The sequence below is a fragment of the Canis lupus genome, chromosome 3 (assembly GCF_011100685.1).
Source record: "Canis lupus familiaris isolate Mischka breed German Shepherd chromosome 3, alternate assembly UU_Cfam_GSD_1.0, whole genome shotgun sequence".
Taxonomy (NCBI): domain Eukaryota; kingdom Metazoa; phylum Chordata; class Mammalia; order Carnivora; family Canidae; genus Canis; species Canis lupus.
Window position 1 is genome coordinate 87,662,445 of NC_049224.1, and position 144,179 is coordinate 87,806,623.

At 40.1% G+C, this 144,179-nt stretch overlaps 1 protein-coding gene and 1 pseudogene across 1 annotated transcript; one reads left to right on the forward strand and one right to left on the reverse strand.

Moving 5' to 3' along the window:
- Positions 1-10,050: 10,050 nt before the first annotated feature.
- Positions 10,051-120,646, reverse strand: GBA3 (glucosylceramidase beta 3). The gene is made up of 5 exons (XM_038533574.1): positions 120,496-120,646; positions 82,410-82,637; positions 71,308-72,104; positions 70,461-70,584; positions 10,051-11,013 (listed from the first exon to the last, which is right to left on the reverse strand). The coding sequence occupies exons 1-5, from the start codon at positions 120,635-120,637 to the stop codon at positions 10,811-10,813; spliced, it is 1,494 nt and encodes a 497-aa protein (XP_038389502.1). The 5' UTR covers positions 120,638-120,646; the 3' UTR covers positions 10,051-10,810.
- LOC111095334 lies at positions 103,705-105,024 on the forward strand (annotated as a pseudogene).
- Positions 120,647-144,179: the final 23,533 nt, after the last annotated feature.

The following is a 144,179-nucleotide window of genomic DNA, read 5'->3' on the forward strand; positions in this document are numbered from 1 at the left end:
CAGTGTGGTCCCAATACTGGCACGACGTCTGAGCCAAGATAAGTTCTTAAGAAAGATCCGTTGAAAGAACAGGAAGGTCGGCTAGTGGATGGATGGAGCAAGAGGAAGAGAATGAGGTAGAAAAGTTAAAGTGACGGGGAGGAAAGGCAGAGAGAGAGGAAAGTGAGGGTAGAGATGAGGCAGATGGGGGAAAAAAGCAGAAAGGCAGAAGACAAGAAATGAAGTTGGTTACTATCCTAATTTTGTGGTAGTTTAAGAGAGAAGGGGACTGGTACTAAACTCCCTAGTCTGTTGCCAGAGCTCAAAGAATCATCTGTTTCATTAATTGCTTAATTCTAGAATAAATGTTGCCATCACCCTTTTATAGAATTATGAACTGTGTCTTTATTTACTTACACGGCACAATTTTCAAATACGTGACAGCCCATTGCTCATGTCTTTGTCATGGAATTAGGGAAATGTAGCATAAGCTTTAAATTTGAAGCTGCTGTCCAATCATTGAGGAGGCCCCGTCCTACCGATAGTGCTGTGATACATGAAGTTAGCTATTCAACAGTTGCAGTCCGTGGGACTTTTGATTTCTGTCACCCTGGAAAGTGAACAGCATTTGCGCTGACAGCTTTTTTTTTTTCCAATTCACCCCTTTCTAATGAATCTATTCTAAACCATGCGATGCATTTAAATAAATTTTACACGCTGTATCAAAACAGCAATATTAACAGTACTTGTCGCCACAAAATCCCATGCAAATTACAGAGAACTTACACATGCAATACCGTTAGCCAAAATGGGGCTTTTAGATGACAGCAATCTTATAAGGTGTCAACACACAGCAATGATATGCAGACCCTACTTTCTACTTTTTCCTGATGAGAACAAAAGTATGCTTTGGCACAGCATTCAAATTCATCAAATAAGCACCCAAGAACGGATTTATTGCACAGGCTAAAGTTGAGTAAAGAAGACCCATATGCTGTGTAAAAAAGCTTCTATATCTTTAGGTCCCCAGATCCTAATGTGACAAGGATATTATTATCCACTAGAGTCATAAAGCCTTTTATAGAGATATTTTCCCCCTTAGCCCTGTTATTTTAATTTGTGCACAGATTTTAGCACAGGCAATTTCCCCCTGCAAGGGCTTTTCACTAATAGAATTATACTGTCTTAGCTCAAAATGGCCTTTGGTTCTTAGTCCACTGGGCTCAAAAGATTATTTTCTTGTGTGGAGAGCTCTCCACTCCACCCAGGAGCCCACCATTATCTGCGCCGAACACCCCAATCCTCAACATCCTTCAAGAGGCTACACAGCTGGGCCCAGCATGAAAATGACAACCATTCAAAAGCTCCACGAGTTTATTTTCCTCTGGCTGGGCATCTCGGCTTCTGGACTCCCGTCAACGCCATCACAACACATGCCTTTCAATAAAAAGTGATCCTAACAGGATTAAATGTAATTTAGAGTCAATAAGGAGAAGTTTGCCATCGGGCGGAATTATAATAGACAGTATGATCAGAAGGTAGAAAATCTGGAAGGTTTTCAAGGGTGCATTCTACTGTAAAAAAATGAAACGGAGAAGAGAAAAAAAATTATTCTCAGCCAAATCCTTTCACTTGTTCCATCTCTCACGCAAATCAGTTCACAGTCTATTAAGGTAATAAGAACCATGTACTCTCATTTATAGGGAGGAAAAAAAGAGAGAAAGAGAGAGATTTATGGGAAAATAGGAAAACATAGTGTGAGCTCTCCACCAGTTCTTTGTTATTATGTAAGTGGTAAGTAAAACGTTTTCGGTTTTGTATGACATGGAGAGGGCAAAGGGCACATAAGGCCTACCACAGATGGACATTTGCTGCAGGACAGTTGCCAAATCATCACCCTGCAAGCAGCAGCGATGGGTAGGCAGTCACTCTTCCAGAAGGCAACCCTCTATCCCCTGTGCAGAGTGGGTCTAGGAAAGTAATGGGAAACTTGAGCATTGGGATGAAATCTAGCCCAGGAAAGAATAATCCTCTACAGCAAGAAGGATGAGCTTCTTTCTTGAAGCTGCCAGTGGATGCCCTTCACTGAATCACTGCTTTAGTACAGATGGAAGAAATAAGGAAGGAAGATAGGCATGTAGCAAGACTGCATTGCCTGAAATTATTTCCCTGATTTAGAACCTTCACATTACTAGTAACAGAAGATAATAGCTACCCCTTACAAGACAGTGTAATTAACCACTTGGTGCAGGAGGCTCTGAGTTATCTTGCCTGTATCATCTCATCTAATTCTCACAGTAGCCCCGTAAAGAAGCTAGTTTTATTTTATTACTTTTTAAAATATTTATGTATTTTTGAGAGAATAAGAGAGAGCAGGGGGCGGTGGGGAGCAGGGAGCAGAGGGAGAAGGAGAGAGAGAGTCCCAACCAGACTCCACACTGAGCAAGGAGCCTGCCATAGGCCTTGATCCCACACCCAGAGATCTTGATCGGAGCTGAAACTGAGAGTCAGATGCTTAACCGACTGTGCCATCCAGGTGCCCTGGAGCTAGTTTTGATTTAATTCTCACTTCACAGATGAGAGAAACAAAAATCAGAGAGATATGAGTGAGTTGCTTGAGGTCATGCACTCCATAAATGCTAGAGCTGCAATCAAGCCTTGGCTTATCTGACTCTTATCTCTGTGCTTAACCAGCACATCTGCTCAACTGACGACTGAAAACGAGGCTGTTCCTCCGCCCCCCCCCCACTTTTTTAAGCTGAAGTATAGTTGACACACCAGGTTATGTTAGTTTTAGGTGTACAACATAGTGATTCAACAGTTCTATACAATAAGCCATGTTCAACATAATGAGTGTAGTTACCATCTGTCACCACACATTATTACGATATCACTGACTATATTCCCAATGTTGTACTTTTCATCCCTGTGACTTATTTATTTTACAGATCTAAGTGTGTACCTCTTAATCCTCTTTGATTAATTGTCCACTCCCCCAATCCCCTCCCTTCTGATGACCACCAACCTGGTTCTCTGTATTTATGATTCTGTTTCTGGTTTTTGTTTGTTTGTTCATTTGTTTCATTTTTTAGATTCCACGTATAAGCGAAATCATATGATGCTGTCTTTCTCTGACTTACTTCACTTGACATACCACCCTCTGGGTTCATTCATGTTGTCACAAATGGCAGGATGTCATTCTTTTTTATGGCTGAGTACTATTCCATTGTATATGTAAACACCACATCTTCTTTGCCCATTCATCTGTCAACGGACACTTGGGTTGCTTCCATATCTCGGCTATTATAAATGATGCTGCAATAAGCATATTGCAAATTAGGATTTTTGTTTTCTTTGGGTAAATATCCACTAGTGGAATTACTGTATCATATGATGTTTCTATTTTCAATTTTTTGAGGAACTTCCATACTATTTTTCCCAGGAGTTGTACTGGTTTATATTCCCACCACCAACAGGGCATGAGGCTTCCCTTTTCTCCATATCTCACCTACACTTATTTTTTTTTTCTTTTTTCTTTTAGCCATTCTGACAAATGTAAGGTGATCCCTCATTGTGGTTTTGATTGTATATGCAGCACCTTTATCATGCGAGTCTTTTATTTCGTAAGTGCCATTGCTGGGAAAAGTAACCAGTTCTTTAAAAGACCGGATTAAAAAAAAAAACATGGTCTGGATGAGTGCAGAAGCAAAAACAATGTTTGGCATGGACAGTGGTCTTAGGAAAGAAAGAAACTGCACATCCGCAACTTTGTGAAATGTGAGTACCTGTGAGGTACGGGAAGTCAGCTGAAGTTTTAGGGACACAGAGGATCTTATATTGAAATGTTGCAGTTTGTTTAAATTATGTGTAAGGGTGGCCTATTTCAAATAACCAGGGAAGCAGGTCTGATTCTGCTGCAACTGAATCAGGAAGGAATACGAAGCAGCTTTTTGAGGTTTGAAAACAGATATATGGTTTGCAATGCTGACTCTACTCTTCACTAGCTCTATGGCTTAGACAAGTTACTTATATTCTCTCTGTCTCAGCTTACTCATCTACAAAACAGAGATAATAACTATAGAATTTACCTCATATGGTTCTTGTTAGGATTAAATGAGTCAATCTAGATCTTAGATTTCCATTGCAAATAAGAATTTGGCTACCTAACATCCATTGCATCAATGACTTAATACACATCTACAAATTGCTTAGAATTTCCAGATACCATGCAAGGTACTGGAAATATTAAGATAAATAAGACCTCAAGTTGTTCACCATCTAGGAGAGCAAACAACTAAAAACATTGTGTGCAGCCGAGGTATAATATATTGGTGATTACAGACAAGATGTAGCAATTAATTTTTAAATATCTCAAAACTGTAACAAGTACTTAAGAAATATTTGTTGTCATGATGCATTTAAACTATCACCTAGATGGAGTAATGCGTATGTTTGCCAATTTTCATCAACTATGCCATTGTTCCCTTACAGCGTCATCGCTGGCTTATCTACCTCTGTGACTCCAATATGCAACGAATCACCTTGACTGCTGAAGTTGGTCTTTAAAAATATTTCCTAATAATAAAAGAAAACAGAAGCTAATTAATGAAAACTTAAGAATAAATCATAAAAAAGAAAATTTAGCCATAATAGCACAACTTCAAGAGAGAGGACAAAAGGAATTATCAAGACATTAACAGTGGTTATAAAAGACAGTTGACTTTTATCTCAGTATATGTATATTATAATACATACTTATATTAATATATTCTCTGAATGTGTTATTAACATGCACATTTTTAAAGACTTTTAGGAGGAACAATTTCGGATTTGTTCCAGACTCAGAAAAGTTGCAAAAAGAGTACTGAGCACTTCACACAATCTCCACCCAGCTTCCTGTAATGTGAGCATCCTGGATGACCATGTTTTATTTATTCATCAAACCCAAGGAGTTAACGTTGGCAAACCACCATTAATTAAACTGAAGACTTTATGTGAATTTCCCAGTTTTTCCACTAATCTCTTTTTCTGTTCCAGGATCTGATCCAAGCGACCATGTTGCATTTAAGTTCCTGTGTACTTTTCATACATTAATTATAATTATATATTAACTTTTCATATATGCACTTCCTACCTTAAATAGAGTCCTTCACACAGCAACTATATTCTGCTACAAGCAGCTTTCTAACTGGTTCCTACATCCTACTTTCTTTGCCATCTTTCAACAGATTGCTTTTAAATCTTCCCCACCCTGCTCAGAAATCTTCATCTTGTTCTAAGAGAAAACCAAGACCAAGAACATCAGACTGTCCACGTCCAATCTTCCCACTCCCTTCCCTCAGGTGAATGGGCCTGGGCACTACTTCCCATGCCTAAGGCTTCATGTTTTCCACTTCTGTATCTCTACTTACATTATTTATATTATTATATTTTTTAGAATATTTTTTAACATTTTAAGGATACAGTCAACAAAACTAAAAGACAACCTACAGAATAGGAGAAGATATTTGCAAATATATATCAGATAAAGGGCTAGTTTCCAAGATCTATAAAGAACTTATTAAACTCAACACCAAAGAAACAAACAATCCAATCATGAAATGGGCAAAAGACATGAACAGAAATCTCACAGACGAAGACATAGACATGGCCAACATGCACATGAGAAAATGCTCTGCATCACTTGCCATCAGGGAAATACAAATCAAAACCACAATGAGATCCCACCTCACATCAGTGAGAATGGGGAAAATTAACAAGGCAGGAAACCACAAATATTGGAGAGGATGTGGAGAAAAGGGAACCCTCTTACACTGTTGGTGGGAATGTGACCTGGTGCAGCCACTCTGGAAACCTGTGTGGAGGTTCCTCAAAGAGTTAAAAATAGACCTGCCCTACGACCCAGCAATTGCACTGATACAGATGCAATGAAACGCCGGGACACCTGCACCCCGATGTTTCTAGCAGCAATGGCCACGATAGCCAAACTGTGGGAGGAGCCTCGGTGTCCATCGAAAGATGATGGATAAAGAAGATGTGGTCTATGTATACAATGGAATATTCCTCAGCCATTAGAAATGACAAATACCCACCATTTGCTTCAACGTGGATAGACCTGGAGGGTATTATGCTGAGTGAAGTGAGTCAATCGGAGAAGGACAAACATTCTATGTTCTCATTCATTTGGGGAATATAAATAATAATGAAAGGGAATATAAGGGCAGGGAGAAGAAATGTGTGAGAAATATCAGAAAGGGAGACAGAACATAAAGACTGCTAACTCTGGAAAACGAACTAGGGGTGGTGGAAGGGGAGGAGGGTGGGGAGGTGGGGGTGAATGGGTGACGGGCACTGAGGGGGGCACTTGACGGGATGAGCACTGGGTGTTATTCTGTATGATGGCAAATTGAACACCAATAAAAAATAAATTTATTATTAAAAAAAATAAGTAATCTTGACACCCAACATGAGGCTTGACCTCAGGACCCCGAGATCAAGAGTCGCATGCTCTTCCGACTATACCAGCCAAGCACCCCTGTTTTCAATATTATATTATTTCCTTTGTCCATGAAGCCATATTTGCCCAACCCCATCTAGCAGAGAGCTGACCTTACTCCTACTGTCTAGACAATTCACCTCCCATTATCTGTTATCACTTCAGGTCTCCATTCTAGTCTCCTAACCAGACTGAATTTCTTTGGAGAAGACCTGTCTTGGGTGCAGTTGTGCACTCCCACAACCTATCGTGCAATTTAGTTTGATAAATATGCACTGATTGGGCTGCTGAAAAACTTCAGTTCTTTTTTTTTTTTTTTTTTTAATTTCAGTTCTAACGATTATAAAAATAATGGCAAGTTCCTGTTTCTGGCCCAATGTAAGGAGCTTGGAAATTATTGCTCTTCTCCTAATAAGAAAAAAGCCGAATGAGCTGAAAATTAGCTATTCTTCTTAGATCAATCACAGAATTGAGGTCACAAGGAAAACCACTGCCACAAAAATTGGAGAAAGAGAAAATTGGAGTGACAGTGAATCCCAACTGACCAGAGCAGAAACCTCTACAGGACATGGAGGCAGAACCAGAATAAGAAAAACCTGAACTGCAATTGACAAATTGTGGGAGGATCAGTGTGAACAAGTCGGAGAGTTAAAAACCATGGCTCACACTAACTGTGCCCTTACTGTGTTCTGGGAACTGTCTCGATGTGTTACATCTATCAGGTTACTTATGTCTTGCAAGAGTTTTACAAGGAACTCATATAACAGATAGAAAAACTGAGGCACAGGGACGGTCAATAAGTGGCTTGGTTAGTAAATGTCAGAGCCAGGATTTAAATCCAGATGAACTGGCTCCAGGACCCGCATTGACAATGATTACATTACATTTGCCTCATACCAGGTACCAGTGGCCTTTCAGGCAAGGTCACATAAGCCAGGCATGTGTCAGGTGACACCGATGATGCTGGGAAAACCTAGGACAATAGCACATTTACCCTCTACAAGAAACACTCATTAACGCTCACCATTAGGGACCACTCTTCCCCGTGACCCTAACCCACTACTTCTACAACATCTCCCCATCTCACCACTGCCACAATTAATAAGGTTTATTCTCACCTCATGAAGGCCACCATAAAGTGTCTCTATGTCAAATTTTCTTCTAATTTCATTCTTTAAGGCTCATCATGCTTTGTGCTAAGTACTATATCCCTCCCAGGACAACTAGAGCCTAAAATATTGTCATCCGTGATGAATATGTGTTCTCCAGGTAAGGTGTATTGCTAGTAATTAAACAGTATTAATTCCATCAGCTTTGATTTATTCTGCTCTCTCAGTAATGAAGCTCGGTATTCTATTTTTTCTCTGCCTAGCACTGAGCAATAGAATTGGTGTTTAAGGATTATCATATAAATCTACTTTTTGGTCAGTCAGTGTTGGGGAATTTTTTCAATATATTACAAATGTATTCATTATTCCCTCGTTCATAAAAATAATTAAAAGCTACGGCCGAACACAAATTCCCAGAGCACAAAAGCCTGACTGGCATGCCACTGCCAAATACCAAGGTTGCCAGCTTCTTAGTTTACGGGTTTCTTAATGAGAACTCGTACCTTCTCATTCAATAAAGGGCTTAGGTGGACATTTCCTGCTGGTGTTCACAGGGAGTTATAAAACTAAAGCCCTACACATCAAAATGAAAATGGGCTTCTGTTATTTTCTGTACGTCCTTAGCAATTCAGAAATAACTTACCCTAAAATAAAAACTATCCTCTCCCCCCAAAAAATACCACAGTTCTTTAAAAGTGATGCCCAGAATGTTAATAACATGTGTTCACATTCTCTTAAAATTAAAAAAAATAAAAAATAAAGCAAGGAAGGAAGGTCAAGAAAAAGAAATACAAGTAGACCCAATCCATCATGATGATATCCAAGTTTCTCCTTAGATAAAACAGACATAAAACACGTCCTTTACAAGCCTCAGATGACCTTCAGGACATCTAAGTACAGTATCTATGGATTTTTAAGTATAATTAACAACTCCTCTGTTTTTCCATTTAAAGAATCTGAGTTCTGTTTCCTTGACAGGCAAAAGCCAATCAATCTTGTTTTCAAATGCTAATACGAGCAATTAAAAATAACATTAATTAAAATACTACAGGAGCTGTTAGATTTGGGGTGGTAGAGACTTTTTTCTTCCCCTAAATTTATGACAATTCTAATTTACAGGACTAATTGAGGAAATACCCTTGGTTTGATCCGTTTCTGGGATGAGGAGCTGGCCCTTGAAATCCAGCTGAGAGCTGCAGAGAGCCACTGCACTGTGAGGAAGCCCCGGCACGCTGCAGCTCCAATGCTTATTTCACCTGGTAGACCAAATGTGACAGATCATTTTATTTACAGCACGAATATTAATTTTCTGGTTTTGGTAACGAAAATACAGTGCTCATTTGTATTGTTGTAAAACTTGTAAATATGCCCTGTAGGATAAGTAATATTCAAAACAAAATCCTAATTAAAAGGAAAACTCAGTTGTCTTGCAAGATAATATAAAGAGGGCACATAAATTGTAAATAAGATACATGGTAAAAATGAAAAAGACAGGCTGGATAGGAAAGGAATGAAATAAGATTTGGAAATGTGCTTTTTAAATGAACACAAATTGTGAGATAATGTCTCATTGAACAATAAAAATAACAAAACAGTGGCAAAGATGTAATAGAATTTCCTATGTATACCATTTTAATCTTAATATAATTTTCCCCAGTGCATCCACGTTTATTGAACTACTATGACCATTTCTTTTCCACTCTGTCCAAAGTTACTAACACAGTGCTCCATGCTGTAAATAATTCCCTGATTATGAACATGAAAACTATCTAGAAATTGACCACAGTGTTTTTTAAAAATGACATCGTGTCTGCGTGGGGCCAAAAGCCTTATGAGAATGGCATAGTATGGGTAGTTTCCTCAGGGAAACAGAAAGAGAACACAGAAAAACACATCCCCACTTCCTCCTGCATAGGCAACCCTACACCTTTGTTTCTTTGTTTTCCTTTCTTCAAGAGAAGGAGAAAAGTCCTCTGTGGCACCTGGACCTACAGTGTGCTGGACAGAGCCCAGAACTGATGCCAAAGAAATTCTTTGTCCTGGCAACAAATACAGATGTGAATTGAGGACAGTTCACATCATCAGTGCATCCTCAGTTTCTCAGTCTGCAAAATGGAGGTGATAATACCTCTTAGCTTCAACCACAATACACAAATGAATGTTGCATAAATACTACTCAAATATGGAGATGAGAGTCCAAATTTGATATATGTGAAAGGTTTGCCAGTGTGGACACCTTACATCCAGAGGAACCCCTATATCTACTACTACTAACCCCAACTGAGGAAGCTAGGTAAAATGTCCAACACCAATCCATCCCCATATTCATCTCAGACATGTATAGACATCTTATACTCACATAGGTCATTCAATCCATGTATATATCTCATGGGTGTCCATCAATGGTCTTATAGATACTAAACTTAAAAAAAAAAACCCAAAAGTAGAAAACATGCCCTGTTTATTATTTTGTCTTTCATTTGGTGTCATTCTGGAGTAGGAGTTCAGTTTCTGCTAAACATCAACTCAAATACTTTTTTTTTTCCATTCATAGTCTAATTTGTTTTATTAATTTATTATTTTTCAAAAATAATCCATCAGGCAAGAGAAAGAGGTACTTGTTCATGCATAAAGAAAATATATGCCAAAAGATCAACAAATCAGTTGTTAAATGTGTTATAAATTAATCCCTTTGTTGAATAGAATGCATGACTATATAATGTTACTAACTTTTAATTCTGATTTTTTTATACTAAACAGTAGAAAATTTTTGGACCACATGAAAATAGATCTACAAAGCAAATAATAGCTGACATAACCAGAAAAACTAGGCTCATAAACAAGTGTTCTTATAATAAGTGGTCCTGCTGTTAGAGCTGCAAATCATGAGCAAACCATCTTTATAAATTTTGCATTATTTTTTTCTAGAAAAATTCTAAGGATTTAAATTGAAGTTGCCAAATCCATTTGATTTCTTAATATAAAAATCAATTTCAGTGGTTTTCTACTCTGTTTTTTTTTAAAGCCTCATTGATCCAAATGCAAATAGAGTAAAGGCCATCATTAAATACATCCCCAGGCATTCCATATTCAGACTTCATAATCACGGATCAGCTGGCAGGAGATGATTACAAAGGCAATTTGAGATTGTCTAAAGGATCACCAAAGCAGACTTCCTTTCCAAAACCAGAGGCTTCTTCTCCAGGAGACATGGGCCAGCCATCCTTTATAGATGCTCCTCTAGTCCATTGTTTTGGATGATCTTGGCATATTCCTTGGCTGATGTGTAAGGCACTCGAGGTCTAGCAGGATCCTCAAAATCAACATGGAAGAGACCAAACCGTTTACTGTAACCATAGTTCCACTCAAAGTTATCCAGAAGAGTCCATGCACAATATATTTTAAGATTGACTTTATCAAGTTGGATAGCTGATTTTTTTTTTTTAATGAGAGAAAAGAAATGAGGAAAAAAAAGGAGGAAAGTTATCATCTCTGGGAAGGCTTTTTGTGAACATACAAAATCACTGGCAACTATTGCAAGTATCTTTCTCTTGCAGGGATCATAGAAAAAAACCTCTCAGTGCTCTTTTCCAATTTTCTCTTTTAACCAAGGAGAGGTTCCATTCATGAAGTTAAATTACATTCCATTCTAATTATTTGGTCATTCCTTCATTTGATATATGTTTTATTCATCTATTATTTACTCAATAAATATATTTTTCAATATCTATTACTTTTCATATACAAAGAAATACAGATACACACACACACAGTTTGTCCCTGGTACCTAAAATTATTCATTAAGGACACTGCTCAGCTCTCACTCTTTGCAGATGTCATGATACTTTATGTGGAAAATCTAAATGACTCCACCCCAAAATTGCTAGAACTCATACAGGAATTCAGCAAAGTAGCAGGATATAAAATCAATGCACAGGAATCAGTTGCATTTCTATACACTAACAATGAGACAGAAGAAAGAAATTAAGGAATCTGTCCCATTTACAGTTGTTCCAAAACCCATAAAATACCCAGGAATAAACCTCACCAAAGTAAAGGATCTGTACTCTGAACACTGTAGAACACTTATGAAAGAAATTGTGGAAAACACTCTATGCCATGGATTGAAAGAACAAATATTGTTAAAATTTCCATGCTATCCAGAGCAATCTACACATTCAACACAATCCCTATCAAAATGCCATTGTCATTTTTCACAGAGCTGGAATAAATGACCCTAAAATTTGTATGGAACCAGAAAACACCCTGCATAGCTAGAGAAATGTTGAAAAAGAAAACCAAAGCTGGTGGCATCACAATTCTGGACTTCAAGCTATATTAAAAAGCTGTAATAATCAAGCCAGTATGGTACTGGCACAAAAACAAACACACAGTGGAACATAATAGAAAAGCTAGAAATGGACCCTCAACTCTATGGTCAACTAATCCTCAACAAAACAGGAAAGAATATCCAATGGAAAAAAGACAGTCTCTTCAAAAATGGTATTTGGGAAATTGGACAACCACATGTAGAAGAATTAAACTGGATGATTTTCTCATACCATACACAAAAATAAACTCTAAATGGATGAAAGACCCAAATATGAGACAGGAATCCATCAAAATCCTAGAGGAGAACACAGGTAGCAACCTATTCGACTTTGGCCACAGCAACTTCTTCCTAGACACGTCTCCAAGTGCAAGGGAAACAAAAGCAAAAATGAACCGTTGGGATTTCATCGAGATAAAAAACTTTTGCAAAGCAAAAGAAATGGTCAACATAACCAAAAGACAACCTATAGGAATGGAGAATATATTGGTAAACATCTTATCAGATAAAGGGCTAGTATCCAAGCTCTATAAAAAAACTTATGAAACTCAACATTCAAAAAAAAAAAAAAAGAAACTCAACATTCAAAAGCAAATAATCTAGTTTAAGAAATGGGCAGAAGACATGAATAGACATTTATTTCTCCAAAGAAGACATACAAATGGTCAACAGACAATAGAAAAATGTTCAATGTCACTTGGCATCAGGGAAATACAAATGAAAGCCACAATGAGATATCACCTCACACCAGTCAGAATGGCTAAAATTACCAAGTCAGGAAACAATAAATGTTGGTGAGGATCCAGAGAAAGGAGAACCCTCTTACACTATTGTTGGGAATGCAAGCTGGTACAATGACTCTGGAAAGCAGTGTGGAGGTTCCTCGAAAAGTGAAAAATAGAGCTACCCCATGACCCAGTAATTGCACTGTTAGGTATTCACCCAAAGCCTACAAATACAGTGATCTAAAGGGAGACCTGCTCCCCAAAGGATACAGAAGATATGGTGTACACATTCACACACACACACACACACGAGAATATTACTCAGCCATGAAAAAAATGGAACCTTACCATTTGCAATTACATGGATGGAACTAGGGTATTATGCTAAGCAAAATAAGTCAATCAGAGCAAGACGAATATCATATTTCACTCATTTGGAATTTAAGAAAGAAAACAGAGGATTATAGGGAAAGGGAGGGAAAGATAAAATAAGACAAGAGTAGAGAGGGAGACAAACCAGAAGAGATTCTTAAGTATAGGAAACAAACAGGGTAGCTGGAGGAGAGGTGGGTGACAGCATGGAGTAACTAGGTGATGGGTATGAAGGAGGGCACATGATATAATGAGCACTGGGCATTATATGCAACTGATGAATCAGTGAACTCTCTCTCTGAAACTGATAATACACTATATGTTAAGTAACTGAATTTAAATAAAACAAAAATTTAAAAATAAATACAAAATAAAATATTCCTTAAAAAAAAAAAAAAAAAAGACACTGCTCAGCTTCTAAGTGCAACCTCTAAACAATCCAGAAAGTCCACTAGTAAGTTGGAAGAGGTGATAATAACTGGGCTAAGGCAGTCCCAGCTATTACCTTGTGTTCCTATGACCAAATGGAGACATGTCTTATAATTCTGGAAATAAAACCTTAAAATGGAATGGATCAACACACAACTCTGGTTGTACATGTATCTTAGACTAAGTAGGCATAAAAATGTTATGGCATCCCCTCTGCTCAACATCTAAACTCAGAGTGGTGTTTAAACCCTCCAAGAGCCAAAACGATGGGCCATTTCTTCTCTAAATACACATATGCACATATACAATATTCTATATAATTTCATTTGTGGATACCACAAAGCCCACCGTAAGATGTCAAAATGTGGAGAATTTTCTGAGTAGTTTTACACTTATTTCCATCATGTTAGTCAGGGAATTCAACTCACTTTTTAGTATTTTAAATACTTTAACAAATATTATTTTAGCATTAGTATTTATTAATTAGTATTTTAATTTAATATTTCAAGTTCGGAAAAAAAAAAGCCCTCCAAGGTTGCATGAATTGTTGCACTGAATATTTCTTTCAAAATGAGAATAATTAACTTCTATTTATGGGATGGACTAATATCTATTTCCTACTGCAGAAATTAAATAAAAAGGCAAGTTTCCTTTACATGATAGACATATTCCTAAAGTTGGGTGAAAATGAACATTCGTATGACATAACAAATTTTAATGATATTAAGGATCGCTCTCAACCCTCTCAATCGCTCTAGCATTGGCAAAGCAAGATCTACTTTACCTTTTTCTTTGTAAATCTGTATTTTGGGAGTCTCTTAAAGGAACTATACCCATAAACTATGACACATATATACACTCTGAATCATCTTGGAATTTTTTTTTTTGACTATGGATACTCCATAGACAAAAGGTTCCTGAGAAGTTAATTGGCCCCTAACCCCTCTACCTTTGTGCATAGTGGCATGCAGAGTGCTGTACCTAAGAGAGCACCTTATGAATGGCGTTGAGACAAGATACACCAAGCTAGATTGGCTCTTTTTTAAATAAAGTATGGTTGAAAAATGAAATATATAACATTCAAGCACATCAAGTTTTGTAGGAATTAAAAACATTTATAGGTATTCCTTCTTCTCCTCACCCACATTGCCATTTGTGTCTCTTCCCATCTCTGTCAACCACAACTGTAAAATATCAATATCATAAAATAATTTTATAACTAATTTAAGTTCTGCATGGCCTACACCTAAGAATTAAAACAGCCTAAACCAAATACCAGGCCAGAAAATAACCATCTCCTTCGACTGCCTTAGAATTCAGTCTGGGGACATGTGAGAATCTGCATAGTTTTTTTCTCATCTGCAGAACTACTGCCCAACAAGAAAGCCTGCCGGGTAGAAAGCCAGACAGTTTCTGAAAACACGCACAGTCCCACAGAACATGTACAAAGGATTGATTCATGTGCTCAACCAGGGGATAAAAACGGTGCCTCGCCTGCTTGCAAGGGAACAAAAGAGAAACGCTGACAATTTCATTGTTAACTGCCAGGAGTTCAGCAGCAGGTACTAAACTGCCGAGTGACACTGGTGGGTGTCTCTGCATTTTCATTGTAGGAACATTCAAATAGAGAATTACCTGGTTAGGGCTGAGGAGCTGGCCTGCTGGAATCCTCCTCATTGTGCTACCACTGGGAAAAATTACAAAACCGTGCTAGACCCTGCATACCTTTCCTCTTCCAATCTCCTCCAGAACAGAAAGAGACCCTCATCGCATTTCTTGTCAGTGTGATTTATGAGGTCCCAAATCTTAGTAGGGAAAAATCACTTCTGTGAGTTCACTTTCTTTCTTAAACCAGAATTGCTGGCAAAGTAAACACAGACTGACAGGGACTATGGATGGGTACAAAGCACACACGGGATAAAACGACAAACACACAGAGCCAAAGTTTGGTTTTGGACTTAAAAAGCCGGTGGAAAAGGCCTCACAGTCAGCAGCTGAATAAAAAGATGCAAAGAGAAAGATACCTAAGACTTGCTAATGCATTAAAGTCTTAGTCTGTTCTAACGAGGAGATCCCCGTGCCAGTATTGGACTAAACACACGTGCACACACACATATACATACATGCACACACTGCCCTGTTTTACCCAAACTGAGAAGGTTGAGGGAATGGTCTTTCATCAGACCGCCCTCATTTGTGACACAACTACAAGTTCAAGGGATTCCCCAAACCACCCTCAGTTTCAATAATTTGCTAGAACTCAATAGAATTCACTGAACCCTGTATACTCACAGTTGTGGTTCATTACGGCAGAGGATACAAGTCAACATCAGCCAGAAGAAGAGATGGATCGTTCAGAGACTCAAGGGCTCCAACAGGAAGCCCCCCTCCTCCCCTCCCCTAGGAGGCCTGGGATGGACATGTGACAACATGCACGGAGCAGTGGCAATCAGTTGCTCACCTGAGCTTCAGTGTCCAGAGTTTTTATTGGGACTTCATTATATCGTCACGCTTGATTCATTGGCTGTCCCTGTAGATGAACTCAGACTCCAGGTCAAGTGACACTGTGTTACCCAACGCCCGCAACTTCAATCACACGGTTGGTCTTTCTGATGTTACTAGCCCCCCACCCTAAACAAGGACATTCAGTCACGCATGGCACAGGTTTCCTCCCAAAAGCTGAGGGCAAAGGCCAAGCCATTATTTGGGCAAAACCAAATTCTTAACTACACACACACACACACACACACACACACACACACACACCTATCTTAGAAGCTCATTATCTCATGCTACTGGGCACAATCTTCTTAAATTACTGGTTTATGAAGCGCCGTGATTATGCCCGTGTTCATCACGGCTAAAAATTGGGCCCTCAGCTTCAGTGGGATTTCCCAACAGTTTATAAACAGAGATAGTCTTTGTTTTCAAGATTACCTAAGACTTTATAAGACATCCCTGAATGTGGCACAACTGTTCAGCTGTCAATCAGCTAATCCACAGACCCAGGCCACCGTGGTGAGAACCAGTAGAAAGGTTCCAGACAGTGCAAAAGGCAGCCCCCCACAGAAGAAAAATGACAGAGATAAAGCCCCGGGAAAGAGTGAGAAGGAAAAATATTAGCATCTCGATTTCCGTGTTCCAGTAATGGCAGGCTACGTTATTTGAGCAAGCCCTCCTAATGAAAACAAGTAAGCATGCTGGATAGAATTTTAAAAGCAAATCTTCAAAACAATGAAAAGCTGACAATTTCATAGAGAATTACCAGGCCAGAGCAGGATGAAGAAATTAAAATTGATAGGCACGGCAGCTGCTTTCACTTCATGGAGTTCTCCAATCTTAGGAAATCAGAATCTTTTCTAATTTTCTAGGGTGGGGTCAAGTGTCAAAGCCCAGAGATACAGAGAAGGAAATCTGAGACCCCACACAGAGGAAACTAAGACCCCAAAAGACTAATCCCTCAGGGGAAGGGTGAGCCAGAAACAAACCAGTCATTAGAAAGTCTCAGGTCATTTTTGGCTCAGAAAATGTCAAATCTAGGGGCACCTGGGTGGCTCAGTTGGGCATCTGCATTTGGCTCAGGTCATGATCCCAGGGTCCTAGGATCAAGTCCCACACCAGGCTCCCTGCTCAGTGGGGAGCCTGCTTCTCTCTCTCCCTCTGTCCTTTCCCTACATGTGCTCTGTCAAATAAATAAATAAAATGTTAAAAAAAAAAAAAAAAGAAAGAAAATGTCAAGTCTGGATCTTGGATAGAGGTGATCTCAGATTGATAGTACCCCTGAAGGGTACAACATTCAAATATATTTTGGGAGGAGATACCTCTATTCCAACCCTTCAATTATTACCACAAATATTTTTAGGTATAATCAGCACATAATTAATTATAACCAGAAAGGCATGGGAAAACAGTGATAATTAGAAAATTGGCAGAATCAACAAACAGAAACAGGGGCATCTGGTGGCTCAGTCAGTTAAGCATCTGACTTTGGTTCAGGTCATGATCTCAAGGTCCTGGGATCGAGCCCCATGGCAGGCTCCACATTCAGTGGGGAGTTTGCTTCTCCCTCTCCCTCTGCCCCTCCTTCCCCCCACAACCTACACACAGACATCTGCTCTCTCTCTCTTTCTCTCTCAAATGAATAAAATCTTAAAACAAATATAACCAGAAAGTCATGGGAAAAACGATGACAATTAGAAAATCAGCAAAATCAATAGACACCGTACACAAACCCACAAGAGCTCAGTTATTAGAAGTGTCAGACAGACTCTAAAATATCCATGTCATTATGTTTATATCATAGAGATAAACTGAAATATCTTCAAGGTTCAGGAATCTATTAAAAATGATGTGGTTGGGCAGCCCGGGTGGCTCAGTGGTTTAGCGCCGCCTTAAGCCCAGGGCGTGACCCTGGAGACCCAGGATCAAGTCCCATGTCAGGCTCCCTGAATGGAGCCTGCTACTGCCTTTTGCACTCTCTGCCTGTGTCTCTGCCTCTCTCTCTCTCTCTCTCTCTCTCTCATGAATAAATAAATAAAATCTTTAAAAAAAAGTGATGTGGCATATTTGGGAAAGGAAACTAACACTTAGAATCCCAGATGCAGCAGTTAGTAGTTGATGGAGCTTGGAGTTTCTCCTGAGTGCAATGGGGACAGTCATAGCTCCTCATAGGGCTGCTGTAAAGATTAAGTGGGATAAGCATGGCCCCAGCACAGTATCTCACCCATGTGGGTTTCTATCATCTTCCTCTCTGGCCCCTCTATTAGCAGAATACGGAATCCAAAGTTAAACTATACTTTGATGTGCCCTCTCCCCAACAACCCAGATATTTCGATGAAGTTGAAACTGGGTTTAAGTGAGCATCTGCGACAATGTAAAAGAGGAAGAGGAGTCATGAGGACAAACCTTTTAGTCTAAGAAAGTATAAGGACGAAGGGAGAGGCACAGACTATATAAATCTGAGGACAGAGCTCTTTACATCAGTTAGAAAATTCCTTTCTTTTCTCTAGGGTGACATCTTGCTTGAAGGCCTTGCCTGGCTTCCTGCCTCTCTGAGTCCTGAGAAGCAGCCCTGAGAACCCTACGGCACTGAGTTTCAGGTGTCTAAGCTCTTGAGCTTGTGAGATGTTAGTTGAGCCAGTGCATCATGGGATTTACTTTTTGAGCAGCAAATCCAATCCCAGATATGGAAAAAAAAAAAAAAAAAGAAAACCTAAAAGAGTGGGTTTGAGTCAAAATCCTTAAGTAGCATGTGGCTAAGTCAATGTAATATAACAAGTACAAAAGGCAGGATGCAAAACAAGCTCAGATTCAGTCACTGAAATGGAAGGGGAATGGATCAAAGACAAACACAGGAGTTGTAGAGCAGTCTTAGGGGTGTCTCTGAGGGTCATGGAGTATTTTCTATTTGCATTAACTTATTGTTGAATATGTTGTATATAGAAGAATCAGGCTGATATAAAGACATGGAGCCAAAAAAACATCAATATGATTACTAATCCAGCAGGGCACTGTTTCTCAAAGTGTTGACTCTGACCACCGAACCACTGGGAATTACCCAGGGTATATCTGAAAAAAAAAAAAAAAGTGTATTAGCCTCACTCCAAATCTACTAAGACCAGAATCTCTTGGGTTGTGTTATGAGCTAAATTACGGCCCACCCAATACATATGTTGAAGACCCATTCCCTAGCACCTCAGCATATGACTTTATTTGGACATCAAGTCTTTTAAGAGGTAGTAAGTTGTTAGGGCAGACCCTAATCCAATGGAAGGGTGTCCTTCTAAGAAGACGGAAGTCACCAGAGCTGTGTGTGCACCCAGAAGAAAGACCAGTGAGGACATAGTGAGAAATTGGTTATCTGAAAGGCAAAGAGAGAAACCTCAGGAGAAACCAAACTTGCTGACCCCTCAATCTTACACTTCTAGCTTCCAGAACTTCAAGAAAATAAATCACCGTTGTTTAAGCCACCCGATCTGTGGCATTTTGTTATGGCAGCTCTTAGCAAACTAGATTGAGATCGGAGAATTTCTTTTTTTTTAATAAACGACCTGAGTGATTTTTATACTCAAGTTTGAGACTACTAAGCCTAGGATAAGCTCCAAGAGTCTACTGCAACGTTTTGAACACAAAGGCATCTCTCTTGAGGTTATAAATGTAGACAACTTCCTTAGCCTGTTAACACTCATAGCCAGAGAAGCCCTAGGCCAAGAGACACAGCAGGCCAGGCTTCACCACCTTTCAGAAATAGGGGACCATGGACAGATGAAGGTGGGAAGCCTGCAAGCTCAGGAATGCCACATGCCTGTCATCCACTGTTTAATCAAAGCCTCATATTACCCCAATGGATCATGAGAAATCTTTTCAATTCACCGAGTGTAATTGCTTGATTGGTGGCTCCCTGTAAAGATCTGTCCATCCAAAACTTGTGACTGTGCCCTTATTTGGAAAAAGGGACTTTGCAAATACAGTTAAGGATCTCAAGATAAGAGGGGCGCCTGGCTACCTCAGTCCAAAGAGCATCTGACTCTTGATATCCAGGTCATGAGTTGGAGCCCCACAATGACTATGGAGATTAGTTAAATAAAACTTAAAAAAAAAAAATCTCAAGATGAGATCATCCCAGATAATGTGAGTCCTAAATGCAATGACCAATGTCCTTAGAAGAGAAGAAAAGGGGAGAAGACACGCAGGGAAGAAGGCAACGTGAAGAGAGGCAGAGATTGGAGTGATATGTCTGTAAGCCAAGGCATGCCAAGACAGCCACCAGAAACTCGTAGACAGGCATGGCATAGCTTCTCTCTCAGAGCCTCCAGAAGGAAGCAATCCTGCTGGCACTTTAATTTCAGATTTTTGGCCTCCAGAACTGTGAGACAATAAATTTCTGTTGTTTTGAGCCACCAAGTTTGTAGTAATTTGTTACAGCAGCCACAGATCATGCACCATACTCCTGTAGAGTAGTTGCCAACTGGGCTCCAAGTCCCAAACCACCCACCTGATTTTGCTGAGGGCTTGTGAGAATCTTTCCTCAAGGCCTGTCAAAGAGAAAGAAATCCTTCCCAGGACACAGTTTGAAGCAGATTTTCTGGCAATTGCCCCACACACCAACCTTGCAAATGTGTTTCTCTGAGCTTGGTTGAATTGCACAGAGCATTACAATTGGAGGACAGCTTTAGCTGGGTAGCAGTGCCTGCAAGGGAACTGGCACACCAACTGCCTTTCCGTATCTTTGGAAAATAAAATAAAATAAAATAGAACGACATCAGGAAGATCTAAACATAGAAAATGCACAATAATTCCCCCCACCCCAACTCCAGGTGAGTATCAGTGGCTGGACAGCATCTGTGAAAATGTCCAAATAATCCCAACACAGGAGGCCCCCCTGTACATGGGAACTTCTAGTAGCAAAATCTATGACTCTCTGAAAACAGTCTGAAAACCAAAGGCTAAGTTTTAAATATTTTATAGGAAAATGCCAATTAACCAGAAATAAGCTGTAAAGATTTCTTAATTATCTGTATTGTTCCTATTACATACATTAGATTGGGGGGGAGGGGACCTTGCAAATAGCAAGCAGTTGAAAGGTATAAAAATATGTATTTTTACTTAATTATAAAGCTGATCTGAGAGGAGGTGCCCATTCAGTGTCCCCTTCTATAATGTCTTCATCGATATTACTTTCACAGTTACCTCTGTGAAATAGAGAAGCTGACTGGGTGATGGGCACTGAGGGGGGCACTTGGCAGGATGAGCACTGGGTATTATGCTAAATGTTGGCAAATTGAGCTCCAATAAAAAAAAAAATTTAAAAAATAGAGAAGCTCCTATGAAAACCAAAGTTCTGAGCACGTGAAACTCTCTTCTACCAGAAAACCTTCCTTCCTTCCCCGTTTCCTTCTCTTTCCCCTCTTCCTTTCTCCCTTTCTTACTTTCCTTCTGGGGTTTACTTTCCCCTTCTGTAAAATGGGGGCAATAGTATCTTTTCCCTATGGCTGCAGTATTAAATAAATTAATACATATAAAGCTCTATGAATGATACCAAGTTTATACTAAACACAACATATTCTACTCGCCGGTATGGTTGTTGTTACTCCTCTCAGTGTCTGTAAGGGCGATGAATGAAACCTGTTTTCTCTCTGCCTCCCATCTGGCTTCAAACAGCTTTCAGAGGGTAGAGTCAGCAAAAAATGCTCAGTGCTGAGAACCAGAGAAATCAGGGCGTCAAGGGAAAGAGCAGCATCTGGGCCAGGGCTTGTGCTCTGTAGGAAAGGGTCAGCTGTCGGTCACGAAGAATAAATCACTAAGGACAAGGACCTTAGGGTGAGGCTGCTGGGAGCTCCAGGTGCTACTGAAGGCTCCCTGTCTCGCTCGGTGTGCTGGGAGGGGGACTGCATCACTCAGCCTTTCCCAGATCCTGAGACAACATCCACCCTACACTTATTAAATAAATACATATTGCGCTAGCAATTGGGAATATAATGGAGAGCAAAATAAACAACCCCTCTTTTTGTAGAGCTTAACAGCGCATGTGGAAGACTGGAAGACATATCTTAATCCAATTACCACCCTGTGAGCCTTTAATTGCAATCTGTGAAGAGTATTATGGAAGGAAAGACATGGGAGCTGTGAGAAAGAACGGCATAGCAGCTCACATTTATTGAGCATTTAGGTACTGATCCAAGCATTTCGTGTATGCTTTCACTCGTTTCCTCTTTACCTGTAAACCTGGGAGTTAGATATTATCATTGTTCCCATTTTACAGGGAAGGGAATTGATGCACAGAGAAGTGAGGTAACATTTACGAAATTCATGCAGTAAGTGAGAGAACTGGAGTTGGAACCCAAGCAAGATAACAACAGAGGCTGTGTGCAGAGCCACAGCGCTATACCGTGTCCTGACTCATGCTGCAATGGAAGATCTGGTCCAGTCAGGAAGGGTGGGAGAACAAAAGGTGGGCAGTTCCCTGGAGCAAACTAGAGCTGAAAGCTCAGCATTCATTGGGGTTACCTATTGCCATCAGCCAGGTTCTCTCTTAATTGTAACAGAAGCTGACCTTGATTGATGAAGCATAGAAGGGTCAAGTTGGAGAAGTAGGCTCAAACAAAGCTTTCAGGACCAGTGCCCAAAAGCACGACACAGAACTGGTGGATGGAAGAAGCTTCCTTAACTGTTTTTTTTTTTTTTTTTTTTTTTTCCTTAACTGTCAACGACCCAACAGGCACTAAGTCCTGCAGCTCATGGCTGCCCAGGCCCAACTTTCCTGCAAGCACAGCAGCCGCCACTTCTGAAGCAGAAGCTGGACCTTATAAAAGCTGATTGCCTATGCCGCTGTCCTCACCAGCACAACAGGTTCTACCTTTCTCAAGTTGTTCACCTTCAGGTTGTATTCTCACATGGATAAGTCTGATTGGCAGAGCCTAGATCACATGTGTGTGCCTTTGCTCTGACAAAACCTGAGGAATGTCATTCTCTACTTCGGCTAGGCAAAACTCCTAAACCTGGACACTCTTCAAATGTAGCAAGGGTGTTCTACAAGCACTAGGCAGCCAGAAAACATGACAGATGTCCACTTAGCTAGATGAACACAGGCAAGAGCAACCCAGGAAAAATGAACCATGTATGTGAAAAATCAGACATGGGAAAGTTCACGGCATATTTAAGGAACTCCAACAAGGCGGTTCAGTGGATAATAAAGACTTACCAAGAACTCATAGAAATGGAGAGTAGAATGGTGGTTACCAAGGGCTGGGGCTGAGGGAAATGGGGAGAGGTTGTTCAAAGGGTACAAACTTTCAGTTATAAGATTAATAAGTTCTGGGGATCTAATGTACTGTTTGGTGTCTATAGTTAACAGTTTGATGATCATACTATATAACAGACTTGACGGTTGCTATGAGAGTAGATTTTACATGGTACCATCACAAAAAAAGGATAGATATAGGAGGTGATGGAGGGTGTTAGGTAATGCTACAGTGGGAATCATTTCACATGTATAAATGTATCAAATAAATACACTACACACCTTAAACTTACACAAGGCTATGTTTTTATTATATCTCAAAAAAGCATAAGGGGGGAAAAAAAAGACTTGTGGAGAGAGACATAAGGCAGGGGACATGCGGGTCCTTCTAAAGATTTTAAGGATTTTGATCTTTATCCCAACCACATTAAAAGTCATTGAGGGAGTTTAAGCAAGGGAGTAACTTTAGCTAATTTGCATTTTTAAAAGATTACTGTGACCTCTGTAGAGAATAAATTTAAGTGTACCAAGAAGGGAATCCAGGACAGTATTTAGGAGTGATTGCAGTAAATCATGAGGGAGATGATGGGAGCTTGGTCTGGGGTGGTATAAGTGAAGACAAGAGAGGATCAGATGGATTAAATAGATATTTGGATAAAATCAACTGGATAGAACAATTCACTGGAGATCAGTAGTGAAGGAGATAAGGAAGCAAAGATAACACAATTTAATGGATATCATTATCAGTCTCTGAGTTAGGGAATACTAGGCATAGAGAAGTTTTGGGAGAAAGGCATAGAAGATAATGAATCATGCTTTGGTTATGATAACTTTAGGCTTCTTTTTTTTTTTTTTTTTTTTGATCTCCAAATGAAGAGTTGAAAAAGCTCAAAGTAGGGATCCCTGGGTGGCACAGCGGTTTGGCGCCTGCCTTTGGCCCAGGGCGCGGTCCTGGAGACCCGGGATCGAATCCCACGTCGGGCTCCCAGTGCATGGAGCCTGCTTCTCCCTCTGCCTTTGTCTCTGCCTCTCTCTCTCTCTCACTGTGTGCCTATCATAAATAAATAAAAGTTTAAAAAAAATTTTTGAAAAAGCTCAAAGTAGAGTCTGGAATGGAAATGTAAATTTCAGAGTCATCATGTAGAGGAGGTCACAGAAATCATGGTTGTCGAACTCAATTCAAAAGAGGAAGAAAAGATATTTATGCAAGGCTTATGGTATTCCAACATTTAAAAATAAGCTGGAAAGGGAAATTGAGGAGGAGGAGGGCCAGAAATATTCCATATCCTTGACCCGATGCAACCATAGATGACACTTTCTGTGAGTGTAATTTGACCAGTCACACAGCTAAAGGGAGAGAATTTGGAAATGGACACGAAGCCTGTCTGACTTCAAAGCCCACAGTCCTTCTATCAGAATAGCATGGAAAGATTGTAAATCTAAGACTGTCGGTGATATGCAAGGGTCAAAGCCACTAGGAGAAGCACATAGGCAGACCATGTGAAAAGCATAAAGTGAGTGGATGTAGGGAAGCACCTATAACATCAATACCCTAAGAGCAAAAATCTAGTGCTTCTGATGTTGGGAAAATTCTCAAGGCTTCTCCCCCTTTTCCGAATCCCCTTCTGTCACTACAGGAAAAATTCAGGATCAAAACCAAAAAACTTGCCCCTAGCGAGAAAGAGTAGCACTTAATTTAGAGCACAGTAATTGGTTCAGGTCTTGCTGGGATGATAGTTTTAAAGAGGGTCAGATTATGAAGTTGTGACCTGCATCGGTAGGCATCTCTCTTTCATGCACTCTTGACGTCAGAGTGGTTAAGATGGCAGGGGTTCTTTCCCCTTGGAACACACTTTGCCAAGGCACATACTTTATTGAGTCTCTCTTCTTCCTACTTGTCAATAGGCCCAGAGCTTCTTGGTTTGCATAGGCCCAAGACAGAGGCAGGTTCAGGTGAGGGCGGGGAGGGACGGCAGGGGGAAAGTACCTTCTCCTACTATCTGTTGTTTTGGCCCTATCTCCTAGGGTTTGATATAGTTGTGCTGGTTTTTATCTTATTAGAAGGATAAGTTCAGAGATCCTAAAGTGGGTTTAGGAAAAATTTTGGCCTTTTCGGCTTGTTTTAACCCTGGGCTTTAGACTACCTCTAACCTATCTCATCCTAGGCAAAAGACTACGCCATATGATTCAGCCTAGTTCACTAAAATTCTGGAGAGAATTGAGGGCCATCACCCAATTTAGGTCATGAGGCCCCCGGTCAAATATCATACAATGACTCCAAAATTTATATGTCCAGCTCTGGCATCTCCCTTAGCTGCAAAATCTCTATATAGTTGACTAATTAACTGCTCCCCTTTCAGTCAAAATGACATTTTAAATTTTAACATATATATTTGTACAATATTGTTCAAAGCAGGATTAGTCACAATAGTCAAAAGATGGAAATAACCCAAATGTCCATCACTAGATGAATGGCTAAACAAAATGTGCCAGATGCCTACAACGGAATACTATTTGGTTTTAAAATGGAATAAAGTCTTGATACGTTCTACGATATGGATGAACCTTGAAGGCACTATGCTAAGTGAAATAAGCTAAACATAGAAGACGCGTATTGTATGATTCGACTTAGAAGAGGTACGTAGAATGTCAAATTCACAGAGCCAAAGTAGGATCATAGTTACCAGAGATGGAGGAGCGGAGGCAATGGGGAGTTTGGGGCACAGTTTTGGTTTTGGGGAGATGAAGAAGTTGTAGAGACGATGCAAGTGATGGTTGCGCAACATGAATGTACTCAATCCCACTTACCTGTATGCCTGAAAATGGTTAAAATGGTACATTTTAAATTTATGAGTTTTAAATTTGAAATTTAAAAACTAATTTTAAAATTTTAAATAAATACCATTTAACATGTATAAAATAGAACTCTTGATTTTTAACCCGTTCCACAAAACTCCCCCCCACCAGCTTCTCTAGTCCTAGCAAAGGGCACCGTCTATCTAAATCTTCCCGTCAAGCACCTAGAAGTCGTGCTTGATTCTCTTTTGCCTTATTCTCTCCCACTGCCAATCTGTAACTGGCTCTGCCTCCACCCACCTCTCTCTATCCCTCTGCACTACCCACAGTAGCTTCCTTACTGGTTACCTGCCACAACTCTTGCACACAATTTAGCCAGAAATTGTAAATCTTTGAAAAATCAATTTAGCTTATGTCTTTCCTGATTTAACTCCTCCACTCAATGGTTTCCTATGTGACCTAGTGCAAAATTTGACGTCCTTATATGACCTTTAAGGCTCTATATGATCTGGGACCTGGCTGACTCCTCTCTGCCTTCTCCTTGCTGTCTTCCACCTCCGCTGCCCAAGACACATTGGGCTTCTTTCTCTTCTTGAAATGTGCTGAGCAATTTTCCATTTTATGCCTTTTACCCTGACTTTCATTCTGCCTGGATCACTCCTCTAGGTCCTCACTGTATGACTCTTTATTGTTAACAGGCTTAATTTAAATTCATCTCCATAAGCTATCTTTTCTGATGCCCCAATTTAAAGATTTGTTCCCAACTACACCATTCTCTCATATAATCCTCTACTATTTTCTCTGTGGCCCTTATCACTAAGTGAAAAGGTCTTATTCATGTATTTATTTATTTTTTTATTGTCTATCTTCCCCAGAAGACTGAAAATCCCATGAGAAAAAGGGACCTCTATTGTTTTCAGTATGCCCAATCCTGAGAACAGTACTTAGCACATAGTAGAAGCTAAATAAACACTTGTTGTAGGAATGAAAAAGAGAAGGAGGGAACGATATATGGAAGAAAGAGGAAAGAAGGAAGGAATGAACAAACGAAAAAGAAGTCATCTTAATATGATCTTGATAAGACTCTGATCTCGCTATTACCATCTGGTATTAGAATCATAGCATCTTCAACCAAAACTTCGATGAGTATTGATTTCAGATCCACACCCAACACCTGAATCCCTGTTACTATACTGCTGCCTGTCCCTATTCCATGGGAAACCAGTCTCTGCTTCCAGTCCCAACCTGGTGAGTCCAAGTTTCCATCCATTCAGACCTGAGATTCCTCATCACTTTCCATTGGCCACTTACTCTCTGACATTTCCCCAAAGCTTCTCCATTGTCTCAGCTGCTGCTACTACACTTCACCTCTGATGCCCAATATTTCTTAAAGAATTCTTTATTTGGCTCTTGGTCACATGTCTGGGCTAGTCCTCTGGAGTGTTTTCCCTTCTTGAGAACTCTAGGAGCTCTCAACACTCTTGAGTAATGTCACTCCACTCTCTTGGATATGGTTATAAGCCTGAATGGTGGCTCTTTGATCCCAGAAATCCCATAGGGCACAAGAGTAGAGCCCCAGGAGAAAACATCTCCCATCTTAGGCCCTTATGTATAGGCCTGAAGTACACACTTTGGAATAACTATCACTGTTTTTTAGTCCATAAGAATATGGATCTATTTGTCTATAGAAATAGCTCATCTCTAAAAACTATAGTCAATGAAGAATAGCCCTCAAAGAAAGTAGCTGGTGCCCCAGATAGAAATATCAAATAAAGACTAGGTTCTGGTTCTCTGGCTCTAGAAGTGGAGAAAGAAGCACTATGGCTGAATAAAAGTAGTATAACTGCATGTGAGGACCAAAAAAAAAAAAAAAAATTGTAGTTTTGCTCTAAAACTGATTTAGGGCTTTAGAACTATATTTTGTCAAACTGAATTCTGAACATATAGACTAATATTAATACTTCCTTCTTAGCATCTTTCTTTCATTCCTCCCTTATATCCACAAAACACTTTATTAAGTATTTACTATATGCAAGTTATTAGGTAGAGTGATTCTCATATAGGAGAGGAAAATCTGATGTAGACCTTACCTCAAGGTCAAGTAGTAAAATAGAAGAGAAATGCCCCCACATAGTTTCTCTGATTTGTGCATTCAGTCAATATCCTTAACTTCCCTTTTGCAACATCAATAAGACATGGAACTAACTATTTGTTCATGTTCTGGCTTCTACTCCAGACTCTAAACTCCATGAGGGCATTAAACACATGGATCTTATCCTGGTGAAGGGTAGGTGTTTAATGAATATTGCTTAAATGAACAAATGCTACACAAATGGATATAGAATACTGAATATAATGTTACCAATAGAAGAATAAGAATAGAGTTCTCAAGAAGGCAAGATTATTTTCTTGACCACAGTAATAAAATTCAACTCCAAATTCATCTTGTCCAAATATAGACAAAGAAATATCTTCTTCCAAACTGATTAACTCACTGATCAGTTTGCATCTAAAATATTTTCCTGTGATCACAAGGACCGGGTCTCTTGCCAGTTACTGGAATTCCTATGTATATATAATAAACATTGAATAAATTATATTAAATGCCCCTTAAAAAGCCATTTTCAAAGGAGTCAATGCCACCTTTTGCTAATGACAAAAGGAGAGGAAGCAAGTGTTAGCATTATCCTCACCACAATAACACCACAAAAACACTTCAAGTGCTTGCAATAGTGGCCACTATAATGGCTGAGAGTCAAGAGATACAGGGGAGTGAGTAATAGAAAGTTGAAAAGAAAAAACAACGGCATCTCTTTAAAATGCTACTGTGTAAGTTTTCATTTTTCTGGCACCAAGTTCAAGCCCAGGTGGGTACACCTCACCCAGACTGCCTGTCCTGGCCTATTGTACAAGTCTCGCTAGTCTGCTTCTTAAGGACAAGGAAGGACACTGCTTGGTGATGTGGCCACAAGCTGTTCAGGGAAGAGACTTTGCTCAGCACATTTCAGCTACTGAGCAAGGCTGGGCTCATTTCAGAGAGCCACATAAAATAAATAATCATGCTAAAGCAGATTCGTTCTGATAGGGCTCTGACAGCTGCTCTGAGAGGTGGATCCTTGCAAGCCCATCTTTCAACAATGAACTGACCCAAAGATCCAGGAAAGCTCCAGACAGGACCATATGGCCTGGAATAAAAACATATTTCAAACTCTGTTTATTATGCATATCTTTCAAAGGTTCACTACTCTGTGATGAAACATTGCACCTGCAAAGCTTTAATAAGCTTCCCAAGCAAGTACAATTATAAAATCACAGGCACCTGAAGAATTTGTCTTTTCTTGCACTTTAGCTATGCACTGCCCACCAATGACTGGTCTCATTCTTTTTAATTATATAGGTTTGCAGTATTTTGTAAGCTGCGATCAATACTTATTCAGAAAATAAAACTCCTTATAGACCTCAGCATGAGGGCCATGAAATATCTCTCCTCCTAAATTTTAGGTACTCCAACATTATTGCATATAGAACCTTCCAGTCTGCCTGAAAGGAAAAAGCAGCAGCTCAATCATGCAGCCCTGCAAAGACAGGAGAGCATTTGACATGAGTTTAGGCTGGGCTTCATCCATCAGCAATGGCAGGGGTGGGAGGGGCATGAACAGTTTCCCTTTACCAGTGAGCTCCATGACTGTACATCCGGTCCAAACATTTGAGAAGTGCAGTCTTTTCATTATTCACTCAACAAATGTTCGCTGAGCAGCAATGATGTGCCAGACTCTAAGCTAGATGTGGTGATTCAGAGAAAAATAGCACATAGTTTCTGCCCTCAGGAGTTTATGGTCTCATTGGGAAGACGGACTCAAAAAGAACTGGCTTGGAAATACAAAAAGACACTAGAGGAACCGAAATGGGGTGACTTAACTCTCATGGGAAGTTCAGGTACAGCTTTCCAGGGAAATGGGCATTTGAATCAAAACTTGAAAGGTAATAATTCACTAGCTAGTTAAGTAAGAGAAGGCATAAGCCGGAGTGTGGGAACTCTGCCCATATGTCAATTCTAATAGCCTGTCCCAAGGCTACAAGCAGCGTGATACAGTTTGGGGCCACGAGTGCTGTTTCTATCCTTACCTCTAATCAGCTTGTGCATTAACAAGACATTGTTCCTGAGATCATTCACATCATCCAGTGATGGGTTTAGGATCGATGACCTTTACAGGTCTCTTGGTACTAGAATCCTTCTAAGCTTCTCTCCAAACTAAGAGTCTACTTGAAATTTGGACTTCTAAAAAAAAAAAAAAAAAAAAAAAGAAGAAGAATAAGAAGAAATTTGGACTTCTTACATTACTCTACCCCCAAACCGTACACAATGGTATATTTTAGGATTTAGAAGTGGATTTTACATAAGATAGCTTAGCCTAATCATTATGCAGTGTGATGGAGTGGCTGAGTCTTACTGCTAAGATCCTCTTTTATTCCCCTTGCACCCATAGTCTTGCATCAAAAGAGATTTTGGATTGTATCATAGAAGGATTATATCATACTCAGCTTTCAAGAATGTAGGACCAATAATGGTAGATGAAATAAAGACTTTGACTCTGAAATTACATGTAGACCTAGAAATATCTGAAAAAAAGTCACTGCTGCTTCCTAGAGGTACTGATGATGCCATCGGTAATATGCAAGAAGATGAGCATTTTTTTGACCACAGATTATTTCACAAGTACACTGAAGGAACAAAAGAGAAGCACAGAAGGAAGAGAGGGAGGAACGGGGGAATAGAGGAGCAAAGAGGCAAAAAGAGAGAGAGAGAGAGGAAATGGGAAGAAGGGAGGAGCAGAAAAAGAGAGGGAGAGAGGAAGGGAGGGAGGAAGGCAGAGAAACATTTACTTACTATAATCAACAGTGTCCCTAAACTGTTTTTATCTCCAGGCTCTCGACAATGAATCACAGTGTGTAGCCAGGGCATTATCTTTCAAGCCTTTTTTAGATTCAAGGAGAACAGCAGAGGATTACCAAAGATGGTACCTGATACTGCCCAGGCACACAGAAAAAGAGACAGCTATGATATATTGCTAAAAAACATGTTGTTCACAACAACCCTTCAAGACTGATGCTGTTATGTCCATTATATGGATAAATAAAATAAAGTTCACAGAAAGTGAAGTGTGTTCAAGGTGAACGAGAGGACAGGGGACAGAGAAAGGAGGAAGACCCAGCAGCCTGCCACCAAAGTCCATGCTCTTTCCAACATCCTATTTTTCCCTCTTCCTAAATCATCTTCCTGACACCCCTGCTCAGGTGGTAGAGAACAGTCATTTTTTTCTTCCTCTGTTTTACCTGTGCTTTGAAAGACTGTTGATCACAGCCATGTAGGTGGCACAGCACCTGAAGGGTCAAAGGAATTCCGGATGGGTATCCTGACACTGAGCATGTCACTGACAGGTGCAGGTCCAACCAGTGTCTCTTTTTATTTGACCTCACTGTCTGTCATATATCAGTTAATCTTTTCTGGCTTGAGTATTAAAAAGACAAAAATATTCCTAAGAGGTGTCAGCAGAAAGGGAGAGTAGAGAATTGAAAAGTTTTTGTTTTACTATGAACTACAGGCGGAGGAAACCATCATTCAAAGAGAAAATGGAATCAACTGATTCTTGTTTTTCCTTCAGCTTATGGTAGAACTCTATATTCTTTGAACTCCATTATTTTTCTTGATAAATATTGACTTTATTTGAATTGTAATGAATCCTTTCTTTTATAAGCTACCTCACTGTGGTCTAGAAAAGCTACAGACCACCTCTCCCACACAACTCAAGAAGAACAGCTTTCTTGAATGAAAGATAGGGTGAATTTACTCCTATTTTGAAGCTAACAAGACAGTAGTAATTCACATTTACTGGGTGTTTACTGGATACCAAGCAATATTTACATGCATATAAGAGTTTTATATGCATATTTCTTTTGCCCTTTGCAAAAACAAGGTAGTTACTCTTATTCTCATCTTAAAGCCGAAAAAAATGAGACTCATGGAGGCTGTTTGTCCAAGGTCATGCATATGATAATACATCTCAAATATGGTCTCCTTTATAAACCTCTGGTAGAGTGGAGTGGATTAGCAACTTGGAAATGATTCTGGAAGGACAACTACATCATCTTATTTTTATTGGATATTTTTACAATTTTGTGTTGAATGTCATATTTATTCTTTCATTCAACCAACAATTTTTTCAAGCCACCAAAAGTACAGAAACAAGCAGGATGAGAACAAAGTCCCGAAGGGTTCCTCTGCCTTACAAAGAAAAAAGATACATAAAGGAGTAGTTATGAAACAATGCAATCAGAACAAACACAACGTGTCATGGGGCACACAAGAAAAACTCCTGACTCAGCAAGGGTATTGGCGAAAAGAGACATCAGACCTTATTTAGTGTAGATAATGCTAGAATAATCTTAAAGGGCAGGTAGACGATAATGAGGAAGAAAGGGCCAGAAAGCACAAGAAAAAAGAAAAGGACATGTTCTGAGAACTATATCTAATTTAATATGACACAAGCATTGATAAAGGCAAAAGGGCAAGAGTAACCCTGAGGAAGTGTGTGAAAAGCCATGTCATGGGAGACCTTCCTTCCCATAGGCTAATAAATTGGAATTTGATGCTGAAGGCAATGAGAAACCACTGGGGGGTTTTCAGAAGGGGAATAAGAAGACTGAGTTTGCATTTTAGAACAATCATTCTTCCAACAGACCAGAGACTGGAGTCAGAGAGGCCAGTTAGGAGGCTGCTACAGCCTTGTAGTTAGGACAGTTGCCATGGGATAAGGAGGAACCAGATGCTAGAGATATTAAGAATAAAATCTTACAGCCAACTAATTGGGAAGAAGAGTAATATGACTCCCACATTTATAGTTGTGTCCATTGCGTTAATAAGAGAGAGGCTTCAACAGAAGGATCGGGTTGGGGGCATTAATAATGACAATGAACAAGGGACTTTACAGTTTACAAACTAAATGGACAGATATGATTTTTATTATTCCTTTAAACAACCCTATGAGGGCAATAATCATCTCAGTTGGGAGCCCTGAGCAGAGAGGACAAGTGACTTGTTCAAGTTCACACAAGTAGTAGAGGGAAGAACTAGAACTTTAACCCTTTCTAAATCCCATTTTCTTTCCACTATGTAATCTGACATGTGTAATAATATTAGCATAATAATAATCATGATAGCTAATGTGTGTTGAACACCAAGGTTTTCTTCCAAGAACTTTATATTTATCAATCTAGTGACTCCTCACCACAACCACGCCCAGTGGGTATTGTTGTTTCCATTTTACTTCTGAAACAAATGGGACACAAAGAGGTGCCAGCAGTAAGCTGCATCAGTTGGGATATACCTGTCACCATTTCCCCTATGGGGCGGATCCAATGCCTTGGCAAGCAGAGCCACATAGCCGTAGGTCAATGACTCTACCCCTTTGCATTCTTCACCACACATCAGGTTTCTTTCAGAGCCTGGGTTCTAGGGAAAAAAATCCGGATCCAGGTCCTCACTGTTTTAACCCATATATGAAAGATGAGAACCATTTTCCCCTCAACCCCAATTCCCTGAGTTTACAGGCGAGGATATCCAGGACCTCCTTGCTGGGCAGCTAGTGTTGCCTTTGGAAAACTAAAGCCAGGCTCTGCTGTTGATCCAGTTTGAGTTTTCAATAGGGAACCATTTTCTAACAGCGTTAGTGTGCTGGGCTGAGCTGTCCTGGAGCGGGATAAACAACCTCAGGCTTGACTGCCCAATGCATCAGGCTGTGGAAACAGCCCTCCAGAGGACACTACTCACCAAAAGCCCATTAGCCAATTACTCAGAGCCCGTTTAGTAAATGAGCTCTTTCTGTGTACTAATTGGAGTCCTGTAAAAGTAAATTTGCAGTGAGAAGCTAGCTCTCTGTGGCCAGATTCCTCTCTCTGGTGCACCTCAGAACCAGGGGTCCTAGAGGGCACAATGGCATAATGGTACAGCCACAGCATCTAAGCTCTGGTACCTACCAGCTATGTGGACATCAGCAAGTTGTTCCGGCCTCAGTTTTCTCATATGCGAAAGGAGGATTACAGGGCCTACTTCATGGGATTTGGGGGGCTAAGCTGAAGTCATACACCTGTGCCCAGCACATAGGAATTAGTCCATAAACATTATCTGGTATTGCTTACTGACCTTGCTTATTTATGTGGAACGACCACCTTATTCCAAAGAATGTAATATAAAAAGGTGAGAGAAACCAGTATAAATTTACTCAACTTTGATTACTCAAGTTTGAGTAAATATATTTATTCAGGGTATCTGTGATGTCTGCTATACTCCTTATTTGACAATTAAGATATAATTTATTATCAGTTTGCATTCCGGTGTCACTAAGTGACTTTTCATATACCTAAGCACTAATTATCTCAACAATTTTATTTCATGCTCCTTGAAGACAGGTTCCATGCACCTACATGCCTCCTGGTACCATCGAAACATTAAATAGATATTTGTTTATTATCAATGTCCTTGAGTAAATTGCCATTTCTGATAACAACCCGCTGGAATGAATACTGGTGTGTTACTACCTATGAATACTTAATTCTTCAAGATTAAAAATTTCCAATGAATTTAATCTCTACTCATGATTTGGTGTCAAATTAAACATATATACAGTCAAGCCCATAGGGCAAAATAGTAATAAAATAAAGTAAGGCAAAAACTTACTCTATTCATGAATCATAGTTGTTTATGTTATGAGGACTTCAACACAAAGCTAAAGCAGATGAATACTAAAGTTTTCATGGTCGTAACTCCCCTGGAGCTGGCCAACAGTTAGCCTAAGAACTAGAACAGACTCTAAAAACTAAATTAAATCTCTGCCTAAATTAACTGTAATTGTCATTGAAGCTAAACAAACTTCATCAAATAATCTTATTGTCTGCTAAATGTTAAGTTCGTCTTAGTATACATGAAGATAATGTGTGTGGCATTATTGAAACAACATTAACCCAGCAGCCATTTTAAGAGTTTGAGTACCTTTATTAAAAATTATAGTTTTCAAGGTAAATATTGGAAAAAATTACCTCATAATGTGGTAAAAGCCAATAATTCTATTTAATCTTTTTACAGTTGATTTTAAAACCATAAAAACAATATACAAATTTGTTTAAAGGAAAAATAAGAAAAAAATGTGTCATATTTTTTGTTAAGCATAGGTAACAGATGAGTAGAAAAGTCAGAACCTGCAGACCTGTCATTCAGACAGACTTAGGTGAAAAGTTATTCTTCATTATCAGGCTTCAATGGAAATAACTTTGTACTTAAAAGAAAATCATGAAATAGCTTCCTTTCCTTAGCATGGTCATTTTCCTGATTTCACAAGCAGAAGCAAATACAATGTGACTTGCTAATTCCCAGCTGCATAAAGATTTAAATCTGTGTCTGAACACTGGACAATCAAATTACGTAGAAGTACAGTAGCCAGAAATAAACTCAACACATAAATGCAGTTTATTCAGTATTATTAACACAAATAAAATTTACACCTACAGTCCTGTGCATTAAAAATAACTTTTCCCACATCAAATAGCAATTTTTTTGCTATGCCAATCATATTAAACCACCAGAATCATATGGAAAGAAATCAATTCTATAACAAACCTTTGAAAAGTATGGCATTTATCATGTTCAAGACAGGTTAATTCCAGTTCTAAACAAACTTTCTTCCAAGTAGGGGCTTTTGTTTTTGTTCTATTCTTCACTGGAAATGTACTTAACACAAACATTCTGTCAATCTAACCACAAAATCCTTTTTCTTCCACCCTACATGAATTAAATGGAGAAAAAAAATACACACACAAATAATCTTACCAGACAAATTTAACTGTATTGATTTTAGGCAAAAATGGGACTAAAATCCTATGCCAAGAATGAGAGTCTGAAAAATTCTGGTGAGAAATGTTTATAGAAAAAGCCCTGTCCTGTTGTTCCCTGTCAACAGTGCTTTGGAGACTAATTGTGAAATCACCTTAGGAAATGTATTTGGCTAATGGGAGAGAAACCATCTTTAATGGCTTTCAGAGCTCTAAACTCCACAGAGCTCTACAGATGAAAACTGATAGCCTCAAGTAGAGCCTTAACCTGAACAATAACTGCATCATCCATACTACCTGAATCATATTCCTGAATTAGCAGCCTCTGCAGTCACCATTAGCTCATATTTGAAAGACATAGTCAAGACCAGTCTTCCAAATCATGTACCACAATAGCCTCATCTACAAGTTATGAGCAGATGAACAATACAGATGAGGCAAAAAGGAACAGCGTCTGCTCTAACGTGCATACAAAGTGGGATGGAAGAAAAAGAAATGCATAAGGTGCACATTTTAGAGCAAAAAGAGGCCTTACCAGTAACCTAGTCTGGTCTTACAGCTTCCATCACATGAGGGTGTGGGAATGGAAATGTGGAATGCAAAAAGGTTTCCCTCTGGCAAAGAAGAAATGAACTAACACGGTGCCAAATGCCTGTGGGGCTTCTCAGGGTTTGTGCAGGTACCTGGTTGTTCTCCATGAAAATGAAAACAGTCAAAAGTATTGTGTCAAAATTAAGAGAAGGGTTGGCTTTTCAGCTGGAGATTTGAAATTTGCACTTAGTTGAAATCAGTCATCTGAAACATCAAAGTGAGTTTCTTTGTTTTGCCTTGATTTTACCATATGCATCCTAATTAATTCATCACACATGCACTTATTAAGTCAACAAATATTTACGGAAAGCTACCAAGTATCAGGCATGGCCTTGGCTGCTGGAGTATAACAATGAACCAAGCAGAGAAAGTCTCGGGGGGGGGGGGTGTCAATAAACAAGTACAGACATGTATATATCAGGTATTGGTGGATGATATAAAGAAAAGGAAATCAGGAATCAGGGTGAGAGTCAAGATTGTCAGAAGATGCTATTTTATGTAGAATGGTCAAGGCAGGCCTCACTGATGAAGTGACATTTGAGACAAGATTTACAAGAGAAAGGGAGCAAGTCTTGAGAATCTATAATCTAAGCATTTCAGGCAGGGGAAGCAGCAAGTAGTGAAACAACTTGAACCGGAAAACCGGAAACAACATGAAGGCCAGGATGGATTTGAATGAGTAGAAGAAGAGTAGAGGAGCAGGAGTGAGTGGGATGTGGGGACCACATCAGGCAGGGTCTTGTGGGCCACAGTAGGGACTTTGGAGCACATTCAGAGAAAGACGGAAAGCCGTTAGAGTGTTCTGAGCAAAAAAGTGGCATAGTCTGACCTTTCTGATGTGGAAAGGGTGAAGCACTAGGGAGAAAGCAAAGGGTACTTTAGAAAATTGCCACTAGCTGGTAGCAGCCACTGCCCCACAGAGCTTGTTTCATTTGAGACCTCAGTTGATCACCCACCACGGCAGCCACTACCAACACCTCCACCCAACCCAGTAGATAAAAGCAGAACCAGGAGGGGAGAGGTCACTTTATGAGTGTGTAGAGCAGCAAGCATCCTCTCTTCTGACACCTCTCCATCACCTCTTTCTGTAATATGAAGGGGACCCAAATGTCCTCCCTACCTCTGCTAAGTCAGGGACATGATCATTTCTTGCCAGAAGTGCTGAGCAGTAGGATCCTCAGAGTGCCCAGTGTTGCAAACGTGGGATCAAGGGCAAGAGAAGAATGGCAGGAGTATGATAGGCAGTGGTTTGGGGCAGCCTGCACTCACACGGTTTACCAAAGCAAAGATAGAGAAAGCTCCTCTGGGTGGACCAGTGCCAGAAGAGAGATGGACGTAAGCACTTCCAAAAAAGTCACTTAGTGAATGAGGGGACCCTGCAGGAAGAGGCCACAGAGTGAGTGATCCACCCATGGTGTGGGCTGAAGCTGGCAGGAAGAGGTCAGGACTGAGTCAGGTCTCCTGGACCAGTATACTATGCAGGGCAAGGATGAAGACCGCCCTCCCATGAGCACCCATTAGAGGTAACTCTTTGGTGACCTGCTACACAGAAGAAAGAGTGACAACCAATTGCTAAACAAAGGCAGACTAAAGGACTCTGAGAAATCTTGAAAAGCCCCTTACCCTAAAACTGTTGCTTTTTATGTGATAATATTATCATTTAGGGATATCTCACTGAGGAACTTACAATACGCTTTTCTACATATAGTTTAAGTTGTGAAAACACCTCAGTGAAAATATTCTACATTTAAAAATGTTATCAAGAGAGAATGATTAAATAGAGCTTATATATATTCACCTTTTACAGAATTAAATTCAAAACAATTCAATGGAAAATTTTAATAGGTCTCTCATAAAGTCATATTCACTTGCACTTGGGGGTTTTCCAGGTTTTTGAAAAGGCAAAAATAATACTTTCGAAAATAGACTATTTTTTAAATCATAGATATGATTAACCTGAGAATTATCATCTATGGTAAAAACATTAGAATGGTTCTAGGCTGCCTCTGCCTTTTTAACCATGATTCAATGAATAAGTCATTTTTAGAGATTATACCCTCCTGGAGGAGCGGGGATGTCGAAAGTGTTCCTAATATGTGGATTTACAGTCCTCTGGAGAGGGGTTCCTCATAATATTACACCTACCTCCCCTCCTTTTATTGCTGCAATGTACCCTGGAGCCCACTTGTGAAATTTCATGGTCATCTGTCAGTTTTGCCCACCTATTAACATCCCACCAAACACTGGTAAGAACACTCCAACTTTTATGGAGAAATCATATTGCCCACACCCAGAATACATAGTTTGGTTGGGACTTTCCAGATTCCAAGAATCCAGGTGTTGACACAAATACTATTTCTGTCAATCAGTATTTTCCTAAAGTCACAGTGATGGGTTCAAGGAATCAACTCCTGATTCAAGTTGTCTAATCAGAGCTAAGTTAAGCATTGCCTGGAGAAGTAATAAGAAGTTAGTCTCTTCCCTCTGATCTTGATCCTAGAAGATAGAAGCCCAAATGTTCCAGCAACCATCACAAAGAGAGTCTGAGAGTTGAAGAAAATCCACAGGAAAGTAGAAGCAAGATATGGAGAAGAAATAGATCTCTTTAAACCACTAAGTCCAATTAATTTAAAGAACTATCCTTGAATTCATCACTTAAGCAAATAAATTTCCTTATTTCTGTTGTTGTTTTGTTTTTTTTTTTTGTTTTTGTAACCAAAACCAGTTTCTGTCACATTTTTTTTTTATATATCTGAAAGATATATGTCTGATACTTATGGTCTACAAATTGAAGAATTTACTTAAGTAAATTCATAGATATACCAATATTGTTATTATAACATATGCAAGTAATATGCCAAATCAAATATAAATCAGTGTAAACGTTTTCTGACTTTTTTTTAAAGTTTTCTGATTTGTATTAGGATTCTCTCAATCGATATATAACAAAGGTATAACTTAAAAATTTCCACAGTCCCTTCAGGTTCCAAAACCCTGTGATGCTGAAGAGCCTTTGAATTACATCAATCAAGGTATACACCTGTACACAAGACGGTGCAGGAGACATTTGTCCACAGAGATTAATCAATAAGCAGCTGTGTATCTTTCCCTGATATTGTGAAATGTGATAACTTTGAGACAGACAATGAAATTACATTGTGGGTTTTGCAGATTAGAGACATGGAAATAAGGTTGTGAATTCTGAGTAAGACAGAAAAAAAAAAAATTAAATCCAAAAGATGCCTTTTGTTTTGATCCTTCCTTTGGTGCCAGTGGAGATTTCACACTGGGTAATATAAATCACCAACGTGCTAATTAAGCTGTGTTTCTCACTGTAAGGTCTTTCTGTGCTTCCCTCAAAGTGATAACAAATGGAACATCATCATTTTCCTTAGATCTGAGATCACAAAATGTCCACGAGCAATATACAGTTGTAGTGATACAATAGCCAGCAAAAAATAGGCTTTAAATATCACCCGCCACAAAACTTGGAATATAAAATGTGAAATTTGCAGAGGTATGACTAATGGGGTGATTTCTATTTTTCCAGCAACTGAACACCCAGTCCATGAACCGAGCACATATAATACTTAGAAAACAGTCTTAGAGAAAACTGACAGATATATAGGGCATTTTATCTTGCATTATGTGATTTGTAGAAGTAATCTCAACTGGAAGTACTTCAAAGGAAGGCATTAAACAAGTGTAAAATAACTAATCTACAAGTATTTATTAAGTGTTTGCTATGTAGCCAGCCAAATCCAAGGTGATTGAGGAGGAAATAAGAAAGTGCAATCTAAGGACCCTGTTGAGAGAAACTTGCTAACTATGTCCCCCTCTTTCAGCCTCATCCCCTCCACACGGTTCCAAGGCTAATTGATTCAAAGCACAGGATGACTCACTTCACTGTCCAGCTCAAGCATCTCCAGGGCTTCTCTGCTGCCTGCTAAATGCATTCTGGATCTCTTCAGTTGGTGTAAACTAATCCCAACCTAATCTCCTAGCCTCACCTCCCAGTATTCCCCTTTGGGTGACAGCAATACAGGTTAGCATTTTTATCTGAGGAGGAATTGGTTCTAGAATGGCTATGACAGTGCTAACAACAATGATGATGAAGAGCAAAGAGAAGAAGAAGAGGAAGAGGAAGAAGAAGGGGAAGGGGAAGAGGAAGAGGAAGAAGACGAGAATGGCTTTGACTGGTTGCCCTGTGCTAAGTATCAGCCATGGTGCTAAGCACTTAACGGCCAGAAGTCTCCATATAACCCGATGAGGTGGATGCTCTTTTCATCCCCACTTCTTTCTGTTGAGGTGAACCTGACATCACGTAGACTTAACCACTTTGAAGCGAACACACATTTAGTTCATTTACAATGTTGTGTAACCAGTACCTCTATCTAGTTTCAAAACATTTTCATCATTGGAAACCGCCTATCTGTGATTCAGTGGTTCTTCACTCTTCCCTCCTCTCAGTCCCTGGCAACCGCCAGTCTGCATCCTGTCTCTATTTCACCCACATTTTTTAAAGTGAGAAATCCAGTCTTAGGAGAGGCTGCTAGTGCAAATTCTTACTACAAGGAATAATGGAGCTCCTTCCTAAAAAAAATTAAGCTCTAAGGGTTTTTTTTTTTAAATATTTTATTTATTCATGAAAGATACAGAGAGAGAGAGAGAGAGAGACAGACAGAGGCAGAGACACAGACAGAGGGAGAAGCAGGCTCCAGGCAGGGAGCCTGATGTGGGACTCGATCCCGGGACTCCAGGATCACACCTTGACTCAACCACTGAGCCACCCAGGCGTCCCAGCTCTAAAGTTTTTGCAGCACAATTACTCGAAGAATAAATTTACCATGAATACAGGAACTAGAAAGAGATTGAATGACATATGTTGGGGGAACTCACAACGTCAAAATAAACTAGATCCCCCACTACCTGGGAGAAACAACATACCAGTCCTTATTATGCCGAGAGTCCCCCAAAGTCTCCTTCTAGCCAGTGTTTTCTCCCACCATTTATGTATTATGTAATATGAATCAAATACCTACTATGAGCTCAGTGTGTAATTCTCAGCTGTAAGCACAGTCTACTAAATTTTTTATACCTTTAAAACTTCCCAAAAAAGGACAAAGTTCAAAACAAAATATCTATAAGCCCATATATGCCACATTTGGTAAAAAAGGGCAGTTTTGTTTCTTTCATGTTGGGATCCAAGTTCTTTTGTAGAATATAGTATGAATATTATGTAATATCTTATAGAGAAGATGCAAATAACCCAAATTATAATATCATAGGCACACTGCAATTTAACTCTTAAAAGCGTAATGTTCTAAACATCTCACTTGACCTCTAGATGAACCACTACAACGGCTGTCTGATTTATGCCCCTAATCCCACCCTGCTACCTATATTCGTCAGGGTACACCTGAAGCAGAGATACAGAACCAATGCAGGAGGCTGGAGAGAGACAGAATCAATAAATCACCTTGCATAACTGTGGGAACTAGGAAATACAAGGCCTAGAGGGTCAGGAGCCCAAGAAAGAGTTAACATTGCAGCTGCAAGTCCAAAGTCCGTCTGGAGGCAGATTTATTCCCTTTTGAAGGACCTCAATCTTTTTCTTTTAATGCTTCCAATTTATTGGATTAACGCCACGCACGTTATAGAAGGTAATCTGCTTTACTCAAAGTCTGCTTACGTTAATCACAAGTAAAAGATATCTTCACAGGTGACATCTAGATTGGTATTTGATCAAATTTCTGGCCACCACAGCCTACCAAGTTAATGCATAAAATTAACCGTCCAATGGTAGTTATGGACTAGATTTTGCCCCCCACCCCCCTCGCCACCAAATTCTTACGTCGAAGCTGTCACCTGTGACTATATTCAGGAAATAGAGTCTTCACGGAGGTAATTAAGGTCACATGAGCTGGTAAGGGTGAGGCCCTAATCCAAGAAGACTGGTTCCCCTCTTCTAAGAGGAGGAAGAGACACCAGAGACCTCTCTCTCATTTTCTCTCCCCCATGTACCCAGGGGAAAGGCTATGTGAGCACACAGCAAGAAGGCAGCTATCCGGACACCAAGGCAAAATGCCTCACAAGATATTAACCCTGCTAAGCACTTTGATCTTGGATGTTGGCCTCCAGAAATGTAAGGAAAAAAAAAAATTCTGCTGTTGAAGTCACCCAGTCTGTGGTGTGACAGTCCTGATGGACTAAGACACAACCTAAATCTCTTCCAACTGGAGTATCCAGCAGGTTCACTGAGAACGCACATCTGCACAAATCCTTCCACCGTAGTCCAGGTAGAAGCCAATATCATTGAAGGCCTGCCCTGCCCTATGCGATCTGTCCACACAGGTTTCTTCTCTTTCTCAAGGACTCCTTTTCCCTCATCTATGCCTTTCCAGCCATACTGTACCCCCCCAGAGTGCCACCCAGGGATCCCCAGAAAGTGCTATTATTATCCTCATTTTATAGATGAAGAAACTGAGGAAGAAATGGTGTAATTATCTTGTCCTTGTCCATTAATCCCAGAAGCAGGAGGATACCTGGGTGGCTCAGTGGTTGAGCATCTGCCTTTGGCTCAGGTCATGATCCTGGGGTCCTGGGATCAAATCCCACAACAGGATCCCTGCATGAAGCCTGCTTCTCCCTCTGCCTGTGTCTCTGCCTCTGTGTGTCTCTCATGAATAAATAAATAAAATCTTAAAAAAAAAAAAAAATCCCAGAAGCAGAGTGACCAGGGTTTGAAGCTAGGCAATCCAACTCTAATTCCACAACCTTCATCACTCAACTAGACTCTGGTGCTGTTTTGGGTAGAAGGAAATGCCACTTTTCCCCAGCTTTACTGACCTATAATTGACAATATAATGTTGTGTAACTTTGAGATATACAATGTAATGATTTGATGTACGTATATATTGGGAAACATTGCTTTCAGAGTGAGCTCGGAGCATCAGGCACAGGCCACACTCCCATGCCAGGGCACACTTTTTGCACATGGTTTCATTTAATTAATTGCCAAACAATTTTGTGAAAGTTGGTATGGTTCCTTTTACACAAATGTGGGGACAGCTTTTTAGAAGGGATTAGGTAACACATCAAATGAGAGAATTTTATTCTTCTAAAATCTAGGTATCCACTACTCCACACTATTGCTAATCATCTGTTGTGAAACTGTGCCCCATAGGGTTCATGAGGTTGAAACTTGCAGAAACTTTATTTTTTTATTTTTTTTTTATTTTTTTGCAGAAACTTTAAAGTTGCTTCTTCAGAGAACCCTTTCCCCCTCATCAGCTATAGCGCATTTGCAGGCCCCACTAACAAAACCTGGACTCAAGTTCAACTGATGTGGTTCCAGCCTAGAAACAAGCAAGGCTCTGCACTCTGAAGACCCCATTCAGTTTGTACCAGGTCTAGGAACATGCCCATAGCCCCTTCTGCTTGTCCTAAAATAACCTCCTGACTTCAGGGGCTGAATTTTGCCTCCTTGTGATGTTGTCTCCACCCTAAAGTGAACATGGGATGAATGTTACATACATACCTGCCCAATGCACATGCTCTCCAACTTCCATGAAGAATAATCTTAAATTTCCCTAGCCTTTTTCAAGATGGATGTAATCTCAATTCCTATAGTTATAAAAACCTTTTTCTCCCCCACTTCAGGGGGGGATGCAGATTTAAGGCTTGCCCTCCTATCTTCTCATTTGGCTGCCTCTCAAATAAACAGTTTCCTTGCTATGCATCTGATGTCTCAGTGAGGGCTTTGCTGTGTTTCAGACAGATGGACTTGGGTTCAGTTACAGCTGTGGATAATATGGGTATTACATAAATATGGATCGAGAGGTAAGACTCTCATATGAGGTAGGGTCTTCTCAAAGACAAAAATTAGTAATTTTGGTGTATACTTGTATATAGGGGCTGATGAACATATGCTTTATGGTATTTTTTCCTTGTGGTCAGAGCTAACCTTTATATAACCTACATATTATGAGCAGAGGGATCCTATAAAGTCTGTTACAATGCATGCAATTCCATCAATAAAAATGAATCTTTGTGTTATGGGATTACTATATTCCACTAAACCTTTTAAAATTACAACAAAGCATTTTCTAAGATTCTTTCTTTTGTGACTAATGAAGATCCAGACCTAAACAATAAAGGGAATTTATAGACCTAGGTAATGAAAAGTTGAGAGACAATTGGCTTAAGGTAAGGTTTGACCCGGCAGCTCAAATGATCTCATCCAAGGATCCAGGTTCCCTCTGTCTGTTCTGTCTTCTGATATCTGCATCAGTCTCAGGATTCCCTCAGAGACCCTGAAGCTCAAGGCTCTCCCCGCCCCCCCCAACCCCCCCACCCCCCGTGATGTAACACAGGGCCAGAGTCTCAGACTTCCCTTTCCTATACAACGGGAGGAAGACCCAAGTGTCTTCTTTCATAGCACCAATGGGAGGGAGGAAAACAATCTTTGTGGCAATACCAACAAATGTCTTCTTGCATCTCTTTATCTCTAATTAGGTTATACCCTTTTCTGTGCTTCAGAGTGTCTCCGATTGACTTGAACTAATTAGACCTCCTCTCTGAAGCTAAGCATGGATCCATTCTTGCTGAAATTAGGTGGCTGAAATGGGAACCAAATGAATTGCGGGAAGGAAAGATGGGACAATGTTAGAAATGCTACCACATGCCCACTAGCAAAGAGTAAGTTATAAAACCATTTTAGGTTTTGAATACTTTATCGGGATACTGGTTTATCTACTGAAGGTCAAGTGTGGCATCTCTTTGTCTACAAGACAAAGAGAAGAAGAATATGCAGAGGATGTTAACATGGGAGGGTGCTGGGCGGTGGCACCCAACCAGGGTGAGATGAAAACCCCCTGAAGTGAGAGTTAGTAGAGGAGGCATATGCAAGAACTGGGACAACCTGAGGGGACTGAATGCCTTAGGTCACCCTGGAGTATCAGAAGTTACGAGGCAGAGAAAAGAGGAGAAAAGCAGAGAGGTACAAGAAAGAGGAGGAGGTTTTTTAAAGAGGTTTTTGCCTACTTGACAACTTTGCCTTCTTTGGGAGGAATGAGCTGTAGGACAGGCAGGCTACAGAATGAAAAGAGATAGATTCTGCAAAAATAAGCATACATTATAGAAATTCTCAGATGGGATGATCCTCCCGAGAATTTTGTTATATCCTAGCTAATTAGCCAAGTAGATAATTCATTTTACTCTTGAGAATCCTGTTTTCCCTGAGGGGGGGAAATATTCATGGTCTGCACAAAAAGAGTCCCAGACTAATGTGAGCGTTGCTAAATACCAAACATTTATTCCCTGTGTCTGGAGCCCAGCAAGGACAAAGCAAAGACAAAGGATTTGGCTTTGAGAGTAGCCACTCCTCTCACACTTTGCTCCACCTCCATCCTTCTAATCCTCCTCTTCCCTCCCCTAGCATTTAGGCCTGGAGATAGCTCACACCCTGGGAATGCAGATCCCGGAGAGAATTCCTTTTGTTACTGCCAAAACACACAGGAGGGAGAATCAAGCTGTATGATGTGGGTGGAACACAAGGGAAGAAAAGGCAGGCCCAGTGCTCAGTGAGTTAGAAGAGCCTTCCCATATAAAAATGGGTGATAGCAGACAACTGCAGAGACACTCTTAAGCAACACCATCTCCCCCAGTACAGAACAAAGCTGACCAGAGCCCAAATGAAGGTGTAGTTACACCTAAGGACAAGATAAAGAAGTTCAGCCATGAAAACATAAGAATTGGACAGAATTCTGGACAGAATGTGTGCTCACCACATCCCGGAACTAGATGCCCTAGACAACTAGGAGTTTTTGTGGCCTCCCTTGGAGGAATGCCATTATTAGAGCTGGGTGCATCAGGCTGCAAGATGCTCTTAGTCCTTGAGGTGCCTTGATCCCATACCCAGCTTTTAAGCTTTTTTTTGTTTCATTTAACAGCTTTCTTCCAGAAAGAGAATGTGTTGATTAATTGCTACAAATATCTTATGTCATTGACAATTGTATTTCAAGTCATAAATTAATAAATTGGCATTTGGGTTTACATATCAGTGTCTTTTGTTGCTAGATATGTGTCTATTACATGAGAAACTGATCTACTCTGGGAATGGTGACAACACTTCATTTCCTGAACAAGCACAGCTGAAGAGCAGAGCCAGGGTAACGTCCAGGTAACGCTGGGTAACGCAGTCCAGGGTAACGTCCTCTGAGGGAACTTACCCAGCTGTCCTGATGGACTCTCTAGGCATCATCCCTTTTGCTCATGCCTTCGAACTGCAACCACAAAGCAGGGTGATCAGCAAAGTCAACTTCGTTGCAGAAGATTAGCCTCCCCTTTAATTAGAAGCTTGGGAGAGACCTTTCTATGTTGCAATTTAAGGGCTACTTCATCCAAGGTAGTCAAAAGTCAAAACCCATACAGAATTTAAGAGCTGTAGTGAGTCCTCATTTTATGTGATGACAAAGTCTCAAAGAAGTCAAGCGACTCCTTTATGGTCACACGTTTTTGACAAAAATAGGACTCAGGATTCTTGGTTCAAATCTTAGTTTCTTTCCACTGCACCACAATGGTCCCTAAAGAGCATCAAAGTTATCACCATATCCACAAAAAGCCTTCTTTTGCACTCACGATTGTTATTAAGCAAATTAAATTTGAAAATATAGCCAATTCCAGTCTATGTCCCTCTCCACCAAAAAGTGTAGAATTTTTTTTATTGCATTTTGAAGATAAAATGCTCTAATTTGTAAACAAATTATAATTGCCCTGATGAGTTTTCCATTTCCTTATTAAAATGATCCTAAGACTTCATATCAAATTTCAATATAGATAAAGTGAAACACTAATTTTAATAAGTTGTCACCTCAACATGAGTTCTCAGTTTTACATGACACAGAGTAAGTTTCTGATAATGTCACAGACAGTCTTGTGTTAATTTTGGTCAGAAGATTATACTGCTTTGCTTCTTGAAGAACTGGCATGTATCCTTTTATTGGGTAAGGAAAGTTATACAGCCCATAGTACTTTCCTTTTTTGCCCTGGCTGATGGGTGACCCAACAGTAAATGTAATGTTCAATCACAAGAATTATTTTAGACATGTTTTGATATATTTGCACGCTTTACTCTGGGCCAGTTGTACTGAGCTCAAGCCACATTCAGGCAGAGCTGCCCAAGAGGAAACTATGTAAGGATGATGGAGAGTGGAGATTCTGGTAATAGGTAATCTATGGTTCATCTGGGATCAGCTAAGTAAAATCATAGCAAGATAAACACCCAGAAAATTAGGACAAACTGTGCATCAGACTAGAGAGAAACCACAGATAATAAAATAGAAGTGAAATGCATGTTAGCTAAAAATAATAAAATTTAAAGAAGAAGAGGGCTAACTAGGACCAAAGTCCTATGAATTCAGTACAAGCACCCTTGTATCTACCTCATGAGTGTCTTGATTGGTTTTCCAGCCGAGATTCCTAAAGAGTCATTTTCCTCCAGTTTAACACCTTTGTTACATATCTATCTAATTGAATATGTTATTTTGTTTTTAGTCACTTCTATTCCTATATGAAAACAAGTAAACAGTCTAAAATATGTGATGGGCTATCAATGACCTTTCTTTAAAAATCTTCACTCTAGACAATCATGTTCCTGGAGTGTTGACGAACAGCAAGAAGGCAAGTATGGCTGGGGTGGAATGAGGCAGAGAGAATATTAGCAGAAAAGATCCAAGAGTTTGTAAAAGAAAGGTTTTCACTATTATGCTGTGTGAAATGGAAAGCCATCAAAGAGCTCTAAGCAGGATATTTATACAATCTGACTTGTGTTTTAAGAGGATAACTTTGGCTGCTCTAAGAGAAATGGGGAACCAGTTAAGAGCCTCCATCATTAGTCCAGGAAAGTATCATGGCACTTTGCAACTAGGTATTTGTAGATAAAAGAGAGAGGGGTGACGAAAGAAAGAGAAAAGACAAAATAACTCCAAGATTTTGGGCTCTAGGCATTGTAAGTATGGAGTTGTCATGGAATGAGATACCGTGCCAAGGCGTAGGGCATACAGAGGATGAACAGGAGTTCAGGCTCACTGAACTCACAATCTAGACAAGGAGATGGATGAGAAGAAAGATATTAATAAAAGCAAGTTCCATTTCTTATACTCACTTTGTACCAGGCACTGAACTAAATATTCAACAAACATGACACAACTCAGTCCTCATAATGACTTGTGGTTGATACAATTAGCCCAATTTACTGAAGGAAAACTAAAGCTCAACCAAGTAAAATGACTTGCTCAGGATCTAGTAGCTGAAAGAGAATTGGTTTGAACTCATATCAGTCTAACCTCAAACTTCTACTCCTAACTGCTATATTTTAGTCTACCTCTGGTTCAACTTCCTCTGAGGACGTAAGGTGGGCGGAATATATGAAGTCTGCCCATGAGGACAAGGAGCAGTTTGCCTATGACAGAATGATTGCAGGATCACTTCTAATCCATAAAACAAGAAGGATGGACTCAATGATTTCCAGGGTTCCTCTCAGCCCTAAAAGCCTATAATTTTAAAACATGGTGATGCTCCTTTTCACTAAAGTGAAAGTCATTTTTACTCCTTAAGATTGAATAGCATAAAACACAATTCTCTTATTTACACAAAGCTATTCCAAGCCAGGCTGAATTGAGCCTCAAGCCTTATACTTTCCCATTTTGAAATAGAAAGGGCATTAAGGGTAGAAAAAAAAAATAGCAGTGAACTTAGAAGGGTAAATGAGGAAATGGAAAAGACACATCTAAAGGCCATATTCATAAAATAAGCAAGGGAAATAAAAAGGAGGTTTGGAAAATTGTCATATTCCAGAAAACTGAAGCATTTTTACATCTTTTATACAAAGACATCTTGATTATTGATGAAAAAATTCAGTGACAACTAAAAAGTATCCTGCATGTGAATAGAAACTGTAAGTTTCATGGTCTTTCTTGTTCCAAATCCTGGTTTGTAATATCACACCTTCAATTTATCACATAGCAAAATCATGTGAATAGCAAAAACATCTGAAATATTTTCACCCAGACAGGACATAAATCATGTATAGCCAGAGAAAGATAATGCAATATAGTTCTATCTGCCTCTGATTTGGGATATGTCTGTGAGATTAAAGCAAAATTTGGCCTTAGATTTAAGGACTCACAAAAACAACTTTGGGTTTAATTAGAATGTAACAAGCACCATATTTTTCTTCATCATCATGACTAAATTTATAATGGTTTTCCATAACGTATGTATCCCTGCAGCAGTAGGCAGCTATGGATATGCCACTTGATTCACCGACATTGAAGGCAAATAAAGTTATGGTGAAAGGATAACAAAGTGTTCTATTAGCATGAAGAGGAAAGGAAAAAGCTCTAAACTCTAGCTTTTAAACCATGCTTCATGGAATCAGAGCATCCTAGCCCCTGTCTCTCCTCACTTCATCATCCTTTAGACGGCTCCATATGATGTCATTTACCTAATGACACCTCAAAATTTCATTTTAGCTTTTAAAAATCTGTAAAACTACATCTAAGATTATAATGAATGGGTTAGATATTAAAGATATAAAGAAAATTGAAGACTTTTCAGTATTGGTTCTGGGGGGATTGCTAGGGAAAATGACATTCATTTATTATAATGGCCATTATTTTCTTAAAACACACGCTAAACATGAAATCTACTACAGAATGTTCAAATAACATGAAGAGACACCTCACTGAAGAAATTCAAATAACTGGTAATAAAATATTTGGTCTTCTCTGAAATTAATTTAATATAAATGAAAAGAAAAGCACACATGTGAATAGATAGATGATAGATAGATCTCATGTCAAATTAGCAAAGTGTGTGTTGCATGTATGTGTGTGTTTTAAAGATAACACTCAGTCTTAGTGAAGATGTGACTAAATGTATATCCTAACAAGAATTAAGGAAAAAATAGTTAATTTCTAGAAATCAAATTTAAAATATAAAACTAAACACGTTAAGAACATAATGCTCACCTAGTAATATTCCATCTAGAACTGTATCCTAAGAACATAAACAGAAGCTGGGCCTAAAAGATATTCTTTAATAAAATAAATAAACTAAATTAAATTAAAATTAAGATAAGCATTCTACAAAGATTTATCATGATTTTAGATAAGCTGCCAGTGTAAGCACATATATCTAATTTTCCCAATTCTTATATTCCTATAGAATATTTCAAGATATACATATCAGTGGTTCTCAGCATTATCTGTACATTAGAATCTTGGGGAAATTGTAAAATCCCTAATGCCCAGGGCACAGCCCAGACACTTAAATTAGAATCTCTGTTCTGTATTTTCTTGTCCATTGCAGCATTATTCACAACAGCAGACGCATGGAAACGAACTAAGTGTCTATCTATAGATGAATGGATAAAGAAGGTGTGGTGTGCGTAGACAACGAAGGATCATTCAGCTCTGAGAAGAAATGAAACCTTGCCAACTGCACCAGCATGGATGGATTTGAGGGCATTATGCTAAGTGAGATAAGTCAGACAGGGGAAAACAAGTACTGTATGATCTCACTTATATGTAGAATCTAAAAGAAAGTCAAATTCATTGAAACAATAGAATGGTGATTGTTAGGCCATGCAGAGTGAGGGGAATGGGAAGATGTTGGTCAGAGGGCACAAGCTTGTAGTTACAAGATGAATAAATTCTAGGGATCTAATGTATAGCTTGGCGATCACAGTAAACCATACTGTATCACATACTTGAAAGTTCCTAGGAGTAGAACTTAAATGTTCTCACTGAAAAAAAAAAAGTAATTACATGAGTTGATGGAGGTCTTAATTAACCCTGTTGTGGTGATCATTTCATAATATATACATACATCTAATCATCACCTTTACAATTATACACTTTACAATTTACAATTATACAATCGTACACTTTACAGTTATACAATTATATAATTATACAATGTTATTTGTCAATTACATCTCAATAAAGTAGGAAAAAATAAATTAGAATCACTATATGAAACGAGGGATATTAATGAAAAAAAATTTTTTTTCACTGGAGGTGGAATCCAGGTGTCAGTATTTGTTAAGTCTTCCCAGTGTTGCAGGCAAGATTAAGACACAGTGCTCCAAATCTTTGCTCAAAGGAGAGCAAAAAATAGAGTATTAAAAAGGAGTGATATAAGGGTGCCTGGGTGGCTCAGTTGGTGAAGCATTTATCTTCAGCTTGGGTCCTGATCTCAGGGTCCTGGGATGGAGCCCCAGCTGGCTCGCCACTCAGTGGGGAGTCTGTTTCTTCCTCTACCTTTGCCCCTCCCATCACTCCTGTTCTGTCTCTTTCTCTTGCTCTCTCTCTCTCTGTCTCTCAAATAATAAATAAAATCTTAAAAGAAAAAGAAAAAAAGAGTGATGCAGGAGCAATGTTTTCTACCTGGTGAGAATATGCAAACTTCCATTTTAATATTTTCATTTCCCTAATTTTATTTATTTATTTATTTTTTTGCTTTTCCAGCTAAGATCTTTTAAAAATCCTTGCATACAAAACCAAATGGACACTCTAGGCCCTGCTGGCATATGATTCTTGGTAACTTCAAAGCAACGGCTTAGGCTTAGGCTTAGGGAGGAATGGCTTGTCTCCCTCATGAGCACCTTCTGTACTATACCCTTTACTCAGAATACAGTAATCTGAGCAACTTTTGGAGAACATAATTGTAATCTGGATTAATTTTAAGGCCAACAAATGAAAAGTAAGCACATACAAAGAGACTTCAGCCAACGGAGTAAATAACTAAGTCCCCAGACTATACATCAAAGGAATATTTTTAAAGGACTATTCAAGGGTCCTGTATATTTACTAATATAGTATGCAATCTAATATTAAATATCTGGGCCTGTAAATATGCTCAGGGTCAAGGAGGTTCCCAATGTTCTGTTAAGTAGCCTAAGGAAGCATACTAATCCCTCAGATCACTGTGATAGCATGTGGATCAGTGACTACAGCAGATATTACCTACATTAATGAGATTCCAACGCTCCTGTTACTGAAGTGTGTGAAAAAGAGAGAGGGCATATCCATGTGACAGCCAACTTCATGTCATTGACAGAAGCCATAAGAATTCAGACCAAAATGTTAGGTCATTAATATGATATCCAAATCTAACCCCAAAATGGCTCCATCCAGACATTTATTTATTAATGTTCTCTATGTGTGGAAGGAGGTTTCCAAGTCAAACACTTTGTGATCGATTGGGGCAGATTTGACTTTAAAGTATTAAGTGTGCTTACTTATATTTCCATAAAGTCTCTACTTTATAATTCATGTTTTTGTCATCAGTTGGAGTCACAGAGACACAATTTTATTTAAAGATTTTATTTATTTATTAATGAGAGACACACGGGGGGGGGTGCAGAGACACAGGCAGAGGGAGAAGCGTGTTCCCTGCAGGGAGCCCGATATGGGACTCGATCCCAGGACCCTGGGATCACCACCTGAGCCAAAGGCAGATGCTCAACCGCTGAGCCCCCCAGGTGCCCCACAGAGATCCAATTCTAATGCAAAAATATTAATCTCAACAAAGTTTGATTAAATAAAGCCAGTGCATGACATCCTGAGGTCAGAACTCATATTAACTTTCAAACCCAGAAGTGAACCAAAGAAAAGAAACTCACTTTCATATTCTAGAATCTTTTATGTCATAAAAACAAAGCCAGAGTTTGACTTGGGGGACAAAAGTCGGAACGTGGCTATGAAGTTGTATTCTGCACCATGTCCATACTGCTGAGCCTAAGACTACATGTTAATAGTAGGTTGGCCATGTTTGGGGACTTCATAATTTCAGTCTGCTTGAATGTGGAGGACGTGAGAATTACATTAGGGCCTTGGTTAAAACTTCCTGGAATTCATAGAATTTAGGATTGGAAGGTGATCATGTCCAGACAGCAGCTGTGCCTTATATATTTCTGTATCCTCCACGGAACAAGTGCACTGTGGGTTCTCAATAAATATTAGGCGATTGCACACACTTGTGGAATGACCCTCCCACATGGGGCAGACATCCTCTCAACAGCGTCTTTGACAGATGGGCATCTGGCATCTGCTTCCATGCCATCTATTGACAAGTATCTAATGATCTCCTGAGGACATCCATTCCCTTATTCAGCCCCACTAATTGTTAGAAAGCTCTGTCTCATGCTAAACTGAAACTTGCTTTCATGTAATGGGCCCCCACTGGCCTGAGTTTTGCCCTCCCTAACAACACAGAATGAATCTTTTTAGTCTTATACCTGATAGTTCTTTAACAATTTTAACAAAAACTAAAAGCCCTCTCTCTCACCTTGTTGTGAGATCATCCTAGACATTATCTTCTGGGTAGGATTTAGATTGTTAATATTAATGTTAATACTCAATGGTGTCAAGGATGGAAGATAATATTCAAGGCAAAGTTAAGAGTGACGCTCTTATATCTTATAATCAGGAAATTTAACACCGTGAATGCATGCAAGGCAAGTTTTCGAACAACTACAACATATATGTTTCCTTCTATAAAGCATATTCAATAATGTATACCAAGTTTCTGGTCTTGACTTCTTCCAAATTCCATTTCTGAACTAAGAATCCTATCATGTCACTTCCATGCCTAATATTCTTCAATGATTCCCATGACTTTCACTTAATCAACAAAAATTTATTAAGTTCCTATTATGTACCGGGAGCTATGCTATGTCCTGGGGTGCCAGAAATGATCAGGGAAGCATGGTCCCTTCTCTCATCAAGCTTAGAGTCTATGGAGATGTGTCAGGAAACCATTAAACAACTAAGAAATACAATTTTGGATAAAGAAAACAGGTAAAAACTGATTGGAAATGAAGGTCATACATTAGGCAGATCCTCAGGGAGATCCTCTATGAGGAGGTGAAATTTAAGCTAAGACCTGTTTGATGAAAATGAACAAACCACCATAAAAGTAGCAGCAAGCTTGTTTTTTTTGCTCTTTCTCCTAATGAGCTTTTTGTCATCTGCAAATTGGAAACGCATTCCCTCAACTCTTTACCCAAATCATTGATTAAACTGTTGCCTGGGACAGGGTCAAGAAGATGAGAACGTTAGGCACCTCAGAGAGTCTCCTGCTAGACTGTCTCATGCAACATCTACCTGCAAGGACTTTGCAAAGCAAATAATATGTTTTTAATATTTCAAAAGCAGGGCAGAGTTTGTCCCCTACAAAACTCCCATGAACCACAGAGGGGACATTGCACTGCTTTCTTGCAGGGTTCTTTTCCTATCTAGCAAAGCCACCTGGTGAGTACCAAAGAAACATCCCACAAACGCATTTCAACGTATTGGCGTGTAGAGCCAGCCTCAGTGGGAGCTCACAGCATGCACCTCAGCCCAAGACAAGTCAAACTTCCTTTCCCAGAGGAAAAACATGCATGCCTTCCCTGGACAGCTTGCCTTCTCTAGTAGCATATTGTGGAGGTACCAGGTGAAGCCTGGTAGGAGCCTGTGCTGTCTGTGTGTCTACCTGGGAGGGGTTTGAGGGCAGGGTTCTGGAAAGGGGAAAACGGAGAAGTGACACCTCTATACAATATCACTTGACCCTGCCACTCGTCCTCTGTGACCTGGAAAAGAAAAGAAGCCTTAAATAGCTTCCCTGTGTTCTTCATTTGCAGCAAATTCTCTCTCAAGAAGATACAGTTTTTCCCAGACCATGCCTTTAGCTGGAAAGATCTCGTGTAAACACTAAGCACCAATCTTATTTAGATTCAGCTGCTAACCTGTCAAGCACACTCATTCACCCAAACTCTTTATATCCTGTGTGTTGTCTTACTTTGCATCGCCTACGTGCAGGTGACTGCTATGATCATGCAAGTTTTACTTTGCACAAGTATGGAAGACACCCTTGAAATAAAGGGATTTGCTTAGTCTTTACGATCATTTCCCAGAAAATGGAAAGTGTTGGAAGGAAAGAGAGCCTCATTCTAAATGGATTAAAGACACCAAGTGGGCTAGCTGATGGCCTGCTTCATAAACAGCCATGTAAGAAGCGCCTTTCGAAATGAGCTACTCAAGGATATTCGGTACTACACTATGTGTAAAAGTGAAAAAAATGTTCATCGTCTGGACTCCAAATGTCTGTCAACAGGAGAATGAATAAATAAATGTGGTTTGTTCACGTATCAGTATAGCATAGATCCACTAAAAAGAATGAATTAAAGCTACAAGTATCAACGTGGGCAAACCTTAAATATATAGTTGAAAATGGATTTGTATAGTGTAACATCATTATGCAAATGGATAATGCACAAAACAATACACAAATGGGGTATGGATACACACATTTGTAGTAAGATGTGGATCTAGCGCACAAGCGGACACACATCAACTTCAGGATCGAGTTTATCTAAGCTCAGGGACGGAACAAAGGAGATTTGGAGAGGAAGGGCACAAAGGAGTTTCACCAGGGTCAATTTTATTTATTATATTTATCCTTTGAATGTAAAATGCATGTGGAAAAATATGAACATTTGTTAAATCTGGGCCACAGTTATATGGGTAACCTGTATTTTCCTGTATGTTTGAAATAACTTTTTTTTAAGTGAAAGAGAAAGGCAGTTAAGCTTCATTTCCCCAAAGGAGCTACTATGTTGCTTCCCCTCTGATAATGAGATCCCTGTTATTCACCAGCTTTCCAATTTTTCTTTTTTTAGCATGAGAGCCTTCCTTTCAAATGAAAATTTTGATGGATTCCTAATACATACAACCAATAAAAGCTGAGGTGCCCTGGAGCCCCACTTTCTCACCCTCCCTATATGCAAACTAACAGTCCCCAAAGATATCTCCATGGAACCTAAGGCTCCGCAGAGCACAAAACTTGAAATGACAGATGTGACTAATGGTGCGTCCCCTTTGACCTGGATGCCAGGACACTACGAGCTAGTTTCCAAGCTTTAGGTCAACAATCTATGGTCAGAATGTTTGCATTCCCCCCTTTCCTCTCCTTCTTCAGCTTTACTGGCTGGTATTTCTTTTTTATCTAGAGCCTGACTATAATAAAATGGCTAATCTTCAATAATTGACAAAAATTAATACTTCTCAACAAGTTTCAACTGGCATTTCTTAACAGTCCTTCCTACCATTATTCTCACTACCAGAGTTAACACTGTTTGTGTCAATCGAAAAATATTTTAAAAAATAGAAACACGAAAAGAAGATCGTTTTTTCAAGAAGCAAATCTCCCTTAAATCAAAGGAAAGTAATAAAGGTCTTCAGGTAAATGCAGTTATGCATATTTATAAGAGAATACGGCATTAGGAATTTCGAAAGTCAGAAACATAAGATACATCATATAAACACCCTTCAACTACTGACCAACACAAATATTTAATATGACATTTCTGTGACTAATGATGTATCAGTATGGAAAGCTAGTAAAGACATTTAAACTTCAGTTTTATGAATGTTCTTAAGTTTTAGCATGAGATTTGTATTAACATATATTGTATTCACTTGTTCTGCCAAATGGTCTTATACCACACTTAGGGAAATGTCACACTTTTGTTCAAGAAGCCTATGAAATAAAATATTGCAACTGACCATTCTGATATACCAAAGTTCAAAGTCATGGTTCCCAAAAGACCCAAAATAGCCCTCTAATGCAAATATGGCTTGTCAATCATGACACACGTTTGTGGTAGCTAAATAGATATAAGTTTGTGTAGCTGAAGAAGCAGTGATGGTGATGCCATTGAGTCGCTGGCTTTTAATATGTCTATCTAATGAGAAAAAGCCACTTTGTGGGGAAATTACACATGGTAGCAATAACATGAAACTACCTTATCAACTGAGCGACAGCCACCTAGTGAGCTGAGTCTCGGATAAATCACAGGACTGCAGTAGAATGCTAATGGTTGCTTTCTGGCTACGCACCCAGGCTTCCTGTCCTTATATAGACCCCGCCCTGGTGTTACCAAGGAGGACTCCCACCATTTTGACGGGAGCATCCTAGCCAATCCTGCCTTCACACCAGGGCCAAGACTTGCCTGGTCTTGGAAAGCAAAATGAAACCTTCGCCGGCTGTTTTTCCCTTGGGCTGCCTCTCCTTTTAAAGAAACCAATTAGTCCCCTTCTACCGACACTGTTGCTATTATTATGGAGTGAGTACTGAGGAAGTTGTCCGGGATATGAAGGACATTATCAAAGAGACTATCCTGTTAGAGGAGGGATTTGGGGGCAAGGCAGGGATTTAAAGGCAGGCAGAATGAGGCCAGACAGAGGCAAACCAATGAATACCATGTCCTATGGTTGATCAATCTAAAATCAATCTACTTGCCTGAAAATGAACTTTTTTAAGAGATCAAAAAACGACAGTAAAAGTGATAATTTTTTGGAGACACTATGTTTAACTCAAGTCAGTTGCTAGGCCATCCTTTAAAGCAGCATATGACCTTCTGTGGGGCAAGGTGGAGGAGGGGATTATTGGGAGAAAATGTGGGAAGTTCAAAGGACCACAGAAATGATAAAATGCATAGTGAAGTTTTCATCAGGAAGGTTATACGGCCTAAAAAGCCCAATGAAAATAAGTCTAAAACATGATTGGAGAAGAGTAAAGGTTGATGAAACACCAAGATAGATTGATTACTAATGTCAGTTGTGATGTCCATCTCTAGATATCTGTCGGAAAAGAACAGACAACGCTCAGGGTGAGATTTAGTTACTCATCTGCACAAAATCAGATGGGATGACCAGCATCATGACCTTGTGATCAAAAAAAAAAAAAAAAAAAAAAAAAAAAAGAAATGCAAACAGTCCCTTGTATATTGTTTAAGGATATTTACGGATTAATTCTAGAATTTCCAACAGGCAAGAGGTCAACACAGTAGGTCTAAGAATGGAGATCAGACCAGTGTGAAGCGAATCCATCCGGCAAATGCCCAGTTTATCTGCAGGGCAGAGTTTGAACTCCAACAATATACAATAAACTCTTTATTAGTCTGACAGTCAGGAAGTGGAGTGCTCCAGCTAATCAAATATTTTTTGTTAATTGTTACCACATGCAGAAGGATTACAAATTTTTAAAGAATGAGAATAAATTAAAATACACTTAACACTGAAACTAAACTGATTATAATTTAATCTTTCTCTAATTATTCAGAATGCATTTCAGGGTCATCAAGAGAAGCATAAATTATCAGCGCTTGATGACTGTGCAGGAAGTCACAGTTTTTCTAAAATCCTGGTTAACAAAGAATTCACTGCAATAGTTATCATTTGGGGGATTTATGTGCTAGGCATTTTTCTGGGATATGAAGTATGTCATTAATCCTCACCAAAAATAAAATTTCACAAATGACAAACTGATATTCATAGCGTCAGAATAACTCGTCCAAGGTCACACAGCATGAAAGGGTGTCAGAACCAGGTTTTGAATGCAGAACTATCTGTCTTTAAAGAATATGCTCTTTCACTGTGTCAAATAAGCAAATCCTTGTTGTGTAGAAGTATTCATAAAATATGCTGCCTGTCTGTACAAACCTTACAATGGGTCATGCTGTTTGTTCTTTTAGGAGTGCTGAAGAATATTTCCGAGTCACTCTTGAGATTATTATCATATATTCACGAGGGCAGCAAGCTTTGGCCATGAAATATTTTTGAAGTTTCTTTCTAAATGAAAGGCCAACTGTTCATTCAAGGGATCAACAACATAGGCTGAACATCTTTGGAAGAAAAATATTTTAAGAGGCTAAGCCAGCGTGGTCTCAGCCACAGAACAAAATGATGCACCAATAAAGGTATATACACTTAATGTACACTCATGTACCCCCATTTTATCCAGTAAAATAATTTTTTGTGATATTTGGCTTATTTTTAACTATAAAACGTATTTGACTAGATTATTACTCATGAAACAATGTGGCCATTTAAGATTATTGAAGAATTTAGGCAGTTTAAATCTACTAAAGAAGTGAATTCCACTTGTTAGGGGAGAAAAAAGTTATTTCATCACAGATGTGATGCATCCTGCCTCTCATCATCTATGTTTAGTCCCAAGCTCATTAATGTTTTCACTTGAAACATTTATGGTTTCTTGTTCACCTTCACTCACCAGCGCCAATTAAAATTCTTCAAGGTTCAAATGCCTTTTCTTCCTCCACCCATAATGGTTTCACTTATCTCTAAAGCAGGCAGTGATTCCTATAATGGAATTTCACAAACAAGGGGGGAAATGTGGCTGAACTTTAGAATGGTACAAAATAATCTCAGGCCATGATACTGTTTCATTAGCTAATCTCATTCACACACAGGAGACTTTGCTGTTGCTGAGATGACCCTATTCAGGGAGACAGGTCTCCCTCCCCCTCCTCTGCACAGAGCATTTCCAGATAAGCCTTAAGAATTTCTTTCTATTCTGAAAGAAACTACTTTCATCTCCAGCACCAGGCTGATATTTTCATTGTGTTGAAGAAAAATCCTACCTAAACAGTAACTTGGGGGAAAGAAAAAAAAAAAAAAAAAAAAAAAAAAAGACCCTGATTGAAGTAAACTCTGTGCTCAAAAGTTCCAAATAGAAGAGGAGACTTCCCAGCTACAAAGTCTGTCTGCAGAATTATGGTGGGAAGGTAATTTTGAAAATGGTTGCAACCCGAGTCTTCGTTCTAATTCAGGAGCTCACCCAAACACAAAAGTTTCACACTCCAAAAAAAAAAAAAAAAAAAATTCACGCTCAACTCAAATTTAAGGAAAGTGAAAATCACTGCACTGCCTAACTGAATTAAATTATGCATGTATGGTGAAGCTTGGAAATCATACTTAACTGTCTTAAAACTTGATAGATTAGGTAGGGTTGGCTATGATCATGTCGTGAAAGGTGATTCCACTGCTCGTGATTGTAACTGCCCTGGACTTGTTCAGCTGGGGATTTTATACTAACACTCTGGACTGATTTGTTCATCTGTTTCCTCCCTGATATGTTATGTTCTTCTGCAATAACTTTGTTGAACTTGAATCTGAGGTGACCCTTCTGACTCTGATCTCCAAGGGATAACTTTCTCGGGGGAGGAAAAGTAAGGTTCATTTTCGGTATGAGTGAATAGAAGAGGAAACACCCAGATTGAAGGTCAAGAAACTGTTACCTGGAAACTGAATCAATATCAATAGAAACACTTCATTGAAGAGCAAGGTCTTATTTTATCTTATTTTATGTTCAGCTAAGAAAGGTGTTCACATTTCACATTAAGTAGCTAAATAAGAAGAGTGAAGAAAGTAAAAAAAAAAAAAGGATATTAATTATAATTCCTTAGATTTAATTTTATAGCCTAACAAATTATCAAGAGTTCTAATAAAATATGATCCTTAACATATCTGAGTCGAAAGGATATTTAGAGGGTCACAAAATTCTTAAACTGGAAGGATCTCAAAGAATAGCTAGTTCAACCTTTTCCTTTTTCTAATGAAGAAATTGAGGCACGGAGGAGTTAAGTGTATTTATACAAAGAGTTTAAAAACCTTTGGCATGTATTTCAATTGTTGTCAGAGCAAAACCAAATTTAGTATCCAAAGGGTATAATTAGTACCTATGCATAAATACCAAAGCATGAAAATTATCTCATAATAGCAAAAACAATCCACCATTTCTTTTTTTTTTAAAGCAAAATAGAGTATAAATCTAATTATTTTATTAAAATCCCCAGGAGTGATTCAGTTTTCCTTCTATTATTTACACTCAGTTTCCTAATCAACCATTACCCATTTACTGACCAGCTACTAAATTTTAAGTATATAGCTTAAAACTCCAAAATTTAATTCTGGTCAGAATTATGTCATTAAAAAACAGTAAATAAAATCTTTATACATAGTGATCCTGCCTATGAGCTCTTGTATGTTTTAATAATCTCCATCTCTTCTGAAGATGGTTTTCTCCCTTACTTCCAAGGATTATATAATGGGCCTTCAAGACTCAAAGTATCTGTCAACTCCCATCTATTCAATTGTCTTATTCAACATGTGCTTACTTGCAACAACAAGGCCCTGCAATTGCACAAGGAGCCCATAAATCAGTTTTGGCGCCAATTTTTAATGTCCGTATTCATAATATTGCTGATTTTTTTTCTACACGGTGGCAGGCTTGCTATTGAAAAAATACTGTAGGATGTGGTTAACCAGTTACTCACCCAATTACGAATCTGGGAGAGCTGACAGACGCGATATTTATGTCACTACAGAGCGACTGACCAGCATAAGTAATGTCAGAGTTATAAATAGAAGATAAGACCACAGAGAGGAAAGCTATAAAACTGTGAGATTAGCACTTACAGCCTAATTACCAACACTGCAAATCCAAACACTCATATCTTTAGTGCACCCAGAGCTAATCCCCACTGATGAACTCACAAGACCTTGATTTGCAAAACATAAATGTCAATGTATTAATTTATAATGGGGAATATTCCTTTCCAAGCACTGGGAAACTCATGTTAAGTTTCCTGGGTAGCAATGGCTGACATCTGGCCATCGACTTCTCCCTATCCTTTCCATGAGCCCCCCTCGGGTGTCCGGTAGGATCTTTATTTACACCATTAATAACTTCATTGACACCCCTGCCAATCACACTGAGATAAACCTTACTAGCCTTGTTCCAAAGCAGTGGCTTGTAATTCTCAGGCTAACTAGGAGGCCGAGTAGTAATCAGGTTACTTAGGAGATCAGGGAATAAGGGCTGATGTAAGCAGACGCTTGAGGACCACTCCACCTTGGCCCAAGGAAAAACCTGAGACATTCATCTTCTCTCAATTCCAACAGCTCTCTCATCACCTGAATATTTCACCATCCCTCTCTCCTGAAACATGTTAAAAAAAAAAGAATCATTATCTCTTCAAACCCATGTTGTTATTTCCTTTGGATATTTACCCAGAAGAGGAACTGCTTGATCGTATGTTAGTTCTATTTGTGATTTTTGGGGGAACCTCCCTACTGTTTTCCATAATGGCTGAGCCAATTTACATTCCTTCCAGCAGTGCTTTCCTTTATCTCTACATCCTCGCCAACTCTTATCTCTTACCTTCTTGATGATAGCCAAGAGATATGCACTCCTATGTTTATTGCAGCATTATTCACAATGACCTCAGATATGGACACAGTCTAAGGGTTTACCACCAGATGAATGGATAAATGGTATGTGGGGTAGGTGTATGTGTGTGCATGTATATGTGTGTGTGTGTGTATATATATATATATATACACTACATATATATATATATATGAAATACTATTCTGCAAGAAAAAGGCAAATACTCATCTTCAACAACAAAGATGGAACCTAAGGGCATTATGCTACATGATATAAATCAGACAGGGAAAGATAACTACTGTATAATATCACTTATATGTGGAATCAAAAAAGGCCAAACTCATAAAGACAAAATAGAATGGTGGTCACTGGTGGCTGGGGGCTGAGGGAAATGGGGCTATGTTCTTTAAAGGCACAAAATGGGAAGTAAAAATAAATAAGTTCTGGAGAGCTAATGCACATCATAGTGATTATAGCCAACAATGCTGTATTATAAACTTTGAAGTTGCTAAGAAACTAAATCTCAGTTGTTCCCACCACAAAAAAAGAAATAATTATGCAACGTAATAGCTAACATTAGGGTGGTAATCCTATTGCAATATATAAATATATCAAATTAACATGTTGTACACTTCAAACTTACAAAACATTGTATGTCAAATATATCTCCTTTAAAAGTCATTGTCATTGTCGGGGAATCCCTGGGTGGCTCAGAGGTTTAGCGCCACCTTAGGCCCAGGGCCTGATCCTGGAGTCCTGGGATCGAGTCCCACATCAGGCTCCCTGCATGGAGCCTGCTTCTCCCTCTGCCTGTGTCTCTGTGTCTCTGTCTCTGTCTCTGTCTCTCTCTCATGAATAAATAAATAATATCTTTAAAAAATAATTTAAAAAATAAAACTCATTGTCAAATCCTTCCTCTTTTTTCACCTTTTTCAAGATTCCACTGAGTCTACTCTTCATTTTGGAAAAGTAGATTTTCTCCAGATAAATTATGCTTCAATTATTTTACAGGTCGCTTTTATAGTTATATGAATAAAACTGAGTTTCTATTTGCTGTAACGTCACACAAAAATTACTGGACAGATTGTCATAAAAAAATGGAGAGGTTAAGTTTGAGATAATCTGAATATTTTGGGGGGTATCTGGGTGGCTCAGTGGTTGAGCGTCTGCCTTCGGCTCAGGTCGTGATCCCGGAGTCCTGGGATCGAGTCCCACATGGGGCTCCCTGCAAGGAGCCTGATTCTCCCTCTGCCTGTGTCTCTGCCTCTCTCTCTGTGTCTCTCGTGAGTAAATAAATAAAATATCTAAAAAAAAGTCTGAATACTTTCTTAAAAGACTTTATAGTAGTCTTAAAATTCACTGAGGGCCTCAGGTAGTGGGGAACCTTAAGAAATTATCCCCTCAGAGCAGGTGAAACTGAATTAAAAAGAAGCACAGAGCAATGTCCATCTGCAGGGGACAGCAGAAGTGTTGGAACGCTACTGAGGGAGAAGGTAAAGAGTGGATTTTGGTCACAGGGCACACAGGCAGATTCTCGGGTGGGTGATTGAGCTGCTCCAGGAAGGCTATTCCCATGAAGCGGATGCCCCAGGTTCTCTGTTTCCAGGACGGTGTGTCTGCTAAACGGTGTACGTCCCTAATTATATCAACATGTGCCTCACCCGGGTAAGCCTGGCCAAGCAGCTTAACAACCACCGCCTGCGTGTGTGTGTGCATGTACGGTGTGTGGGATTCTGAGCGTCACCAGGCTCTACACCAGTCATTTGGTCATAGTACCTGTTCTCTAAAACCCCTAAACCAATCACACCATCACAGCAGTTTAGAAATGTGCAGGAAAGTCAAACCGCAGAATCTGGGATTGGCAGATATTGAAAGCAACTGGATAATGAATATCAGTCCCTTCTCTTTGCAATGGAGAATGCTGAGGTCCAGATGATGGATTTGGGCCAGAGTGACAGATGTCCTTACAAGTGTAAAGTTAATACATCAATAGAAATATAACGTCTAATATTTTAACGTATTCAGGGCACATAGGGACATAAATCATCTCATTTTATTTCACCACTGACTTTGGGTTAGGCAAACCAGTGATTAGCATTGGTTCCACTTAACTGGTGAACAGGATGACATTCAGGGTCCCCATGGGCGCTCACCCGAAGGCATGTCACTAGAATGGGCTTTGGTGTCTGTCTTCACTCTTCAAGCCCAAGACGTTTGACCCCGTCAGGCTTTATATGGAGAATAGAAGGTAAAGGTAAGTAGGGAAGAAACAAAATAGGAGAAGGTCATCTGGCGTCTGTCTAAGGTGAACCCTGTAATCCCGGTAACCTCTGGCTGTCTGAGTTTGTGTGTGGTCTGCGTGTGGAGGTTGGTGGAACACAAACGTATTGAAAAGTGTTTTCTTTGAGACTTTTCAAATTCCACAGGCCTGTACACTATCGCACGCGAACAATTCTTATGCACGGCCTTCAAACCTTGTTCTTTCCTCTCTATTCTGACCTCGAGTCGCCCTCATGCAGTCCAGCCAAGAGCAAGAGTGCCACGTGGATCTGAGGTCCTACCCCACATGCATCCAAGACCAAGAGCTATGAGATGAGCTGCTTCATTGGGGCTAAGCAGGACAGAGATTGGCCTTGAGAAGCAATAACTCGATAGGTAGGGAGTGGAACTCTAGATGCAGGTACCTGGGTCTCTATTCAGCGCTTGCAATGGATTTTTAATCGGTTAGTTTTTCTAAAAGGTCAATGGATTAACCTTTGAGATCTTTCCTTAATTCTTAGGATTTTTTAAATGCCCATTGAGAAAAACACAGGTGCTTTAACACATTTTGTCCAGTTAAATGGGCCTCTGTGATCTGAAATTGGCCCAGGCAGGTGGCTGCCAGGCCTCTGCTACTTCGGGAAATGGATGTATTTCTCCTTTACTGGCTCTCCGTGGGAAGGAGAAGAGGGAAAGGAGGGCGGATGCTGACAGACAACAGCAGGACGATTCTGTGCTCAGCATCTTGTCTTGCTGGTATACCCGAGCTGCAAGATTTATAACCTTCTTGTTACAATGCATCAGCTTCACCACTCTCAGTGAAGTCTTCAATAACTTCGATGACATCTTGCTGAGGGGTTTTGTCATTAAAAGCCTAAAGCTGGTCATTAACAAACCTTCTCTGCAATCATCTACTGCTGTGCTAACTCAGGCATGGATCTGACGGGAAAGTTGGGCTGGCTCAGAAACTTTCCAGAAGTCTGCTTTTTTTTTTTTTTCCCCCCCTCTCTATGGGGTATATTTCTTTAGGGAAAGAAAATACAGTTCCCAATTATTTAATCATTTATATCTCATTACCCATTGGCCAACTCTTCTCCGATAGACGCGTCCAAATTCAACAAATGTGTAGAACACCTACTACACAGCATTAATGGGAGTCAGGGCTGAAGATATAATCATGAATCAGGCATAGCTCCAGCACTCAGAGGGTCCATGGCCCTGCTCCAAACTTAGCCACCATTTACAGAATCCTTTGTAATGTTCTAGACTTTGTGTTTAGGCTTTATTGGCATCGCCTTGTTCATTTTTCACCACTCTTTAGAAGACAGATGTTCTCATTATCCCTATTTTAAAGATTAGATGGCAGAAGTGTTGTTTGTTTAAGAATCATCCCAAAATTAGAACCAGGTCTCAAACCCAGGTCTTGTCTGGCTTCCCGCAAGCTCCTGTACTCCAAACAACGGGATGTGGGCCAGGAAGGAGGCAGAGACCATGGCATTCCAGGCTGAGGAAAGTAAAACGCAGGCCTGTGCTGGGCACATCCTCAGGCAGGTGAGGAACGGGTGGAACATAGGCTCAAATCGCCTTTAAGGAGAATTGGGGTCACGGCTGGAGTGCTACCCCTCGGGAGTAACCGCCCCTGCTCCACACCCTTCCTCAGCAACATTCTGACTCCTGAGGCATCCACTTGTGTGTGTGTGTACGTGTGAACTTCAACTTTCCTGACGAAGGACTGGTCAAATTCTATGAATATAATAGAGATTCCTACGATGTGAGAAAAGCTTAACTCTTTGAAGATCACTGCTTTCTGAACCTATGCAAAAATTCATGTGGCAGGGCAATTGCAGCCCCCCAGGTGCTGGGTGGTTATTTCTGCTGCCAATGATTTAATTTTTCACCTAATCTGGCAACACTCCTGATGGAAATAATGAATGGACGGAGGCCGTTGCTGCTTTCTACTCCACAGAAGTCAACTGTAGAGAGCCAGATGGCCTACGGTGCAACATTCATTAAGGGGTTCCCCAAAAAGAATGATGGAGAAGCCTGCAGGTATAAGGGAATATTGTGCTATAACTTAAATACTTGGTGGAAAATTAAAAAAAAAGTCTTAGCATAACATTTTTAAAATAAAAAGTTAAATAACTTGGGGTGATCAATGTATTCTTAAGAGTACACATTTTGTAATGATAATAATTAATAGCATTGGTTGAGAGCCTACTGTGTGCCAGGCAGTTGCTGGTTGGGGGTGATTACACATGAGCTCATTAAATGGAATCTTTCCAACAACCCTGTCAGGAAAAGCGTTAATCCATCTTTATAGATGAACAAACTGAGAGTTTGGGAGGTTGAACGATTTGCCAAAGGTCCCTCATCGAATCACTTGCAGAGCTGAAATATAAGCCTGGTTATATGTTCTTGCAAGTTTTCTGTATCTCTACTGTGTTGCTTTTCTTTAATCTGTATCTATATTAATTAAAACACAATCTATTTAAATAACACAATGATTAAAAAGGCATTAGTTGATTTCTTTCTTTTTTTTTTCTTGAAATGACATTTTTCTTTTTTTTCCCCCTTTCCCAAAAGGAAATAAAAACATTAGCTTACTTTTTACTGCTCAATTAATTGCCGTGGGTTTTTCTCTGTAGAGATCAGTAAGACCTCCAGGCAGATGTCATTGATCCAACTATAGTGTCATTATGTGCCTGTCCATACGTGTGATGTTGGAGAGAGGGTTTTGTTTGTGGGGATCACAAAGCCATCGTCTATCTGACTCCCTGGGTTCAGGCGGGCTCTCACCTGCAGCACTTCCCATGAATGTCTTCCTTGGCCTGTTATTATTTTTAATCACTCACAGGGTGCTTCTTACTAGTAAAGTTCTTGCCGATCTACATCTTCAGCACTACCTCAAAGGAGTCTCAGGACATTGATTAGTAAATTAAGCTCCACTCCCCTGACGAGAGGCAGGATTGGGGGAGGAGAGGGCAGTCTGAGCTTTGTCCAAAAGGTCATAGGACTTGTTGGCTCCTGCAGATTTCAAGAATCTATGCAAGTTCAGAGTACCAAAGGTGAGCAAAAGGTTCTGTGTGGTACAACAAGCAACCACTCTGAGTCCAAAAGCCCTGAACTCACAGACCTCATCAAACACCAAAATAGTGGTAGTAGCAGTAAAGACGCATATATTCTGCTTGGTTCCAGGAAGTATTTCTTATTAACTTTGTGATCTTGAACAAATGACTTAGCTAGCCTCTTTGAAACTCAGTTTTCTCATCTGTATAATAAGAGCAATGGCCTCACCTCACTGTTTAGAAAATGAAGTGTTATGTCACCATCAGTTAACACTCTTTGGAGTGTTCACACTCCAAGTGAAAGAAAACCAATCAGATTCAGGTGAAGCAGAAAGAGCACTTAATTATGAGCAAAAGTAATGTCTCTCAAGAGCATGCATGCATCTGGGTCTGAGGAAAAAACTGGAATTATAGGCTCAAGCATCACCTGAAGCTCTTCCTATTTCTTGCCTCCACTTCCTCGATGCACCTGCAGCAACCCTTCATACTACTCCTTAGCTTCCATGGCAGGACATAGGACCAACGGCTCACAAAGCTACATTCCCCTGCCCAACCTAGACTAAGAGACAAAGCAACTGGCCCAAATTCTAAATCTCAGGGAAGAACAGGGATTGGCCTAGGTCATATCATGTGCCTACATTTAAATCAATCAATTCTGTGTTAGGAGGAGGGGGATGTTATTCTACTGACGCAGACTGTCGCTGTGGTAAGCCTGAGGTGGATATTTCATAGAGAAAAGGGAGTAATTACCAGAAAAGAGTTTCACAACAGATTAAATAATCGGTGTCTACAACAATATGTAAGAAATAGCTATCACTATACCCACTCTAGAAGAGAGAACACGTATTTTTCTCTTGTCAAGAAGTAGATTTCTGCACATTTGAAAGGCTACATCTCTTTAAAAAGCGAAAGTAAATATAATACTATGTATTAATTACAATAAATATAGATCACCTAATGTTAAAAGTCAGAAGAGAACATGCATACTGTGAACAATTAATGTCTTAAGTGCACGGTATTTTTTCCATCTGTTTAAAGACACAATTGAAATTCAATAAGTAGAAAAACAGAATTTTGTTTCTAATCCTATTCTCCTTCTCTGCCCTTCAGAAACCCAAATCTTCTCACATTTTCCACTCTCACTTTCAATTACTTTTCTATCTTTAAGTTGTCTTAGTTTGTGGGTCTACTACCACGTTTTTAGCGTTAAAGATCTAAGGGACTATATTAAAGTACTTGAAACTATTTCAAAGAGCAATGAAATGCCCCTATATGTTAGCAGTAAACGGAGCACCAAGCTGGAAATGAAGAAAGCCAATTTCTATTTTTCTCCCTTTTCCCAAAAATACACAGAACAATTTCGGACAAGTCATTTGTGGTCCTCATACCATCCATAAATCTGCCTGTTGGTAACCAGCTTACTTTCCTCTGGGAGGAATGGATTAACTCTAAATAGGGTTTACATTTACAGGGAGAAAGAGGAGTGGAATCTCAGAAAACTAGACATTTCCTGTTGTTGTTGTTGTTGTTGTTGTTGTTGTTTTAATCAGAAAGTGAATTCTTACCTAGAGAAATAATTTGTTTTGCATGTAATACAAAAGAATTATTTCAATTGGATCAAATCGTAGGAATCCAATTGCCCTCTGCCAATAAACTCCACGCCTGAGTGAGGGGCTAAGGACAATATATTTTAGGTTTTGGAAAGAGACCAGTTTGTGTCACTTTCTAGAATTCTTTCTAGGCTGATTTCAGTATATTACTAATTTTGGAGAGAATAATTCTAGGACCTTTCAAATAGAATGATAGAGAGAAGTGTGCCTATCATAGTAAAAAAGGAAATTGAAAGACTCATTTTACATTGGATTTTGTTTCTCTGATATGATTCCTTTATAGGGAGGAGAAATTAAATTTACGACGCAACAGTGTTCCAAGTAGATGCTGAAATGGGGAAATTAACTGGTGTAGAAATGTGTGTTACCAGTTGGAGATTATTCCTTCACATTTGTTTTCAAATATGAAGAGAATTCCATGGAGAAAGAACAGTTGCTAGAATAATAATATTGTCTTGAAATAAAATTCACAGATTCTATGTGACAAAAACCTGTTCTTAAATGGGGCTGTTTGGTTACAGCTTAAAGGAAACACATAGTGATGGAAGACTCATTTGAGGCCGAAACTCAACCAAAGCCATTTTAATGTTTGGTCCTTTAAAAATTCTGTCAATTCATTTCTTGGTAGTTAGGATATAAAAAAATATGCAAATAGGCATGATGTAGTTGGTCAGTGCTAATCTTTTTATAATAACTAATGTTCTCTTTCAGCAGCCACTACCCCTTCTGTTCATGTCACCTTCACCCAGGAGTCACAAAATACTGAAGACGGTCGCTTTTACTTGATTAAATTTGGGGAGGTTGAAGCTAGGCCCAAATCCTCACCTTCCTCTTTCCTAAATACTTTTTCTCTTCTCTCTTAATTACATGGCTTTACACTGATTTACATGAATTTCAGCTTTCAAAATCATTGGTCTTTGCTGAATGCAAATAGGCACATGGGAAAATTATATTAAGTTTGCACAATTGATCTTCCATCATTTCAAATGGTACCTTTGAATAGTTCCTGAAATGTCTGTCTGAAATACTCCCAGCGCTGAGTGTCATCAAGAGATGCAGGGTCACCCTGGGAAAACCCATTCTCAGTGATGTAAATTACAGGGTTATTATATGTGTCCTGAAACAAGAGAGCAGAAGTTTTATTCCAAACAGATGTAAAAAGAAAAAAAAAAAAAAAAGACTCATAAAATCAGGTGCATTACCCTCTATCTTCTCTAAGCTACAACCCAAAACTAGTTTTCATCAAATTGCACTGACCCTATTAACTTAATTTTCCACGCACTGACCTTTTATGACTAACAATGGAAAATCAAAACTGTGCAAATGTCCATGAAGACAGTCAAATGACTCTTATCATAATGAGAAGACAGAAATATCTTTCTTCCATCAGCATCTGCTGATTGTCACTACTCTTTAACCCTTTGGTCCCACCAACAGCTACACTCTCTATCCCCCCACAGCAAGGGTCCTAAAAATCATTAACTTAAAATTTTAATTTTAGCTACCTGGACTCCATCCAGCATAACAGAGGCCCAAAAAGGATCCAACGATTTCAACCCTTAATATGCTTTTTTTAATAATTATAATTGTGACATCAGCCTGAAAAATATGCCCAAGCTATTCCTATGACCACAACTGACTTTAACAGAGAATCTCAACTTTAACCATGGTATTGAAGCCTCTTATCAGCTAGTTAACTCCTCACCAACTTAAATCCTAATCTCTCTTCCCAAGCCAACAAAAGTATAACCTACTGCCTAAAACCGTTCTTTTTCCAAGTTCACACATATGTCTGTCTTCCCATACTTCGGCATACATGAACAGAAACACTGTGTTTTACCTTAATGTATTTCAGTAGTTTACGTATTCCCCATGGTACCATGTAGATCCAACCCAAACTTATCCAAGATGGATCTGGAAAAATTTCAATCTCCACATCCTGGAGAAAACCCAGTTCTCCTTTCTTATTCTCCTGGTACTTGACTAAGCGAGTTGTATAATAATTCAGAGCAAAGAAATCAGCAGTGCCTTTAATCATTCTCTTCTCTTCTTCTGTAAATTCTGGAAGCCTTGATGATGGATAGCCTTGCTTTTTACTCATGAAGGCAATCTGGGACTTGACAACTTCCGGATAATCACCATCAGTAAATATGGGTTTAGCAAAGAAATCCAAGGAGAAAGCTATGGCTCTTTTAGCAGCTTCCTGGTCAGACACTGAGTTGGGATCTGCTGGTTCCACCCAGGGAGCAAAAATTGCTAGGGACACCATGCCCTTCTGCTCTCTTCGGAATAAGGAATTATAGCTGTGCCAGGATCTGGCGTGAGCTTTAATCAAATTATGAGCTGCCTGATAACCTCCGGTTCCGATGTGAGGTATGCCAGGAGGAAATATACCAAGATCATATGCCAGCAGGGCAAAAATATTAGGCTCATTTATGGTAATCCACTGCTTGACTCGATCTCCAAAAGTACTGAAGCAAAACCGGGCATATTTGTCAAAGGATTCAACGATTGCCTCTGACAACCAACCTCCTTTGTTTTCTAAGGCCTGAGGCAAGTCAAAGTGGTAGAGGGTCACTATGGGCATGACTCCATTAGCTAACAAATCATCAATGATCTTGTTGTAATAGTCAATTCCTACGAGAAAAACAAAAATGAAGCATGAGAAGAAAACTTATTTTTAGAACATCAACAATAAGTAAAGAGCAGAGAGGATCAGGAATAATTTCCTTAACAATTTTAATCCAAAATAAGGTTTGTTACTTCCTACATATAATCAGTTAAAGTTTGAGAGGAAACATTAAGGCTGCCAAGGAAGAATGGCTGATCAGAAAGTCAGGGGTGTGATGGAAGATGTAGAAGACATATGTTCTAAAAGGGATACATTTGGGCAAATTGCTACCACACAACTCTGTGTTATGGCCACACTGAATGAAATTGTTTCTTAGCTTGATTTGTGTCTTAACCTCATTAAGAATATAAGCCTCATAATAGCTGGGGCCTTATCTAATTCACTTCTGGATCCCCCAAATCCAGTATCAAAACCAGAAATTCAGTAGATACTCAATAAATATTTGTTGAATGAATGAATGGTTCTCAGTGGTATTAAATATAAAGTAAAGGAATTGAACCAGATGACTGCTTCAGTGCTTCTCCAGATATATCAGTCTTTCAAGTCTAAAAAGCAGACCCACTGAGCGTGAATAAGAGCTCCCAGAATGTGGATTAAAAGGGCAGTTGGCCAGAGGCTTGGCATGTTATGGAACATGGTTGGGGACTTTGCTCTAAAATGCTGACATAGTCAAAGAGAATACCTAGCCACCCCTGGCTCTCAGCTAATTTTCTAGCACTGTAAGTATGGTGGTGGGGCGGGGAGATTTTTAGGATTGTGGTAGAGTTCAGAAGAATGTTATTAAGTTAGAAATACTCTGCCTCAGAACCCAATGCCAAGAAGATGTAGAGTCCAACCTAATAATGGCTCCTAATTGGAAGACACCTTCTGGGGAGAAACCAGTATTAGTGCTTCCTGTGATTTTATGTTTAAGATTATGGAAGAAACTTAAGCTCAGGAGAGGAAGTTGTCCTGTTTTGAGATTGTTTCCTGGATAATAACTGTACATTCATATGTAGAATTGTGTTGCTTTCAAAGTTTGTCTAGAAGCAGGGTCCCTTTTTCTGTTTTTAACTTAGTATCCTCCAATTAAAAAAATAATTCAGATTTTTAAATTTATTCATTCAATCATTAATTTGTTCATCCCTTAAATACACATGTATAGATAGGCTACTATATGCTGGACATACAAACGTATGTAAGATAATACTGTTCTGGGTCTAAGGTAGCTTCAATTTTAGTAGGGATTATAGATAAATTTGTAAACAATTATAATACAGTGTTATTGGTAAAGACAAATTAAATACCTTTCAAGCATATGATAAGGAGTACCCATTCCAAACTGAAGACATTTGAAAACTTATTTTGAAAGCAATACACCATCATGATTTCAAAAGTAAAATAGGGCAACAGGCTACCACAATTCTATCCCAATTCCTTCACCTATTTCAGTGACCTTAGGCAAGTTACTCTATCTCTCTGAGTTATCTTTCTCTGTCTGTAAAATTTTTGACAATAATAGAAACCTACTTCAATAATGTATTGCAAGGGTTTAAAGAGTTGATAAATTGAAAATGGTTAGAATAGCTCTTGGCATAAGGTAAGGGCTCAGTACAGGTTAGCTATCATTTTAATAATTATTGTTATTGTTGTCATTAGTGACATCTAAGCTGACACTCAAATGATGAATATAAATTACTCACATACGGCAAGGAAGAACAAGTGATCCAAAAAGAGAACAAAGAGAAACAAATATGTGAAAGAATAAAGAGGGGTGTGGAAATAAATACCACTCAATTGTGAGCAGCCTATTTATTCAGTTTGCTGTAGCAAGGGAGTCAGCCATCACCGCTTGCATTTGACAGATACTCAAAGACTGTCAAGGAAGAGGGAAAGCTTTAGAGTGACAAAAAGGAGGGGAAGGAGAAGGTTCAGTTACCTTCTGATCGAAAGTTGTTGGCACAGGGAGGTGGGAGGTAGGCTAACTAGAAATGGGGCATCCTAAGCAATTACTTTGGGCCACTTATTTGCTTTTCTTTGGTTGGTCCTAAGTTGGAAGCAGGGAGCAAGAGAATGAACCACCACCACCACCACCACCACCACCACCAACAACAACAACAACAACAATAGAAACAGAAAAGTTGGCAGACATTGACCAAGTTCTGACTATTCTGGACCAATCTCTGCAGAGGTTGTGGTTGGGTTTCCCAGATTTTTTTTGTGGCTTAGGAGTTTTATTATCATATATGGACTGGCTATTGTTTGCATTTATATTGTAATTTAGCCAAGTATAGTTCTGTCTGGGAACTGTAAGTTCAGTATAATGAGAATGTATAGCTGAGCAGAGAAAGAATAAGAGTGGTGAGGGGTAAACAGACACCAAATTATGCAAGGCCATGTGTTGTCTACCTATCTGTCTGTAAGAGTGGATATTTTTAACAACAGTTCACTTGTTTTGCAAACCAGAACATAATGTGAATCATGCATAATAACTCCATACTTGGAAGACCCATTTGTATGCCATTACTCACTTGATGGAATACCCTAGCTCCAAAAAGATGTCATGCCCTAATCCATGAAACATGTGAATATGTTACTTTACATAGCAAAAAGGATTTGCATATGTGATTAGGGTTAAGGATCTTAAGATGGGAAGATTTCTAGATGATTCAGATGGGCCCAAACTACTACACCCTAGAAATGAATGATTAGAGCAGAGAGGATCAGAAAGATACAATAATAGAAGAAGGAGTAGGAGAGGGTAGTAGCATAAGAAGGACTCAACCCACTATTGCCAACTTTAAAGACAGAAGAAGGAAGCCACTTGCCAAGGAATGCAGGTGGCTTCTAGAAACTTAAAATTGCCCTCAGTTCATACCGATCAAGGAAATAGGACTTCAGTCCTACAAGCACAAGAAACTGAGTTCTTCCAGCAATCTGAATGAGCCAAGAAAGACTGTCTTCTAGATCCTGTGGATAAAAATGCGACCATGGAGGCACCTTAATTTTAGCCTACAGAGACCCATGTCAGACTTCTGGCCTTGATGACTCTAAGGTAATACATTTGTGGGGTTTTATTAAAATATAATTAATATACAATGTTATATTATTTTCAGTTATAAAATTTATGCTATTTTTAAGCAGCTAAGCTTGTGGTAAATTTGTTGCAGCAGCAATAGAATACTAATATATTCACCAAAATGTATAGTTTTTCTTATCTCTTGCAATAAAAGAACATCCCACAATCCCATCCCTGGGCCTCTGTAAGCCCATATATCCTCACCTGTAAAATGCAATACCCAAAGATGGTATGATGGAATCAGTTGGGAATTGGTATGTGTTAAGATTTTCTTTTTTTTTTTTTTTAAGATTTTATTTATTTATTCATGAGACACAGAGAGAGAGAGAGAGAGAGAGAGAGAGAGAGAGGCAGAGACACAGGCAGAGGCAGAAGCAGGCTCCACACAGGGTGCCCAGCGCGGGACCCGATCCCGGGTCTCCAGGATCAGGCCCTGGGCTGCAGGAGATGCTAAACCACTGAGCCACCTGGGCTGCCCTGTGTTAAGATTTTCATAACCAATTCCTTCCATTGGCTCTGAATATAAAAATAATATCAGCTTTTATTTATTGTATTCATACTATACATACCAAATGTCACACATTTTGTTTAATCTTAGCCCTAAGCCCTAAAAGTCGGCATTCTAATCCTCACTAAGCATCTAAGAAAACCAATATTCAAAGAGAGTGAATACCAGACTTAAGTGATAACGTTGTCATATGGTTGTCATATGGCACTACCAGCATTTAAGCCCCTTAACTCAGCCCATCTCACTACAAAGACTGACCCTGTCCTACCATGACATTCCACGTCCCATGAATGTTTCAGAACCAGAAACATGGTGACTCTATTTTACAGGTCTTCACAATCACCTATTTTGGAGCTGATTCATAATATCGGATCCCCTCCCCCCCCTTTTTTTTTCATTTTTGGAGGAATCAATGATTTGTCTCTTGTAAGCATCATTAGATATGGCACAATCATTAATGATAGCAATCAATGTAATTCAAACACATGATAATCTTTAGTTGAATTGAAGATTTAAAATTTTTTAAATAAGATTTTTTTCTCACTCATCAGCCTGGCAGAGCAACAGAGCATTGCATAATTAATATTTAACATCCCAGAACTGAGTGCTTCTGGTTTGTACAGAGCACTTCTGGTTTGGTGCTGTAACGCAAGTTTCCCATGAAGCGGTGAAGTAAGATTTTTAAGAGCAGAGCTCCAGAGTCAAACAGTTCCACCAAAGAATCGTGGACTTGTGGATAAATCACTTGGTCTGTCTACACCTGAGTTTCCTTCTCAGCAAAAAGGGCATATTAGTAGTGACACCTCATGACCATTTTGAGTAAAAAATGAGAACAAACCATGAAAGACTTCTCTAGCTTTATCAGCACAATTCAGTAGTAACTAATTCTCTGAACAAATATATATTTTTAAATGATCATTTGTTACCAATCTAGGGATCTTGAAACTTTGACAGGATATTTGGACCCTGTTTTGCTTCTGGATATTTAGGGCATAACTGATTAACCATTAAGACTCCCACAGCCTTCTTTCATACATACTACCTTTTTTTTTTTTTTTCTGATTTAATCAAGCCCATTCCATCTTGTTTCATCTTTAGACTTATAAAGCAAATTTGAGTTAAAGGTCTTTTAGATATAGAGACAAGTAACCCACTTTGATTAACTCAACTATAAAGGTAGCATGAGGGGCAGGTGGCTAGTCAGTGTGGGATACATGGGCATTATTCAAAATGATAGAGAGCTATCAGATACCCAATGATGGAAAATTACAACTGAAACTCAAGGGAATTGAAACTGGAGGCCGAGAAAGTGTTTGCCTCTCCAGAAAGCTTGTCTCACTCATTCAATTTCATTCAACACATCTACTTGATTCCTTTCCTTCTCCCAGAACCCATCTCCTTAGCATCCAATTCGCTATGATCTCAAAATGGCATCCCATTTGCAAAGCTACCTTATAGTCCTGGTTCCAACACCAACCAACTCAGATTCTCAACTCCTTGATTCCAAACATCCCTGAGAGGTGAAGACAATTGAGCAAGATTCTCCTTTTCCATTAGGTTACCCAATAATACGTCTACAAGGAAAGAGGTCTTTCCCTTGTTCAGTCAGCTATGGCCGGGAGTGAAGCAGGTTTATGTAGAACAAAGAAATAGGGAAATTCCCTTAGAAGAGGGCATGGCTAGGACTTGCACAGATGATGTCTCAGTACAGAAAATTACTAAACAGGAATCTTGCTAGTCAAACTAAAAATGTCTTAATGTAGAATTAATTTTGGTCAAGTGCCTACCATCTATCACACATGATAACGAGGTCACTCTCCTCTAGACTCATTCCACCAGTTAATTTCTTTAATTGCCCTACATTCTCTTAGCACACTGCCTGCATTAGTCTCCAATTGCTGCTATAACAAAGTACCACAAACTTAGTGGCTTAAACCAACACAAATTCATCATCTTATAGTTCTAGGCATTGGATATCCAAAATGATTCTCGATGAACCAAAATCAACATGTCAGGAGGGCTAAATTCCTTCTGGAGGCTCTCAAGGAGAACCCATTTCTTTTTTTTTTTTAATTATTTATTTATTTATTCATAGAGACACAGAGAGAGAATGAGAGTCAGAGACACAGGCAGAGGTAGAAGCAGGCTCTATGCAGAGAGCCTGACGTGGGACTCGATCCAGGGTCTCCAGGATCACACCCTGGGCTGCAGGCGGCACTAAACTGCTGCGCCACCGGGGCTGCCCCGGAGAACCCATTTCTTTGCCTCTTCCAGCTTCCAGAGGCTGCGTGCATTCCTTGGCTCATGGCCCCTTTCTTTACCTTCAAAGCCAACAGTGTACCTCTTCTCTCTGACCTCCTTCAGTTCCTATATCTTCTCTCTGGTTCCGATCCCCTTGCCTCCCTCTTGTAAGGGTTCATGTTATTACTCTGGGACCACCCAGATAATCCAGGATAATCTCCCCATCTCAAGATTTTTAATATAATGACAGCTCTAACGTCCCTTTTACCATGTCAGAAAACATATTTACAGTTTCTAAGAATTAGGATGAACATCTTTGGGGAGCCATTATTCAGCCTAACAACACTGTTCAATATGGAGTAGGAGATTAGTAAATGTTTCTTTGGTTATTTACTTTACCATTCCTGCTAACTGTGCTCATATTTTAAATACTAAAGTGAATAAGAAATTCTGCATAAACATTCTTTTTTTTTATTTCCAATACTTGGGTCCCTACTAATCATCTGAAACTTGCATTTGTGGCAGATATGAAAATTCACTTGAACAGTTGAGAATTGCAGAAATATGTGATTTCAGTTGCCAGCTCAATCTCTTCTTGTTAAATCTTGAAAACTTGACATTTGAAAGAGAAAGGCTGTGGAACAATTCCACTTCATAAAATATTCTTCCAGTTTGGGAACATAAGATTTTACAAGTTTCCAAATGTCCTCTAATCACACTTTAAAATAGGGAGTTGAATACAAAAAAATGGAGGTGCCTTGTAAAGGATAGTGACATGGGTTTCCCAATTCTTTACATGCTCTTTGAGAAAATGCTTAAACAGAAAAAACAAATGATGGCCTTTCTAAGTTAAAACAGTTCCAGTTGCTTCAACAGATCACTGCACAAGAGTGAACAACCCCATATTGAAATCTTGCCTACTGGAAGCACCTCCCATGCCCTCTTGTTCATGGAAAAGTCTGTAATATTAATGAGTTATGACTTTACAAAAGCTGGGGCCAAACATGAAGAGCTCAGCGCTGGGGCACATGATCCCCACATGAGATGTAGATAAGTGATCTCCCTACATCATTCAAGTGGTCCCATTATCTCCAGTCTCACCACCACCACCCTCATCTTTTCCGCTGCCCTGCTCCTGGATTACTGATCTACAGAGTGCTCCATGAACTTCTGTATATCTCAAGTTCATTTTAAATAGTTTCATATATTGACATAGTGGTATGGTAATCCCCTATCTGAAAATCTTGGGGACAAATGTGGTCAGAATTTCTGGATTTTTAGAAAGGAAATACAGAGCAAATAACATATATTAACACTCCCAGTGGGTCTGGGTCACTGTCCCTTAATATTCCTGCAGTAAAGTATGTAAATATTCTTACCAAATGAAATCACTTGAGATTAAAAAAAAAAAGTTTCAGAAGGGTTTAACATCCAAAATATTTAAAGAACCCATAAAACTCAATATCAAAACGCAATCTGATTTAAAAATAGGCAGGGAACCTGTATAGACATTTTTCCAAAAAAGACATACAGATGGCCAACAGGCACATGAAAAAATGCTCAATGTCACTAACCATCAGGGAGATGCAAATCAAAACCACAATGAGGTATCACCTCACACCTGTCAGAATGGCTATTATCAAGAAATAACAAGTGTTAGTGAGGATGTGGAGAAACGGGAACCCTCATGCAGTGTTAGTAGTAATGTAAATTGGTGTAGCCACTATAGAAAACAGTATGCAGGTTCTTCAAAAAAATTAAAATAGAACTGTCATATGATCCAAAAATTCTGCTTCTAGATATTTACCTGAAGAAAACAAAAACACTAATTTGAAAAGACATATGAACCTCTGTGTTCATTGCAGCATTATTTGTAATAGCCAAGATATGAAAGCAACCTAAATGTCCATTGATGGACGAATGGATAAAGATGTGGTTTATGTGTGTATGTATGTGTGTGTACACGTGTCTGTGTATACATAATGGAATATTGATCAGCCATAAGAAAGAATGGAATCTAGCTATTTGCAATAACATAGATGGACCTAGAGGGTAATATGCTAAGTGAAATAAGTCAGAGGCAATTTCTGTATGACTTCACTTACATGCAGAATCTAGGAAACAAATGAGCAAACAAGACAAAATGGAAACAGTTCCATAGATATAGATATAGATATAGATATAGATATAGAGATACAAAGATATAGATATCTATAGCTGATAGTTGCTAGAGAGGATGGAGGAGTGAGGATGAGCAAAATAGATAAAGAGAATAAGGAGGTAAATCTTCCAATTATAAAATAAATAAGTTAGGAAACCTGGGTGGTTCAGCAGTTGAGGCTTAAGATGACTAAAAAAATGTTATAGGAGTGCTTGGGTGGCTCAGTCAGTTGAGTGACAGGCTGTTGATTTTGGCTCAAGTCATGATCTCGAGGTCATGAGATCAAGTACTGCTTTGGGATCTGTGCTCGGCAGGAAGTCAGCTTGGGATTATTTTCCCTCTTCCTCTCCTTCATCCCCTCCCCTCCTCAAATAAATAAATACTATTATTATTTTTTAATCTTGCTTTGTTTTTAGCAGGAGATGATGCAAGCCAACACAACTGAGACAAAGCTTTAGGCAAGTTGCTGGGGCAGCATTTTGTCCAAGGGATTAAAGGACAGAAAATGAGTGAAAATAAGTAGACCCAGCAACTAAGATTACTCTTAGGTTTTAGTCCTTGGGGATGTGATGGTGCCTGAGAAAAGAGAAGGTTACAGATGACGAATGAGCAAAGCAGAAAATTATTAGTTCACTTTTAAACTTTACAACAAATTAAATTCTGTTCAAAGTCAGGAAAAAACAAAACAAAAGAAAACAAAACAAAATAAAAAACAAAACAAAACAATACAAAAAACCCTGGCCAGTGATGTCAAGAAAGTAGACATTCAGCCAAGAGCAGTTAGTCAAGGGAGCTACTGTCTTTGGAATCGAGCAATGGACCTGCTACCCTTGTGTTGTCCCTATCTTGGGAGAGACATAGGTTGCAGCTGCAGTTCCCAATGTTCAGGTCACCTCAACTTACATAAAATGAGCCTAGCAAGTACACAAGCCCACCTAGTAGTTGTTATCACAGATTGTTCTTACTATGAAGGAAATCCGACAACTTATTCAAATAGAACCCCCGAGGATCATTGAAGGCACCACAGCTGAAAGTAGGGTGGGGCAAGCAGGCGCCTTCACTCAGGAGGCTGCAAGTGCCCATCTTGCACTTCTGAGACCCTGAGAGCCAACATTTCTTTAAATTTTGCACCTTAGACGTATCACTTGCCTCACCTAGTCCCAACCGTAGGAGTAGTGTGAAATATTTTCCAGAACAAAGAAGCAATAAAGGTTCTTTATTAAGAAGCCCTTAAGTTGTAGTATGGGGGTCACAAAACTTCTTGTAAAGTACCAGGTAGTAAATATTGTAGGCTCTGCAAGCCCTATGATCTCTGCCCCAACTACTCAGTTCTACCATTGTGGTGGGAAAGCAACCACAGACTATATGTAATGAATGGGCACAGCTCTGCTGCAATAGAGCTTTATTTACAAAATTAGGAAGCAGGCCAAATTTGGCTCTCAGGTCATAGTTTGCCAACCCTGTTGTGTGGAAGGAACTAGCCAGGTGTTAGGCTTAAATTCCAAATATACTATTTACAAAATATCTGGATTTGGATATGCACCACTGTAAAATGTGATTGATTATACCTTTCTCACTGATTATGGGGATTAGAGAAAATGTATATAAAATGCCTCATAAATAACACAAAGAGGGCAGTAGTCCTTTTAATGGCAAAGCTTAATAAGAATAATAGCTAACACTTTTTGAAAGCTTTTATGATATACCAGCTACTGTATAAAGCGGTTTACAAAGATTATTTCATTTAATTTTCCAGCAACTCTCTGAACTAGGAACTATTAGAGTATTCCTTTCTACTTGTGGGGAAACTGAGGCAGAAAAAATGCATAAGGGATGCTTCCACAGATAGTAAGTGATGTAGCTGGCCCTTAATCCCAAATTAAGCGGACTCCAGATGCTTTGGTGCTCATCTCTGTGTGCTACTTAATTTGCTCCACTAACTCAGCTCCAGTTGAAACACTCGAAATCTTCTCCAGTTCTCCAGGGCCTTTCATAACTCTTTGCAGCATACTGCAACTGAAAATAGCTCAATACATAAGTTTTGGAGATTTACCTTTAGGTTAATACTCAAGAATATCTTCCACAAATGAAACACTTATTATTCCCACCCCCTTTCCTACCCACCTATTTGTCCCTTCCCAACAAATATCTCCAGTTAAGGGAAAACAGAATATTACTAAGAGAGATCATGCAAACCCATTTCAAAAAATTCATCCTATAATCACCCTAAAAACGTGCATTTCAAAGCTCCACTGCAGAATAGCATACTGGATTAATTATGCCAGACTGCAGCAATAACCTTGAATTAAAGCTGCAACCTTCTATTTTTAAGAAACACTTGCCTTTCTGGTTGATGAAACCTGTCGTCCCATCAGGTAACAGACGTGACCAGGAAAGAGAGAAGCGGTAATGAGTCAATCCAAGCTGTTTGATACATTTCAAATCTTCCTCCCACAGAGTGTAGCTGCCACAAGCTACATCGCCAGTCTGGTTCTTGAAAACTCTCTCTCCTCCCTGATGGGTGAATGTGTCCCAGACACTAGGGCCTTTTCCATCTGCATCCCAGCCTCCTGAGAAAAAGAAGAAAATGAAACAGTTACACTCTTGACATCAAGAGGCATATGTGGAATGTAAATATTTGTCGCCAAAAGAACATACCTCATTAACTCAATGTACCATATTTATAACTTTAAAATATGCCTTTAAAATAACATGCATGAGCGAGTTATGTGTTTAGCTGTCCTTGATCCCTGAAGCTGACTGGTGGCAAATGAAAAATTATTGCATAGTGCTGCCGCATAGCAGGCTTTCATGGTTCATTTTCTGAAGATTTCCCAGCTGGTAAACAGAGGCAGGCCCCAGCTTATGAATGTCTGAGTTGAAAATATCTCCTCCTGGCCATGACTGACAAGCCTTGCCCTTGGGGTGCCTGTCAGAGTCTCAGGACCTTGTCCCTGGCCCTCTACACTTGAACTCTAGTCTCCTGTTAGCCAACAGTGGAGCCTGCAATGGTCCAGTCAATTATTGTGGGGAAGGCACGAGTTTCTGCCATTGTTGACATGATATTAGTGTCCTACCTTCATTCATTCATGCCTCCATTAATTCCACAACTGTTACGTGTCAGGCTCTACGCTGAGCACAGAAGATAGCAGTGTGCTCTGCTGCGCTTCCTGTCCTTGGAGAACTTAGCTATAGGCAATTGCAAAACAGCCGAAGTACAAGCCTTGCCAGAAAACCAAGGAGGGGCATTTATCCAGATGTGGGCTAGAGTCTCAGATCTCTTTGAGAAATGGCTTTCAGACGGACACCTAAAGGAAAAATTGGGTCTTCAAGGTGAATTGCTGGGAGGTGGGAGTGGGAATAAAATAGAAAAAAGAGAAGCTAGGATCCAAATAAGCCCACAGGAAAGAGACTGTTGCACGTTAGAAGAACAGAAAGTAGAAATTACATTACATGTGGAATATTTGTACACACAGAAATCTCGTTTAAAACGTAGTTAGAATCCATCTTATGGTATAACGGAGTAATTTTAAAAATCTCATGACTCCCTCATTTCACTTCTAGGTACATATCCTGGAGAAATGCTCATGCATTTTCACAAAGAGATTATATGAGATCATTGAGGCAGAGATGTCTGTAATAACAGACTCCTGGAAACAACCTATGTTCTACCAACAGTAGAACAGATAATTAATTTGAGGTATAATTGTACAGAAGAAACACTAATGAGCAGTTAAAGGAAAAGAACTGGAGCATCAATAACCCTCTGCTACAGTCTGAATGTTTGTATCCCCCCCAAAAGTTATGTTGAAATCCTAATGCCAATGGCCTGGTTTGAGAAGGTGGGGTCTTTGGGAGGTGCTGAAGTCAGGAGGGTGGAGGCCTCAAGAATCAGGTAGCCCCTTATAAAAGAGACCCCACAGAATTCCCCACTCCTTCGTGCCATGTGAACACACAAACGTCTGTGATGCAGAAGAGAGCCCTCACCGAGCCATGCCAGCACTCTCACCTCAGACTTAGAGCCTCCAGAATTGTGAGAAATAAATATTTGTCATTTATAAGGCATCCAGTTTATGATGTTTTGTTATAGGGCTCCAAATGGACTCAGCCTCAAAACAAAAAAGCTATACAACCAAAAAAATTGGGATTCAAAAGAATGCATAGAGAGATAAATGGGTGGAATTTAGGTTTTTAAGGCAATAAAATTATTCTACATGATACTGTAATGGTAGGTACATTTATCAAAGCCTATAAAGTATGAACTTTATTTAATAATATATTGATATCCATTCATCAGTTGTAATAATTGTCTCGCAGTAAAGCAAGACATTACCAGTAGAGGAAACTGGGGGAATAAGGTATATGGAAACTCTCAGTACTTTCTGTTCAATTTTTCTGCAAGCTTAAAATTACTCTAAAATATAAAATCTACTTATTTTTTAAAGAATATACACAATATGTTCATCATGTTTTGTATATTTTTGAATATGTAAAACAATCCATATGTATTCTGAATATATACATATGAGATAAGCATACAGCATGCCTGGAAATGATCAGTTCAGGCTAGTGGTTACATTTAGGGAGAAAAAGGGCTAATGGAACCAGAGAGGAGTTTGTACCTTTTATATCTCATTCTTTAAACTGGGTTAAGGGCATATGGAGAGATGTTTATTATATTATTCACAACCCTTTTGATATGCCTAAAATATTTCATAATGATTTTTATGTAAGAAAGAAAGCCACAGATAGAGTAAACTAAAACAATTACAGTAAAGTCTTTTAGGTCCTCATTTAGCAACTAGTTACTCATATTTTGTGGACAATTCAAGCAGAATTAGGTATTCGTTTTCAGACCAAAAAAAAAGGTCAGTATAGGCTGTAAATTATGGGAGGGGACCGTGGGGAGACAGGAGAGACTGGTAAAAGGAAGAGCTCTGACAAAAGCAAAAATGGCAGTTGAAATCAAGTTGGATACTAAGTATGTATACAAAGAAATCAGACCTATTAAAAATTATCATACTCTGGAGTCATAATTTAGAGGCAAAAGATTATATACATTCCAATGGCTCTCAGTTTATGTCTATATATAGGATTTGGAAGTTTGGGGAAAAAAGAATACTGACATTCAATCTTAGAAAGAAAGAGGCATAAATATTAAAATACAATTTTAGTCAAGTATGGTGCTTATAGTATCAGATAATCGATTAAATATATGAAGAAGCTTAATATCAGAAGGGTTAAGCAATGGTGTTCTAGAAAATATTAACTGGCTATACGTTTAAAAATGTAGGGGCACCAGGCTGGCTCGGTTGGTAGAACATGCAAGTCATGATCTTGGGGTCATGAGTTAAATCCCCACTTCGGGCATAGAATAGGGGTTACTAAAAAAAAATTTAAAAAAATAAAAATATGTATACATATGTTTATTAGAAATTTTATTGACATAAAAGATGTGTAACACACAATTTCAAAATAATATGCAATACTCTTTACTATAAATTCCATATGGCCAACTCATTCTCAGAACTCTTTTACATTTTTACCAAATCTTTATATTGGTAGCCAACCTATGGTTGCAACCTGACAAATGAGCGTAGTACTCATGTGAATGTTAGCCAATATTTTTGCTTAAAATAACAGGCAATATAAAAGGAAAACAATAATAGTGTACTAGAATTTCACTTGTTCACCAATGACATGAACTACATCTTCACTGAACTAGAAGAATATTTCCTCAAATGTTTGTTCTACTCACAATGTAATCCTATAGACATGACACACTTTTTTTAAAAAGATTTTATTTATTTATTCATGATAGACATAGAGAGAGAGAGAGGCAGAGACACAGGAGGAGGGAGAAGCAGGCTCTATGCAGGGAGCCCGATGTGGGACTCGATCCCGGGACTCCAGGATCATGCCCTGGGCCAAAGGCAGGCGCTGAACCACTGAGCCACCCAGGGATCCCCTACACTTTTAATTTTATTCTGCATTATTAACATTTTCTCTATCACTTTCTTAGGTCTTGACAATCAACAAAATAACAATAAAATACTGACTTGTATCACTTGCCATTTTCTACAATTTCAAGCAACCTATAGAATAGCACTAAAGGCTGAGTGGGGAAAAGATGAACAGTAGCACACCATTACATAGTATACAGATAGAAGAATAACCTCAGTGACCTTGGATTATTTATAAGGAGATAGGGAATAATAAAGTTTAATAAAATTATAAGGAAGTAATTATTTTGAGCATTTATTACCTTTGATTTTAATATAAATGATATACTAAGTTTCTATAATTTAATTTTTAATAATGGATATGTTGAAGAATCAGCTCACAAGGGGCACCTGGGTGGCTCAGTCCGTTAAGTGTCTTACCCTTGATTTTGATTCCATTCACAATCTTAGGGTTGTGAGATCGAGACCCGCATTGGCTCCTTGCTCAGAGCAGAGTTTGCTTGAGATGGTCTTTTACTCTCCCTCAGCTCCTCACCCCACTCACACATGCTCTCTCTAAATAAATAAATAAAAATCTTAAAAAAAAAAAAAGAATCAGGTCACAAAATTACTGAAAGCTTAACAATATGTACTGGTGAACCTGTATAAGCTGGCTTCCCCAACCACTGATAGGTGACTTGTGTAAGAGCACACTGTCCGTTAGCAGCAAAGCCAAGATGTGTTTCCAGATCTGTGTGATGTTGAAGTCCAAGTCCTTCCAATGAACTACGTTACTTTTAGAGTGATGAAGGAAGAGTCAACTGATGCCCATGCTACTCAGTTTATGAAGCCTATGATGTGCATAACATCATTTATTATACCTTTTGGAAAACATTCCATTAAAAGTGCCTAAAACAAGTTATGACAAGTTTAAAAGGTAAATGTCAGCTAGCAGGAAAACATACTTCTGTAGAACAACTCATTCTACATGTATACTAGCTCAACAGAACTTATCTATTCAACATTGTTTCCCCAAGAAAGTAAAATTTGAATTAAAATTAGCCATCATAATTGATATTTTGATATAAAATACAGTGACACATTAGTACTTTTAGTACTTTAGTGTACTTTAGTGTAAATTTGGTGAATTAGTGCTATCAATAAGTTACTTGTTCATTAGAGATTTTCTCTAGATGCTATTAGGTCCATATTCTAAAAGTATGATTGTCCTTTATTTTTTTTTATTTTTTAAAGATTTTATTTATTTATTCATGAGAGACACACAGAGGCAAAGACATAGACAGAGAGAGAAGCAGGCTCCCTGCGGGAAGCCTGATGTGGGACTTGATTCTAGGACCCCTGAATCACACCCTGAGCAAAAGGCAAATGCTCAACCACTGAGCCACCCAGGTGCCCCATGATCGACCTTTATGAGGAGCTAGACTACTATTCCCACATGGACTACATACCCCTAAGCTATCCTTCAAACAACTACAACTGCTGGATGAGATATAGGAACTACATTTTTAAATGTGTCATTGATCTAGTAGGATGATAGGTAACTCAAAAACAAAGTGAGAGAGGTAATTCAGAGGCACAAATGAGTAGTGATGCAGGGTTTTTTCCTGAGACCATCTGCCAAACCCAGATGATGTGAGCTGCCATTTTAATGGCCTGTGGGACAAAGCAGAAGGGAGATAAAGTCTAAAGCTTACCAAAGATGGGAAGCCTACCTGAACATGCTTATATCAGGGTTGCAATGCAAGGACTCCACACTCTGTGCAAGAATAAACAAGCAACAAACTCTACCTGAGAAAGAGACAACAAAGCAACCAACTTGACACAAAGTTGGGTGGAAGGGGGAAATGACTCCTCAATATTTGCAACAACAATCCAGCCTTCCAACCATTAATTGTGAGAATTAAAAAAAAAAAAAGATATTATCAGACATATGAGATCTCATTGGATACTGAGAAAAAAATTTCTTTTCATTGGATATTATAGGAGGATAAGTTTCACTACAACAATCATGTAAACCATGAAAGATAAAATCTAGGATCCAGGAAAACAGGAATTCAGCAGGAAAAAAAAAAAAAATCAAGAAAGGGAATCTCCAGGCAATGGCAAAAGGAGACCTCCAAGGATACAGCTGTGCAGCAAACCTAGGGACTAACCAGCCAATGTAAGTACATCACAGGCTATAGGAAATAGTTCTTCAAGAAGATTAAACTGATAGAGTTTCTAGTATGATATTTTTAATTGTGAAAATTGTCATGGGGGGCACTTGGGTGGCTCAGTTGGTTAAGCAGGCAACTCTTGATTTTGGCTCAGGCCATGAATCTCAGGGTCATGAGATGAAGCCCCACTCATCCTGGGCTCTACACTGTGTGGAGTCTGTGGGAGATTCTCTCTCTCCCCCCATCTTTGCCCTCCCTCCATTCTCTCTCTCTCAAATTTTTAAAAATTTATTATGGAATTGTCAACATGCACAAAAGTAGACAGAATAATACAGCAAAGCCCTGTGTACCCTTGGCTCTGCTTTACCAGTTTTCAACATGGTGCAAATCTTGTTTCATCTGTAACTACCCATGCTCCTTCATTCAATCTATAAACATTGCAGTATGTGCTCTGACAATAGTATTTTTTTAATTGTGGTAAAACACACATAAGACTAACCATCTTAACTACTTCCAAGTGTACAGTTCAGTGACATTAAGTACACTCATGCTGTTGTGGGACCATCACCATATCATCTCCAGAACTCTTTTCATCTTGCAAAACTGCAACTCTATACCAAGTTAGCAGTAACTCCCCAATTTTTATGGTATTGGAATTGTCCATGGGGTCAGTGAAAGTGGGAAGGTAGAAGGAAAGAAAGTGGACAAAATGGTAAATCCTCACTTTTCACAGTGAGAAGTCAATGGATTATGCCTACAACAGGACTAAAACCAAGAACTAGTAGCATAAACTTGTTTAAAATATAGTAGTCAGTGCCAAAAGGATTAACTAAAGAGTTAAAGGAGTTTCCTCTAGAGAGAGGAACATGGAAGGGTACCAGAGATTAATGGTCTCTAAAACAGTTTCATTTTGATTCTTTAAATTATTTTATTATATAAGCTTTAATTAGCATGAACATTAATTTAAGAAATAATATTAAATGAAACATTAGAAGAAAGAGGATGATAAATACATTAATAAATATATGGATAACCTAAACAAGGTCTTAACATATAAAAGGATAACAAAATGTATATTTTATGAGGATTAAAAAGAATAACTAAAATACTGGACCAAAACAACATATAGGCACAAAAGTGAGAAATCAGCAAGGAGTCTGCTTCTCTCTCTCCTCTGCTCCACCTCCACTTGTGCTCTCTCTCTCTCTATCAAATAAATAAAATCTAAAAAAAAAAAGAAACTTCCAATGTTTAGAAATCTAAAAAGGTAGGTACATCTGAATAACTTAAGATTCAAAGAAGGCATAATGATGGTCATCAGAAAATATTAAAAACTTTGTAACAGAAAGATAAATATGAAAACATTATGGTATGGGGTTTAAGTGGTATTTAGAGAGAAAGCCTCAATTCATGTATGAGAAAAGAACCAAGCCTCAGAGTTAATGTGCTAAGTATCTCATTTAAAAGTGTAAAGCAGAGAGAGAAAGAGGAGGAAGAAAAGAAGGAGGAGAAGGAGCAAATCAGGAGAACGGAGACAAATAAATAGAAAAAATAAGGTAATATCAGAAACAATAAAACAGAAAACAAAGCAGGATAGAGAGGATTAACAGAGGCAAAAAAAGTGGCTTTTAGAAAAGTCTAATTAAATAGAAAAACTCCTGCAAAATAATTTTTTAAATGAGAGAAGATAAAAATAAGTATTAGTAATGCAAAGGGGAATAGAGCTATAGAAACTGCAGAGATTATAGTGATGAAATGGTATATTATTCTTAAAACCTTATTAAAATATGTTTGAAAAATTATTTAAAAATGACACATTTTAGGAAATTAGCCTTAACAAAATTGGTTCAAGGAAAACTCAAAAATCTGAAAGATCTTTTAACAATTTCAAAATTAAATCAGTAGTTAAAATGTTCCACAAAGAAAATGCCATGCCAGTTGGTTATAATACTGAGTTCTAACAAACATTTAAAAGCAAACAAATACACACAAAAAAAGTCCACTGTTGTGTAGATTATTCCAAAAAAAAATTTTTTTAGAATTTCTCAATTTATGTAGCTAAAATATCCTAGTTCCAAAACCAGAAAATAACACTACATGAAAGAAAAAATTAGAAGCTAATCTCACTCATAAACACAGTTGCAAGTGTATATAGAGACATGGAAAAAAATTTTTTTTTAAATCTAAATTGAACTTCAAGAGATAAAAACTACAATGCCTGAGACCAAAAATACACCAGATGGGATTAACAGCAGATGAAACATTGTAGAAGAAACAATTGGTGTACTTGAAGACATAGCAATAGAAACTCTCTAAAATGCAACATGAGGGGAAAAAAAAAGACTCAAAATGTAAACAAAGGATCAGTGACCTCTTAGACGACTTCAATTAGCTTAATATACGTATAATCAGAATCTCCAAAGGAGTGAACAAAGGAGGGGACAAACACATTTTCTGAAGAAATGATGACTGAAATTATTTTTTAATTTAATGAAAACAATAAACGTAGGAATCCCAGATCAATGAGCCTCAAGCACAAGACAAATGAAAAAAACTATGCCAAAGCATAATTAAATTGCTCAAAACCAGTCATAAGAAATATCTTAAAAGCTGCCAGAGGAAAAAGATATATAATGTCTACAGGAACAAAGATAAGAATACTGTGGATTTGTTGTCAAAAACAATGCAAGCAAGAAGACAATGGAGTAACATCTTTGAAAAAAAATGAAAGGGACAAAAATCTGTGTAACTAAAATTTTATACTAGTAAAAATATATTGCAAAAATGAAGGCTAAATACTTGTCCAGACATACAAAAGCTCAAAGAATTCATCACCCGCAAATCCTCAATACATTAAAGAAAGTCATTCAGGTAGACAGCAATGGATACCAGATGGAAGTATGGATCTACACAATGGAAAGAACACCAGAAATGGTCATTACATGGGTAAATACATAAGAATTTGTTTTCATTATTCAAATCTCCATAGATAATTTATTGGCTAAAGAAATACAGTATGTAGCATAAAGTTTATAACATATGTAGGCATAAAATGTATGGCAACAGCACACAAAGGCAAGGAAAGGAGAAATAGAAGTATATTGTAAGAGTCTTTAGCTATGCATGATAAGCATTATAATACCACTTGAAGGGAGACTGTAGCAAGTTAAAAATATATACTATAAAACCTACAGGAAGCACTAAAATAATAAAACAAAGAATTACAATTAGTAAGTCAGCAAAGAATATATAGTAGTCATTAAAAATAAGTTATCTGAGAAAGAAAAAGAGGGAAATGAAAATAAAAGACAGAAAAAATAGAAAATAAATAGCAAGATGCTAGATTTAAACCCAACCATATCAATACCATTAAATGTGAATGAGTCTAAACAACTGAAAGACAGAGATTATCAGATTAAATAAAAACATCAGACTCAACTATATACTGCCTATAAGAAATCCACTTTACATGTAAAGACAAAAGAAGGTTAAAAGTGTCAGGAAGAAAAAACAGACATATACCATGCTAATTTTAATCCAACAAAACTAGAGTGGCAAAAAAAAAAAAAAAAAAAAAAACAAAAAACAAAACAAAACAAAACAAACAAACAACAAAAAAAAAACCTAGAGTGGCTATATGAATACCCATGTAGATTTCAGAGCAAGAATATTACTGGGGATATGAAAAGTCATTTCATAAAATTAAAGGGGTCAATTTATCAAGAAGACTTAACAATCCTAAATGTTTATGCACCTAATGATAGAGATCCAAAATACAAGAAGCAAAACCTAATAGAACTGCAAAACCTAGAAAAATCCACTTTTATTAGAGTATTTCAATTAAAAAGACCAACAAGACTATAGAAAAATGGACGAAAGATGTAAACAGTTCCTTCACAGAAGGAGAAACACATGGCTAGTAAACATTCAAAAAAATGTAAGAGATCATTAAAAATCTGGAAAATGCAAATGAAAACCACAATGAGATACCATTCTACACCCACACAGTTGGTACAAATTTAAAAATTGGGCGATATCCAGCATTAGAGAGATTGTCGCATGGCAGCAATGTTTATCCACTGCTAGTAAGAGAGCAATACGGAAATATTTTGTAAAGTTGAAGAAGCGCATAAACCAAAACCCAATAATTCACATAGCACCATATATCCTGTTTCTACAAATGCAAACCAGGAGGCATATATATCCATGACTACAACAAACAACAACAAAAACCCCATAGGAAACAGGCCAAATTTCCTTTGGCAGAACAATTAATCAATAAATGAATAAATAACCTAGAGAAGAGTCATATAGTGAAGACTATACAGGAGTAAGAATAAATGAACTACGTCTATTCAGATCAACATGCATACTCTCCCAAATATAATATTGAGACGCAGAAAGCAAATTGCAGGAAAAAAAATACATGATATATTTCCATTTATAAAATATCCAAAACATGTAAAACTCACAACCCAGTTGCTGTCAGACAAATAAATTCTTAGGCTGCACCAGAGAAGAGCTGAATTAAGATCATTTGAAAACACTATGGGGGAATCAAGAAGAAAGCATTGAGTTACTTTTGTCATTGGGAGTTAGATAGACTTGCCCAAGAGAAACATTTTAAGGCAGGCGTCGAAAAATGAGTAAGAGTTGTCACAGTGGACCTGATAAGGGGAAAAGCAAATGCATATTTCAGTGGCAATGCTCAGGCTGACTTTGCAGGAGGAAGGTACTAGGGACCCAAGGACCCCGCTGGCAGGTGATTGCAATATTTTTGGTAGGAAATGATAGGTTTCTAGATTTTATTTTTTAATAATTTGAAAGAAAATAAAATAGTCTCTGAAGTCCTTACCATGTTAGGACCTGGGGAGGGATTCCCACAAAAATGTAAAATACAGGGACGCCTGGGTGGTTCAGCAGTTTGGCACCTGCCTTCAGCCCAGGGCGTGGTCCCCAAGTTCCGGGGATCGAGTCCCACATCGAGCTCCCTGCATGGAGCCTGCTTCTCCCTGGCCTGTGTCTCTGCCTCTCTTTCTGTCTGTCAAGAATAAATAAATAAAATCTTTTAAAAAACGTAAAATATCGATATTACGTACCAGCCTAAAATCAAAGATTCCAAGACTGAAAAGTATTATGGAAATAGCACAAGCTCTCGATCCAGGAACAGGTAAGTTCAAATCCCGTCTCTGCCCCTCACTTCACTTCTCTGTACATATGAAGTGGGAGGATGAGACCTGCTCTGTGGGGTTCTAGTAAAAATCGACTGAGCCAAAGCAAAGGTGCGAGCAAGGTACATGGTAGAAGGTGTGCGCTCAACAAGTGTCCTTTTCTTCTCTTCTAGACTCAACACAACAAACACTAACAACAATCACACAAAAAGTGACCATTTGCTCTTTTCCCTTCCCTCTGTGGCCTGCTCTTGATACGGTAGAGCATACATAGGAATGACTCTAACCAAAGATGTTTGCAAACTTGCCTGTGATGAAGATCTGGTGTCCAGGCTTGCATGACTTGGTCTGTGGGGCCCTCAGCTGCTGGAATTGGGAGTCATCAATACACGTGGAGCCGTGTCACTGTCATTTTTGCTGTGACAATGCCGTAGGAGAGGACATAGATCTATGTAGACCTCAGTCCTCTGCATAAAGGAAATCACGTCAAATAAGAAGTAAATAAGTATGTGAGCGTGTGTGTATGTGTGTGTGTACTCTTCCTTCAACAACCCCCCAAAAAAGCACTACCACAACACCTCTTTTTGGAAATATTCCCCGACTCCCCATCAGAAGCGCGCCCTTCTGGATGCACACTCAGTACAATTAACATATAGTGTTGAGTCATCTTTAAAAATATCTTTGCCTCCTTCACACTTGGAGCTCCGTCCAGGCAGGGACCAGGTTTCACTCTTGTCTGTGTCTCTCCAGTACCACGAAGACTGTTTGGAAATAAGATTTTTCGGCTCTCTCAGAGGAGAGCGTTCCTAGGAAACCTTTCATTACCTGAAATGGCATAAAGCGAAGGGTACCCCCTGCTTTCCTAAGGTTTGCACTATGCCACTTGGCTTTTATGAATAAAGCCATTAGCATACTACTGCAGATAAGCGGCATAACATGAACTTTAGGGAAGTGGGGGGTTGCCTGTAGTATGTGCTGAGTAAAATAGTTTCTGTGAGGTGTGTTTAGTATAAAATATAAATATTGATGTTTGCTATCTCGTCGCTTCACAGAAATATGCAGAAGTTATTTTAATGCTTGTAAATGATTTAAGAAATTAAATGTGGCTAGAAATTCAAGCAATTGCCATTTATAAGTTACGACCTGGCGTACTTTCAGACAAAAATGTTTATTTTTGCAATTAACATTCAAATGTATTAGACATAACTATTCTACGTGGAACTTTGAGGTTATGGTAAGCCAAGATTCCCTGATCTACTAACAGCTTCTGTGTCCAAAGCTAATTCAGAGAGGACAGAGCCTCCAAAATAACAGGGAAAGCCACTATACTGTTGGAAACGCATTTCAATATCGTGTCACAGGAGGATAGAAGGTTCCAGAAAAGATATCTCCGAGAATAAAAAAAAAAAAAAAGAAAGAGAGAAACTGACAAAGCATCCTATGTGTTTAAACATATCAAGAAACAATTTACATTTCTGCCGACAGCACGGGGATGAATTAGTGAAAGGATCCTAGAATGGAAGCCACCACCAAGAGACAATTATTAACTCCCAAGCAAAACAAAAACTGTACAAGAAAAACTCAATCATAGGACATTAGATGGCTCAATCGTGCACAATTTTTACATAAAACAGTGTTGTAAAAACAGCAAAGATTTTAAACAAAATTTGTTAAATAACCAAGTGGAAAAAATGGTGACGAAAGAGTTTGCTTCATGAGTATGGTGCTAGAGCAGGCTAAAAAAAAAAAAAAAAAAAAAAAAAAATCTCATCTTACAAAATGGGAAATCAATATGCTGTATTTTCAACTAGGTACCAAATAATGACCATATATGCATGCTGCTTAGAAATATAGAAGTAGATACTAGAAAAAGATGGTGAAAAGACACATATGTTGGTTTAAGGGAACTATAATAAGTTGAGAGAAGTGACATAAAAGGTCTTTCTCTGTTGTTGGGTGTTATAATCCTTGCAGTACTATTTGAGTTTTTAAACCATGTACATGTTACTAAGATAAAATTAAAAATTAAGTCAGAAAAATAAAGATGACCACAAGAGAAAGGAAATTACAGACCAAAGTCGACACTGTTTCGAGGTTAGGAGTGGTATGTGAGAAGGTGCAAGTGCTTTCCATCATCCCAGAAACGAGGCTGCTCTGATATTTAGTGGCAGGGCCAACAATGAGGACCTGCCACGCGCAGGGCAGCCACACACAAAACCAAGAAATGAACACCACGCTCAGTGGGAAAAAGAGTAAAGAAAAATAAAATGGCAGTGGGGGGGGGGGTTGGAAAAGAGGAGGGGGAAAGCAAAAGGAAATTATCAGGTTAGAAAATATAAAACAATAATATGGCAAAAAAAATAAAAGCTGAAATCTTGGTAATCAGAAACCCACTAAATAGTCCTGTTTGAATACAGTAAAGGTGAAGAGGAAAATATATCTGCCATGTAAATCCTGGTAAAAATAACATGGACTCAGCAATATTGATATTATATAAAGATGAAGGTTATCTGGTTGGTTCCTCGGAAAATCATGCAACTCTTGATCTCAGGGTCTTGGGTTTGAGCCCCGCATGGGGTGTAGAGATGAGTTAAGTAAATGAAACTTTAGGAAATAATATATAAAATGAATATAAGGAAAAAGCATTACATGGGACAGGGCAATATTCTCACATTAATAAAAGTGACAGCCCACCAAAACCCTATAGCAATTATGAACTTCTGTGCATCTGACAATAGAGTCTTGAAATATAATATTAGAGATATTAGAGATAAATGCAGGGGTATACTGAAAACTCCATTAACGCAGGAGAGACTCTCTTGGAAAATGGCAGAGAAAGAGAGAATTTGATGAACATAGTTTATAAGCTTATGCTCCTATGGACGGATGTCCCTGTATGACTTTCTACATATAGGTACACATGGAGGTATGATACACACAGGCACACGAGAGACAGAGATTGTTACTCAACTACAGAAAATTATTTTCAACCACCTTGAAGTATTCACAGATATTAGAACTCACGCAGGCCCATTTCATGATTGGATTGTTTGTTTCTTTGCTGTTGAGTTTAATAAGTTCTTTATAGAACAAACATTATATGGTCTCATTCGTTTGGGGAATATAAAAAAATAGTGAAAGGGAATAAAGGGGAAAGGAGAAAACATGAGTGGGAAATGTCAGAAAGGGAGACAGAATATGAGAGACTCCTGACTCTGGGAAACGAGCAAGGGGTGGTGGAAGGGAGGTGGGCAGGGGGGTGGGGGTGACTGGGTGACGGGCACTTGATGGGATGAGGGGGGCACTTGATGGGATGAGCACTGGGTGTTATTCTTTATGTTGGCAAATTGAACACCAATAAAAAATAAATTTATTAAAAAGAAAGAACTCACGCAGGCTACATTCTCTGACAATTGAACGCAAAAAAAGAAGAAAAGAATGGAAGAGAAAATAAAGGGAGAGGGGAGAGGAAGATTAAGAAGAAAAGAATGTCCATCTACCCACTTGGATTTTTTTAAATTTTTTTTTTGAAATTCTAAGTAAATCTAATAAACAGAAGATGAAAGCAGAATGATTTTTAAGGGGGAAAAAATGTGTTATTAAAACTATGTTAAGAAAAGGCAGAAACCTGAAAACGAACCTCTTTGATGCAGCTAAATGCTTTACAAGCGACTTCCCCTGGACAGATGGAGGGAGGTGAAGCGCTGGAGAGAGCAAGGGGTGAGCAGGAGCACACAGCTTCGGGGGCATCCGGGGTACTCGGAGGCATGTGCAGCAGAAGAAGTCTCCGTCCTATATACCTGCCAGAGTCAGGTGTCCTGAAACCACCTTAAGAATGTTCTTTTTTATTATCTCGCCTCAAACGGGGTCAACCAGGCTCGGCCAGGTCAGAGGCCTCAGTAAATACGCAGAAATAAGAGAAGCAAGGAAAGAAAGACGATTGGCCAACCGTCTCCTCCAACAGCACTGAGACATCCAGAGACAACAGCACTGAGCCCTCAATCATATTTGGGGTTTAGCTATTTCTTGGTCTCATTATTCTAAACACCCAAGTGGGACTGTGCTCTGTGACGGGGAGTGGCCGTGGGTATGAGCCGGGGTCCCGGCAGGAAACAGATTGCACTCAAACTGGGAAGTTGAGGCGGGCTTCATAAAGGGCTCTTTGCAGTGGGGTGAGCCGGGTTTGGAGAGACCCAATGAGGGATGCTGCGGCACCCCCGGGCTTGCAACAGCAGGAAGGCATCAGCACCCCCGGAGGGGCAGGTACAGGATCAGTTCCCGGGGCCTGTCAAGAGAAGCCACCTGCCAAGGGTGGCCTGGCCGACGAGGCCTGTGGCTCAGGGCCACCCAGCAGGGCAGGCACCAGGAGACTGAATAGCCCGGCTTCTCTCTCCTCCCACCGGACCCTCCCATCTCCTGCCAACACCTGCCCTTGATCAAATCCAAAGCGAGTCAAAGGACAACGGCAGCAATGCGGGGTGACTCCCCGGGGCCCAGAGGCGAGGCGGTGGAGGGTAGTTCTGCACAGGCAAAGGAAAATACCCCGCACACAAGGGGCCCTGAGCCCCCGGAGCCCACTGTGCTGCCTTCCAAGGGCGAGAGAAGAGCCACCCCCACCACCTGTGAAGGCACAGCGGCGGGAAGGAAAACAGGCAACCTTTCAGAGCGTGGCCTGAGTGTCCTATTTGTGGGCGGCACCGTGAAATGAATAGCGAGAATGTGGATATAGCTTCTCCACTCATTTAGGAATCCAGGGATGTGATAAATTTTCCCAGAAATAAATAGCGAAAGGAAGTAGTTCAGTCCCGGTTGGGGGCCTCGACCCTTGGGCTTCAACTCTGCACCTGTCGTGTCGTCGTTTTCTGACGATCCTAAGGCGTTTCGCCACACAGGCTTCCCAGACTCCCTTTTTCATGGACTTTCGTCCTGTTTAACATGTGCGGCTTTTTGTCTTAACTGCTTCTGCCTCTGCTATTCTGCTATGATTATTCTCATATCTTTCAATTAGGTCTCTTTGCATTCAGCCATCCGTGCGTCGAAACACACTATCTAGTGAAAGCCACTTTTCTCTGTCTTTGGAGAAAAATCTCTACTCTTCTCTTCATCCATCAGAGCATCGCACTAATCTAAACTGGCTTCAGCTTCTGATTGCCACTATGCTAATCTGAGCCCCATTTGGAAGGATGGAAGAGTATACTGAAAAAAAAGCATCATGATAATAAGAATATCTATCATTTATTTGGCCTTGCGATGGGACAGGCACTTTGCCGAGCCCTCTACATGTGTAGAGAAGGAAAAAAGTTTTCCTGGACTCTCGTAGGGTCCCCGGCTGGGGCTAAAAATTAAACTGACCAAGACAGATAAATATTGCCAAAAGCATGCAGATTTATTTCAGCCTTATATGCCCTGGGGGCCTTCGTGAGGAAATGAAAGACCTGAAGAAATGGTTAAGCCTGAGTGTTTTTATGCCAGTTTGGTGAAGAGTGGACTGTTGTGGAGGAATATGATAGGCCGCATAAGGTAAGGGGAAGATATTGGGGGACACTTGGCAAGGCCTGTTTTTCTCCGATTCTGCTCGGTGTCCTTCTGTCTTCAGAGATAAGGATGCTCCTTTAGTCCAGGTATAGTGAAGGCACCTCTCACATGGGTGCTTTAGGACCTCTTTCCGGGGGCGGGGGAAGGAGGAGGTCAGGGTGACCTTCCCACTTGGGCTGTTTTCTCCAACTCCTTCAGATTCCAAAGTATTGGACCATGTCTTGAACCTCATGCCATACTCTACACCACCGATATCACCCTCCCCTCTTAAACTGGAGGAGCCTGCGGTTTCCTTGAGTTTGAGGATTTGGAGGAGAGCATAGGTAACAGATAAAAGTGAGACTGTAAGCCCAGCATCACTGAACAGACTGCGCTCTTGTTCACATTTCCTATAAGCATATCAATTTATGTCTACGCCTCGCTACCTCTGTGACCTCAGGCAATTCACCCAAACTCTCTGTGTCTCCGCTGCCTCGTCTGCAGAAGTCATAATACCCCCTGGGTCTTCCTACTAGATGGTGTTGTTGAGAAAACTTATAGGATGTATTAGGGGAGTTGATGCACTTGGGAATGATGCTCTGGGAGGCAGCGTATACTTGTTGTTAATAAATGGTTTTTGAACCCAGTGCTCCAGCCTACACTGTCTCTCCTCAGAAGAGACCTCGGAGTATCCAGTCTTCTTAGGGGCCCACCTTGTCTTGCTGGGCTCCTCCAGATTCCCTACTCTGGACTGGCTGACTGCCTGGCTGCATTGGCTTTTTGGGGCCAGGGACGCCCCCCAAGCCTGCTGGCTGTGCAGTGCATCCTGTCCGCACGGTTCCTCTGATGCCTGGACTCAGTCGTCGCTCTGGACTCTCAGCACCTTGAGAAGGGCATTCTGTTCCAGAACTTTGGGGCAGGAAGAAGTGGCTCCTGAACAACATGCACTGTAAAAGCTGTCTCCCAGGGGCAGGTATTTTTCCCAGTGGCCTTTTTTTTCTGTTTCCCTTTAAAAATAATAATAAAGTTATTTTATTACATAACTGTGGGACAAGGGATCAGACATCCGCGCTTAAAATGCAAAAGGTGCCCTACATTCAAACCTCTCCTGCCTAGAAGAAATACCCTTTGCAACACTTAAATCCTTTAACTCTTTCCTCCCTCTGCTACGTGAAAATCATAAAGAGCGCCATGCTATTATGCTATTAATCTATAACTCCCTAGTGACATCATGGCAGACATAAAAATACCCCTAAAAACCTCAACCCCTATGGGTTGGTCTGGCCTGCTTCCAGTAGCAGATCCACTCAGAAATTTTATGAACACCAATTTGCTTTTCATTATTTTCCTATCAATCACCAATCAGATTTTCATTGTCCAACAGAACTAAACAGAAAAGGAGGGGGTGCTTCCTAAATCTACTCTATGAATTGCACCAGGTAAATTGATTCCGATTGCCAGTTAAATACAAATGTCTTATTTTAAATAATTCCATTTTAATGTATGTTTTCTAGAACACCTCTATAAATCTGGTATTCGTGAAAATGGGCTAATGGCATCTTTTCCTTGACTAATGAAAATCACTGGCTTCAGAGTCAGCTGAGGCTTTTATCATACCAACAAATATTTATGGGTCACATAATGCTACAGATACTGAGGCATGACTCTGGGTTTCAATCCTGGTTCCCATTTCCCAGACAAGTGAGAAGGGCTAGGGGTGAGCAGACTTGGAGAGGCTAAGCTAAAGAGTGGTGGGTCGTGTCCAGATATTAGTACCCTAAACATTCCTGAGCCCACCAACTAATAGGGTCAGAATTCCTGACAACTTGCCTCGGCAGGAATTTGGGTTGTGGGTTTCTTTTTTAGATTAAAAGATTTTTTTTTTTTAGAGTTTAAAATTAATTTCTATAATTAAAAAAAAAATTCAGAACTCCCACACACTAATTCACTCTGGATAGCTTTACTTCTTAGAGTCTGTGTCCTCATCTGTAAAGAGGGGATAATTATATGGGAAGTCTGTAAAATGTCTGGCATGGTGGTAAATAGTGGTTGTTTAAAAAGGCAGCTATTGGGGCACCTGGGGGGCTCAGTTGGTTAAGCATCCAACTCTTGGTTTCCACTCAGGTCATGATCTCAGGGTCATGAGATCAAGCCCCAAACCCACACATCATCCCCCTCCCTGTCTGACTCTTCACTCAGCATGGAGCCTGCTTGGGATTCTCTCCCTCTGCTCCTCCGCACATCCCCCCCCCCACCCCACACACACACACCCGTCACCTTTTGCACACACTCTCTCTCTCTTTAAAATAATAAATAAAATATTTTAAAAGGCAGCTATTATTGTGATTTTTATTATTCCTATTGTTCCTGTGATACCAAGCTTTTTTTACATGTGGTTTTCATGGTTTCAAACATCTCATTAGACTTGCTAAGGTATATTTAGACCCATTCAATATACCCAAATACATCTGATGACAGGATATGTCATAAAGCAGCTCTGCTACAGTTTTTCTCTTTTAGACAGATGCTCTTCAGGACCAATGTATCACAGAAATTAAAAGCCCAACTGGAGGTATTACTGAGTCATAGTCCATTGCCTGAGGAGAGCAGAGTCATCCATCCCCTCCCAGACAGGGCTGCACTTGGTATCGCCGGGTCTCACGCAATCTGTATGGGATCTAGGTTTTGTTATACACTTGAAATGGTTAATTGGAAGAGGAAGGGCATCTGAAATGTCACAGCAAGCTCCTCCTGGCCCACTGTCACGTTTCATGAATCTTCGTGCTGAACCCATCCGGATTAAGCAGTGACCCGCTCCAAACACAATGCTTCTGTGCTGCTTCTCTCTTATCACCTATTTATGTCCCAATACATCTGCATCGTGTGGCTTGGTAAGATCCATTAAGTCCTTGGGCTGTGGCTACTGTTTTTATTATGATTTTTTTGAGGCTCAGATTTCTCACATAAAGTGGAAGAAAACTACTATACGGACCGTGAGTAAAACACTCTTTAAAAGAAAAGGGGAACAAAGAAGTATGTATAAGATGTGCAATTTCCGTCTGAGAATTCTCAGAGCGACCCTGTGGGTGAGAGACAATCATTTCTTGTAGGTTTTAGGTAAAGATATAATTTACCTTTATTTGCAGGTACAAAACTCTAAGAAAACATGACTTGCCAGCGATGCCTCTGGCTTTAAAAATATTTATGAGATCAACATAGTTACCTGGAGGCAGACACTTCCTTTCAATGTCATAGGTCAGGCACATTGGCTAACACCCCAGATAATATTGATGTACCTTCAAAATGTAGAATAATGTTTATTCCATTTATTTATTCATTCATATATAGAGCACCCACCCTGAAGTATCTGGGACACTGAACAAGGTTTACATAAATCTGACTGTTTTTTCCTCTGGGCCATTTGGCTCAGTCTGGTAGACCATAAATATTCAATAATACTTTACAATGACAAAGCATCTTTTATGCAAACATCTCTAAGCACATTATTCACCAATATTACAATCTCCTTTTTAACCTACTGGTAAAGTCACAGAAACTAATTGACTTTCTTCAAGGTCCCACCACAAATTGTTTATTTTGTAGATTAGAGTCCAGGTGTCCTGATCCTAGCTATAACTAAAGGGAGAGGGGGGAAAAAATTAAAAAAGAAAAAATAAACACATTTTTTAGGTGCTTAAGCTGATGACCTACACTAAATATTTCTAAATTGAATCTATTAGGCAAAACGTCCTCCTTAAAGATGTTAAATGTTGTGATGCATCCCATTGAATTTTATAACTTTTGTTCTAATTTGCCCAAGGCCAGTTCCCATTTTCAGAGCCCCTAGAATGACCTATTTTAATTGAATCCTGTTACGAACACTTAAAAACTCTCAGTCTTTAATCAAATCAGGTCTCTAAATAGAAACTGAAGTTGGAGCTCCACAGCAGAACTTTTCACGGCAAGGCCCCAGACAAAATACCGCAGCAGCGAAGGGAAGAGGCCGGGAGCCACCGGGAGGCTGGGGCAGGTCTCTAACCTGCTCGGTTACCCAAGCTCTGAAGTCCTTATTTCACACCTTCTTGAGTTAGAAGCAGGCAGGCGTGTCACCTGCCACTGGTGAACCGTGGGGTGGAGGCACCTGCCTGCATCCCCCGCACGGAGCCCCCGGGGCGCGCGCTGGTCCGGGAGGAGCGACCCGGGCGCAGGTGCTTCGGCTGGTTTGGGGACCATCTCCGGGGGACCTCGGGGTCCCTGACCTGCCCGACTCCCAGGTGCACCCTCGGGATGGAGGGCGGGGCGGGTGCAGGTGCTCCGGCGGCTTCGGGGACTATCCTGGGGGACCTCGGGGTCCCTGACGTGCCGACACCCAAGTGCGCCCTTAGGGTGGGGGAGACTCGGGCGCAGGTGCTCCGGCCGCTTCGGGGACTATCCCGGGGACCTCAGGATCCCTGACCTGCTGACCCCCAGGTGCATCCTCGGGGGTCGGGGGGAGGCAGGGCGCAGGTGCTCCGGCCGCTTTGGGGACTATCCCACTATCCCGGGGACCTCAGGGTACGTGCCCGACCCCCAGGTGCGCCCTCGGTGGGGGCGGGGCGGGCGCGGGTGCTCCGGGGGCTTCAGGGACTATCCCGGGGGGACCTCAGGGTCACTGACGTGCCGACCCGCAGGTGCGCCCTCGGTCTCGGGCACTATCCCGGGGGACCTCAGGGTCTACGTGCCCGACCCCCAGGTGCTCCCTCGGGGGGGGGAGGGCGGAGCTGTGCTCCGGGTGATCGCCGAGCTCGGTGCACGGGCTGCACCCTCCCAAGCCCCGTAGCCCCTGGGGCCGGGATGCCCCTCTGGGGTTCCGCTGGGGCAGGTTCGCCAAGGGCTCCGTGTGCAGGCGATGCCCAAGCTGCAGGGCTTCGGGTTCTGGAGCCGCACCTTGGGGTGGCGGCGGGGGTGCTCGCCACTGGGTGCAGCCCATGGGGTGTTCCCCCCCCCCCCCCGAGCTGGCGCGGAGGCTGCAGGGGCCCAGCTCTGCTCCACCGCCTGCTGCAAGCCCAGGGCTTCGTCCGCGATGCCCACCGTGCGGGGGGAACCTCACGGGGAGGGGTCAGGACTGCGGTGACGCCCGCGACCCCAGGGCGGGCTGCCCCGGATGACGGGCGGCCCAGGTCAGTAGGGTGCCTTCCTGCGGGGGCGGGGGCACCTGCTACGGAGGACGGAGGACGATGCTGCGGGCCCGTCTGGGTCATTCCAGAGTCTGGCCAGACCGTGCAGCACGCCCGGACGCCGGGGGCTGGCTGCCCGCTGACGGTGCACGGGGTGCACCAAGGTGCAGAGGGGCCCTTCCCCGGCTCGGCATCCCGGGAGCACGTCAGGTGCCGTGTTTGGAACATTCCCCGTCGGTACAGGTCAGGAGGGCCGAGGGCAACCTGCACAGCCTCACCCTGTCTGAGGGCCGCAGCCCTGCCCCGGGAGCTGGCCAAGGAGCGCCTGGCCGTGCGGGGCAGCACCCTGCCCCTTGTCCCATGTCCAGGCCCACCTCTTCCAGCTGCAGGTGAATTAGCAGCTTCCAGAAGAGCCGCCAGAGTGAAGCCCCTGGAGGATATTGTGGCCACGAACCAGGAGCTAGAGCTGCGGTGTCAGGAGGACATATCCAAGCAGAAGGAGGGAGAGAAGCCAGGGCCCAGGGGAGGGAGCAAGGAGAAGGGGGGGCGGGTGCCTGCAGCAAGCCGGCCCTGGAGGAGGAGGGTGACACAGACGTTCTAGCCAAGAAAAAGCAGCAGCAGCTGAGGCACTCCCACAAGATCCCTGGCTGAAGCCCAAATGCACAAAGTGTGATCAGTGTGGAAACCGAAAGAGTGACACATGTGTGTCCAACCCAAGTCGGGGCCGCTGCGAGAAGCGAGCTTTCAGAGATGCTGCAAACTGCCCAGGTCACGGATTGCTTTTTAAAACCAAATTGGAGCTGCCTCTGGCCTGAAAGGGGGCCCAGTCCCAGCTGCAGAGCCTCAGCCTGCAAGATCTGGGGAGCCGGGGCAGCTTTCCCGAGGTCACGGCCAATGCTCTGACCTGAAGGGCAGCTGGAGCCCCACACCCCACCCAACTAGGCCTTAGGACTGCTGCTGAGACCTCGACACATCCCACTTAAAGAAAGGCCTTTACTCAGGGATCCTCCTGCTACTCAACATAGAAGGATGGGCTGGTCTTCCCCTCGCCTCCACTGGGAGCTCAGAAATGCTGCACCAGGGAGCAGGCTCCCAGGCTGGACCTGCCCCCTCCTTGCAATATGTGTGTTCAGAAGTGAGCAATAAATGCTTTCAAAGATGAAAAAAATACCAGAAAAAAAAAAAAAGATTTTTTAAATGACTCACAACTACGACGGTCATTGCCAACACATTTGCAAACCCCCAACCTCGGGGAGCATAGATGACTGCAGGGCCCCAGCTCTGAGCCCTGAAATCCACCACAGGTGCTGGAGTACACGCTGCGGCCACACTTCCCCGACTGACCCCAGGCAATGCTGAATGTGGTGACCCTACTGTGACAAGTCTGTACCTGGAAGACGTGGGACTTCCCAACAGTCAACTTTTGACTTCCCTGAAGACTTGGCTGAGCTTTCCCTTGAGCTGACCTGCAGTCTAAATGCTTCACTCAAGCTTCCTTCTTCCTTCCCTCTCTCCTTCACTCATCAGACCTGCATCCCAGCCTCTCTTGCTCTCACTTGTTTCTGTCATGAAGAATAAACTTCTTGCGCACTCAACGCCATCCTGGCTACTGCTTCCTGGACGACCCAGTCTAACATGCCATCTGATGGCCATGATGGTGGTGTCAGTGATGATGGTGGTGTTGATGGTAGTTGACATAATGATAAGGATTAACATCTTTTGCATTCTTTTAAAAATGCCAGGCCTTTGAGGGGTCTGGGTAGCTCAGTCGGTTAAGTACTATACTCTTGGTTTCAGATCAGATCATGATCTCAGGGTTGTGAAATCAAGCCTCCATCAGACTCTACACTCAACCCAGAGTCTGCTTGGGTTTCTCTCTCCCTCGCGCTCTGCCCCTTTCCCCTCAAAAATAAATAAATCTTGAAAAAAAAAAAAGCCAGACCATGTGCTAAGGAGTGGCCTAAATTATTTCATGCACTATTCCCAATAACCTCCAAAAGATAGATATTACCCACTTAAGGGAAGTAAATCTTTAAAAAAAAAAAAGATTTTATATATTTATTCATGAGAGACACACAGAGAGAGGCAGAGACACGGGCAGAGGGAGAAGCAGGCTCCATGCAGGGAGCCCGATGTGGGACTCAATCCCAGGACCCCAGGATCATGACCTGATGCTCAACCACTGAGCCACCCAGGCGCCCCAAGGGAAGTGACTCTTAAAGAGGTTCAATAGCAAAAACAAGCCCACATTGCTTGTGAAAGTCAAATATGAACGGGTACTCTTCCTCAGCCAGTAAAGTGAAGAGGTATTGGTGCCAGTAACAACTATATCATGCTACTTCTATATATTAATATTTTAGTATAATTTTTAGTATAACCTTCCAGCCCTTTTTCTAGATAAGTATTACAATTAAACTCAAAATAATAATGTATTAAGTTAAGCCGTTTTTGGTAAGAAATTGAATTTTTATTTAAACTTTTTGATTACTTTAGCATTTGCATGGTTACCTATTTTACTTTGGTTGTGTAGACCTGACTCAATCATTCAAACACTGTTAGTTAACTTATAAATATTTTTCATATTTGTAGCACATATATGAAGAACCACTACATCAACCCTGGGGAGTTGGGGGAGTTTTTCCAAGCCCTTAAAACAAGCAAAGGTCAAGCAAATGACTCTAAGCCAAATAACTTAAACAATTGGGACCATTAAAACATCCAAAATAACAATACCCAGTCTCCAATTTTAGAATTTATTGACACTATTAAATAGACCATTTAATAACAAACTAATGGGCTTTTTTCTAAATGAAACAATTGGTACAAAAAATGTACTTCAAAAGATTTATACCTCATAAGCTTCTTTTTAAGAAAGAACACCACTTGGAACTCGTAGCAGCTTGCTAATTCAAGAACGGAACTTTCTGATGGCACAAACGCCTTTTAGAATAATTTGAGGTTTCTTTGACTCATAAACTAATTGACTTTCCTCAAGGTCCCCCAGGAATCCCTGGGTCAGTCTTCAGTCTCGGCAGATTTCTGCTGATGTCTCAAAACAACTCCCTTGAGTACAGAGTTTTCTGGACCTTTCATGTTAAAGACTGTGGCAGCTACGTTTCCACAGTATGTCAACTGTCAGTGTAAAGGGGTATCCCACTGGTGAACGCCCCAAAATAGCCTTCTGAAAGAAATATGCCTTCTAGTAAGGAGAGCATGTTTGCCTTGCAAATACACCCTCAAGACAAGTTACCGAGACATTGCCCCCCCAAATAAGCTGCCTCTCCCAAAGTCCCTTCTGCATGGAAAGGAAAGCTACTGTTGTCCTTCACTCTGACTCTTCAGCTTGTCCCCTCGTTAAATTTCCACTTCTATGGAATTGGAATAGGGTCTGAGCAATAATGATGATGTCACATACATAACAATTGCCTCAATTTTCTAGAAGTTGGAAAGACTCACTTTCTTTCTCCAGCCCAGCACAAACTTTAAGCTCTGACTTTTAAATGGGCAAGAAACTAAACCCCTAAATGTTTTCTGAGCCTCCAAAAAATCTACTACCTCTGCAACTCCTTCCCTGAATATCACAAGGCAGAATGTCAACCCCCTGCCTGGACACCCATATCGTCTGCACCACTCATTTTGGCCATGAATCCCACATTGTCTTTTGCTGCCCTGTTTCTCGTGGACCTTATCCCATCATGCTTGCCCTCTGTCACTAATGAGTTGTGCAACATTGATCATATCAAGCCATCTCTCTATAAGATGTTTGAAAAACATCTTCTCTTCTATAAGATGTTTGAAAAACCATGTTCCCCAGCATGGAATCCAGAGTTGCTACTTGGGGAAGAAGCACTAAAGAAAGAAATGCTGGATGGACAGGCAAAGTCTGCCGACCTTTCCTTCAACCAGAGACGCTCCATCAGTATCTCTCTTGTCAGAATTCTGAGTTAGATTTTCCTAGTTCTGCTGCTTTAAAAAAATTATATTTTGAAACCATTGGATTAGAAGGTTTCTAGAATTCTCTCTAGTCAGTGTGACGTCCTGAAAGGATGTCAGTTTCATGTGGCGGTCCCTCTGAGTCTCCTGAGTTCTTCCACAGTGCTCAGTCTAGACTTTGCAACCCCTTGTTCCTCTTTTCACCTCCCTCTATGACCTTATTTCAAGCACTCTCACCCATCGTGACTTCAACTATCGACTAGATGCTGGTAACTACCAGCAAATCTAACCTGAAAAGGAGATAGGAATTTCCAGTCACCCATTTAAATACCCTAAGGAGGGCAGGGGGCACCTGGGTGGCTCAGTCAGTTAAGCGTCTGCCTAGGGCTCAGGGTCTTGGGTTTGAGTCCTGAGTTGGGCTCCTTGCTTAGCAGGGAATCTGCTTCTCCCTCTCCCTCTGCCTCCCTTCCCCAGCTTGTGCACTCTCTCTCTCTCTCTCATTCTCTCCCCGTCAAATAAATAAGTAAATAACCTAGGGGAATCTCAAGCCCACGTTGAACCTATCCCACTTTTACCACCACCAACTCCAAATCTGCTCTTTCTCCAGTGTACTGTGTTCCTATTCATAGTGCCATCAGCCAGCTGGTCACTTAAACTATAATGACAAGGGTCACCTTAGTCATCCTTCTATTTCCCTCCTTCCCTGCATTATATTCATGAACACATCCTTTCAATTCTCCCTCAGTGATGTCTCTTTATGCTTTCTCCTGCATTGACCCCTCCACCCGAATGTAGGCCTTCATCATCACCTGCCTCATCTCCCGTAAGAGCCTAAAAACTGCTCCCTAGCTCCCATGTCTCCTTCCCGCCCCCCAGTTCATCCTCCACACTGCAGTCAAAACCCCTTCTAACATACAAACCTAATCACATTATTCCTACTGCTTAAGAATATTTTATGGCTACCAAGAACCTATTGCATATGATCCTAACACCAACTCCTTAGCCTGGTACCTTATATATATCATGACATGGACCTGTCCTACCTTTCTAACTTCAGGTCCTGCCATTCACCCTATCATCAGAAAACAGACTGTGGCAGCCTTCCTCAAAGCATGAGCCATCATAGAGAACGCTTATTAAAAAAAAAAAGTAACTTCCTGGGCCCTATCTATAAATAGTGGTATTATATAGCCTCACGTGAAGCCCCCAAATCTACATTTTAACAAGAATGCTAGGTAATTCTAATAGATTTAAAATATGAGAATCCTAAACCATTTACCTACTTTACTAGGTGTGACTATACTGTTCCACAAAAACTACATAAATATTCATACTTCCGAGCCTTGGCTCAAAATGTTTCCCCTGCTGATATGCCCTTCCTAGTGTCTATCCCTGAAAACAAAACAAAGCAAAGCAAAATGAAACAAATTTCTCATTAAAACTTAGATACCCATCAAGTCCATCCCATTTTATTCTTGTGTCCCCACCCTTCCCACCAATGTTCCACTAGCATCTTGTTTGATCTACTATTAGGTTGTCACATGATGTCACAGTTCTGCATATGCTTCTCTCTCTCACTAGAATGTTGGATTTGAATGATCATTTTATTTGCTTTTTACATTTCCAGGCTCCAATGCCACAGTGAATAAATGTCTAACTGGGATGGACTACATAGCAGCAATTCAAATAAATATTCATTAAATTTAATTTAATTATTAACTCATGTGAAGGAGCCATGTCTTCCAGCTCATCATGGAAACAGATCTTTTCTGACTCTTCTGGCACAATTTCTCTCCAAAGACATTATCCAAAATCAAGCCAACTTCATCACAGTTTTAGTATGGCTGCACCTTGTCTTTATTTGAGTCGCAGGGAGTGTACTGGGGTGATCCTGGCAAATGTTTGGCCTCAGCTGTACAATATCTCTACTGAGAAGCCCTTGGTTCTCCCTTCAGCAAATCATTCTAACAATGAGAATTTATTGTGTACCAACATTTGCCAAGTTCTCAGCATTGCGAGGAACCAAAGGATACATTAGATTCTCCATCACCCCCATTTCCGTATCTTGTTCTTCACGCAAAGTAGGCAATGGCCAAAGCCCCTTGTCATGTTTCACTGTGTGAAAGAGCCTTAGTATCCCACACTCTGTTACAGAGTGGTTGATGTGCATCTCTAACCTGTGCCTGCAATCTAGACCCGAATAATAATTTCTAGGACATATGAAGTAATGGATCATCAAGAGAAAATGTTGCTCTTTCAAAGATCCCCAAGTATGCATCTGTATGATAGACTACAATGACTCCAAAGGAAGATTATTGTCTTTAGAGTAAATAATGCACTTTTCCCCCCAAGTCTCAAAGCCTGTATTTAAATGATTATTCATGGGTGTTGCGGGAGACTTTAAACCTTAGCTTGGCAATTCCCAACATAAGAATGGGTAATGTTTCAAAAACCTTGTTTATGAGTCACTTGCCCAGAAACTCACCATTGCCTCTTATATTACATTCCAAATTCCCAAGCAACCCCCAAAATCTATTTATCTCATTACACACCTGAAGGGTATTCAGTGACACCTACCCCTATTTACAGCATTGTTCCTTGGAGAAAATGTCCTCTAAATTCCCAGTCAAGTGACACGTAAATACCTTTCTCTCTGCATTCAGAGGCACATGGGAAAAGATGAAAATGAGAAGTGAATGAGCACAGACATTCAGACAGGGATCAGAACCCTGTTAATCTTATACATACATCCAAAAAATGCCCTTCTCTACATGATTATTGCTCATTAGGGGCAAAGAATTATAGCCTCCACTATCAAGAGAGAGATTTTCAATATTTGAAGTGACTACCACCCTCTACTTGCTACCTAGTTGAAACATAAACACAGTTATAAGAAGATTTGACATTGACTCTGAAACTGTCCAACCTCTTGTCTATATTTTCAATTTTCCTCTAGCTCCATTAAGTGCCTATTATAATTAGTATACATTTTAAATAGGTTTTATATGGGTACATCACAGAAAATATTTTTCCTATTTTGAATCAATGTAAAAGTAAATAAATTTACAGTTTCAAAATATAAAATAGGCCCTTTTAGGTTAAGAAAGAAAAAAAAAAGAAAAGAAAACCTAGCTTGTTTTTTTTTTCTATTATTAAAATGTAAAGGATTTTTAAAATCTCATTTATTTTGTCAATTGGTTCTGCTTAACATTCTTCAGCCCAGTCCACTCTCAATTATCCATGCTAAGGAAGGGGGATCAGTGGCCTGGATAATCTAAAACAGCAGACAATTTTAAAAGCCCTTGTATTTGGCCCGGGCATACTTTACAATCAAACTCTGATTATCCACACTAATGAAAGGAAGAACAGGCACCTTGAGAAAGATCCAAAGCCAATATAGATGTGCTCAGCTGGTTTAGGGCACTTCAAGGCAGAGGCCCAGGTAGCAGAACAGAAGGAAAACAATAGGGCCCCAGCTACTACCAATGTTGACTACCTATGCCATCCAAAACACCAACACACAGCTACAGTATCCCTATCAACACCTCTCAGGATTGTAGTCATCTTTAGAAGCATGGAGTTATGCCCAAATGCCTCCCAGGTACAAAGGCAGGTTGTTTCAAACAGTTACTATAAGAATCGATTTTTCATGTACACTAAAAACCTCTTTTAGGTGTTCCCTTTGCCTCACTTCACTCCCCCGCCTCTACTCCTCTACCAAGTTCGTGGTAACATACTCGGAAGAGGGGTATAAAGGATGAAGATGAACAAAGCAGTATGTTGGAGTAGCAAAAGCTCCAGCTTGGAAGTTGGGAGGCCTGGATCTTTGTCCCCTGTTGGCCTCTGCTCATGCCAGCAGTCAGGTGTGCACCCAAGCAGAGGGAACAGTGTGTGCAGCAGGACATGAAGGTCATGGCACATTTAAAGAATGACATGTGCTTTATCTTGGTCAAAGAACAAGATACAAATGAAGAAGCAAGAGGTGAAGCTCGGGATGTAGTCAGAGGTGAAATTACAAAGAGCTTTTTCATGCCATGCCAAGAGTTCAGAAATTATTCTAGAGAAGGTAGGAAGACAATAAAAATGTTTCTAATCAATGTTAAAATTTACTGAACACAGTTTGCCCAGGACTGCTCTAAGCATTTGATGTTAATAAACACATTTAATGTTTGCAACAACTATTACTGTTGTTCCCATTTTACAAATGAGGAAACCGAGATGGCAAAGCTCAGGGATCTCCCAAGATCATAGAACTGATAAGTGGTAGAGTCAGGATTCAAACCTGGCCTGTTTGATTTCAGAGTTCTTGCTATCTCTCAAGAAATGGAACGATGTGGTCAGGATTTTAACAGACCACACTATAAGCAACATCCTGGAGAGATTGGAGGAGTATAAAGGAGGGAAGAATATTTCAAGAAGACAAGAGCCAGTGAGTCTCAGAACTAAAGGAAAGATAGTAATGGAGAAAAAAGTGTAACCAAGGGGCTAAGAGGAGATATAAAAATAATAATAATAATAATTGGTTAAATGAAGGAGAGAGGAAGAGGAAGAGTCTAGCATGAGTCCCAGAGTGCTGACTTGGGCACTGTGTGATGGCCTAATAATTTTTAAAGAACCACTTGACCTTGTGTACCAGTGAACTTACCTGGAAAGCAACCCTACCAGATGGGCAGGCCTAGGAAGGAAGAGCACAAGTAATGATTTTTATTTTCCAGTACAATGCTGGCACATACTCATCCAAAGAAACAAATGTCCCATCTTAACTGATGAATTTGGTGGTAACAAAACAAAACTCATGTACAAATATGTAGGCTAATATATAGAACCCATACTCCAAAAAAATGATTGAGGCACAGCAATTTTTTTCTTATTTTTCCAGGTTAAATATATTGACTCACATTTAGCTTTCCATGCAACATCCATGAGAAAGACAGATAAGAGAGAAAAAGCACAGGATTAAGATAGAAGATGCAGACATGTTATAGCTTACTAAGAGAGTTGTTAAGTGTCATAAAAAAGCCAAAACCATTTATAGAACATTCTTATTAGGGCGAAAAATATAAAAGGGTGTATGTGCACGAAAGTCTGTGGATATATGCAAAAGACTGGAAATGTATACTCAAAATTTGAAAATAGCTCTCTGAATGATTTTTTAAATTTCTTGCTTATTTATACATTTTAAGTGTTCTACAATTATCTGTATTACTTTCATAATACGATCAAATTTTTTTCTAAGCATATATGATAGGCATCTATATCCAGAATCCTGCTGATACAAAATAATACACAAGTAGGCAGACACTTATCCATAAATAATCCACACAGGCCAGTAGTGATGGTGGTGGGTAACTTTCAGCACTGTCCATGAAGCCAATGGAAATACTAGAAAATTTGATACATGAAGAGTCTGTGTGTTGAGAATAAAGGGAGATAATAAATGATGAAAAGTGCAAATGGCTTAGAGCAGCTGACCTCAGAAACAGATACCTGGACATGGGGCACGTGTAGGTCATAGCATTCCTCGTCAACCACTTTTCTCACATTACTTGAATATTTCACTTTCTCCTGTTACATTGTCTAAAATTCCATCAATTCCATGTTATTTCATCTTCTATCTAAAAAGCACAAGACTAGACATTGGTTCAGAGGTTGGTTGTGTTAGTGATAATGAGGAAAATGATAATGGTAAGGAGAAGAAGAGGGAAATTCACTTGTTAACTTGGAACAATGCTTCATGGTTTATGAGGTGCTACTGTATATTAACTCATGTTAATAGATTTCAAGTTCAAGATGGGGGATGGGGTATACCTATTTAATTTCTATCCCTTACAACCCCATTGAAATGAGAGTAAATAAAAAGAAAATCCACAGCTGAACTGAAAACAAAAGAAAAAAAAAAAAAACCTGTCCCAATAGAGTACCACATTTATTAAAGTATTTCCAGATAATAGAAAGAAAATAGAATTGTCTGAGAAACTAAAGCAAAGAATTACAAGACAAACTTAAAGTTTGATGACTGGTAAGGATTAAGAGGTCATCCTCTGGGGAATCTCTGGTTTAACCAATGCAGAGAGAAGACCAGGCCTCAGATAATTAATTAAAGTATTATCTGTCATACTGCTGGCTTCATTGGTTCCTTTCCCCCATAAACAGAACAGTTGGTACCCCCTTAGCCCATGTTGAAATCCTAAGAAATGTCTAATAAAAGTGAGAGATGTGGTAGGAAACCTCCTTATCAATGGTACTGAAATGGCCAAGAGAAGTTGAACAAACTCAACCTAATATGAACTTGAAGAGGAATAGGGACAGGAGAAATAAAAGTAACAAGAAACAATTAGAGAAAGACAAACACTAGATGATCTCACTTATGTGGAATCTTAAACAAACAAAACTCACAGGAAAGGAGTTTAGATTTGTGCCTATCAGAAGCAAAGGATGGGGCATTGGGGGTTGGAGGAAGGTGTTCAACAGGCACAAACTACCAGGTATGAGATAATTAAGTACTGAGACACAGTGGATGACGTGACGACTATAGCTAACTCTGCTGTATGGTGCATTTGCAAGTCACTAGGAGAGTAGATCCTAAAATTTCTCATCATAAGAAAAAGACCTTTTTTTTTTAGGGGAATGGTGGGTATCTATATGAGATAATGGGTGATCCTTTCTCAGTATGTGTAAGTCAAATCATTACGCTGTACACCTTAAACTTATACTGTATGTCAATTAGATTTCAATAAAATTGAAAAATTAGACTTAATAAAAAACCAAACAAAAATATTCTTCCTTAAAATCCTTGAAATCTGGCAGCTCTTGAGCTCCAAATCTTGGCTCTTTCCCCTCAGATATAGTCTTTTATGAAAAGATTGCCAATAGGTCCCACTAACTTATATAGAACCCTGCTTCTTATAAAGGTGACCCTGTTTCAGTTAAATAGAACTCTTTAATTTTAAAAAAACAACTTAACTCAGATACTGATATCGACATACTCTTTCATTCATAAATATGAACAGGCTCTCAAGGATCACCAGACTTTGGACAAAAACAAACAGCATGAAAGATAAGGTCCCAAATAAGCAAATAACCCCAATATCTCAAAATAATAAAGAAAGATAGAGAGAAAGAGAAAGAAAGAGAGCTTAATTTTTTAAGCTAGCATTCTTAAAAAGATTTGAGGCATGATTACATCCAGAAAACAAAACACGGCTTCCTGAAAATGAAGCAATCAAAGAATAAATTTGAGAAACTAAAAATATGATTGCCACAATTAAATATTCAATATTGGAGTTGAAAAACAGAATGAATGAAGCTAAAGTCCAAATTAGTAATGTGGAAGAAAAAGTTGAGGCATCAACCAGATCCAAAGAAGCATAACATATAATAAAAATTTCTCCCGTATTCACCCAAAGAAATTCCAATAAAAAGAGATAAGCATTAGAAATTCTACAGGGGTGTGGTGCCTGAGTGGCTCAGTCAGTTAAGTGTCCAACTCTTGGTTTCAGCTCAGGTCATGATTTCATGATTTCAGCTCAGGTTTCAGCTTTGATTCAGCTCAGGTCGCGATCTCATGATTTCATGAGATAGAGCCCTCCATCAGGCTCAGTGCTCAGCAGAGAGTCTACTTAAAGAGCCTCTCCCTCTGCCCCTTCCCCTACTTGTGCATGCATGTGCACACTTGCTCACGTGCTCCCTCTCTCTCTCTCTCTCTCTCTTAAATAAATAAATAAATCTTAAGGAAGAAGAAGAAGGAGGAGGAGGAGGAGTTGGAGGAGGAGGAGGAGAAGGAGGAGAAATCTGAGTCTTAGGGAAGTTAACTGATTTAGTTCTCCAGTAGTCTGGAGTCGGATATATTCCAGATGTGTCCCACTCATAAGCCCAAGGCTAAATCCAATCAGTACATGTCAATGTGGTCCAAATGCTTGTTTGCAGCTGGCACCCACTCCGATTGGTTCCCATGGGTCCCAGCCTGGTCAATATCAGTTGTTTAGAGCTGAGCTCTGCTCTTCATGGTCTTAATGGTCCCATACCAGTTGTTTATGGCTGACACTCTGTCTCACTAGTCAATGCAAGTGCCAGTCTAGCCTACATCCATTGTTTACTCTTGGTATCTGCTTGGGTAGTGAAAATGAGTTGATGAATATTTGAGTATCATTCCTGCCTAAGCCCATACTCTAAATGATGCCTATATAATTCCATGACAGAGTCAAAAAGGGAGATGGATTAAATAGGTGTTGGGATTAAGGAGTGTACCTGCTGTGTGGATGGATTGAATCACTATCTTGTACACCTGAGACTACTATTGCCTTATATGTTAGCTAACTGAAATTTAAATAAAAACTTAAAGGGGGCAATCACTGAGATTTTTCTGGACCACAAATATGAACCTGGGAGAAAGAAATAAAGGTGTTTTTTTGTCATATCAACCTTTAAGCTACAAAAATTCCATGGATACATGCTTCCTTCTCTTCTTCCTTTCTCCTTGCACACCACAAAATGAACGATGATTGATGCTTTAGTCTATTTTCCTCTTCTTCTTCCCCAGGTGGTCCAGACTATGAGTAGATCTATCTGCTGAGTCCTGTTCAAGAAGACTTCCATAGGCAGTCATCCCAAAATGGAATGTTGAATCTAAGGGATTTAGCAGAAAACAGGAACCAAGATACACAGGCCAAGTTGCTGGAATGGAGAACACAAACAGGAAGTGACCTAAAGAAATATATGGCCTGTGCTGACATCTAAAGCAGGCAGATGAAATGTGCCTCCAGCTCAGGTTTGTGTAGATTATGAGTTTTTAAAAGGGACTAGAGAAAAAATAGTCTGACTAGAAATCACCACGAATGGGATCTAAAACCAACTAATCTGCAGCCTTGTTTACTGTCCGACTTTTTAAATGCAAAAATAACTCCAAGTTCCTTAACTATAGGATTCCATCTTTGGCATACAGAGGCAAACAGAAGGCCAGAGTTGGAGCCCAGCCTCAATTTCTGCCAACACAAAGCCAAAGTCAAAATCCAAACATTAAAAAAAAAAAAAATCCAAACATTATATTGGTATCTAGTGTGGCATCAAAGTTTGATAATGGCACTCATAAAACTGAGGTCTTTGCCTCCCTAAGAACCACAAACTCAGATCCCACCAGGAAGTGTTAATGGAGTAGTTTAGACTTTGCTTAGGATTTGTGGGATTTTACAGAGCATGTTCACCCCTTAAGAGCCTTCCCTGAAATCACTGGGAGTTATAAGCTCATAAGAGCTGTAGAATTGGGTCCTAAATGTCATTTTCATAGCTCCTCCGTGGCCTACCAAGGAAGTAAACAAAATGCTACTGAGCTACCTGCTGTTTTCGGTTTCACATCCCCTCCAGCCAAAAACAGGCAAACGTGGCTTCACAAAGGGTTAAAACTCAGAGAACCGCATTTGTCATTTAAAATATTGTGTAAGACTCACCTCTGTAAGACGATGGTTATCTACATTTTTTCCCCTGCCTCTTCATCTAACAAATACATTTTACAACGTTCTTTACAACTCACCTAAAACACATAATTTTCCTCCTGCTTATATCACTTGTTTATTATTTATTTATTAGATTTATACTGTGCTTTCCTCCAAAAGGCTCAAAGCACCGCACAGCCAACTCTTACATAATAAACATTTCATTAAACTCTTCTTAAAAACCATGAACAGGGAAGTAGCCAGAATGGAAGTAGAAGGGATATGAACAGGACAGGAAAAAGGAAGAACCATGGGTCTGGTGAAATATGCAACCAAACAATCAATATATTAGGAGGCCCAATGATCATAAAAATCCTGTCCTGCCCCTTTCCATCAGCCCTTGCCATCATTCACCTGCAGGGAATTGACAGTGCCTTCTACTCCAAGTCACAGAGCCAAAATATCTCCATTTCTGTGTAGGAGTAAAGCTTGGGTATGCAGGGCAGTGGGGAGGTGGAGATTTTGCTAGTTATCTATCAAGGCTCTCTAGAGGATACATGAAAACAAAGAAACGTACACAGACAACTGTGTTTTGGAAACCAGTGGAAAGATATACATGAAGATGCTTTATAATAAATCACCAAACTGTTAGATTTGGGTTTTGGGTTCATTTTTTTGGGGGGGCGGGGGGGGGAGTGTGTTCGCAAATACAATCCATGTTCAGTCCTCAGTGCTGCTGAGTGTATGTGACTTCTGATGGTTCTGTAGACTTTCAGAGCCAGGGCAAACTAAAAGTTCAGAGATTCTCAAAATCAAAAAGTGACAGAATGACCTCAGCTTTTAAATCCCTGGCCACACTGATTTGACAAAGCCACTGACAGCCTGCGTATGTGATCTGCACAACAGTGGAGGGGTAGCTAAATGGTAACTCTCCCACCAGCTGCTGGTAGAACCAGTCCAGACGAGCAAAGAGGGAATATATTCGAACATGCAGAACAAAGAGGAGATGATCATTCCCACTACGTGGAGCAGACAATGTCACTCTCCCGTCAGTAACACAGTAGGAGAGACTATAGCCTGGATATATAGCCAGCCACACTAGTATTATTGTTGCTGTTACTGTGCCGGGCACTATGCTGCTCTGGTTACGCATACTAACCTCTGTAATCTCCAGAACAGACCTACAGAGTGGGCACCATCATTTTCCTGATTTTACAAATAAGGAAACTGAGGCTTAAGCTATTTGTCCAAGGTCATTTAGTTAGTAAGTGCTTGACCTAGCATTCAAACCCAGCACAAAAGAGTAGGTAAGAGCTCCTGGGTGGAGAACAGTGGACATAAAAAATTTCTGTGACTTGACAAAGAGAGGAGACATGTCAGATCAAGTCTCCTCACTTCCAAGCTGCTGAGAGAGAGTTAACAGCGCAAGAGCAGGTTAGAGGTCACAAATAAAAATCTTAAAATAAGGCTGCAGCAAGCCTGGTGCAGAAGAGCGTGAAACAATCTGATAGAACAAGTGTGGCCGGGCACCTGGGTGTCTCAGTGGTTGAGTGAGGCAGACACTTTGGCCAGGGCCCTGCATCGGGCTCCCTGCATGGAGCCTGCTTCTCCCTCTGCCTGTGTCTCTGTGCCTCTCATGAATAAATAAATAAAATCGAAGAAAGAAGAAGAAGAAGAAGAAGAAGAAGAAGAAGAAGAAGAAGAAGAAGAAGAAGAAGAAGAAGAAGAAGGAGAAGAAGGAGAAGAAGAAAGAAGAAGAGGAAAAGGAGAAGAAGGGAAGGAGGAGGAGGAGGTGGAGAAGGAGGAGGAAGGGCAACCCATGAAGAAAGGAGGTCAGATTGGACCAGTAAGGGTATCCCAGGGTGCTGAGTGAATGGGACTGGGAACTGGTACCTGAAACCCACAATATTATCTTCTATAACTAATTGTAGATTTATGCCAAGTTAACAGCTGAATTCTATAGAGTCATCCTCAGAAATCCTTTTATGGCCCCCTCAGTACAAATGCCATGCATTGAGCACTCACTAAGCACCAAGCATTTGATACACATCATCTTATTTAAACCCCACAGCCACTATAATGTAGGTCCCATGATTATCCCCATCTTACAGATAAGAAAGCACAGAGAGGTTGAGTAATTGAGTAACTTGCCCAAAGTCGCACCGAACTAGTAAAAAGTTGAGATGCGCACCAAGTCTAGGGAGTCAAGTGGCTTGTTCTGGCCCCAGGAACAATGAGAAAATAAACCTCTCACTATATGTGAGTTGCTACAGCAGCTCTAGGAAACTACTGCAAGAAACTCTCTTAGTTTTGTTTACAGCCAGGGCTTCCCACATTTATTTAACCAAATAAGGTTAATCAAAAATTTAACCAAATATTGTTCCCATTATAGGCATTAACAACCCTTAATTCATTAGGTGGGAAACATATATGTTTTGGGAAAGCCAAATTTTCCTATTTTACAGATGAAGAAGCTGAGACGTGGGGAGGATGATGGATTCTCACGCTCATGCTCACGTATAGTAGGATCGAGACCAAACCCAGACTTCTGACTCCAGGGCGCTCTCCGTCATCTTGCGGTTCTTCCCCGTACCTCTCAGCGGCCCAGGAGATAGGGTGGCACATGAGATGGGGCTCTGATTTGTGGCCACCAGAAATAGAACAGGACACCTCTCTCAGTGGATGAACATCCTCCAATCAAGTCTCTTGGATTCCTTGAAGAGATTTACCCAATATATTTCCATCCATTAGGGAAATTATATTTTTTTTGTTGGGGGAATTGAGGCAAATGTGTTCAAGAAACCAATGACGAAAGCAGCTAGTCTGATGTAAGCCGATGTCTCAGATAAACTTGAACTGACGGAAACTAGAGGGGCGGTTTGGTCGCCAAGCCCTCACCACCACCACCCTTGGGTAAGAAAGGGACGAGGGAAGCTGAGCCTCTTCTGTGTAAAGTGACAGTTTCACTTGTACAGTTTATGGACTCGTTGATCCCCTTCCTTCTTTTCCTTTTGCCTCCTGGCCCTCACCCTCTCCCCTAGGCATACAGAGCCCACCAGAAGTCATTTTCCTCCCAGCCCTCGAGAAAGAGAAGGAGCTTCTCCTACCTTCCACTTGATAAGCTGCAGTGGATGCCCCCCATCCAAATCCTGCCGGGAAAGCCATGCTGTCAGAAGGTGGCCAGCCGGAACACTCTGCCAAATGGGGACTTGTGTGTCCTTTATTCAGAGGAGCCCAGTAAACAGTCATTGGACTCACCCTGACCAAAGTCTGGAATACAAATACGTACGCAAACAAGAAGGGAGCCAGATTAAATGATCACACTTGACTGGCCATGGCCTTAATATAAATCCAAGACACTTTTGTAAAGGAGAGCATTTCCACTTTCTTCTCCGGGCACTCCCTGATTCTTAACAGAGCTGGACCGGCCTGGGTGCTTGGGCCGGGCACCCATTTATCTAATATCATCCATTTTAATAAAATACATGGACCTTGTTTTTTAAAAGTCACATAATCCTTCTAGAATTTTCCCTTAACCGGTTCCTCCCAATTCCTAATCCCCACTCCTCAGAGGTAACCATTTGCAACTATTTCTTCTAAAGTTTTCTCCCATGTTATTTAAATAATAACCTCAGGTTACTGCTTCTTAATTTTTTTTTTAATTTTAGATGATAGCTATCAAATTCTGGATATAGAGGTAGAAGATCTAACTCACTCTCTCGTCTCCCTTCTCTTGCTCCCTCTCTTCCCTTCCCTCCTGTTGTCTCTCCTCCTCCCTCAACATGATGAGGTTCCCTTTTTTTGTTTAAATAAATATTCGGTATTTACATTACTACCACTATGTATGGCTCAAAGTTGAGCCGTTTAAGAATAGACCATGCTTACATGCAACCTTCTATTTTCTCTGGGATTAATCAACTGTCTGGTTTTTATATTGAATTTTCTATATACCTATCCCTAATTCATCCCCAAACACTCTGATAGAGCTCTACATCTCCGATATGCACACGCTTCTGTTTCCCTTGCTCATCCTGCACTGTTTTTCAGGCCAGCACAGTTACATAATCTGCGACCTCCGTCACCTCTCCTTTGTGCTTTCTTCCTCTTTGTCTCTTCCTTTTAGAGAAGCAGATCCTTGAATGACTTTCTGATAAAGGGGACGTGAGAAGTAACTCTGTGGAATCTCTGTGTTTCTAGAATTGTCTTTATTCTAATGTCACACTTGATATGTAGCTTGACTACTATGGGATTCTCTGACGGAAGTAATTTCACTCCGAATTCTGAAGGCTTTGGTTCATGCCCTTCTGGCTTCTGATGTGGCTACTGAGAAGTCTGATGACAATCCAAGTCCTAACCTTTTATATATAACCTGTTTTGTGCCCCAGCCCACTTTCCCTGCTTTCCAAGCTTCTATTTCTGAAACCTCACAGCCGTGAGCCTTGATGTGGGACTCTTCCTCCGTTGCGTCAGGCACTCAGTATAGGTACCACAGTAATGCAGAATGTTGGCCATAGGGGAAACTGGGTGGGGGGTACGTGGGAATGCTCTGTACTACCTTTGCAGCTTTTCTATGCAACTAAAATGGATCCTGAAACTAATATAACACTGAATACTAACTAAAATGAAAGTAAAAACCTTAAAAAATAAGGCAAAATTAAGATTTTTTTTTTAATGCCAGTGGAGAGAGGAGTTAGGCAAAATCACAAGGGGGAAAGTTACTAATTCAGTCCCCCCTACGATAGTGTTTAAATCTTCCTACCCTGTGTAATGACAGGAACACAAGATTGGAAAGGGGTATAACTAGATGGGAATCCTACCCTGTCCATTATCCTAACCCTAAGAAGAAAGAAGAAGAGGTCAAATATAGAAAGAAATGAGAGAAGACACTTCAAATATTTAAAGGTACGTGTTTGGTGAAATAAACCCACACAAAAAATTACAGGGCATACTATTCAGATGAGTCTCTATAGTCATTCGGTTCTGAAGCCATCATCATAAATTGAATGAAAAATAAATAAATATTAAAATATTTTCATTATGAAACACTAGATGGCAGTATTGCAATTATTTTAGGTTTACACGTTGACGTATGAAGTGTTCTGAACATTTAGTTATCCCAACAATGACCCTCCACCCCTGCAACCTCTGGCTAATTGCTACTGATCTTCTAAGGATTTTTCTCCAGAAGGAACAATCTACTTTCTCAGCACTCCACAGCCTCTGAGTTTACTTGACCACAAATGGAAGAATTTAATTTTTCTCACCCCTGATATGATTCTCTACGATAGCATTCTGAAGCAACTTGATGTCAGGACCTCTTTACATTCTTAAAAATAATTGAGGCCCCTGAGGAACTTTTTAAAATCTGGATTATGTTTGTCAATATTTACAGTTTTGGAAATTAAAACTGAGACTTTAAAAAAAATTACTGATGACTTGATTTAACATAGCAATAGAAAGCAGGGAACATAAATAACATATTTTATGAAAAAAAAATCGTATAATCCAAAATAAAAAATGTTTAGTGGGAAGACTGTTTTACATTTTTGCAAATCCCTTTATGCCTGGTTTAAGAGAAAACAGCTGGATGTTCATATCTGCTTCTTATTCTTCGTTGTCTCCATAGAACTTCACTGTACATTCATAGAGACAATAATAAAATGGGAAAATCATGTCTTTCTATTTATGAAAGTAGTTTTGACCTTCTGCACTTCCAAAAGAGTCTCAAGGATCCCAGGGGTCCATGGACCACACTTTAAGAACCATGATTTTCTTAGAACTCTCTTCCTTTCTCTCTTCTAGTACCTTGCTTTGCTACCCACAATCCCTCTGTATTCTTCTGCCCTTACAGAGAGCTCACCCTACTAACATTCTCTGCACTGAAGTCCTAATGGATGCAAGACCTGTAAATATGCAGCCACACACAACCTTGAGTAAGAATTATTTATTTTCTTTATACAAAAAGAATTCTGATTTTATAGCCCTGTCTAGCAAACTGGCTAATAATTTAATTTGTCATATAATGTGGGTCCCCTCCACTCCATTCTAGGGCCATTCAAGAAAACTTAGATCATGTAAAGATCAAATTTTATTTTAAAGATGTTTAGGGTCTCCTTTCTTCCATCTCTCAGTTTTGGCCCATCTTCGTTAGTGCCAAGATGTCCACTATCCAAAGCTGCCGTGGGTCCTTCAAATCCACTTACTCTTTGCTCTTGAGACACAGAAATCCCTCTCTATGGGCATAAATCTGAGACCTTGGTCCAATTCCCTCCTCAAAACCACACAGTAATTCCTTTGAGATCCTGCTAACTTCCCAGGGAAGAGCTTCAGGATAGAACTCCGAACCTGCTGTTCATGAGAGCCACCGACCTCTGTCTACCTTCCAACTGGATGGAAATTGGTTACTTGCATTATGGTTACTCACGTAATGGCTACCATAATGTATGCTGTCACCAGAAGTCCTAGGAGTACCAAGAGGCTGTATGCAGTGATCTCTGGGGTAAAAATACATCTTGTAGAAACTCTTCTTTTTTTGTTAATTGTGAAACAAGCTGTTCTTCAATAAAGATTCAGCTCATTTGTTATGATCCTCTTGCTTTAAAATGCTGAAATTCAAAAACCCTGGCTTTCAAAATGTTCCTGTGTACCTGTGTCAGGAGAAAAGTAAGGTTCTAAATCAGCATCTTTCTGTCTACAACAAAGACTCCTCTGCATTAGCCAAATCTTTTTCCATCTGGGAACACACTCAGACCACAATCAGGCCATGTCAGATCCCTTACAGTTAGATGAGGCCAGAGGACTATGTCTTTGACCCATGGAATGTGGGCAGAAATAATGAGCACCACTTCTAGGCCAGGTTGCTGAGACCTGCCCACACAATCATCTGGGTTTCATCCAGATGTCATCATTTTCTCTTCGTTCTCTGATCAGATACACAGGCTCCACTAGAAAACTCTGAGGCTGTAGGGGCTCCTGAGATGGAAGGAGCCTGGTTCCCCATATCACAGCATGGAGCAGAGCCCATACAGACTCCATGAGCAAACTTCTCTGGACTGTTCATATGAATGAAAAATAAATATTTATTTTGCTAAACCACTGATATTAGAGAGTTGCTGATAATCACACTTTCTGAATAGTGACTATGTTAAAAAAAATTTTTAAAAAGGTCCAAGGAAAAAGTCTAATTATGTGAAGGTATTTTTTTCTTCTAGCAGGGAGAGTCTTTGGTAGTATCATCACATCACTGGAGGGAAAAGGCAGTGATAGGGAAAGTGAAGGGGGTGGAGCTGTTGTGAGGTACCAAAGGGCAAATCCACCCCAGGTTGTTTGTGCAATGGATTATTCATCTTGATTTTCTGCATTTGTCAAGAAAGATCTAGTCAAAACTTGACCTGAAGAGGCACATTTTACAAAAGTGCTTCCCAAACAGAGCCCTTGATTCCTGAGAGTCATCAAGCTGTTTTTAATATTTCAATTATTCTAATTGCAATCGTACATTTACTTCCTATCAGGTCTCCCAGTCTTTCTAAAAGCTCAATTTTATTACTTTAGCCTGGAATTATATGAACTCATTGTGATAATACCAGTTTCTCATGCATGAAAATGCAAAAATGAATTTGTTATAACAATGCTCTCAGTTTCCTTAGTAGATAGAATCTGTCAAAACATGAAGTCCAGAAAGTAAATCCACTATAAAAGGAATCTTGGATTGTGAGATTCCTGACCACCGTGATGTGTGAACACACGAGTTTGGGAGACCGGGCATAGGGGCATTTGTTAATCTGGACCACCCAGGACTCAATCAACTCTCAGGCTCCTGTTGGTAACAGAATCTGATTTTCCTTTGACTATCTGCTTTCCCCTATGTAGCCCACAGGTTTCTAGAAGAGCAGACACTGCACCCCACGCACTAATCCACCAGCTCTAGGGATTGATTTTAGGCATCTTCACAACTCTCGCTGGCTAAAGGATTGGATTAAAGGTGGGCTTGAAATCCAATCAAACAAGTAAGACATGAGAAAATGTACTTTTAGGGGTTCTGAGAAAGAAGCTTTTTCACTCTTCCATAGACACTTCCTGCTACATTTAAATATGTCAGTCTTGGGCAGCCATTTCAAAAACATAAAGAGGACTACCTTTGGGATATGGAAGAAAGATGGAAGGAGTCGTACCTTTGAGAACCAATAAATTGCTTTTATGGTTTAGGCCTGTTTGGGTTGGGTTTCCTATGACTTGCAACCAAAAGATTCATGCACAGTACACATATCTATTTGCAGTGTGTGTGTGCGCCTATGTCTATCTCTGCATATACGTGCATATATATGCACATGTGTATATATGTGTAATATATATGTGCATGTGTTTATATTTATCCACGCATGTGGTTTGATGTAGACGTCTATGAGTGAGCACAGACATAGATATATGGAGAGTAGATGTGTGTATACGCACATGATTCATATGTGTGAGTACACATCATAAATCCCCTCCAAATAAAGGAACTTTACTGGATATTTTTTCTAGGTGTCATGAATGTTGGCTCACATCACCAGCCTGGAAATGAAGATATATGTGAGATAATTAATGGCACGCTGAAGTGGGATTCAATTACATTATTTGCATTTATTTATTGAAGGCCATACACTCTGTAAGATTTAGCATGAATGCAATATAAAACAACAGCAGTGCATCAATCAATATTTCAAAAAGTCATACTGTTTTATAATTAAGGATTACTGTTGAGTCATTTCCAAAACAAACAGAAAGATGCTCTGTCCCACTGTAGTGTTGACAGGCTGGTACTAATGATGTCATACAGGTAATCACAAAAAAACACCCAATACCACTCAAAGTTCAACCTTTGAGCTTAGAAGCTCTAATAATAAAAGGCAGAAGAAGCAGAGAGAACCCTTGAGGTTTTTTTATTTTTTATTTTATTTTTATTTATTTGTGGGTTTTTTTTTTCTTTTTTTTAAGTTGAATTCACCACTTGGTAAAGGACACCAAGTGTATATGACAAAGGAAATAAATGCCCTGGGATTAAAAAGATAATAGAAATCGAAAGACCTTTAGTTCTCAGGAGCCAGTGTTAGCGAACTCTGATTGACAAACCCCCAGAAAGAAACGAGGCAGGAACCACAGATGAAATGTTTCAATCGGTGTTAAACACACACACACACACACACACACACACACACACACAAAACACTGCATCAGAAGAGAAAACACAAAAAACAGCTTTGCCAATTTTAGGAGGAGGAGAGTCAACCCGAAACAGAATTCACCACATTTTTCTTGGAAGGCGTGTGGACATTAAGCAGGACTTAATGAACTTTTCCCCTAAAAATGGCCCAACCACAGGACGCCGTCTGTAAACAATGGGTCACCTTTTCTCCTACGCTACTGTAAAAAGTCAGAGCTCAAAAAGATCCTTTTTGACACTTTTTGCTGTGTTCAATTACAGGATTTTAAACTTTCTCTATATAATACAGCATCACGTACATTTTTATCTAAAAGCAATGGGTTCAGGCCTGCTTTAGGCTGAAAAAAAAGTCCTTAACTTAGTGGGGACAAGCCCCTACCTCAGCTCGGTCGCACGTCACTTCCCATTACTGTTTCTCAAAAAGCACGTCAGGGTGGCTTTTACACAGGTGGTAGCGATGCTGTTTAAAGCAACCCAAGACTGGGCCGCACCTGCTCCTGGTGGAGAGGCGTCGACAGGTGGAGGAGAGATGACAGTCAGGAGTTGGGGTCTCCTGGGTCGCCCAAGCCACACGACCAGTGGGCCAGGGTCTTGCTACCTTGATTTCTTTTCCACCAAAGTCCCACCGTCAGATGCTTTTCACTCCTTAGAAAAGCTCGATAAAGCAGTTGGTGAAGGCAGTCGTGGTACAGCCGGGAATGCCCTACCTGGACATCGAGCGGGGGGTCAAGGACAAGCACCCTGAGCCCCCCTGGCCGCGCCCCACGTTCCCGGAGCCTGGGCCGGGGCGCTTGGTCCCAGGGCTGCTGCCTGCAGGCCCTGACCGCCTCCCGCCGCAGGTGCCCGCACATCACCACCTGCGCCTCAGCTACTGCAGGGGCTGGAGCAGGATCAATGGACACCGAGCACAGGACCAACAGCGAGGACTTTTAAAAGGTCCTGGGGCCTCAGAGAATTGAAAACCAATATAAATGCTGCTTTTGAACTGTAAAAAAAAAATTAAAAAAAAAATAATAAAAAGGCTTCCAGCAAATACCCACAGCTACAACACCAGATTCCAGGAGCTGCACACTTCAGAACATTATTCACGGTGCAGCTGCCCATGATTCTGTCTCCCTCACGGACGTTTCAGACTCACCAGAATTATTGTTACACAAATTTGGATTTAGCCACTCGGATTATCCTCCTAAAAGACTCCTCCACCAATGCCATCTAAACTCCATTTATAAACCTATGGATCATTTGGAGAAGTGATAAACTGAGCTTGGAATTGGGGTACAGCAAGTGAGGTGCCTAGGAGCAAAATTTTTTTTGTATATTTTTTTACTGGAGATCGATTGGCCAACATATAGCATAACACCCCGCGCTCATCCTGTCTAGTGCCTGCCTCAGGGCCCGTCACCCAGTCACCCCGTCCCCCCACCCACCTCCCCTTCCACCACCCCTTTTTGTTTCCCAGAGTTAGGTGTCGCTCATGTTCTGTCTCCTTTCCTGATATTCCCCAAATGAATGAGCCCATGTAATGTTTGTCCTTCGATTAACTTACTTCACTCAGCATAACACCCTCCAGTTCCATCCACGTTGAAGCAAATGGTGGGTATTTGTTGTCTCTCGTGGCCTAGGAGCAGAACTGAGGGAAGGTACTTCTCAGTCCTGACCCTTGTGTTCAATGTCAGAAACAGACCATTCAGGTTCAAATGTCTTGCTACAGACCACGAACTGGTTTTCCTTCTGAACGGTTTGTGGACATGCACAGGTGTGCCCTCTGACTCCAGACTAGACTATAGCTAATTCACCTAAGTCCCGTGAGCATTTGCACATTTGAAAGTATCTTTGATTGTTAATCTTGCTTCAGGGATTGGGTTTAGAACTTCAAAAGCATTTTCTTCCCACAGTGAATACAGCATTGGATGCCCACAATCTGAAAAGGAAGCGTAAAAGGGTGGAATCAAGCCAAATAAAATGTAAAACCAGAGTGAAAGGAACAATTTCAGGCATCAAAAAATTGTTTTCCATGACCTGTATTGGAAGAGCAAGCACTGCCTTCTGTATACCATGTGATGATCTAGGGGCTCCTACCCAGACTTTTGTCTCTTGGGTCCTTCCTCAAAGACCACTGCATAGCCTGGACACCATTCTGAACCCTTCTCTTGTCCTCCTCCTACTTCCTGCCATGTGCAGCCCACCTCCAAATATCATTGATTCCACTCCTTGACGTGTCTTACACATGTCTATTCACCTTTCGTCCTTGTGGCCTCTTCTCTATACAGCATCCATAGAAATCCCCTCAAGCCTATGAAGTTTCAAATATACTAACTCCCAATGTCCAATTCTGTACTCACTTGACAGATTTTACTACAGTCTGAGCCATCATTCTTTATTTTTTTTTTTCTGAGCCATCTTTCTAAAATGCAAATTGTTCAGATTGTTGCCTGCCCCTGAAGTTCAAACTTCTTGACCTGTATGAAGCCTGCAATGATCTGGTTCCTGCCTCCCTTCCATTTGCATCCACACCAGTGCTCTTCTCATAAGTTCTTCTAAGTTTTTTCTGCCTTTTACTGGCACAAAAACAGACACATAGATCAATGGAACAGAATACAGAACCCAGAAATGGGCCCTCAATTGCGGAGAAAAGGGAACCCTCTTGCACTGTTGGTGGGAATGTGAACTGGTGCAGCCACTCTGGAAAACTGTGTGGAGGTTCCTCAAAGAGTTAAAAATAGATCCGCCCTACGACCCGACCCAGCAATTGCACTGGATACAGATGCAAATGAAAGATACAGATGCAATGAAACGCCGGGACACCTGCACCCCGATGTTTATGGCAGCGATGTCCACAATAGTCAAACTGTGGAAGGAGCCTCGGTGTCCATCGACAGATGATGGATAAAGAAGATGTGGTCTATGTATACAGTGGGATATTCCTCAGCCATTAGAAACGACGAATACTCACCATTTGCTTCGATGTGGATGGAACTGGAGGGGATTATGCTGAGTGAAATAAGTCAATTGGAGAAGGACAAACATATGGTCTCATTCATTTGGGGAATATAAAAATAGTGAGAGGGATCATAGGAGAAAGGAGAACAAAACGAGTGGGAAAAATTAGAGAGGGAGACAGAACATGAGAGACTCCTGACTCTGGGAAACAAACAAGGGGTGGTAGAAAGGGAGGTGGGTGGGGGGTGGGGGTGACTGGGTGACGGGCACTGAGGGGGGCACTAGACGGGATGAGCACTGGGTGTTATGCTATATGTTGGCCAATCGAACTCCAATAAAAAAATATACATATTAAAAAAAAAGAAAAAAAAGCAAACCAATCTACCATGTTCCATCTCTTTCTCAACACTAATTCTTAACAAACGCTGCTTCCTCTACCTAGAACATCTTTCTCCCTTTATCTGGGCTCCTCTCACTTCTCTTCCATCGACCAACTTAAGGTTACTTTTCGAAGGACATACTCCCCAGAACAAGCTAGTTGCCTGCACCATGCTCCCAGTGGACCTGGTCCACCCCTTATCGTACACTCATGGCATTTTATTTTAAAGTGTATTTAAAAAAAAATAAAGTGTATTTAGTTGTCTGACTTTTTGAACAGTTTATAACTTTTCAGGAGTAGAGGTTACCTTACTCAGGCAAGTTAGGAATGAGAGGCTCATTTGGTATATTTTTTCCCTAAATTCATCAAGCTATTTGCCAAATGAATGACGAGTATTTGCCATGAGTAAGGCAGTGTACTAAACCCTAGGAAGAAAGTGGCAAACCAATCCAATCAACACAGTGTCAGGGTTTGAATCACCTTCCAATCTACTAATTAAAGCTCCACAACTTTGTTTTAATGGCATCCCATCTTTACCCCAAGGTACTAAGGGAAGACTCAAAGACTAAGTAGGGAGTTACCAATAGTTTCCCTAAGTGTATTATTGCAACTCCCATCCCAACAACGGACAATATTTCTTAGGATTTAGGCTCATGTAGCAGACAATAAGGATGCTCCTCAGAGGCCTCCACCAGAAAAGCTCTCTATGAAGCTTCTCTGTCTTAAGGCAGCTGGCATAAAAAGTCCACCAGCCCAATCTGGGCTACTCATGGTATGGGGCATCTCTCAGCCTCTGCCCAAGCCAGGAGCTCCTCCTCCCCGTCCCACCCAGGCAAGACTGTACTGTACTGTCCAAGAATGTATTGTACACCTTCCCTTTGTTTGGGAATCCCTGCATCGAACAATACCGCACGGCACCACATCAGCCCTCAACGTCTGTTTTGTTTCATAACATTTAGAGCTAAAATATACTCCGTTCATTTTCAACAATTAGAAAAGATTATTCCCATTTCATGGGTGCATTTTATGTGGTTGTATCCTAATGATCTCTTGCGTTGCAATCTCCCTATATAACAATCAAAATGTATAAAACATGAGCAACACGTTGATATTATTCCTGAAGTCAAAGGGAGGTCATTAAAATATGCCAAGGCAGCTAAAGTCAGCATGAAGAAGCTTGTGACAGATGAGAATTTTTCCTGAAAAACCTCTTTTTATCACATTCAGTTCATGTGCTTAGAGTTTCTTTGAAAAGACAGACATTATACACACACACACAACAAAAACCCACAAAAATCTAATTACAACTGCGATAGAAAACAGAAGTTCCAGCTTCTGATAACGGCAGAGTAGCTCGTATCTGAATTATCCTGTTACCAATTTCAATTGTAAACTCTAAATATAACACCAAAGACACCTGAAGATAATACAAAAGTGGGGAAGATACTGGGGAAGATTTAAACCGTGAAAGAAGGGAAGTGAACCAGAGTGTGATCTATTTTTAAAGGTTTTTGTCCTGAGGACACTCTTCACAGAACTCAAGCAGGACACCCCTGTCCTCTGGCCTCAAGGGAGACAAGGGAAGAAGACTGAAGAAGGGGGGGGGGGGTGGTTAGAAACTGAGGGGGAAATCCAAGAACAGAGGAAGCTAAAACAGTAAAATTGCTATATTGTCATTATGCATATTTCTTGGTACCTCTTATTTATAACACATGACAGTAGTTTTCCATATGCCACCATGATATAAATACATTTATAAATCCTTTTCTGGTTTAAAAAAATAAATAAGTCAAGATAAAGTAAGTAGTAATACAGGTATTACAAGGCTACAGAAAAAATTTTAAAGGCAGTACCCAAAGTTTGAAAACTGGGGAAGTGCTCTCTTAGCTCATCATTTTCCCCCATTTTCAACCCACGCACAAGTGATCACTCCCCCTCCGTCTTACAGGTACTCTAACAGAAAGGAAGACATCGATGGGCTTAGCCTTCACCATTTTTATTAGAAAGGAAATTAGAATATGGAGTATTTTTAAACTACAGGTGATATCTGTTTTCTAGACTAGCAACTGTAAGAGGCCTCTGGCTTGGGGGTCAACCAACGGGCCCCATGAGACGCACAGCATGGCTGTTCCTTAGATGTAAGCTTGGGGGCATTTCCTTGTTTTATTATTTCTCTTTTTTTCTTTTTAAGCAGTCTCTACACCCAATGTGGGACTCTTATCCACAACCTTGGGATGAAGACTTGCACACTCCACTGAGTGAGCCAGCCAGGCACCCCTCTGAATGCATTTCTTGACCTCTCTGAACAACAGCTCTCCTGCAAGGGAGGGATCGTCCTTCTTAGTTCACGGGCTTGCTGTTGCAGATCAAATGAGACGTTACAGGGGAAGCCCTGGGAAGAGGACCAGGCCCAGACCGGATCCGCTCCTTCAAAAACAGTCCTGTTGTAAGTTTGGGCCGGGATTCTTGGCCGCCGACTAGAACGTCTAAAAGCAGTCAATTCCCTAAGTCAGTGTGACTCGGCAGTGGAAGGGGCACAGGTGGGAGACAGAGAAAGTGTTAAAGCAGACAGTTATGGGGGGTAAGGGAGCAGTGCTTTGCCCAGGCTCACACTTGTGAATGGCTGCTCTCAGGAGACACCGCTCCTCTGACACGGGTTCTCCCACTTTTACAAGTACCTGCTCTTATTTAGGAAAATCCAACAAAGGAATGGAGTCAGAACAGAAGTCACATGTGGGTGGAAAAATGCATCCTGCTAATTCTTTCCAGTGTGCAGTGTGAGGTGCCCCCTCTTTTGCTGGACTTGTGGCTTTTTGCCATTTGTTATTTCAACTGAGACCCAGTGTCATCCAACAAACTATGATTATAAATCTTAACTGTCCAGGAAAAATATAGTTATCCATATTCTTATACTCACCATACTTTTTTTTTTTTTTTTTTTTTTAAGTAAGCTCTACCTACAGCCTGGAGCTTTAACTCATGGCTCTGAGATCAAGAATCACATGCTCTTCTGATTGAGCCAGCCAGGTGCCCCTTGCACTCACAATACTTCTGATGCCAGACGTGTGGGTTTTTTTTTTCCCCCCACACTGACCAGTTCAACACCAGCAGGCGGTCCTACAACTCAGCTCAGTTTTGACACTATCCACTTAGACTTTGCATCAGATACCACAAGTTACATGCTCAATAGTAGTTCAGAGGACAGTTAAAAGTCCCACGTTGTCACCTGTACTTCTGACCAACCAGCTAGAAGTCAGGGTTCCCACCCCCCACTCCTTGTTAGATAATTTGTAAGAACAGCTCCCAGAACTCAGGGAGACGCTCACGTGTGTTTATCAGTTTGCTGTATAATAAAGGATGTGATAAAGGACACAGATGCACGGCCACATGCAGAGATACCCAGGCCAAAAAGTCTAGTAGAGTCCCGAGCACGGGACCTTCTGTCCCCATGGAGTTGAGATGCTCCATCTCCCAGCTTGGATGTGTTCACCAACCCGGAAGCTCTTTGAACCTCCCACAATTAGGATTTTTATGGAGGCTTCCTCATGGAGGTATGATCAGTTATTAACTACAGTTCTAGCCCCTTCACCCTCTCTGGAGAATGGGGGGATGAAGCTGAAAGTTCCAACCCCACCCCCCCACCCCCCACCCCGCTATGGCTTGGTCTTTCTTGTGACCAGCCCCACTCGGGGACCTACCAAAGGTCCCCTGGCTAAAAGAAAAGATGCTCCTGTAACCTTGGAAGTTACAAGGACTTTAGGAGCTCTGTGTCAGGAACAGGGGCCAGAGACCAACATAGATATGTCTTGTCAGCATAAGCTGATAAAAATCCTGACAGTGTAAGAAGTTCTTTATGTAATTTTGTCATGAGGTTGGCCTCATATTTTTTTAAAGAGGCAATCAGAAACTATAAAAATGAGCAAAGAAATACAGAGTATTAAGGATGGATGAGACTTGGCCCCTTTCACTTTAGTGCATGTGGATATTACTTTTGTTAGGACAAAATACCAGCGTGTCTCGTTCCATCCATTTCTAGATCACTTTACCCAGATTTTGTTTTATTTCTGTTATTTAGGAGCCTGGAGGCTTCAGTTAAAAATAAGGACTTTTATTTTATGGTATAATGGCTAATACATGAGCCAAATATTTAGTTTGGGTTGGGTTTTTCCCAAACCGATCGACCCCTAAATAAGTAACTTAAAAAAAAAAAAAAAAAGGATTCTCAATGACTGAATAGCAAACATTGTTAAATTTCCCCCTAATGCCTTTATTTCCCTACAATGTTAATTTATTTCCTTTTGCCTCTGGTCTATTGAACTATATCTATGTTAATTTTTTTTTCCCTCATTCTCTCTTATGCTCTTCTTTTCTCTTCTTCTCAACACATTTATCTAAGTTTCCAAAAACTCTAGTGCCTGGGATTTTTTGGCAGTGAAAGCAGGACACTCACCAAAGGTCTTTCTCCTTCATGGCCATCACTCATATACATCCTACTAAGAATAAAAGCTCCACCCGTTTAAAAGAACTAGAATCTGGGGCTCAATCCGTTAAGCATCTGCCTTCGGGTCAGGTCGTGATCCTGGGGCCCAGGGATCGAGCCCCAAGGCCATGGGGGTCCCTGCTCAGTGAAGAGACTCTTCTCTCTCCCTTTCCCTCTTCCCCCACCCACCACCCCCTGCCTTATGCTTGCTCACTCTCTCTCTCTCTCTCAAATAAATGAATAAAATCTTTTAAAAAAAGACAACTAGAATCTGTATTTTACTAACTTTTCTGTTCCTTAAACAGAGCTGTCAACCTTGCCAGCCTAAGGAAAAAAAAACATTTTTATTTGCAATATTCTTCATAAATATGCTATGTTTGGCTTTTATAGTTAAAAACGCATCATTTCCTCCAAGTGTAAATATTTTCTTGGGATGAGAAATCCAATAAAACCACAGGTCCCTGGCCTTTGTGGTTTGGTATAAAAAGCTCCGTTTTTAGAGCTTTCAGTCTCAAAATGTGACAGCCACGATTTTGCTTTAAAGGTTATACTTTGCATTTTTTTTTCAAGTGTTTGCAAGATTTATTCATATGTGGTTAAATGTTTCCACATCTCTGAAGTCACCTGCTAGGATCAGCCCCACTTTACATATGGGAAATCACTTATGGGAAGTGAACAATATTTCCTTTGTATCTAACCACAAGCTGGATCAGCCTCACCTTCACAATTAACTGAGCTTCCAAAATCATTATCCTGGTGTGCACTGTGATTCTTTTCTTCCCTAAGAAATAGAAAAAGATTGCCTTCTCTCAGGACCTTACTTTAGCTTTTGGATGTCAACAGTGCTTTCATTCCTCTGAAATGGTGAGCGGAGCCCCTGAGGAAGTGTGGTAAGTAGAAAGAATCTGTAGACGTTGCAAGGTTCCTTGACTTCTCCAGTGCCTATTTCCATATGCCTACATCTGTGTTTCTTACCTCCCGTCCCCCTTTGGCTTCTTATTGATGTATTTCTTACAAGATACATTTCCTACATTGCCAAAAATGGGGTTATGTCTTGCCGTCGAGGTTATGGTATGTTCCCAGTAAGTATACATTATATATCAGAAGGGGGAAAGCATTTTCCTTAAAACGAGACCACATGAGGAGTAGATGAATTCTACTGACCAAGGACAGACCCTGATTCTAACCACCAGCACTCTTCAAAGCAAGCTGTGTGTGCATTCCACTCCGCCCCCACCAGAAAACGGGAAAAAACAGAGCTACACAGGCCTACTGTTCTCTCCTGAGCACTTGCAACAACTGTTTTGAATGACAACATAGACGCATTGAGTAATAATGTCACAACTGGCTGCCAATCATTTGGGGCTAAATAAAGCTAACATTCCAGAGGCTCTTGCCCTTCTACTCTTTGGTCTTTTTTTGTCCACTTCAGAACATCTTATTTTTTTAGGAAACAGGCATGCTTGGAGTACAGCTGTTCTTTGTGCCACATGGTAGAGCAGTTAACTGCACACAGTCCCCTTCCAAATCTCTCTCCTCTTTTTCCACAGCGGTCAAGTGGAAGCAAGACCTTCATTCAGCATCATAAAACATAAAACTGAAAAGGCTCTATTCATGGAATTTGGAGAGGAATCCTTGGGTAAGGTCATAGAGTCTTTGGAGCTAGAAATAATATTAAAGGTCATTTGGTAAGGAGCAATCATTTATAAATGAAGAAGAGAGCCAGAGCATTGCCTGGAAAAGCACTGTGATAAGTCAGCAAAGCCAGAACTCAAGTCCAGGCTTTTCCATTCCAAGTGCTGTGTCTTTCCAGCATTTTCATTCCATTTGAAGGTCCAGTGATTATTCTTATAAAAGGCAGAACACATTTCTACTACAGAGCCCATGTCCTAGAAGAGCTTTTCCCAAAATTGCTTTGATTTTTTTTTTTTTTAGCTTTTTACAAGCACTTATCTTTACTTGGTAGTTCCACTTTTCAACAGGCATGTATCTAACAATAACCAAAATGATCATGAAAATTCCACTCCCAGCCAACATCTCTTCGATCTATGTTTTGTTTTGTTAATAACCCTCTCTACTCTTTCCCCCGCTCTCCTATGTATAAAAGTAAAAAATTGCAATTGGAGGGACACACCTAGAAATACGTGTCGACAAGTGCTTGGCACTGGGTTTTACACACGAGAATAAAAGAAACTCATGACCATGGAGCACACTCGAAATGAACTGGTAGCACCCTGACTAGAAAGCGTTGAACCAGGAGGGTTATTTCAAGAGCTTGGTGTATTTTGGACAAATGTTTCTTTCCAGGGTGAACATACAACCAGAATTCTGGCAGTTGGCTCCATTTTGTTGGATCAACACTACACTTAAAAAAAAAAAAAAAAAAGTCCACAAAATGCTTTTTTAAAAAATCTTCCTGCAATTTAAATCATTCAAAAAAAAAAAGGTCAAAGAACTTAGTTGGGTTAATTTTAATTTATGTAGATGAGAATAATACTTTTTGAAGATAGTGAGGTAACTTGCCTTTAACAGGGAGGAAAAACGACATGCTTCCCTAAGTCAGAACAATCAGCTCTAACATTTGAGCTTTCTACTTCAGCCTGGGTTTCACATTCCAGAACACAGCCTGATTCTAGAAACCTGTACTACAAGGTCCAGTCTGGGTAGGAGAATGCGGTGGGTTTTCCAAGCGGAGGATCGACTCTTTACCTCTCCTCTCCTTTCTCTCTTCACAAACCCCTACCATAAATGTAAATAGTTCACAGATAAACTTCAGATGTCTGAGAAAAAGAAATGTCCAAAAAGCAGACACATAGACATGTTATTCTTTCCATGACTATTGGCCACACATATGGGACTGTGTTCCCCATGCTCAGATCACAATAACTGCTTCACTATGTCTTAAAATGTTTCCCATTTTTCATGGTGAAAGTAGGTATTTGGGGAGACTGGTGAAGAGAATCAACAGGTGTAGACCAGGCATTATCTTAACCACATTGCCAAGTCAACGTAGTTCCTCTCTACAATCTTCAAGGCCAAGAAGTCTTACTCTTCTTAAAGTCTTAGAAATGGACGGTTATCAAGGTTTAGCAATTTGCTCAATTCAAAGCTGGGGAAGAGTGGCATGGGGATTTATCTGACAATAAGACCTATTGGCCTTAACCCAAATCATGACACTCGAAGCTAATCTCCAATGTGTGATTTTAGCTCTTCACCCTTGGGCAAAAAGACAAGCCTAGAAGCCCCGACCACTTATTCCGTGAAACTGAATTCCTCAAATATCATCATTTTCCATTTAGGCAAAATTTAGGCTGTTCTAGACAAATGATGCCTAAAAAGGAGGAGGTTTAGCCCCTGGGGTAGGATTGTGTATTCATGTTGATAGATGAAAGAAAAGCCCTGTGGAGTGTGGGAACTGTTCTGATTTACAGTTTGGTAGTCACTGGAGACAAAAGCCCCAGAAGGCCATCCTCCCTTTTTTTTTATGGGACACCAGCTGTTGCAGAAATCATCTTTGTTTGGAGCTCTGACTTCTGACTTCCTGGACGGGTAACACCTTCATTTAAAAAGCTCTACCTCCCAGAGACTTCTTCCTTTGTATAGCGGGGGCTTGGAGTCTCTCTCCAAGGGTGGATTTTAAGCTTCTTGAGTACAAACTGACCTGTCTTAACTATTTTGATATCTTCAATGGACCTGAACTTGCACTCTGGTTGTTTTCTTGAGTAAAGTAGGCAAGTAAGGGAAAAAGGATTGGATGGAAAGGGATAAAGTTTTTCTAATACAAAACAAACAGGAAAACACACAAACACACACAAAAACCCAGACTGCTGCTTTTCCCAGATTTCCGAGATCTGACACATTTTTTTTTTTTTCAAATCCACTTGCATATATCATCTTGGTCATTCGTCTCCCTTTATCTTTTTAAAATCATATTAGATAGATCATCACTCAGGCGTGGCTCAAATGTATTCCATCAGCAAAATTTAATTTTCTGTTGGTGGACGACATCAGACCCTAAGACCTCCTGATTTGTGACCTGTTGATGATGTGCATAATAAGTACATAGGAAAATGTTTCAACAGGCTAGATCTGATGCCTCTGACAAATATCACATCAGTGGGTGGGTGTACCTATTGATACAACCATGTAAAGAGAAAGCAAAGAACCAAGAAAAAGGGAATATTGGTTCCGAGAGAGTATTTCTGTTTGTCTTATTTTATAAATGAGGAATTTAAGACACTGGCTTACAGCCTGTAAAACCAATGCAAGTTGATCTCATTGACTTCAACCTGCTTTCTCCACTGGCTCAACTCTAGGTCAACTAGAGATGTTCATAAGGGGATCGGAATGCTACAAAGGTCATTTTAACACCTGTAAATTTGAATTGCTGCTTTCAAATGGATCACATATAGATTTATACTGTGGTTGCTTTTACAAAGTGTTATTACAGATATCTGGTCAGGCCAAAAAAATAATTCTGTTGTCTTGAAAAGGCTGCTTATTTTGCATTTATATTAAACCAAACTCCAAAACAGCTTTTGGTCTCAAGAAAATGGTGGAGTGTGGCAGTTACAAGGTCACATGTTCATGCCCTACGTCATGAGTTCAGATCCAAGCTCTGTCACTTACAGCTGCAAGAACTCGAAGCAAACTATGCCTCAATTCCTTTATCTGTGAAATGTAATGGTACCCACTTTGGATAATCGTTACCATTAATATATGTTATTCATTGGGAACATTTAGGACTGTGCCTGATATATAATAATCATTAATGTTAGCTATTATCACTCATGCTGAAACAGACATCTGTTTCATTGTGGGAAGAAGAACAAGATGGTCTAAAGAAGAAAACAAAGAAATGTAAAATTCCAGGCCCTACTGTGAGGATACTCAGGAAATATTGAGCCTGCAATCCAAAGATCTGAAGGCATCCTGTAAGAACAGGGTGCACTTGGGAACATCTTTGAAAATCTCTTTCTTCAAGGTACCTCATCTGCTTGCCTTGAATGTTGAACAATCTAATGAATTCTTAGCTGAAACCTGTTGTAAAATGAAAAACATGATATAAATGTCAGTTTGGTTATTTATCTTAGTGTTCTTACCAAAATTAATCTGACTATAGTTTTTATTAAAGTCTTATAAATTGGGGCTCCTGGATGGCTCAGTTGGTTGAACTTCTGGACTCGATTTTGGCTCAGGACATGATCTCAAGGTCCTGGGATAGAGCCCCGCATCTCCCTCTCCCCACCTCCCAGCTCATGCTCTCTCTCTCTTTCTCTCTCTCTCTAATCTCTCAAATGGATAAATAAAATCTTCTTTAAAAAATTTAATAAATAAATAAATAAATAAAATCTTAGAAACTAATTCTGTATTAACTGGCAATGTCTTAAAGCCCCTTTTTTGTTTTTTTGTTTTTTTTTTAAGATTTTATTTATTTGAGGGTGGGGAGGTAGAGAGAGGTAGGTGGGACAGAGGGAGAGAACCTCCAAGCAGACTCCCCACTGAGTGTGGAGAGCCATGTGGGGCTTGATCCCAGGACCTTGAGATCATGACCTGAGCCAAAACCAAGAGTCCAGAAGCTCAACCAATTGAGCCCCCCAGGACCCCCTTAAAGCACAGTTTTGATTATATCTTTTCATCAAAGTTTCCTACAAGTAAAATAAAATTCCTTCTCCTGGAAGTCAAGGTTTTCCCAGATTTAGTAAAGCATTTCTTTTCCAATCTTATTTCCCTGAGTCTCCTCAAAGTGAATGATTACTCACGATTCCTATCCACAGACTGGGTATTTATTTATTCCTTCTCTAATGCTATTCCTGCCATTTAGAATGCTTTTCCTTCTCTGTCTTCATCTGCCCAATCCTCTCCTCATTCATCCTTCAAGATTTAAATGTCATTCCTGTGAGATCTTACCTAATTTCCCTGGGGTCAACATTATTTTCTTCCTTCTCTGAACAATGCTGGTGCTTTATTAATAACATTGTGGGAAATCAGAGCTCATCTGACATGCCACTGCATCTCAACAACCATGGCGAATGACTTTCTCTCCCCCACACCATTCTGCTCTTCTCTCCCAGGCGTGTTTTGCCCATACTGGCTCTACAATCTGAGATGCCCTCCAGCATCTTGTTCACTTAGTGGACTTCTAATCATGCAAACCACAGTCCAAGTGTTACCTTATCAGTAAGAGCTCGCCCAGGCAGAGGAAGTTAAATGCTTCCTAATATCTCATAGCACCCAACAGACTCTGAGCACTTCATGGGCCAGTGGAAGGTATATAGTTTTTGACACCTGACAACCCTGTGTTTGAATCCTAGCTTAATCACTTATCATTCTGATTATTTTTATTAAGTCTGTTAAACCTACTCTAAACTCCAGTTCCTTCACCAAAAATAGAAAAAGAGGGGTGCCTGGCTGGCTCAGTTGATAGAGCATGCCACTCTTGACCTCAGGATTGTGGGTTTGAGACCCACATTGGGTAAAGAGATTACTTAAAAATATAAACTCTTAAAAATAAAAACAGATTGAGAGAGAGAATATTAGTGTTGGGGAGAAACTACCAGAGCAGATTACAAAGTCTTGAGAATTTGCAGTATGGTAAACAAAGCACATGGCACATTTGGAGAATAAATATCAGAAATATTTTCACATTACTGTGTGCTAGGTTCTATTATAATATACCACAACTGCTTTTGTATTGATGTTCCCTTTGTACCAGGAGCCCCTGGAAGTCAGATACCATGGAGCATGGGAGTCTTAAAGCCTGACAAACACACACCTGGTTCTATCAGCTGTTACTTAAGAGTGGTGGGTCATTGAATGAGATCTTTCATCTCTATGTCTCAATTTCACTCCTGTAATATGCAGGTAATATTAGCTATATGGGCAGGTTGTTTTAAGGATACAATGCATATAAAGAGTAAATTCAGAAAAAAAGTATGACAGAGGAACTTCTCAACATATGACATTTATTATTTATTTTAACACTAGTAGCTAAATGCAGAACACAACAGACACAAAATAAATGGATTTTTTTAAGAAATGAGCAAACTATAAGGTACTATATAGATATTAGCAAATATTATGACTATTGACTTGATGAGATTATTTCAGATCTGAGATCCCATTCCCAGGTGGGCTGAACAAAAAACTTAATTTCATCATTTCCCTGAGTCCCTGTGAATTGAGCTGCAGGATACAGATAAAAGAGATTCCATTTTTACTTTTAAATATGCTGGAAAATATGCCTGGGCCAATTGTCAAAATTTATTTTTATGCACTGCGATAATCTATCAAATTATCTATTAGCAGACTCTCTATGGGTCAAACCAAAGAATGTTGCATCTTACATTCTTCTGGGATTTTTTTTCCTATTTTTTTTTGGACTAACCTGGATTTTCTTGGACTAAGTGTTCTCTAAGATTGCTTCTAGGATTCTAAGTTGCTCAACACCTTGTTGGATTCCATGGAAAGATGACGAAATATGTGGCATGTTCCCTTCCTTCCAAGAGTACCTGGTATTCAGAGCTAATGTTTTTAAGTTAAATGAGGAATAAAGAGAAACTGCTGATTAGAATCAGAACTCATTGGCTCTTGGCTTAAGGCTGAAAACATGACATATTCTTATTCTAGGCCACTGTTTTCCATTATGAACAGGATATTCTGATTCCCCTGTATTCTGTGCATTGCATATCACATATATAATTTCAACACCAAGTTTTACAAGAAAGACATCTCCTGACTGCTTCTTGCTCACCTTCATGGGTGTCAGTCTGACCTGTTACACTTTTTGCCAGATTCTAATGTCTTTTCCAGCATCCACATTATCTTGGACATTTAATCTGTCCATTCACCTCAAATAGGGCAACATTAAAGATGATGGTGAGTTTTGGTGTTAACAATAGAGAAATGAAGCATCATCATCATTATTATTATTATTGACTTTCATTGGAAAAGCTTTTAGGATACTAAATTTAGTTTTGAATTTTTTGAACTCTAAGCGTTACTAAATTCCAAAAAAAGTTACCAATGTCATAGGATTTATGCTATTGTGTGTCTTTACGTTTTTCTTAAGTGATTCTTGTGGGCTTTTATTTTCATCATATTTCATTAATATCATGTTCATTTTATGCTCAACTATTTAAATGGTTTGTATCTTTACCTTCGCTCCCCTAAAAACAGTCAATATTTTGAAGTGCTTAATATGTATCATACACTGTTTTGTGTCATTTAGTCTTCACAGGACAACTGTATGAGAAAGGTATTGTTAACCACATCTCACAACTCTGAAGATACAGTAAGATTTGCCCAAGGACCTATAGCCAAAACATTAAGAAGCAGGATTGGAACTCAGTTTTTCTGACTCCAAATCCTGAATCTGTAATTACTCTGTCTTAGCAGCTCCTGAACCAGACTGAGTATTTCTTTGGAACAGAAACAGTATCTTGCTCTGATTTCTGTATCTCTTCCTAAAACCTAATATAGGATCTCTTATCTAGTAGCTTCTTCATACATATTTGTGATGAAGAAGAAAAGGAAGGAAGAGGAGGAGGAGGAAGAAGAGGTAGATTGTAAGATGTAAGGTGTAGTGACTGCTCGGAGAGTTCTTCTTTCCAAAGGCATCTCCCTGCTTCTCTGAAAAGCCCTGGGCTCCAGCCAACAGGGCCCACTTGCTGTGTGGGGGATGAAGATGATGAGAGGTGGGCGGGCAATGCATTTCTAATTTTCTGCATGGATGCCTTAGTTACTATTAAGATATTGTCAAAGGGAAGTAATTTCAAAGAAGAGAAGCTAGCCTGATTAAGAGGTTCGATTAAGATTGACTTTTGAGAAAATATTAAAAGCTCAGAGGAAAAAAGAAAAGATTAAGATTGGGAGCCTTTAAAGGGAGCCCTTAGATATCAAACCGCAGAGGACAGCTGCTCATTGCTATAACACAGTCTTTATATTGATGCTGCTTTTTTTTTTTAAGATTTATTTATTTATTTATTTATTTATTTATTTATTTATTTATTTAAGGGAAGAGGGGCAGAGGAAGAGTGAAAGTCTTAAGCTGCCTGGGTGCTGCTGACTCGGTGCTGAGTGAAGAGCCCAACTTGGAGCTCAATCTCACAACCCTGAGATGAGGACCTGAGTCAGGCCCTGAGCCAGGTGCCCCATATTGATGCCTTTTATGTTAGTAATCACAACACAAGTGTGCGTTGTCGTTCCACTCACCCCATGTGAGCTGTGATTCTAGTAAGTTTGGAGTGTCCACTCGGAGCCGGGAGGTCCTCCATTCAATCATGTAGCCTCTCCGCTTACCTTTTCTCTTGCTGGACCACCCACGCCTTAGACCCTAATCATAGCACATGGAGCTTAACTTAGTTCCCTTGCTTAGGTTCTGCGAATTAATTTTTCTCTCCTTAGAGATCTACTGAGACAAAAGTAACCAGCCCCAACCACCTCTCATTTAAACAAGAGATATACTACTTTTAACCAACCATCTGACCTTAAGTCAAGCTCTTAGCTTGTGGAGTCCTCGGCAGACTGTCTGACCCCTCCAAACACCCTTCCCTTCTAGCCAGTGGTGGCATTTGGCCTCAGGAGTGAAGTCAAGAAAGGACGTCAACAACTAGTCTCCTGGGGAGATCTCAGGAGGAGATCCTCTAGGGATCCTCTAGGGACAGCTGACACATAGATCCATATTCTTTGATGTCCACAAATCCTACCTGTTCCTCTGCCTGGGTTTTATATCTTCGGCAGCATTTTGGAAGCTGTTACTCAAATGGACTCTGGCCATCCGTTCTCTGGT

Bases quoted from the DNA above. Each gene is read 5' to 3' on its own strand.
- GBA3 (XM_038533574.1), bottom strand. From the start codon at position 120,637: ATGACTGTTTACTGGGCTCCTCTGAATAAAGGACACACAAGTCCCCAT. The intron at 70,585-71,307 runs GTAAAACACAGT...CTCTTGTTTCAG, and splicing joins AACTACTGAAATACATTAAG to GACACATATAATAACCCTGT. The intron at 11,014-70,460 runs GTACCATTTGAA...AAAAAAAATCAG, and splicing joins ATTTCAGGAACTATTCAAAG to CTATCCAACTTGATAAAGTC.